Source organism: Xenopus laevis, chromosome 4S (assembly GCF_017654675.1).
Source record: "Xenopus laevis strain J_2021 chromosome 4S, Xenopus_laevis_v10.1, whole genome shotgun sequence".
Classification (NCBI taxonomy): Eukaryota; Metazoa; Chordata; class Amphibia; order Anura; family Pipidae; genus Xenopus; species Xenopus laevis.
This window is the reverse complement of record NC_054378.1, coordinates 56,030,873-56,173,524: the sequence shown is the minus strand read 5'-3', so window position 1 is coordinate 56,173,524 and position 142,652 is coordinate 56,030,873. Positions and strand designations below refer to the sequence as shown.

The 142,652-nt window shown below is 39.2% G+C and overlaps 2 protein-coding genes across 8 annotated transcripts; one reads left to right on the top strand and one right to left on the bottom strand.

Moving 5' to 3' along the window:
* Positions 1-17,722: 17,722 nt before the first annotated feature.
* il34.S (interleukin 34 S homeolog) lies at positions 17,723-46,961 on the top strand. Of its 4 annotated transcripts, XM_018260640.2 has the most exons (7): positions 17,727-18,113; positions 35,663-35,832; positions 37,259-37,359; positions 42,256-42,333; positions 43,552-43,716; positions 44,172-44,326; positions 46,451-46,961. In XM_018260640.2, exons 2-7 carry the CDS (start codon positions 35,805-35,807, stop codon positions 46,467-46,469), a joined length of 546 nt encoding a protein of 181 aa, XP_018116129.1. In that variant the 5' UTR covers positions 17,727-18,113; positions 35,663-35,804; the 3' UTR covers positions 46,470-46,961. The 4 variants fall into 4 exon arrangements, with proteins under 4 accessions (XP_041417198.1, XP_018116128.1, XP_018116127.1 ...); XM_018260639.2 differs by lacking the exon at positions 46,451-46,961 and having other exon boundaries at positions 17,725-18,113; positions 35,666-35,832; positions 44,172-44,766; XM_018260638.2 differs by lacking the exon at positions 46,451-46,961 and having other exon boundaries at positions 17,725-18,113; positions 44,172-44,766.
* A 17,082-nt stretch (positions 46,962-64,043) lies between these two features.
* On the bottom strand, positions 64,044-120,010 carry mtss2.S (MTSS I-BAR domain containing 2 S homeolog). Of its 4 annotated transcripts, none has more exons than XM_018260634.2 (15): positions 119,238-120,010; positions 89,420-89,481; positions 86,602-86,675; positions 86,275-86,359; positions 85,716-85,807; positions 84,535-84,609; positions 81,355-81,363; positions 79,550-79,707; positions 74,556-74,663; positions 73,955-74,052; positions 73,370-73,565; positions 72,296-72,370; positions 69,614-69,775; positions 66,175-66,340; positions 64,044-65,512 (listed from the first exon to the last, which is right to left on the bottom strand). In XM_018260634.2, the coding sequence occupies exons 1-15, from the start codon at positions 119,304-119,306 to the stop codon at positions 64,728-64,730; spliced, it is 2,214 nt and encodes a 737-aa protein (XP_018116123.1). In that variant the 5' UTR covers positions 119,307-120,010; the 3' UTR covers positions 64,044-64,727. The 4 variants fall into 4 exon arrangements, with proteins under 4 accessions (XP_018116123.1, XP_041417197.1, XP_018116124.1 ...); XM_041561263.1 differs by having other exon boundaries at positions 81,355-81,360; XM_018260635.2 differs by lacking the exon at positions 81,355-81,363.
* Positions 120,011-142,652: the final 22,642 nt, after the last annotated feature.

Here is a 142,652-nt window from a genome sequence, read left to right as displayed (position 1 = left end):
AGCGCCTTTTTTCCAGAGAAAACAACCCCAACCTCATCATTGAAGTTTTTATGCAAGACAGAACTTTATTTGCTTTAGTAGCCACAGAATGACACTGCCCAGAATTAGACAACGTGTTATCTACAAAGACCCCTAGATCCTTCTCATTTAAGGAAACTCCCAACACTACTAGGGGCAGATTTACATATGGTCGAATATCGAGGGTTAATTAACCCTCGATATTCGACTGCCGAGTGTAAATCCTTCGACTTCGACATGAAGGATTTACCGCAAATAGTTTGATCAAACGAAAAATCAATCGAACGATTAAATCCTTTGAACCGTTCGATTCGAAGGATCCATCGATCGTACAATTTTTCTTAGACCAAAAAATTGTTACAAAGACTATGGGGACCTTCCCCATAGGCTAACATTGCACCTCGGTAGGTTTTAGGTTGCGAAGTAGGGGGTTGAAGTTTTTTTTTAAAGAGACAGTACTTCGACTATCAAATGGTCGAATGATTTTTAGTTCGAATCATTCGATTCGAAGTAGCCAATTCGATGGTCGAAATAGCCAAAAAAAACATTCAAAGTTTTTTTTTTTTTTATTCTATTCCTTCACTCAAGCAAAGTAAATGTGCCCCCTAGTGTTCTGTTAGACTTCTGCTCACTCCAGCCTTTATCAATTACATTTTTTGCTAAGTAACTATATTAGAAACATTTTTTTATTTTGCACATACTATCTATTTATCCAATTTTTATTTTTACACTAAACTGTTCCTTTAAAGTATACAGGCAGTGCCTTTTTGTGGGAAATCAAGGCAAACTTTGCATCATGCCAAAATGTATTGAACGGGTGACCCATGCACAGATTACACAATTATAGACAATAGGGAGGGCAGTGATATCTGGGAAGTGCAGAATGAAAAGTAATTGCTGTACCCAAGGTAGCAAAAGGTAGCAAAGGAAAAATGTGATCGACAGCTGAGATTTTTAAATGTTTGTACCGGTTATGGATGTTTTTAATGAGAGAGTTTGAGTTTAATTTGGAAAGGACTTTAATTATACAGGTTTTGTGTCTGGGTGTCAAGTCCCCTTTAAATTGGTGCATAAGAACCACACAAAGATATTTATGGATTCACCAGCATAGGCAATGCCCCTATAAGGCTAAGATGGCCTTAAAGTTATACCTCTGAGATGGGACATACCCAAAGGACTCTACATTCTTATTGGCACTGAAAATAAATAACCCACAAAGGTTTCCCTTGAAGGGTGAATTTTTCAACTAGAATTTTATAAGACTCTTTATAGACACCAAATGATCTCCTTATCCTGGGTCCCAAGTAGGGATGCACTGAATCCTGGATTTGGGTGAATTCAAGCCTTTTTCAGCAGGATACATCAGGATCTGAAGTTTAGGTCACATTATTTAATATAATTGCAATTTTTTTTTTCATGAAATTTGCAAATTAGGTTTTTGATTCAGCTGAATCCTTTGTGAAAGATTTTGAATTTGGGTGAATAAAAAAAATGGATTTGGATTGTCCCAAACCAACCAAATCATGAAACCAGGGGCTAACAGTATAGTCCAGTGATCCCCAACCAGTGACTCTTGAGCAACATGTTGCGCACCAGCCCCTTGGATGTTGCTCTCAGTGGCCGCAAACCCTAGGTACTTATGTTGTAATTCTAGACTTGGGGGCAAGTTTTAATTTCATAAAACCTAAATATACTGCCAAGTAGAGCCTCCTGTAAGTTGCCAGGCCGCATAGGTGCTACCAGACAGCCAGTCACAGTACTTTTTATTTTGGTACCCCCGGGACTTAATTCATTCTTATGTTGCTCCATAAAAACTTTACATTTGAATGTGGCTCATTTGTACAATACTGTTTCTACATTTATATTTCATTTACTCTGGACTTTCTGGGTTTTTAAAAGACCTGTGAGTTTATCTGCTAAACGTCCATGCCACAATTGGGCCTTCTCTGTCTATTCTCCATTGTCCTCCACATTACGCATAACTACAAGTATATGTTTCTATACAGTGGGGACACCTAATAACTGCTATTCCTAACATGCACTATAAGATCCCTTACATGATACATGTGACTGAATATACTGTATGCAATACTACCCACAATTGCACTTGATATGCACTATAGAGCATGCAGGTAGGGCCAGAATGTTACTTAGGGGACTGGTATCAGCTCACTTTATGGGTGAGAGATAGCCAAGTTAGCTAGCAAAGACAGCCTGTTGTACCAACAAGGAGTGCGTGTTTGCGGTAGAGCCCTGGGCAGTTGTGCACCAGTTGGAGCTCTCAGGAGTATAGCGGGAAAGAAGTTGTAGTGAGATCACTCTGGAGAAGCTCATGCACTGTATGCTCAACACAAGAGAATAAGGGGAAAATGTATTTTGTGTGAGAGGAGGCTAACAGCACCCTGCCAGTGCATTTCTACATGATAGCGGCCCTGTAGGCTTTTGGAGAGGAATACTGTTTGAGTGAAGATCTGATAGCTAGTGTTGTAACTGATATGCTCTGAGTATAGATTTCAGTGCTCCAGTCTGTAACCTGCTAACCTGTGAGAAGCTGTCTAATGAAGTCTGCCTTGGTTCATCACATTACTTCATGACATGCTTCATTCTTGCAGAAAAGCTTTCCACATACCCTTTCCTGAGATGGGTGCCTGCCAGACACAGGGAGCCCCATTACATGTTCCAGCAGCTTATTAAAGACTTTTAAGTGTTTTCTTCACACAAGAAACAGCAGTGCACATAAAATACATAGAAAGTAAGTGTTATGCTGGCCATACACATTGTGATCCACTTGTTTAGTGATGTCACCAAATAAGCAGATCTGTAGTACATTTGGTATCCTACCCTCTGTTCGAATCATGCAGGAGACCCAGTGGGGACCACATCAATGAGCCGATGCATTCCTCATCTACCAGGATTTTCCAAACCTGCCAAATAGATGTCTAGACCAATTTTGGACAGGCACTGCAGACACAAACCTGTATCAAATTTATGTCTCCAAACTTTTATATAATATGTATTATAATGTCAAACAGGTAATTTAATGTTGTTCATTATTATCACAAATTTCTGCTACAAAGTTATATACAGTTGTGTTCAGAATAATAGCAGTGTGTTTAAAAAAGTAAAGAACTTTTATTTCCATACACACAAATGCATTGGGAACACCGCACCTTCGATTCCAAATTAAAACATGAAAAAGTTATCAAATCTGTGTTATTCCTTTACAGAAAGTGAAGAAAAGGGAATATTAGGCTGTTCAAAAAAAAATAGTTTTTGCTTTCCTTTGAATCATAGAACTAATATTTAGTTCTTTGGCAAATTGTAACCTCTTCAGCACTTATTTTTTTTCAACAATGGGACTTTGCGGGGGGCTTCTTGCCGATCGTTTGGCTTCACATAGATGTCTTTAATTGTAACATTACTCGCAGGTAACTTTAGACCTTCTTTGATCTCCCTGGAGCTGATCATTGCCTGAGTGTCATTTTGGCTATTCTTCTATCCATTCGATTGGTAGTTTTCCATTTTCTTCCATGTCTTTTCCATTTTAAAGCATTTGAGATCATTTTAGCTGAGCAGCATTTAATTTTCTGCACTTCTTTATGTTTTTCGATCTCCAATCAACTTTTTAATCAAAGTACTCTGTTCTTCTGAACAATGTCTGTAACAACCCAATTATAAGCAACTTTCCAATTTGAATTTAAAGGAATACTGTCATGGGAAAAAAAAAATTTTCAAAATGAATCAGTTAATAGTGCTGCTCCAGCAGAATTCTGCACTGAAATCCATTTCTCAAAAGAGCAAACAGATTTTTTTTATATTCAATTTTGAAATCTGACATGGGGCTAGACATATTGTCAATTTCCCAGCTGCCACAAGTCATGTGACTTGTGCCTGCACTTTAGGAGAGAAATGCTTTCTGGCTGGCTGCTGTTTTCTCTTTTGAGAAATGGATTTCAGTGCAGAATTTCATTTTGAATTTTTTTTTTTCCCCATGACAGTATCCCTTTAATAAAAAATTGTTAGTGCTTTAAAAGTTATTTGTAATTGTATTTGCAGTTGAAAGCAGCATTTGCTTAACTCCTGGTTGTTACTTTTTAAACAATGTTGCAAAAGCCAGTCTCCTCCAGCAAGACAGGTCTGTTAATCCGTTGGTTTATATTACAGTGTTTCAAAAGCAAGAGCCACCAGGGCAGACAATAGAAAAGGACATACACTGCTTTCAATTGCAATACATATACAAATAATGTAAAAAAAAACATAGAGAATTTGTAAGTAATGTATATTGCAAAGTTGTTTAGAATGATGTTTTATTAGGCATTAGAATTTTTTTTTCCGGGTTAACATGTCCTTTAAATAAGCACCTTTCCCAGGCTGTGCGGAGAAGCTGGCGGCACTCAGCACTGTAGGATAGGAACCAAACAGAAGGAAGGTGGCTAGATATAGGGAACTGAAGCCTGTCTTTGCTTGTGTGATTGCAGGGCTGTGATTGGCTATCCCCCTTCTACTGTGCTTCTGGCAGGGACCGCTAGAATACGCCCACCGCTCATTTGAAACAGTGACAGGGGCAATAGCAGATTTATTGGGAGCTCCAATAAAGTGATCATCTTCAGCACCATATAGTATTCATTATTGTCTAGATCTAGTATTTTACAAAGAACAGAGCATCTCAGCTTTCTTGCTTCTCTAATTTCACATGCATATATCCAACCAAATGTATTTAGCATTATATTCAAGCAAGACATTAAGTCTGTTTAATCCCAACACATTGCTAATGTTGTACTGTGTGTTTATTCCTTTTGGGATTTACTGTATACTGAGTTAGTATGAATTGGTGTCTGCTGATCACATGTTTAACGAATCATATGGAATATGTCTGTAACCGATACAGATTGTTACTGGTCACGCTTTCTTTGTGTATATGGCATCTAAATATATCGCAGCACTGTGAAAGATCATCAGATGGCATGTACATATTTTAAACAGTGTTACCTAAGAACCATAGACCTTAAGTTACCCAGTGTTTATAGTGTCTCAAATGATCTTTTGCATTTAACACAGATGGCTGTGCGTGTTAGAACAGGCAGGGTCATATTGAGACACCGTTAAATATGTACAGGACTGTTTGCTGCTCTTATTTGGCTGCAGTCTAACTAGTGCCAACAACCATATTTAAAGGGATACTGTCATTGTTTTACTTCACTTCCAGGGTCCCAATCCATTTTAAATTCCATTGCATTGTTACATAAGCATTAAAGGGACTCTATGTACGCCTTTTTATAACATTAACTCGAGGAACATTGGCTATTGTTTTAATTAGCTATGGTTTCTGTTCTTTCTTGCAATGAATAATAAAGAGAATACACTTTAACACTCCTTAGTTCTGGCAAGTCACTGTTTGCAGAAGAGAAGTTAGTGAAACAAATTGCCAGGCAAGTCCTCTGTATAATGAGCTGTTCCTTAAAGGGATACTGTCATGGGAAAACATGTTTTTTTCAAAATGCATCAGTTGATAGTATTGCTCCAGCAGAATTCTGCACTGAAATCCATTTCTCAAAAGAGCAAACAGATTTTTTTTTTTTTATATTCAATTTTGAAATCTGACATGGGGCTAGACATATTGTCCGTTTCCCAGCTACCCCAGGCATGTGACTTGTGCTCTGATAAACTTCAGTCATTCTTTACTAGTGTACTGCAAGTTAGAGTAATATCACGCCCCCCCCCTTCCCCTCCCCAGCAGCCCAACAATAGAACAAGGGGAAAGTAACCAGATAACAGCTCCCTAACACAAGATAACAGCTCCCTGGGAGATCTAAAAACAACACTCAATAGTAAAAGCCAAGTACCACTGAGACTGATTCAGTTACATAAAGTAGGAGAAATAACGGACTGCCAGAAAGTAGTTCCATCCTAAAGTCCAGGCACAAGTCACAGCTGGGAAACTGAAAATATGTCTAGCCACAGGTTCGATTTCAAAATTGAATATAAAAAAAATCCGTTTGCTCTTTTCAGAATTGGATTTCAGTGCAGAAGTCTGCTGGAGTAGCACTATTAACTGATGCGTTTTGAAAAAAACATGTTTTCCCATGACAGTATTCCTTTAACTACACAATCTAACCAAGGCTGTAGCTTAAAGAAGGGAGATATCTGTTTATACAGATATCCCTTACACCATTTGAAACAGAAAAATAAAAAAATATTAGTACAATATAATCTACTGTTGGCCTGCATTGGAAAAATTGGTGTGTTTGCTTCGGAAAGACTACCATAGATTTAGCTTTGTAATATAATTCAGTGTTATAATAATTAAATAATACAATAATAAATATACATTATAATACAGTCATTGTTAATTATTCATGCAGAATGTGTATTCAAAATAGTGTAGAAGCAACTGTTGCATTTCATACATAGGGGCATAGAGAGGAAGTAGACTCTGCAGTTCCAGCAGGGCCCAGGAGTGAAGAGGGACCAGTAAGGCCCAAAAATGTGAGCAATTTCAGTATACCTTAGTATAACACATCAACCTACCAATGTTTTGGGGCCCTAAATGGAATTTATTGTTGGGTCCAGTGACACCTATTTACGCCACTGTTCATCTGTGCGGCTATTTTACTTTGTGACACATGCATGGACTGCTGGGGTAATCAAGATGCATGGAAACTAATTGCAGAGGGACAACGGAACATTTAAGGGAGGTATAACTGAAATTATAACTGGGATGTAGAGGAAAATCTTTTTCTGTGCCCTTGGTTTTCTAGATTTTCTTGTTGAGGGTGAACTGCTAGGATTCTGAAGTGGGGAAAAATCAAGGGACAGATGGAAACAGTCATTGGAACTGTAACTAACATATAACTGGAATGTGGTCAACTAACTTTTCATTTTATCTGCGGTTTCCACGGCGGTCATCCTCATTTGGAGGTTTGTTGTTTGAAATTAGTGAAATGAGCAGCAATTTAAATACACATAGGATCTCATATACAGAATGCTTAATGCCTGGGTTTTTTTTTTTTAGATTAGGGAGTTCTCCATGCCTTAAAGCTACTAACACCAATTACTAGGGTATTTTGCCCCAGTAAGGATTTATGCAAGTTTAATTAACATCAGGGCAAAGTTTCTACAGAAACAAGTGAATCTGTCAAACTAGCCTATGATTAAGTGTCTGGGGAGATACGAAATGCATAAGGATGTGCCATAGAACCAAATAAATAAACTATTTTCGTTTACACGTCTGTGTGGAGTATGGTCTTTGGAGTGCCTGCTCAACTCTCACTATGTCTGTCATGAAATGCTTATGGCTAGAATATTTCATACGGTGGGGGCAACTGTGTCTGCACCAGGGACGTTTCTGCTATGAGGCGGCAGCTCCCCAAAAGCTACCAGGGATGGCAAAAAGCCGCTCCTGGGAACTTTAAGAGCTGAATTTCCATTTTTTAAATCAGTAAATTCGGCTTTTCTAATGCAATGAGTGCAATTTCGTGAGTGCACTAGCGATGCCCCCCCCCCAGACCCCCGTTGGCAATTTTAAGGTAAGCTCGACGGGCAGGGGGCGGCATTTTCAGCGCCGCCTCAGACGGCATCACAAGCTGAAACGCGCCTGGTCTGCACTCTAGTGCACCTTGTGCACCTAATTTTGCCATTGGATTTGTAAAATGGGCATTTTATCTGGAGGGCATGGAGAGCAGCAGATCTTCTTGTCCAGGGGCGTAACTACCGGGGGAGCAGGGGTGCAACTGGGCCAGGGCCCGCACCCCCGCAGGGCCCCCCGGTAGATCGCGTGCGCTGCAGCCGGCTGGAGTCGGCTGCAGCGTCAGAGAAAAATCACGCAGGCGAGGGTGGGGGCGGGCCCGGCTGCACGGCCCGCACCAGGGCCCGCACCGACCAAGTTCCGTTACTGTTCTTGTCCCTCTTCCTGTTTTTCAAATAACCCCCACCAGCCCAGTAAATAGTGACATTCTATGGAATATTACAGCAGCTACTCTTTGCTGGCATTTGCCAGAGCCCACAGGGTACTAGTCTAGGCCTGTTGTGAGTTATTGGTTGAACTGGGCTTGGTGAGACACTTGTAAGGAGGCGAATAAAGGGTTTATATCGTGTAAAGTTGGGCAATATTTCATATTTTCAGGCTGCAGGTGGCACCAATCCTTAAGGTTGGCCTGGAGGAGCCTATATAGGAAAGTGCTGCAGTCAACCAGGAATATCAAGCAGGTAGGGCTGAAGACTGTTTGGCTAGACCAGGTGGGAGGCTGTATGCTTAAAGGAACAGTAACACAAAAAAACTAAGTGTTTTAAATGAATGACAATATAAAGTTGTGTTGCCCTGCACTGATAAAACTGGTGTCTGCTTCAGAAACACAACTATAGTTTATATAAACAAGTTGCTAACAAGTAGATAACAGATAAGTTCTAAAGAATCCCATTGTATACTACAGAGATTGTTATCTGCTGTGTATCCCGTGCCTTTTCTCCTTTGTTCAGCTTTAAATGGCAGCTTGTTTATATAAATTATAGTTGTATTTCTAAACCCATTTTACCAGTTCAGCACAACAGTACATTATATTTTCATTACTTTAAGACAGTGATCCCCAACCAGTAGCTCGTGAGCAACATGTTGCTCTCCAACCCCTTGGATGTTGCTCCCAGTGGCCTCAAAGCAAGAGCTTATTTTTGAATTCCAGGCTTGGAGACTAGTTTTGGTTGTATAAAAACAGATGTACTGCCAAACATTGCCTCAATGTAGGTTGACAATCCACATAGGGTCTACCAAATGGCCAATCACAGCACTTATTTGGCTGCCCAAGAACATTTTCATGCTTGTGTTGCTCCCCAAGTCCTTTTACTTCTGAATGTTGCTCACAGGTTCAAAAGGTTGGGGATCCCTGCTTTAAGACATTTTCATGTTTGTTCCTTTAAGACCAGTAAGTAGATAGGTGTGAGCTCACCTGAGGAGTAAGAGATGAAGAGCTTAGCCAGGATAGACAGTCTGTTGGGGTAGAGCCCTGGGCGAGTGTGCGCCCATTAGGGAATTAGAGCATTAAGATGTGGGTTAGAGGGAACCTAGGGTAACTGTAGTGAGACTGATCAGAGTAAACCTGTGCAGTGTATGTAGGACACACCAGAGGAGCAGAGGAAAGGCTTTATTGGGAGAGGAAGCCCTTTCAATGGCAAATGTCACTATGTGACATTAAAGACCTCAGGCAACATCTTTCCTTTGAGCATTTCGCTCTAGGTATGACTGACATGCTTATAGTTGGAGGCTTTGTTTTCCATTGCAAAGTCACTATGTAGTTTTGTTTTATTTATTTCAAAGTACATTGGGACATTTCTGCTAAAATATTTAGAGATTGTGAGTATAAATGTTCTACTTTATATAAGGAATCAACATTCAGACCACAGCCGTCTGCACAAAATGCCATTTCTGAGCCAAGCAAACAAACCAAATGAGTTGTTGTTTTGCATAAATCAAAAATACAATAATGACATTTACTTTGTAATTTTTTGCATAATCCTTCTTCTGAAATGGCCACATATTCACTGCAACATCATATTTGTAAATAAATTCCGCCCATTATTTTTACTGTTGAATATAATCACTGTAAGACGTATACACTCATATACACTCATACTGTATATGCCCAGATTCACTGCTCAGACTTAAATGCTAAATGCCAGTTGTTCCTAGACAATTCCTCTTTCTTGTAGTTGTCATAAAAATATAAAGCTCCCTTTAAAACAGGCAGATGGTAGATGCAAATCAGGTTTAAAGCCTTAGACTAAATATTAGAATTGAGCAGAACACCCATTTGTTTGTCACTAGTGTTTTTATGTTTCTATCTGCAGGCAGTGCCTTGGCTGTTTGAGAAATATCTGGAATAGGCCCTATCACTATTTTTACTTACAAAGGCCCCTGTAACTCTATATCACCTGGTGTCAGGAACTATGTGTTTGAACCAGGGACCTGTAATAAAATGGCTGCTGCTCCTTTTGCTTGAGCTACACAGAAGCAGTGTGGCATCAATTTGACCCTGACAGAATATAATCTGTGACTCTGCTTCCTTATCAATATTCCCTGATCCACACCCCTTGTCCAGCATAGGGGATTAACTCATTAAAGGGCTATTTAAGACTGCTTCCTCCAACTCTTTGATGCTGAATCATTGGTCAATGTGCCTACTCCAAAGCTTCAAGTTCCAGTGATTTTATTTCTGCTCCTGAAACCTTGTTCCTAAACCTGATCTTGCTCTTGTTCCTGATCCTGTTCCCATAAATCCTGTTCCCATAAATCCTGTTCCTGCCCTGACCTTGTTTCCCATTATCTGACCTCCCAATTTTGACCATGGCCTGTTATATAGACTTGAGCCTTTGCTGCCAGCCCTGACCCATAGCCTGTTTCAAGGACTAGTTTTTCTGTCTGTCCCTGCATTTTCATTTTCTTTAATAAATGCAGGTATAGGATCCCTTATCCAGAAACCCGATATACAGAAAGCTCAGAATTACGGACATAGACTCCATTTTATCCAAATAATCCAAATTTTTAAAAATGATATCCCTTTTCTCTGTTATAATAAAACTGTAGCTTGTACTTGAGCCAAACTAAGATATAATTAACCCTTATTGGAACCAAAACCAGCCAAGTGGGTTTATTCAATGTTTAAATGATTTATAGCAGACTTAAGGTATGAAGATCCAAATACAGAAAGATCCGTTATCCGGAAAACCCCAGGTCCCAAGCATTCTGGATAACAGGTCCCATACCTGTATCACTAGAACTTACAGTTCTTGTAAGTGGTGTGTTACTCTTTTCCCCCGATATGCCCTCCAAAGACAGGGCAATATCGGGTTAATATGATCGTTTGACTCTAGAGCCAAACGATTGGATTAAAACAATAGGACAAGGAACTAGCTGATATGGTCCCTAATCACAGGGGAAAATCAAACTTGGCAATCCATATCTGTCAGATTTTTGGCCAGATATCGGCTGGGGAGGCCATCTGAAGGCCCATACACTGGCAGATTAGCCTCAATATACATCTTGGATTATTATATAGCCTAGCCATCCCTAACTGTAATATTGCCAAATTGTAATCTAATGCTGGTTTAGTGAAATCTGGGATAAATGTGGATCTCTTTTCATTTGTAATAATAGAAACATTGTTATCATGTTGCAGAACTAATTCCACTCTGAAAGTGGAATTTTTTAAGCAAAATCTTTAGCCAGATACTCAGTCCTGACGGTGTGACATATAACCTTCTCTCAGTGGTGTAACTACTTGGGGTGCGGGGGTGTGATTGCACCCAAGTCTACCAGAGCCACGGAAAAGGTTATTTACAAGCGGAAGGGCTGGAGAATTAATCTCATGCTTGTGTGTAGTCCAAGGGGCACAAGTTTGGCAGGAGAGGGGCTGGTATGGGGTACCAGGGCCTGGGCTTCTTTAGTTACGCCACTGCCTACTCATTTCTTAAGCTTGTAGGTATGAGGAGTGGCAAAGGGTTGGGAAGAGGTGACTGGGTAGCCTTTAGCATGTTGGGCCCCTCCAAAGATTTTTCTACAGGAGGCATCACATCATCACATCATTACTCTGCTGCTCATATAGGCATCTTAGCTTCAATCATACACACTCCATCCTTAAAAGACAGTGGGAAGATGTGTACGGTGTAGTGATAGGCAATTAAATTAGTCAGGAATTTTTGCGCCCGTGAATAAATTTGCTAAACTATGGCAAAAAATCTCAGACGAAAAACTTGCCACAAAAAAAAATCTGAGCACTAGGTGTGCTCAGATTTGTGGAATCTAAGCACACCCAGCTGCCCTGTAATATTGCCATAGACAGGGTACTGAGAGGCCTCCTTGCCTTTTCTTAGCAACATAATTTATCTTGATATTCATGGTGGTTTAAGGTTCCAAATAAACCCAACCGTTGGACTGACTTGAAGCCCCTATCCAGGTCCTGGACAATTAGTACTACTAAGATTATTCTAGGTATTAGAAAGCAACCCAAAGCAGAAAGTGATTTAATGAGATCATAATTTTGTTGTAATATGTCTTCGTTCCAGATATGCTAATAGAGAATATTATAACGGGTTATTATTTGCATGTTCCCTTCACAGAATGGTCATTCTCCCCCCCCCCTCCTCCTTCTACACTGATAGGAGGTGGGTAATTGCAAGAATATGCAATATCAATGTTCGGGATGAGATGGATCCTGAGATATAGGAGAAATTTGTCTTTAATCTGAATTAAGCTGTATAAGTTTTACAGTGGATTTAGGGATATGACATGGCATAAATTTGCTTTTGTCTTCAATTTCAGCCCAGAGATTTAGGGAAAAATTTGCATTGGGTTCAATAAGTTTGGTAGAGAAGTGAGGGGTTGTATTACCATTAGGAGTAGGTCATCCTACTTTATACTGTTCTTTGCCTATATGGTACCCTTTTATGTCAGGATGGTTTCTTATAGCTATTGCCAGTGGTTCTATGGCTAAGGCAAAGAAAGCTAGGGATAACGGGCATCCTTGTCTCGTACCCCTATGGATATGAATTGTGTTAGTTAAAGATGCTGGTAATGTTAGTTTAGCTTTGGGATTAGAGTAATAAACACTAGCATATTGGCAGGGTTTCCTATTTTTTTTTTTTTTAGAACTGCCCATAGATATTTCAAACTCATGGAGTTAAATGCTTTTTCTATGTCCAAAGTTAGGACTCCTAATTGGGTTTTAGTTATATTGGACTGATGTATTATATTCATGGCCTTCCTGACATTGTTGCTAGCCTGTTTTATAGGTATGAACCAACCAGGTCTTTATGGATAAGGTCAGGTAATAGCTGTGAGAGGCGTTGAGCTAATATGGTTATCAACATCTTAAAATCAAGATTCAGTAATGAAATTAGGAATTTTTAGGGTTTAAAATTCTAGGGGAACTGTATTCCCTTCTGCCATGGAATCATAGTTTTTTGAGACAGGGGGCTAATACTGTATATCCACAATTTCTTTGTAATAAAGGGCCGTTAAGCCATCTAGGCCTGGGGCTTTGCCTTTTTTTTTAGTTTCTTGATGGTATGTGTGATTTCATCTAAAGAGATATATTTGTTCAGGTTGGATACCTGTGACTTAGCCAGTGTGGCCTTTAGAAGCTTGCTGTGGGTCTCTGGAGGCTGGGTACATAAACAATAATAATAAGCATATAGGGTATCGCTTACAGCTTAGGGATTTGAGGAAATATTTCCTTGTGGTGTTAAAATCCGAGGTATTTGATTTATTTTAGATTTAGCTTGTAATAGGCTAGCTAAATAGATATGTGGTTTATCGCTACATCTATTAAATTTATTGTTAATCCATCTTAATGCTTTGTCAACTTTCTTTAGTTGCAGTTCTTTAAGTTTTTGTTTGAATTGCCATTATTTTTTATGTATCAGTAGAAAATATTTTGGGCTGATAATGATGTTCAAGCTTTTGAAGGGATTTTTCTAATTCAGTTATTTTTAGTAGCCTTTCTTTTTTTTTTTCTCCTAGCAACTATTTGAATAAAATGTCTCTGAATTGGAGCTGTCCAGAAAATACCAGGTATGATGTTGGGGGAGCTATTCTCTGAGAAATCGTTTTGTAGGGCAAACCTAATCTCATCTATTACTTGAGGGTTTTTTTAGTAGATGTTCATTGAGTCTCCAATTAGGAATTTTTGGTAGGAGTGTTGAAATCTGAAATCAGGGCCGGATTTACATAGCGGGAGCCCCTAGGCCCACTGCCGTTCGTCGCCCCCATCCCCTCCCCTTTATTCGTGCAATTTTTCATCATCGGGACCGGAGCAATGGGAATTAAAAAACGATATCTCCTGCGCATTCCCAGTGTTTCTGAACCAGTGGGTGTGGTTGTGCAGCATGCCGTCCCCTAAAATCCTGCTGCCGATGGCCTTTCCACAAATCCGGGCCTGTATGCAATTTTACCAATAAGGCGCTGTGATCTAATCATGCACAAGGAATGATACGTGTTTCTTGTAAAGTTTGAGTAAGGGGTGAATTAATCAAAATATGGTCTATCCTGGAGTACTTTTTATGAGCTGCTGAATAGTAGGTATATCCTCTTGCAGAGCTATTAAATTCTCTCCATGCGTCGGCCTGAGAAGTTCTATTTAAAGTTTCTTGATAATATTTACCTTCTTTGGTCGATCTAGTGCATGTTGTTGCATTGGATCTATCTAAGCTTGGGTTAGGTGTGGAATTGAAATCTCCACCCCAAATATTTAATATAAGAGCTTTTGGTAATTGTGTGGACCATTTTATGGATAATTTGTTTAGGATTGTCATGTGGGGCATATGTTGTAGTAATACATACAGTTCAGTTATGATAGGTAAGGAATTATGTATACTGTGAATGTTTTTCCCACTTGTTGATGGAAGGTAGTGCCTAAGATACTGTTTATGGAAAAAAGTTGGGTAAGATGTTTTAGTAAAATGAGTCTCTGATAAGCAGATAATGTCCGGATGTGGGCGTTCATTTGCACCGTTTACAGCAATTGCGGGAAGTCTGGGGTTGTTGTTTCTTAGTCTGTTGAAGCCTGTGTGGTTGGTGACAATACTTTGGCTTTTCTGTTGGAATAATTTGTAGGTGTTCTGCGGGTTCCCTTTTTCTTTGATGCTGGCGGTGCCATGAGTACTGCTATACTTATTGATCTCCTCAGAGATGTTTATCAGGAGTTAGTTTGCCAGTTATTGCTGTAAAATTCAGCTAAGATACGGAGCTCAGATCAGAAGTGTCAGCTGTCTGTAGTGCCAAGAATGCCACATGTGACCAAATAATCCTGTTACTTTCTTTATCCCTGTCCTCACATGGTGTAATGTGTTCCCTTATTGTGCCTCAGCAAATAAACTACACAATGTGCAGTACAAATTTTGATGTCAGCGAACACAGAATATTTTGAGTAAAAATATAAAAGGGCACATTCACTGGGTCCAGGGTTTGCACATCGTTATGCGTTAAAAGGCACGGCAATGCTCAATTCAGCTTGGAAGGCAAGAAAGACTAGATGCAAGTACTAGTGATGCGCAGGCCAGGCCGATACCCCCGGGACCCGTGGGTTCAGTTCAACAGCGCACGTTTCTTCGCGGGTGACGGTCAAATGGCGGTTTACAAATTCAGGGTTTGTCTTTTATAGATGCTGCACCTGCTTGCCCTGCTCCTTTTGTGACATCATTGGCAGGGCAGGTTGGCGTGCGTCTATAAAAGCAACCCGGAAGCATGGATGCGGGTGGGCGCGAGCTAAGGGAAGGCGGTTTAGGGTCGGGTGCGGGTCTGGAAATCCTGACCCGCACATCACTAGCAAGTACCTTTAATAAAAGTTGTTTTAGAGGCAAGTCACTGTGGGGAAAAGTGCATGTTGCCCACTGCCAGGGCCACTCCTGCCATGAGACAAGGTGAGATTCTTGCCTCAGGTGGCAGCGAGCAACCGGTTGCAAGGGAGGCAGTGGCGGAACTACCGGGGCAGCAGGGGGTGCGAGCGGGCCAGGGCCCGCACCCCCTCAGGGCCCCCCAGTAGCTCATGCGCCACTGACGAATGCGGCCAAATGCGGCCGTACGGAGGGGGCGGGGCCCGGCTGCGCATCACGCACCAGGGCCCGCCCCCATATAGTGACGCTACTGAAGGGAGGGCAGTTTTTAACCTGAAAATTCGGCTCAGCTAGTGCAAAGAGCGCAATTGCGCTCAATGCACTAGCGATGCTGCCCCCTTTTGACCTGCTCTGATGCTGATTTTTAAGCGCGGCTCCAGGCAGCAGCAGTCCCAGAATTGGAACTGCCAACTGCATCTGTGAACCTAAATTAGCCCTAATATGTACAGTCATATTTACAAAAAATATTTTGTTATAAGTTAATAATTTCTCAACATCACAGCACATTATATAACATACTTGTTTCTTGGCAGTCATACAAATGTTTAAAATTGGCAACAGGCTTTCCATTCTATAATTAAACTATACTGATTCATGACATTTGTTGTATTATCCATCTGAAACTATGCCAGTAAATCTCATGCAAAAACTCAAAACCCTTTTATTTAGAATCTGGGAAATAACCCTGACTTCAGAATTCCAAAGGGGGGTTTCCACATATAACGCACTCTTGCTCTCACGCTCTTGAAATTGATTTGCCTTTTTAGTCATTTTTTAAAAAAAAGGTTTAGATGGCTTTATGCCTAAATATGAATTAACTGGTCTTCCTCTTGAACTTTAACATAGAATTCTGATGCTGCAGTTCTGACATGGACCATCAGGCTGCAGTTAGTGTATGTTCTGTGCTTGTGGGCTGTATCTTAGCTCTCCCATGTTGGCATTTAAAACTAAACTTCACTTGATTGTGCGGCTTGTCATGGAAGCATTGGAATTTGTCATTTCATTAAAAAAAATAATAATAATAATGAGAATGAACATGTCTGGTCATAATTAGGAGAGACTAGGTTTGATCCAAGATAGGGTGCAAATTTCCCAATGCCTTAAAACAAGCCATCTTTTAAATGTGAACTGTCCACTTTCCTGCTCATGGCAGACAAGGCAGATTACAGGTATTTAGATGGATTTACAGTACTTAAAGGAGAACTATACCCCTACAATGAATACTTAGGGGCCGATTCACTAAGGGTCGAATATCGAGGGTTAATTAACCCTCGATATTCGACTAGGAACTAAAATCCTTCGACTTCGAATATCGAAGTCGAAGGATTTAGCACAGATAGTACGATCGAAGGATAATTCCTTCGATCGAACGATTAAATCCTTCGAATCGATTCAAAGGATTTAAATCCAACGATCGAAGGAATATCCTTCGATCAAAAAAAGTTAGCCAAGCCTATGGGGACCTTCCCCATAGGCTAACATTGACTTCGGTAGCTTTTAGATGGCGAACTAGGTCGAAGTTTTTTTTAAAGAGACAGTACTTCGACTATCGAATGGTCGAATAGTCGAATGCTTTTTTACTTCGATTCGAAGTCGTAGTCGAAGGTCGAAGTAGCCCAAAAAAAACGTTGAAATTCTATGTTTTTTTACTTCGAATCCTTCACTCGAAGATAGTGAATCGGCCCCTTAAGATACAGATAGTTTACATCATATTAAGTGGCATATTAAATAATCTTACCAAACAGTAAATGTTGCCCTTTTATATCCTTGAGCCCTCATTTTATGATATTCTCTGTACAGCCTGGGAGATCAAAATACAGATGTCTGTGACCTTACAGGTATGGTTTCTTTGCTTTGTTTGTGTGCACTGTGAATTGTAGGATCCCAGGGGGTGGCCCTTATTTCTTAAAATGGCAATTATCTATTCAGGATTACCCAATGGCACATACTGCTAAAAAAGTATATTATTATGAAAATGGTTTATTTACATGAAGCACGGTTTTACTTATGAGTTGTTTTATGTATATATATATATATATATATATATATATATATATATATATATATATATATATATATATATATATATATATATATATGTTGTTCAGGAATATGATTTCCCTTTAATAATCGGATAATCTGCAGATTAGTAATGGGCCATACTAGTGAATAGTAATGGGTCATCAACTGGATGACTGCAGCTAGAGCAAACACAGTATGTACTGTTCTTTAGTGGAAAAGAAAGATGACTAACAGCCACAGTAACTAAGTATAACTGGAAGTTACAGATAGTTGAGCGGGAACCAGATCAGTCTCTAATGGGCTCGGGCAGAGTTTGGAAAGATGACTTTGCAGTTTGAGAATACTCTGGGGCTCCTGGAGCTGAGATGATTTAGCAGCACATTGGAGCAGCTGGGAAAGGCGGGAGAGGGAGGAACAGTCACAGCTTCTCTTCCTTTCCTTTCTCTGCATGTCTGCTGTTTACTGCTCCCTCCCTCTTAGTGACCCCTTATCTAACCCTCTGTACCGAAAGAGAAATCCAGACAGTGGAAGCATCCGACTCAGACAGGACATACCAACACACACTGTTTAACGGGAAGATATAGAAGGCCCTGCAACAATTGGACAACATCAGAAAGGAGAACAGGATCTAGGGAGGAAGCACCAAGTGAGTAACAGTACGAGTGGATCTCATACTGCCCATCACACAGAACAAGGTGAGTGCACTAACATGCACAGCATAAGGCCATGGAAGTGACAGCCTTTTGACTTACCTAAGATACAAAGAACATTCATTTACTTGAAGCAACATGACTTGTAAGTTTAATGCTATACCAGGGTTCATAAGACTAAATCCCAACTTTCCCCTTTACAGGTTTTACTCGGTTGAATGTGGTCATGTTATCTTCACGTGGTCATGCTGTCTTCCATTGCCTTCATTTTAATCAAAGAATTCGGATTTTTAAAATTAATTTTCATTTTCTCTATAATAATAAAAAATCCCTTGTACCAGATTCAAACTAAGATATAATGCAACTTAATTAGAGGCAAAACAATCCTATTGGGTTTATATAATGTTTAAATTAATTAGTAGACTTGGAGATGGAAAGATCACTTATCTTGAAAACCCCAGGTCCCAAACATTCTGGATAACAGGTCTCATACCTTTATTGTATAACTGGTCATTAATGTAAGAGAACATGTATGTCCATAGCAAAACACAGTGCATTGTTGAACAATACACATTTATCACAGCAATCACTACATGGCATGACATATAGATATATAGATGATAAATCGATAATCTTTCTTACCCTCCATTGTAACTTATTACTGTTGTTAGTACTGATGCTGCCTCATGAATTGCGTTATATTTGAAAACTGGTCCTTTTTTCAAAACAGAAAATCAAAGCTTAATGGACCATAAAACAGACAAGACAATTTTTGCGTGTTAATTTACTTTACCACAAAGGCCTGGGCCTACGGCGGCAAAATTTTAGGGGCGGCATGCCGCCCAGCCGCATCCTGATATGTATGGGGAATGCAGCGTTCCCCAGCGATATGACGCGCACTTGCGGGGGGAGGGGGAATGGTGTATGCCGATATCGGACGTTAGGACCCAGAGGCCTCGGGCGCCCGGGAGAGAAATCTGGCACTGCCGAAGTCACCTGAATTTGCCTCACGAGAAAACTTCGGGCGACTTTGGAAAACGAATCGCTCTGAGTGCCATCCCGCCGGCTATTTACATTTTAGCCAGCGGGAAGGCAGTTCAGTGAGATTAGTCGCCCCGAAGAAGAGGAGATTTGTCGCAGGGCAACTAATCTCCCCGAATCTGACCATGTGTCTCTGCCCTAAAGGCAACATAAGATAAAGCTTTCCATAAAGCCATGGTGTACTGAGCCTTATGTTTACAGGGCTAGATCTTAGCTCTAGTATCTGATGACATGCATATCACTTACCACAAATCTATGGTACAGGATTAAAGGTCTGGTATAACTGTCTGAGAATGTAAATAATATTCTATCTTTAAAGATTGGTATTTTACTAATACATTAAACACAAAAATGGCACTGCAGATTTCCATTTACCTTGGGAGTCAATTGGTCATACTGTTCAGCTGAAAAGAAACCCAGAAACTTCTATTACAAACCGAGGGTTTTCTCACACAAGTAACCAGTTTCAACTCCATAAGAAAATGTTATTTTATGGTTTATCATATGAAAATTTATGGGCAATATTAGCATATCTCCCAACTGTTCTGTTTTTCACAGGACAGTCTCCATTTTGACAGTGCAAGCTGCAGTCCCGGATTGTTACTTAAATGTTCGGACTTTCTCTTTGATCTCCTTGAACAGCCAGAAAAAAATACAAAGTTTCTAAAACGTAATTGGCTTTTGGCAGAAGGCCCAGAATACGTGGCAGGTGCACTTCGATACATTTGTAACAATTTAAGATAAGCAATAAGTAACTATTTATGATAAGCAGGTCTCTTGGGGAAACTGTGACTTCCAGCTTAAAGGGCAATTCGCTTTCATTAGCAAAACTGTGATAAAACATAAAACGTGACCCTAAAAACCACAGAAATGTGTTCAGACTTTCATAACCTGCTAAATTTTGTAAAATGGACATGGTAATTAGGGGGTGAGGCCATAAAATGGGCCTGTTCAAAAAAATTGCTGTGCTCTGTGAGGCAAATCTTTTTGTCCCTCTTTCTGTTTCCAAAATGTTGGGGCAGAAAGGAATGAATCAGTGGTTCTCTCCTGCCATAGATACTCTGAAAATACCTGTTGAGGACTCTTGTAGTTGACTATATATATATATATATATATATATACACACATACACACACATGCTGTTGCATAGATTCCAACACCTCTTCTCAACAGCAAATGGCTTAAATGGATAAACCAATCTTCTTTAACAGTTCCAAGTGTCTCTTTGCAGGTAGAGGCTTGGTAAGGATATCTGCATATCACCATGTCCTCAGTTGGGTAATACTGTAAGTCAAGCTGTCTTTGTTTTGTATCTCTCAACTGTACCAGTTCAGTGTTATACTTGATTTTAAAAGTCCACTTACAGTCAGTTGCTTTTCTTCCTGTTAGCAACTCTGTGAGCTTCCAGGTTTGGTTATTATGCAAAGATTGAATCTTTTCTTCAGCAGCCTTTATCCATTTACTGGCTTCCCTTCTGGAAGTTGTGATATGTCTTCTCAACATGTAAGTTCAGATATGTAGGCTGTAATTGCTTTGTATGAAAATCAGATAGCTTGCCTTAGTTCTCTCTTGTTAAAGTCTTGGTTCAGGGTCAGGGCTTGGTCGTTTCTGCTCATCTGTGGTGTTTAATTCAGTGCCAACTTTAACTATTTGTTCAGGAGATGTATATACTTGTTCAGTATGTTCTCCTGTTCTGGTCTTGGTTGAAGTGAAGTCATTACAGAATCTCTTAACGTCTTTGATAAAAGATACACTGTTGCCATGTCAATCTTTGGATCCAGAATTCTGGATTCTTTGGAATTTTCTGCATATCCAACAACGATACTTTCCATTTCTTTTCTGGAATATAATCAAATGCTTTACCAAAATCTCTGAAGTGTTTCACACCTGGTTTTTCACCCTGCCAGAGTTCATATGGTGGTTTCATGCCTGTTTAGTTCTGCTTCACCCCAGTATTTCCCCAGTATTTTTTAGATAGCTTATATGGGACTGACTTCTGATGCTCTATCATAAATTGTTTTAAGAAATTCTCTTAAGTTGTGTCTGGTGATTTCACCTCCATTGTCACTTCTGAACACAAGTGGTTTTCACTGAAATTTGTTACTTTCCTTTGTCACATAATCCTGCAATTTATCAAACACTTCTGATTTTTTTTATTAGTTATGTGACTGTGTATCTTTTTTTTAACTCTTTATTTAAATTTGAGTTTTTATTTTTATATTACAACATCTACTCATTGACATTATGCGTGATATATCAATATATTGTTACATTTTGAAAATGATAAAAGAACATGTGACTTTTCATATAAACAAGCTGTGCATATTGTGATTTGCCTACCTCCAGCAAAGGGGTGACCCATGTGAATCCTCTTCTTTATAAGAAGGTTCCTTATCTGGGAACAGATTACTATGTTGTCAGGGGGTGCAGTATGTCCCAAGGAGACCAGACTTTCTCGAAGTTTGGTAGACGAGAGCTGTGTAAGGCTGCTAGATATTCCATCCGTCGTATGCCCTGGATTGCCAGCTTTAATTCAGTGACTGTAGAAGGTTGCGATTTTTTCCAGTTGCGAGCCCGTTGGAGGCGGTCAATATCAGGCTAGCCAATTTCTGGCCATGCTTTTTGAGCTTTGGAATCGGAGACCCTAGCAAGAAGGTATATGGGTTTAGCTGTAAGTTGAGACCCAATAGGGGTTCTAGTAGAGCTAGCACTGCTTTCCAATAGTCTTCCAGGAGAGGGCATGTCCAGAAAATGTGGTATAGAGTCCCCATTTCCCCACATTGTCTCCAACATTCTGATGATACCGCTGGGTAAATTGAGTGGAGTATACCATAAATATCAGATATAAGTCCTTTCCTCGACTCTCTGGTTGCCATAATCATATCCAATGGTTTAAGCTCTGTGGGTGCCTGGGGTCCTACCATTTCAAGAGCAAAATGCTGGATGTATTGGTAGTACAGTGAATTGCTTAGCTCATATTTGACTTGAAGTTCCTGGAAGATAGAACAATTTTTCTGTTGTTGAGGAGGCCTTGCAAAATTATATAGAGTACCTCCCTTTAGGGTCTACTTGTGTCTTAGTGACCTGTAGTGGGCAACTTTTGTGAATTATAATCGCCACTCCCGCTTTTTTGACGGGAGCATAAGCTAGATATACAGTTGGATAATGTATGGAATGCAATCTAGGGGAATCTGAGAGGCGGGAATGAGTTTCTTGAATTAGTATTATGTCAGCTTTAAAGGAATTGTTCAGTGTAAAAATAAAAACTGGGTAAAAAGATAGGCTGTGCAAAATAAAAAATGTTTCTAATATAGTTAGTTAGCCAAAAATGCAAATTATAAAGGCTGGAGTGATTTGATGTATAACAAGTCAGTCAGGACACTACCTCCTGCTTTTCAGCTCTCTTGGTTTACACTGACTGGTTACCCTGGCTACCAGGCAGTAACCAATCAGAGAATTGAGGGGGGGGGCACATGGGTCATTTCTGTTGCTTTTGAATCTGAGCTGAATGCTGAGGATCAATTACAAACTCACTGAACAGAAATGTACCATGTGGCCCCCCTTCAAGTCGCTGACTAACTCAGAGTTAGAGAGCTGCAAAGCAGGAAGTTGGATTCTGGCTGTTTTATTAGACATCTGTTCACTCCAGCCTTTATAAATTACATTTTTGGCTAACTAACTATATTAGAAACTTTTTTTATTTTGCACAGCCTATCTATTTACCCAGTTTTTATTTTCACACTGAACTATTCCTTTAAGCTTACGTGCCTCCTAAAAAAGCAGATATCTTTTCAGCATACTATTGAGGCCCTTTACATTCAAAGTGACTATCTTAGCCATATCCCTGAGAATCAAAATGCTTATAACACACAATATTCCTCTTAAGTGATTTCCATAGGGCCCCAAGCTCGGATCAAGAACAATACACATAACTTTCATTTTGGTAACTGATGACTCAAACAGTAAATTTAACATAGAAAAAAACAATTTAGGTTGAAGGAAAAGTGGCGCTGTATCAATCAGATTGCTTTGCTCCAAGTGAAGGGGACACTGGCCCTTCAGTGGGGGGGTCATGGGTTTGCAGCCCGGCCTGGGTGAGAACTGCCGCACTCCTCTCCATAAATATACTTATTACTGAGCTGGCAGTATAACTTAAGGTGAACAAAGGCATAGTTATGTCTCTCTGGTGCTCCGTTAGTGCTGTTGTTGTCGATTTCAGGGCCTGTCTTTTGGCTAGGTTGGCGGGTGAGAGATCGCTGAAAATCTTCAGAGTATCAGTTTTAAAAAGAAAGTCTCGCTTATTTCGAGTTGCCAGGATTATCTTTTCTTTAGAGGTATAATAATGTAACCTCAAAATAACATCCCGGGGTTGCTTGGGTTGTTGGGCATTGGAGTTCCATGCAGCCATCTTCCAGGTCTTTGGCAAGCTGACTGGGAGATCGGCATGGCGGCGCATGTGCAGTTGGAGCAATTTACCGAATTGCGACAACTGCGCATGCGCCGAAACTCAGGAAAATTGCCGAAGCACCGGAAGAAGACACGAAGCCCCGGAAGATGGATTTGTGGAACTCCGATGCCTGTATGTGTGCCAAGGGGTGTATATACAGTATGGGGCATTTTCCTCCGGGGGGCAGTTAGGCTGGGGGGAGGAGGGAGGGGGGTCTACGTGGGGTGGGGGTACGGGGTTTTTTTTTTATTAAAGGTTGAATTCTCATTTAATGGGTTAAGGCAGGGGTGTTTCCTGGGGACATTTTTCCCCAGGGACCAAGATTCTAAAACATGTCCGATCTGCTGAAATGGGGACTGGTGGGAAGCCTATGGTGGGAAGCCTATAAGATTAGAGACTTTTTATATATTTGTATTGTTACATTATCATTTTGTCATTGTGTGTTTCTCAAGCTCTACTGGATTTGTTTTGGGCATTTCTCTAAAAAATTTCTGGGTTTATTGCTACCGGGAAATAGAATTTAGTGGTACTCACAGCAAAATATTTTTATACCCCCAAAAAACTTTAGGAAAATTAGCTGTTTCAAATATATATTTTGAAATTACTTTTTAGTCAAGGTCCTACTTGGCCCCCCCTCCTATTGTTATTACCTTGGTTCCTCCACTTCCTCTTTCATGCACCTTCTGTACTGCTCCACTAATCACACAAATATCAGAATTTTGCAGATTTTTGCAGCTGTGTAATGGTAGAGCGCTGCCCCCCCCCCACACACAGAAACTTACCCAGCCCCATAGCACGCCTGATCACATGTGGGAATAGATTGCAGCGGGGGTAGTAGAATGGTTAGAGAGAGGTTAGTAGATAGGCTATAGTACAAGCAGACTTGCAGCGGTCTGTTTCCTCTATAGTTATGCCTCTGGCATTGAGATATAAATTTGAAAAGCCAATCAGTTTAGTCTCATCCATGTGCCAATGAAGTGCACTAAATATGTGCTCAAACATTAAGGATAATAAAAGCAGTGCAATTTTGTTATTGAAATTCCTGGCTCTTATCTTGTTAATGGAGAAGTAAAGGCATCGTACACTTGGGGGTGCCAAATGTTAGATACCCCCAAGTGATTGTATTCACTTACCAGAAACCCCGGGCCGGTGCTCCTATCAGCAGAAAACTACACTGGCCTGGGATTATACCAGTGAGCACCACGGATCGATCTTTCCCGGGAAATTCAAAGAAAGAAGACGAAGAAGAAGTGGAAGTGGATCGCTCAGTGGTGCTCACTGGTATAACCCCGGACCAGTGCAGTTTTCTGCTGATAGGAGCACCGGCCCGGGGTTTCGGGGTAAGTCAATACAATCACACTTTACAATGTGTGGAAATTCATTCCTAATATTGTTCTGATTCTTTCCTATCCTGCACGTGTATGTTTTTCATCTCTAATTGGTGGCATATGAGGACTCAGGTTAGGAAACTCTGACTTGGAACAACACACATATTTCCATTTGGTACAATGCCACAATGATTGGTAGGCATTAAAATGCAGAGCTGAGAGGCTTTTGCAATACATGTTGTTGTTATCCAACATTAGATCACAATTTTTCTTTTTTCTTAATCATGTCTGCATTACCCAAAAGATTATACAGAAAGTCACAACTGGGAAAACTGACTTGGGATCCAGATGGTTATTTCTGCCTGTAAAACTGAAGGCATGCAAACAACAGTGATTAAAACAAGTGATCATTCCTCTGCCTTCACATATGTAGATTTCATTTTCCTTTATGGCTATTTTGTGTATCAAAGCTGTGAGAGGATAGTTGTTCCCATGCCATATCTGTAGAGGGGGCCCTATACTGATTTAATTGGACACAGTCACATTTTGCAAGGAGTTTGTATGCTCTCCCTGTGTCTATTACCTCTGCATATTTCAAAGGCTACAGCTAAATAATTACAGGGATGATTTATTATATGGCTCAGTCACAAATGCTTCTTTATAAACACTGCAAAATGTTTACCATGCAAGTGTGGATGTTTTCAAAAACAAGTTAACTGGGGATTTTCAGGGACAGTTTAAGCTGGGGATGTGTATAATAAACTGTGGGAGTGTATTATGGATTGGTACTGTCCTGAACACTTGGGTGGTTGAAAGTTGAAAGCAATAAATCATGAAAATTGTGTAGGTAGTGCATTCAAGGGTCAGAATTTTTTAAGGGCTTTTTTCTTTACACTAAAGCACATTGCGGGGAGGTAGAGGGGAGGGTGCAATGCCTGCAAGTTTAGGGGGGCTTTTGGTAGGGGGGTTAGTTCTCCTTTAACCTATAGATCTGGACCTAAAAATACATCCTTGCACTATTAAATTAGTGTTCTTTAACATACTGAATATCTTTTCTACTATAGATAACAGGAATGAAAATGAATGACATAGCATGTGCTACAAATACAGTTCTATGTGACCAGAGATGCTAACACGAACTTCTAAATTCCTGCCCATCCTACAGGATAGTAGTGGAATGGCTTGTGCCACATGTTCATGATATTCGCAGTGATTGACTTCTATTAGTATGGAAACAAAAGGAGAAAACATATTATGGCACATTTCAAAAACATCAGAAAAGCATTCTGAGTAATTTTCATTATGTTGTATCACACAGATAATGTCTCTACTTCCTAAATAACCAGCAAGGTCTAATCCACTCTTATTGCATTATTTCCAAGCTCAATAAGGTTCAACTTCCTTTTACACCAACTGCCTAGAGAAGCCAAATTCCTAACAACTAATGCAAGCTATTAAATCCAATATAGTTCTATAATAACCTTGCCAACCCTGCTCTTTTGTAAATTCCCAGCATACTGTACAGTCTAGCACCATGTGCCTTGGCATGTGCCTAATTGGCTGTATAGCATTCCTGGAAACCCAGTTGCACTGTATCATCTCTAATGACCTTGATTTGAAAGTGTCATAAACAATGTAGTTTTCTTTCCAGGACATTATGAAAAAATGGATTGTGTGCTGTATGCCACCATGGAAAATGTTTGTATTTGGTTGTGTATTTATTGAAAGAAAATGATCCCATAACATATCGGTGTAGCAAGTGAGTGAATTGTGCTCTCAGTATTCCGTGTGACCCCCCTTGTGTAGCAATAACTGCAATTAAACTGTTGATCAGTCCTGTGCATTGACTTTTAACCCATTCCTCCATACAGAACAGATTCAGCTCTTGGATGTTGTTGCTTTTGCTCACATGAACCGCTCACTTTAGGTCTTTCTACAATATTTCAGTTGGATTAATCTCAGGACTTGACCATACACTTTATTCTTCTTTAACCATTCTTTTGTAGAACGACTTGTGTGTTTAGGAACATTATCTTTCTGCATGACCCTCTGTCTCTTGAGATTCAGTTCACAGACAGATGTCTTGACATTTTCCTTTAGCATTCTCTGGTATTGTTTAGAATGTCATTGTTCAATTAATGATGGCAAAACCATTCAGGCCTAGATGCAGCAAAACAGGCCCAAACCAGAACACTCCCACCCCCTCGTTTCACAGATGGAATAAAGATCTTAAAGGAAAACTATACCCCCAAAATGAATATTTGATCAACAGATAGTTTAGATCAAATTTTAAGTGGCATATTAAAGAATCAATCAAACTTGAATATATATTTAAGTAAATATTGCCCTTTTACATCTCTTGCCTTGAGCCACCATTTCGTGATGGTCTGTGTGCTGCCTCAGAGATCACCTGACCAGAAATACTACAACTCTAACTGTAACAGAAAGAAGTGTGGAAGCAAAAGACAGAACTCTGCCAGCTAATTGGCTCATGTGACCTAACATATATAGTTTGTTGGGTTTGTTTGTGTGCACCGTGAATCATACGATCCCAGGGGCTGTCCTTACTTTTTAAATTTTCTATTTATGATCACCCATAGGCACATACTACTAAAAAAGAATATTATTATGAAAATGATTTATTAACATGACACAGGGTTTTACACATGAGCTGTTTTATGCAATAACTTTTTATAGAGACCTACATTGTTTGAGGGGTATAGTTTTCCTTTAAGCTAGAATAGAGTGGTTTTATCTGTCCACAAAACATTCTTCCAGTATCCTTCAGATTTGTCCACACACAGCAAACTGTAGAGGGTCAGCAATATTTTTTGGGGGAGAGCAGTGGCTTTCTCCTTGCTACCCAGTCATACACACCATTGCTGTTCAGTGTTCTCCTGATGTTGGACTTATATACATCAACATTTGCCAATGTGAGAAGGTCTTCAGTTGCTTAGAAATTAACCAGGGTTTTATTGTAACTTCTCGGACTAGCAAACACCATGTAGTTGGCATTATCTTTGATTGTCAACCAATTCTGGGTAGGGTAACAGTGGTCTTAAATTCTACATCATTCACCGTGGAGCTTACAATCTAATTTTAACAAGACCCAAATAACCTGCCTGTAATTTATTAGAGGAACTGAGCACAAATTTAGGATCTAAGTGCTGCAATGTAGACAAACTGAGCCTTTATGTGTACTGTCCACTGTTTGAATATGGTGTATTTAGTCAATATCCTCGATCCCAGAAAAGCCAATTTTCAACTAGACACAAGTCACAATAATGCAGAAAATCTTCAGAGGGGCCCAGTGCGTAAAGAAACTCCAACGAGGCCCTCTCTCCACCCAGGTAATCAGGGGTGGTGCCTATTGGCTGGCACAGTGATTATATTTTTATATATCTCTCTTGTAAAATATAAGGATATTATAAGTTACCGAGGAGTTTCATGACCATATAAAAACATAAGGCCGAAGGCTGAGTGTTTTTATACAGGTCATGGAACCTTGAGGTAACTTCTAATTTCCTCATATTTTGCAACTGGGGGTACTTTATTTATTATAATACACAAGTTTCAGTGAGTCATGTGACAGAAATGACATCAGAACTCACCGTTTATAACTGATGACATCAGAACTCACCGTTTATAAGGATATAATTTGCAAGATATTCATGGCTTTTGTCTATTATATAGTGAATAAAGTACCCCCTCTTGTAATGTAAAATATAAGGATATTATAAGTTACCGAGGAGTTTCATGATCATATAAAAACACGAGGCCGAAGGCCGAGTGTTTTTATACAGGTCATGGAACTCCGAGGTAACTTCTAATATCCTCATATTTTACAACTGGGGGTACTTTATTTATTATAATACACAAGTTTCAGTGAGTCATGTGACAGAAATGACATCAGAACTCACCGTTTATAACTGATGACATCAGAACTCACCGTTTATAAGGATATAATTTACAGGATATTTATGGCTTTTGTGTATTATAAATATATATTTACATGTATATTATGATTGTTGTGTTCATTCCCCTGTCTGTAGTATGTATGTACAGCACTGTGGATATTATTTAATTCCAAATAGGACCAGATTTATTGAAAGACCACAAAGGCCTATGCCAGAATATGTTCTTTACTTAGGGTAGGAGCGAGAGGAAATTGGTGGGGTGGAGGGGGTTGCAAGTGTGTTTAGGGTACAGTGTACTCTCTCCAACCTAGGGACACCATATAGTAGTAGTAAATCTAACTCTGACTGTTTTTAAGTGTTTTGTCTCTGTTTTGTCTCAGTGCTTAGCTATCATGTAAAACAGAAATTCCCTAAAACTCCCCGTGTAAATCGTGTTGAATGTGTTTTTCATTTGTATTGATTCTGTCACTGTAGTTATTGTGGGTCACACACAATGCTGCTCTGAACCAGTTTTTTAGTTTACATTTATTATGATATTTTGTGGAAAATGTTTTTGGCGTCAACAGACTGCAAATAAAAACATCTGAGGAGAATATTAAAAACATTTACTTGTTGTGCAGGTCAGTTTTTTGCTGCCTGGTAATGGGAGGGCTTTAATGCCATGGGCTGAGCACCAAGCAGCACTGAAGTAGGAGCCAGGTGTGCTGTTGTGTAAAATTGTCTAAATTTGTATTGTACATAATCATAACTCCCAACATTGAATTTTTTACAAATAAGAAATGTTAGTCCATACCCTTTGTTTCCCTCATACAGGCTACACACAGTCTACTTTCCATTAAGAGAGATTTAAGATTCAAGTTAACTTTATTGTCAATACGTGACAATACGTGGTGCAAAATAAATGAATGCAATATAGACATAATTAAGAAAATTTTAATGATAAAATGCAGACCAATACTTCATGGGAATTTAGTATAAAAATTATAAAGCCTATTTATAAACCCTATTTGACATTATAAATAATTGCTTGCTCAAGGGTCATTATTTACATTGCAAGTAGGCCAAGAGGGGCTTTAGTACCCATTAAGGGGTGTGTGTGTGTGACGGGTGCTAGGGGTGCACTCTTCTTAGAATTTGAAATTCATAAATATCTTTTTTCTTTCAACTCTCTACCATCTGTTAATGGAACATTCCTGCTGTTAGAAAGGGATAGAGGTCACTTTAATAACTTTGGCTCCACCTGAACTCCAACACACATACGTATAGCACTCAGGAAACTTTTAAGCTATACACACATCATTACAATGGATCAAATGTCAAATTATGATTTGATAATTTTATGCTCAATGAAATAATTTCCTCTCACAGATTTGTAATGTAAAACATATTAAAACAAATAAAAACAATTTACGATTTTGCTACCCAGATGCCTAGGTATGACCTATTAGCCTTTGAAAAAACTCAGCACATGCAGACCATAACCCTTAAACAGTGGTGTATAAATGGTTGACCAGAACACCAAATTTTTAAGATACAGTAGAGTTGCTATGTAGGAAGCAGTTATACCACTTGGAGTAGAGACCTAGTAGGAGGCCGAGCTAGGAATCTGACAGTAAGTGTTTTACTGAAGTAGAGGCAGGGTTAACAGAAGATAGGCAAGTGAAGAGAAGCACAATCAGGTAACCAAAGAAAAGGCTGAAGTTAAATACTGGTGCAGGCAGACAAGTAGGTTCACTGATAGGCAAGGCAGGAAAATGTTTAGCTCATGGTCACAGAGTTAACAAGGTACAAGGCAATAGCCCACAATAAACATGCAAAGTCTATTGGCATCAGTTGGGATTTAAATATGAAAATGTCAAAAGTTTGGACCGCATAGTTTCCTGGCTCGTGTGAGATAATGCAGACGTCACGCGATTTCATGATGTAGGTGACAAAATCAGAGGTGCATCCAGTAGCACAAACTTGACTTTTTTTTTAAGCTGTTGTTTGCCTGTCTGAAAGTGTTATATTTTATCATTTAATACTATATAATACATCTTTCTCAGTCCAGACACTTGATGATATTCTCTGTATATCTCTGTTATGTATGTGACTGCAGTAATATGGAGCTTTATATAGTATCTGTAGTTTCATATGATGTATTTATATATATATATATATATATATATATATATATATATATATATATATATATATATATATATATATTTAGATAGATAGATAGATAGATAGATAACAAAAACTGTCATACCAAATTTAAAGGGACTGTTCAAGGTAGAATAAAACTGGGTGAATAGTTAGGGTGTGCAAAATAAAGATGAGACTGATGCCAAGGAGGAAGATTGGTTCTGTTCAGTTCTGTTAGAAATGTAGTCATTCCAGCCTTTATAGACTTCATTTTTGGCTAACTAACTATATTACAAACATGGTTTACTTTGCCCAGTCTTATTTTTAAACTGAAATGTTCCTTTAATTATTGTATGATAAACTGCTGACAGTTGAATCTGGGTCACACAGTCATAGCATACATACATATATACATACATACATACATAGCATACATACATATATACATACATACATACATACATACATACATACATACATACAATACTGGCAACATTTCTCTGATTCAGTTTGTTTTAATTACAGTGCTCATGCAATAGCAGATGTGCATCTCACAATAATCATATTTTTAGACAGATGGTCTAACCACATGCAAAAGTGTTTTTTATCTTTTAGTTAAACCTAAAAACCTCAAGGCAAAGGCATACATAAAAAGACACACAAGGTGACTGAGAAGCCAACTTTTTTTGAGATAATATTAATAATGGACACAGACATTTAATAGAAAATACAGCCTTCCCATAGCAGGTTCAAAATGCGCCTTATTACTGACTTACATGTGTTGCACTGTCTACAATGCTGGTTCTTTAGATGCAGGAAGGCCAATATCTCCCATTATTGACATTATATAAAATGATAAAATGCATGGTTGTCTTCACCAAAGAGAATTTTGAGCAATCAAACAGGAAGAGAAGTTCCATGAAACACATTATCATTCTGATTTAATGCTTGTAGAATTTTGCAGAATAATGGTAACAAGACAAGAATAAGAAACAGACTATTGTGGTAGAAAGAAGTGAACACCTGACTTAGAAATGAGCAGTTCTGGTGTAGACTAATTAGTACTGATTGCTTAATTGTGAGCAGTTAATTAAAGAAATGGTTACAAAACTATGAAATTATAATAAAGGGCGCATGTTGTGCAAAAATATTATCCCCAACCAAAGGTGCGGGCTAATAGAGCCCATACTCCGTTTGGGGGTAACTATTTTTTTTTAAAATTGCTCCTCTCCAGTGCTAGGCCATCCGCATCAGGAGAGAGCTCCCAGCATGAGCGACCATGTTGTAGCACATGCATAATGGCGCGACTTTCTCATTAGGCGCATGCTTGTGACGTCAGAATGGCATCTACGAATGAGCTGTGATTAGCATGGTCACTTGCACTGGGTGCTCCCTCCCTGTGTGAGTGTATATTTTTTCCCAACGGGTGCCCATTAAGAGGAACACAAAGCATATTCCAGAAACCTTGTCTAGATGTTTAGGGCATGCAGTTAAAAGTTGAGCAGACCCTAGGGTAGAGCCCAGGTAAAGGACATCAGCCTAGGAAACCCGTGTGTCGCCAGCTAACAGATGATAGATGTCTCAAACCAAACTGGCACAGCACTGTATGTGAGTGGAATCACCAAGGCAGAAATATGTGTTGTGTTACACAGGCAGATAGATGGTTGGAACATACAGCTTAGCAACTGAAGGAACACATAAATAATCCTTTCAATATCTGCCCTTAGCTAGTGCTGAATGTGGTTCGCTTTATTAGTGTCTGCATATTTATTAGTCGTGTACACACATGCCATTCAGAGTAAGGCCAGTTTCCACAGTAGTATCACTACAGTCTGTGACTTGGAAGCCATAGTTACTCAATAAAAGGCAACCGATGAAGTAGACGTTACAATAATATTTTTGCATTTTTCAGATTTCACATCTGATATTACTTAGTAAGTTATATATGATGTGTTGCATTATATATTGGTTCTTGCTTAAGTTGAAACCAATAAAGATATTTGAAAAATAAGCTCTAAGACCAATGGCACACAAGGCTTGACTAGAGTCGCCACCACTGTGCTCTTCAACATTGGGGTGCTTTAGCGCTTGTCCCCTGGAGAATGACAAAATGGCCCCTAATATCTGTGCATATTTGGCCACAGGTACATAATGGAGTAATTTGAATGTCTCTGCCCATAATTTTCCAAGCGAGGGTGAGAACCTTCAGTGCTATGTGTGTAGTATAAAGCACACTGCTTAAAGGGGACATGTCACCTTAAGAAAATAATTCCAAATCCTATTTTGTCATGTTAGTCAAGCAAAATAATCTTTATTTATACTATATAATTTACTTAAATCTTGTTTCCTTCAGCCTGGGAATTCATAATTATAGCAAGCAGGCAGCTGCCATTTTGTGACCACTGTTATTAATGCAAGCCTTGCATTATCTAAAAATCTTATTTCCATTCTAGAATGGGGGACCTGAAGGCAATCCCCATGCACGGGCTACATAATTAGATGGTAAGGAAGGAGGGGGAATGTAGGGAGTGCAGTGACATCTAGGAAGTGCTGAATGGAAAGTGAAAGTAATTGCCTGCCTAAAGCATAGAGGAGGGGCAGGCAATATAAGATTGACAGCTCAGATTTTTAAATTCGTTTACAACAGCTATGGATGTTTTGATAAAAAAGAATTTGGAAATCATGTTTAATTTGAAAAGGAATTTAATTATACAAGTTTTTATGTCTGGATGGCAGGTCCACTTTAATGAAGTTCACAACATTTTCAGTGTCAACAGAAACTCATCTGAAAGATGTAGTCAGTACAACATGGTTCAGTTTGCCATGCATAGCTAGAGGTGTCACATTTTGCTGGTGGCAATACCGGTATGGATGGTGGGGCTAAAAAAAGGGAAAGAGATAAAATGCAAAAAGGGGAAGAGCCGGGCTGGATTTGGTAAAGATTAGGTTAGTAGTTCTTGAGTGTTAGAAGGAGAGTGGGAAGAGTTAACTTGTGAGGACTTTTCTTTTCATGCAACATGTTGCCCAGAATATGTTGAGAAACAGTAAAACCTCAATAGTGAGATTTGTCATTCACTTTTACAGCCTGCAGTACTTTCTGAAAGCAGTTGGCACGTAGCATTGTTTGTTTGCTTATATTTATTGATGCTGCTTGTTGAATGCTGAAAGATTGAATCTATTACATGCTGTAAGACTCTGTGGGGATTGATTCAGTGATATATCACACTCCTGATCTAAATGACTTTTAAATTGTACTATTTCTTTTAATAAAAAACATTTAATAAGACCTTGTTCAGACATTAATCTTTCTATAACATGCTTTGTCGTCAGTCTGGACCATGTGCGTCTGTATGAGTTCAGATGACTAATGCTCCTGGTACTTTAGCTTAATGTGCCAGTTTAAAACAGGAGGCATCTTACAGGAAATGGACAGGTTTTATTAAAAGCTTTTCATTCGAAACAGAGCCAATGTGATGAACAGTGATTTATATAAATAGTAATAAATCAATAGTTATCTGAAAATGCTATGAATGATCAATAAGTCAGTAGAGAATTAGAGCATTTAAATCCTAGTAAGCGAGCCATTTGATAGTTTTACTGTACAGACAATTAAAAAAAAAACATTAATTAGCAGTGTAGAAGTGCTTAGTGTTTCATGAACAAGGGTGGGATTTTAAAGGGCCAGTAAAGCATATAAGGGCTGTGAATGGCTATTTGGTAGCCCTTTTGTGGGCTGGCAGCCTACAGGAGCCTCTGCTTGGCAATACACCTGGTTTTTATGCAACCAAGAATTGTCTCCAAGCCTGGAATTAAAAAACAAGCACATGCTTTGAGGCCACTGGGAGCAACATCCAAATGGTTGATAAGCAACATGTTGCTCACGAGCCACTGGTTGCGGATCACTGTTCTATGGCATTGACAGTCCATCTAGCTGCCATGCTGTGGTTAAATATAATGTTCCTAAATATAATTTGTATCAATAAGCTTCTGTCATCATCATCGTCATTTTTATTTATATAGGGGCAGCATTTTCAATACAAATTTATTATACAAAAAATAAGTGTCTATTTAGTAGTGAAGGCAGTCATTTATGGTCCAGTCGGGCTGCAGGTCTCACTTTACACGTCACATAACAGATAAGGCATAATGGGGGAATGTAATAAAAGTCGGTAGCAGAAAAAATATTCGCGATGCGAAAAGTTATGGCTCTGTGCAAACAAATTTGCGTTTGTGCGAAGTTAATATAGCTTTTGCGAACCTGGAAACTGTTTAGCGACCACTTCCGGCAGTGTTAGAAGGTTTGCGAATTTTATAGTTAGTGCCAGAATATAATAAAACTTCTTACTGAAAAAGTCGTTATGTTTGCTCCAAAAGATTACGACACTTTCAAGCACTTCTTAAAAGTGGGAAATGTGCAATTAAAATTCGCAGTCCGCAATTAAAATTCGCAATGTAATAACAGTTTAAGGTAGAGTATTACATTGCGAAATGAGACTTTTCATTCTTATTTGTGCTAATTGTTTTGCTCTTTGCGACATTTATTACATTCCCCCAATAGAATACATTGTATTTGTATTTAACGTGTACAAAACCGGGGTCAAATGTTTTCCTGTATTATATTATAACAGCAGAGTGTTTAAAATATCATGCTATCTGTTTTATTCTGTGCTCATTTGATGCTGTTATGCTCATTTTATGGAAATGGAGACAATAACTGTTTTGTTTCTGGTTCAGCAGGGAAAGGATAGAAACAATAAGACGTCTATGACTGGACACGCACAGAAAGCGATTATCTAGGTGATTCATAAGCAACCTTGTGGCTTTCCCCATTTAATATGCAGGACTAACCAACAAAATTGTTGTTGCCAAAGTGACAATGCAGAGAGGAATTTTACTCTTCCTCTGTAAGTATAGCAACATTTCACATTTTATGTTTTGGACAAGGAAATTCTTAATCTCTTGTAGTTTGCTGTAACATTGCAATTAACACTTTAACTGCATTTTTAAAATTTGAACACAAAATACAGATATGGGACCCCTTTTAAGAAACCCGTTATCCAGACAGTTATGACTTAGGGGAATGCCATCTCCCACAGAGTCCATTTTAAGCAATTCATTCTAATTTTAAAATATAATTACATTTTTTCTCTGTAATAATAAAACATTACATTTTATTTGATCCCAACTAAGGTGCATGAATCCATGTTGGTGGCAAAACAATCCTATTTGGTTTATTTATTTAACATATATATTTTTTTATAAAGTTTTTAGCAGACTTAAAGGAGAACTAAACCCCCCCCCTACCAAAAGCTTCCCTCTCCCTCCCCCCTATGTGCTTTAGTGTAAACAAAAAACCCTTTAAAAAATTCTGACCATCAAATGCAGAGAAACGAAGCGAAGCTCCCGGTAAACATCTTTCGGTTTTTCTTTGGGTCTCTTTGCCGCCATGAAGCCGGCAGCGCATGTGCAGTTTGGCTATGTCAGGAATCATCTTAAATGTTGCATGCGCAAATCGGGGATGAGACACAAAGAGGAGAGCTGGAAGATGGTGACCTGGAGCTCTGCTGCACATCTCTGCATTTAAGGGTCAGAATTTTTAAAGGTTTTTTTTTTACACTAAAGCACATAGCAGGGAGGGAGAGGGGCCAATGCCTGGATGTTTAGGGGGCTTTTGATAGGGGGGTTAGTTCTCCTTTAAATGAGAAGGAAAGTGGCACCCCCTGGGATTATAATCACTTACCTGATACCCTGGGCTGGTGCTCCTGTTAATGTAAAACTGCACTGGCCCAGGACCACAGAGGGAACATCTTATTCCGCTTCTTCATTCTTTGATGGCGAGTGTGCTGTAGGGAGAAAAAGTTGGCTTTTTGTTTAAAGTTTGACTTCTCACTTTATTGTGCATGCATGCCTAAAGGAATCCACGGCTCGGGTATCAAGTAAGTCATAAAACTATTCTTAATACAGACCATTTTTCTTTGTATTAAGTCGAGTTTTTCTCGACCTACACATCACTAATAGTTGTGAATCAAAAAATGTTCTAGTGACTCATCTGCCAGTTGAAAAAATAATGAACAATCTATAGTACAATGTATGTAGCACAATGTCTAAGTTATTTTGTGACAAAACCCTTGCCACCTTAAAGCAGGGCTATACAAAGTGCTATCCACAATCAAAGATTCAGTTTATATATATACAGTAGAATATAAATATATTCCTTTATTTATTCCTAACTTTGCAATGTCTTTTCTATTGGTAATTTTAAGTATTTTTCACCAAATATCTCTTGGAATTGTTAATAACTAACCTTCATAAATTCATTGTGTTTTACAGGTACTCTAGTTCTGGGGAGAACAGCGGTTGTATACAATAAGTGCAGAATCACACGTGCATTAAATGACAAACTGCTCTATGATAAGCGATTGACCTACATGGTAATTGTTTTGTACCACTAGAGGGAGCTGCTTGTCTCAATTATGTATCAATAATATGTATTCTCTATGTTAAAGAAGTAGTTCAACTTCATGTTAACTTTGTATGTTTTAGAATGGGCAAATCTTAGCAACTTTCAGTTGATCTTATTTTTTATTTCTTACAGTTTTTTACCTTTCAAAAGGGGGTCACTAACAGCACAAATTCCAGTAAAAAAATCCACCTATTACTTAGTACTCACAGCTCAGCATTGCACATATTGGGCCACATGCAATTTAGTTAAAACACATGGACCAGATTCAATTTAATTCAGAAAAAGTTATCTCATGGTTTATCATGCAAAAACTCTGTTGAAGTCTGTGGGAAGTGAATTAGGTGGAAAAGTTTTTTCTCCTCAAACTGAATCTCATCCATTAATTTTCACGTGATAAACCCATACCTCCCAACTGTCCCGTTTTTCGCTGAAAAGTCCTGATTTTGACAGCTCAGCCCGCAGTTCTGGATTGTTACCAAAATGTTCTGACTTTCTCTATATTGAACAGCCAGAAAAAGATACAAAAGCTTCTAAAACTTAATTGGCTTTTGGCAGAGCCCAGAATATGTGGCAGGTGCACTTAGATACTTTTATAACAATTTAAGAAAAGCAAAGAAAGAATTGTAGCAATTTAAAATAATTAGGTCTGTCACTTGCAGCCTAAAGGGGTTCATCTTTAAATTAACTTTTAGTATGACGTAGAGCGTAATATTCTGAGACAATTTGCTATTGGTTTTCATTTTTTATTATTTGTGGTTTTTGAGTTATTTAGCTTTTTATTCAGCAGCTCTTCAGTTTGCAATTTAAGCAATCTGGTTGCTGGGGCCCAAATTACCATATCAACCATGCATTGATTTGAAAAAGAGACTGGATTATGAATAGGAGAGGGGCTGAATAAAAAAAAACGAGTAATAAAAAGTAGCAATAACAATAAATTTGTTGCCTTACAGAGCATTTGTTTTTTAGATGGGATCAGCGACCCAATTTGAAAGCTGGAAAGAGTCAGAGGAAGAAGGCAAATAGTTCAAAAACTATAAAAAAAAGAAAAAATTAATACCAATTGAAAAGATGCACATCCTTTAAAGGGCAATTCACCTTCATTAGCCAAACTGTAATAACACATGAAAACTACAGAAATGTGTTCATACTTTCATAACCTGCCAAATTTCATAGACTGAACATGGTAATTAGGGGGTGTGGTCACAAAAATGGGTGTCGTCTAAGAAATCACTGTGCTCCATGCGGCAAATCTTTTTGTCCCTCTTTCTATTTCCAAAATGTTGGGAGGTATGGATAAACTAAGAGATAACTTTTGCTCTCTAAATTGAATCTGATTCATAGTAATGCAAATATTGCACAGATTTGTAGTACAGTAATTCTTGTATTGTTCCATATGCACAGAACGCTGTTACATGAATAATGTGGATAGAGATGTAATGCAAATTTTGATAGATATTCACAGGACAACTAATGCTGGATATATACAGCATAGTATTGCATATATTACTGGGCAGGCATAGTGCAGTACCAGCACAATATAATAATATACAGATATGTAACTACATAGTGTGAGTAATAAAAGCCCATTCATCATGGACACAAACAACACAGTAATGTGAATGGGAGGATAGAACTTTATTGTTTTGTGAATGAAAGTAAATTTATAATTGTATTAAGTCTGCTAATGGAATGATTTAAAAGATAAAGACTGCCATAGATGTTGGATGAATGGCTATGACTTTTGTGGCTTTGTATGTGGCTTGATGAAGGAGTGGCACAGCGTGGTATTTCAGAGACTGAGACTGAGACTGGTTTGATGAAGATGTGATTACTCTTAGCTTATTATTTAAATTTGTTTGAAATGTTGGGATTGTAAGCGTGGGCCCAGATATGTATTTTGTCAGCCTCCTTCAGATTGTGTCCTGTTTTCAGCACCATCCGGGCACTTGGTGAGCAGCTGAGTGTTTTTTTTAATGTTAAATATTGCTTTTCATTGCTTATACATGGCTTATAAGGATGTAACTTCTGGGGACATGCTGTATAAAGGGATTGATGCAGTTTGCACTCCTGAACTCTATACTCCATTACAGGTACCACATTTGCCTTGTGGCAGTACCCTTTTAAGGCACCACATTCTGCAATTAAAAGAATGTGCAAAATATAGTTAGAGGGAATGCAATGTGGGGGTGACTGGGGCATGCGCATATAGCTGAGAGTGTGCAGATTGAAGAAATTATGCTCTAAAAATAAAATAGTGGCAAAATGCCATTTTATGTCATGGGTCCACAGTCTTAGGTTGGTATTTGAAGAAAACGTTAGTCAACTGCAGGTATTATTGACAGTGCTGTAAAAACAAAAAAATATATGTCACATACTGCAGTAAAGTTATGTGCTTTAGTGGAAGACTCCAAGCATTCCAAGCAGCAAACTCACTGTCAAGTTATTGTCTCTGAAGTAAAGTAAGTACAAGAGCAATTTATTGGAAAGTTATTTTGTTTATGATCCAGCAGCCACACACAAGTCTGACATCACCATACACAATCCCGAGCATTGGCTGGAGTGAAGCGAATTGTTCTTTGGAATGATGTTTCATCATCTAGCACAGTGCTGTCCAACTTCTGTGTTACAGGGGGCCAAAGTTTTTCTGGACTACATGGTGGAGGGCCGATAGTGGAAGCCAATGTTGGCCACCCCCTTTTAAACCACACCCAATTAAATCACACCCATGTTATCTCAAGAACTTTTAAGTTCCATGCCCACATTAATGGTGGTAAAAAAAACAAATGGTTGGTGCTCACTGCAGGGATTTCACTCATCACTCATATGTGAAAATCGAAATCATACCATTAAATATACCATAAACATACCCTTAAAGCCATATCCCCTGTAGATAACACAGCACCCCAGCACGATTAAACACCTTATAGGGGCCCCTCACAACAATTTCCAAATGCTAACACCCCCCACAACAATATACCCTACCAGCCTCACTTCCCACAGGTTATAGAGCAGGGCAGGCAAAGTATGGCACACACAGGGAGCATAGGGAAGGCAGAGTATGGCATACACAGAGAGCATAGGGCAGAGTATGGCACACAGAGGGAGCATAGGGCAGAGTATGGCACACAGAGGGAGCATAGGGCAGGCAGAGTATGGCATACACAGGGAGCATAGGGCAGGCAGAGTATGGCACACAGAGGGAGCATAGGGCAGGCAGAGTATGACACACACAGGGAGCATAGGGCAGGCAGAGTATGGCACACAGAGGGAGCATAGGGCAGGCAGAGTATGACACACACAGGGAGCATAGGGCAGGCAGAGTATGGCACACAGAGGGTGCATAGGGCAGGCAGAGTATGACACACACAGGGAGCATAGGGCAGGCAGAGTATGGCACACATAGGGAGCATAGGGAAAGCAGAGTATGGCACACATGGGAAGCATAGGGCAGAGAATGGCACACACAGGGAGCATAGGGCAGAGTATGGCACACAGAGGGAGCATAGGGCAGGCAGAGTATGGCACACACAGGGAGCATAGGGCAGAGTATGGCACACAGAGGGAGCATAGGGCAGGCAGAGTATGACACACACAGGGAGCATATGGAAGGCAGAATAGAGCAGGAGGCAGAGAAACCTATCAGGACCACTCTAAGATGGACAGTTCATAATGTGCTTCATACAGTGACACAATGCTGGTGCCCCTCCAGAAGTCTGGGGTGTGAACAGGGGAACATTATGCACAGTTTCAGACTGGGTCTGAGGTGTGAACAGTACAGGTTTTAAGGGGTGTGAACAGTAGAGGGATTAGAGGTATGAATGCAGGGGGATTACAGGTGAGAACAATGCAGAAGTCTACTGTCTGAATGTGAGGTTTAAATAATGCAGGGGCCAGTTAATCTCAGTACTGATAACTTTTAAACTTCACAGCAGACAGACTTTCATGTGTGTGTGGGGGGGCACACAAGGGGTGGGGGCGGTGTGCCCTTGGACGGCCCTGATCTATCAGTCTGACAATCTAAATTTGTCAAGCATGTAGATCTTGAGCGCACGCAGACACGCACCTTGCCTAATCTTCTCCCAGACAGCCAGAAAGCAGGTACTGCCCGTGCATGGGAGGGGGGGGAGCACGGCACCCGGCCAGGTCCAGCAGCAGTTGGGGGGCCCTGTGGAAAGTTTAGTCTACAGGCCTCACATAGTATTAATCCGCCACTGTACATAAGATTAAAACAGCAAACAATTCAAATGATTTGACCTTAAATTAGCCCAACTTAACTTTTAAACAAGCCACCCCTAATATTTTAATTGTGTTCTTTAATAAACAATCCTTAGCCTAGTGTATACAGTATATTATTACCTCTCATAACTGAAATATGATTACACTTTACAAGTACATTAGAGGACATTATAGACAAATGGCAGGGGACCTTTTTACCCATAAAGAGGATCACCGTACCAGAGGCCACCCCTTTAGACTAGAAGAAAAGAACTTTCATTTGAAGCAACGTAGGGGGTTCTTCACAGTCAGGACAGTGAGGTTGTGGAATGCACTGCCGGGTGATGTTGTGATGGCTGATTCAGTTAATGCCTTTAAGAAAGGCTTGGATGATTTTTTGGACAGACATAATATCAAAGGCTATTGTGATACTAAACTCTATAGTAAGTATAGGTATGGGTATATATCATTTATGTGAAAGTATGGAGGGGTGTGTGTATGGATGCTGGGTTTTTATTTGGAGGGGTTGAACTTGATGGACTTTGTCTTTTTTTCAACCCAATTTAACTATGTAACTAACAATGTAACTATAAGATGAGGATATTCAGTTGTCAGCTCAAAATTAAGATGAATGTTTTTTTTGGCACAGGGGGATTACTTTCCAAAGGATTACAAAATTTTTGTAAGGTATGAAGAAGTTCTCCGCTGCCAAAACATCACCAGCCTGGTTTGTATTTTTGTATTTCTCCCTAACATTTGAATTATTTAAAGTTATCAAAAACAGCATAACAGCATCAATGAAATTATAAAAATAAAAGAATTAAACAAGATTAAAAACAAAAACACCTATGTCCACATTCTCACTGATGTGTTAGAATATGGTTAACAAATGTATTTTATTCACTGCAAAGTTCTCTACTTTTTAACATCCTTGGGCTCCAGGTTATCCTTCTATTTAGCCCAAGAAAAACCATATGTTAAGTCTCTTTGCCTACAGACCTCAGCATTAGGTACAAAATGGAAGATATCATATTATTTATAAGAAGTTCAACCAGGGGTGCTGCTGCCATGAGGCAAAGTTGCTATAAGAGGCAGTATTCCGTTTCTTTAGTCGGAATATCGGCTTTTCTAGTGCAGAGAGTGCGATTGCCCAGCAATGCAGCCAGTTACACAGGAGTGGAGCCAATGTTTTCATATTAAAGGACAAGGAAAGGCTAGTTAAGAGTTATACTCTATTGAAAGGCTTACATCTATTGCTAATATCAGTGCTATTCCCAAATCCCACATTGTATAAAAAACGCTGACTTCAGTAAAAAAAATCCCATCATTCACCTCTCCATCAGCAAGACCAAGACTGTGTAGCATGCGCAGTACATAGAAGCCATAGGCAGCGCATGCGCATAATTACAATTCATGAGCGCGATTTGAGAGGGAGTGCTCCAATACACTGATGCAGAAAATCCTCCCTACAGCCTCGGGTTAAATGAGACTTTTGTGCATACGCATATCTCTCATCTCGGCCATATTGATGATGTAACTAAAAATAAAATGGCAATCGCGAAGGAGCATTTATAGCGATAAATAACAGAGGGCAGTACAGGATAAAACGAAATAGAATAGAAGAAATATTTCAGCGATCAGGTAGAGCCTTGGGCCTTCTATTAGATTCTAGGGTCTTTAGGAACAGCCTTTCCTTTAAGGAAGTCATAGTTCTTTGCAATGGGCAGAAGGAGTCAATGGCCAATACATTTTCTTTTTTCTAATAAAGTAGGTTCAACAAGGCCTAAGGTGCCCATGTATTTTAAGATCCTCTCCTTTGGCAAGGTTTCCAAACAAGAGGATCTTTCCCCTGATATCAGGCTAATTACAACATCTAGAATAGGGGCTGTTAGTTTGTCTTTTTTGCAGGTCTGATTTATCGGTTTTACAATTATTTTGACTGCAGAATAACCAAGGAATCACAGTAGAAGAGCTACGTTACCTGTGGGGTATAATAAACGAAGAGATATTGATAAAAATCAAGAAAGTATTGCCAGACAGACACCCCTCCATGGGCTACATCATGGAACTTCAGAAAATCTTTAAAGAACTGCTAAGGGATGATATAGAGGTACCTTCAAGAATTCTTCTTCACCAATAGTCTTTCATTGAACAAAAAAGTTTTTTATGTAATGACATATTGTATTATGTCTACTGTTTTGGTCCTCACTGAACTACTCCTACTACTACTACATCAGTGACTTCTAATCTTCATATTTCATTAGTATAACATTTGATATTGGCCCTTTTTTTCCTGCTACAACAGTCTCTTCCACTCCCTCCCAAAACCATTCTGTCCAGACCTTGCTTTGTGGGAGGGGTATTTTTGTGCTAAATCAGCCTAAACTGTTGTCACAATGTAGGAAGCAGAGAACTGTCAGCTATTTCTAATAATTATTAAGAGATTGAAGTACATTCCTCTATAATAGGAGACAAAATGTGCATAGACAATGATAAAATCAGAACATTGATTTAAATGGGTATCATGTGGTCTTTTATTGCAGTGATTTATTTCTTTATTGATAGATCCAAACAGAAATTATTCAGGACATCATGGAAAGACTGAGCAGAGCGGATGATATAGGACCATGGAAATCAGTTCGTCCCAAAGCACTGCTGGATAACTGCTACAGAGTCCTGCATGCACTGTATGAAGAGGAATGTAATCTTTGTAAACCCAGGTCAGAAGCCGAGGATGACACACTGTGCCCTCCAGAGACAACACCACCAATAACTAATAGCTCCTCACATGATCAGAGATAATACAGTAAAAGTCATTTTTGTGATTTTTTTTTTTATATGTTAGAAAGGAAAGTCATTACAAGGCTTCCTTCATTTCTCAATACATCCTTTTATACAAATAAAGACAATTGCATAGAACTCATTGCATTAGACACTATGGAATAATTATTATGCATGGATAAATGAATATGGAAACCAGGTCTGAATTGAAAGTTTGTGTCAATGTGCCATATTTGCAAAATGTCGATTACATTTCCACGAGCTTTCACTACTTAGCATAATCATTTTTGCATCTTTTGAAATATCATTTGTACACTTCTATGGTCTTCATTCAGTACAGTGAAGGCTGGCTACAAACATGCAGATTCATAAAATGCAACAGATTTAATGGTTGTCTGCATAGATTTTTGCACTTTTTGGCACATTGTTCCCTAGTGTTTGGTGCATTGTTCCCTAGTACATGGTGTATTGTTCCATAATGCATGGTGCTTTCTTCCCTATTACATGGTGCTTTCTTCCCCTGCTGCTTGGTGTGTTGTTGCCTAGCAGGCCCGGACTGACAATCTATAGGTTCTGGCAAATGCCAGAGGGGCTGCTATAAGGTGCCATAGAAAGTCACTATTTAGTGGGCTGATGAGGGCTGAATGGGCCTCTGTGTGCCTGAAATGCCAGGGCCTATTTTCATTCTCAGTCCGGACCTGTTGCCTAGTACTTGGTGCATTGTACCCCTATTGCTTGGTGCATTGTTTCCTAGTGCATTGTGCCTTGTTAGTGCATTGTGCCCATGTTTCCTACTGCTTGATGCATTAGTCCCATCGCATTAGTGACCATCTTGATTACTGTCTAGAAATTGCTTGCCTAAATTTCCTCTCATTTGCTTATGGTCATGTAATATCAAGATTTGTAATTAAGAATTGGAGGCGGTAATCATGTTACTACAACCTACTAATGAGTGGCATGGTCGCAGTAAAAAATGATATGGAATGGACAGTACTGAAAGATAGTAAAATGGTAGGGTCACAGATGGAAAAGAGGGAGCACTTGACAACAGAGGAAGGCAATGGCCTACTTGAAGGAGATGTGGATTGCAAAAAACTAGGGTACAAACCTGTAACCCACCAGAGTTTTAGTTTAACAACAACTGGAGGGCCATGGGTTGGACATCATTTTCATTTCTCCTTTTCCTCTAAATTGGGTTCCACTTTTGCCGAGACAAATTCAGGAGGACACTTAGTCCAGCAGCTCCCACCCTATATCTGTTCAAGTCCTACTACTTGGGACCCTGGCAGTGGAGGGAATTGCTAATGTAGAAAATGTTACTGCACTACTGTGCTAAGCCAGCCAAACTTTATGCTAAAAAATGGAAGTTTGACTCAATGTAAGTGCAAGTAACTTTTTTTGTGGGTGGACATTTGCTGCCCCTTTCGAAGCACTGCTTGGTGCAACAAGCATCTTATAGCTCCTCATGGTCTGCCTTAGAATGAACCACTTATATTCTAACTGCAGTTGCTGGACTTTTGCACGCAAGATCCCTTGCATAATGATTAATGCCTTAAGGTGGCCATAGACGCACAGATAATATTGTACAAAACGAATTTTCGTACAATATTTGGTGCGTGTATGGTGGGAAAAGAGCTGACCAATATCAGCAGAAGACTTGGATATCAGTTGGCTCGTTGATCGGGCTGGATGGAAAATTTTGAACAGGAGCCTTTGAAGGCACCAAACATTGTCCATTGCTGAATCGTCAGATTCCAAGAAAGATCTTTTCCAAGTGATTGTACGTCTATGGCCACCTTTATGTTGTACTACTAAAACGTCCACTATTGCTTCTGCAGTGCTTTTAAGTAATGTCTATTAACATTTTCACAGATACAAGGTGGTTATACCTGTGTAACATGTTTATGTTATTATTTAGTTGTTGCTCCTGCTGTTCACCTGTTGAGGGAACCTTTGTCTGGATGTGCTGATGTTTTGCAGTTATTGCTCCCACCATGGGATACATGCTTTCTTACATGTGTGTGTTTTAATCTTTTTCTTGATTTCTTTTATTTGCATAACAGCCGTCTTATGGCTCTGTGAGCTCAGCGCAGACGCATGACCAAAGCTGCATGACCGGTTATGGGATTTCTCTGTGCACGTATATGTTTGTCAACTGATATCATGGAAGTGAGAGATACAACGCTGCTTCCCCACATCACTATAGACACTTTTTTTTTTAACAATAGTTAATGGCATCAGTGGGAAGAGTTGGTGCGGGGGTACTCAATCCTGTTTTCACTATTATTAATGGCATCACTGCTGAGAGGATGTGTGAGGGTATTGAAAGATTGCTTTCTCTGGACTTTTTGGAAGATTTTTCATTATAATTTAAAGAATGGATTGTATTGGACCTAAACCCCCCCCCCCGGTCACACAAGATGTAAAATATATATTATCTATTGCTAACCCTAACCAAAAAATAGATACTTAAGATGAAGAAATGATAAGGGTCAGATTTATCAAGGGCCGAATTCTGAAGTGAAAAAAATGTCGAAATTTGACCATCGAATAGGGTAGCCCGAAATTCTAAGTCGAAGGATTTTTAAGATCGTACGATCGTACTTCGATCATACTTCAAATCGTACGATCGTACGATTTAATTGTATGATCGTGCGATTTTACAAAAAAAATCCTTCGACTTTCTCAAAACTTAGCCAAATACTGGCTATAGGTTCTAGGAGGTCCCCATATGTTAACATAGCAATTCGGCAGGTTTAAGGTGGCGAAGTGTCGAAGTCAAAGTTTTTTAAAGAGACAGTACTTCGATTTTCGAATGGTCGAATTTGTTTAGTATTTTCAATTCGAATCAAAGTCAAATTTGGCCTTTTCTAAGGTCGAAGTACCCAAAAATTACTTCGAAATTCAAAGTTTTTTTTATTCTAAAATTCACTTCGACCTTTGATAAATCTACCCCCAACTTTCTCCTTGACAATAGGGTTGCAGGGGCCCTCAACAACAGACAAGGCCCCAAGGATTAAGAGATGTATGGTATGTGTATAGAGAGATTGGGATTTGGAAGTGGGTGGTTATTGGGATATGCTAGGGTTGCCACCTGTCTGGATTTGACTCAGACAGCCCAGTTTTCAGAAGGGCTGCCGAGTCGAGACAGTCTGCCTTGTTTTTCTAATAAGAAAAACCGTCCAGGATCTCCCCTGATGACATGACAATCAGCCAATCACTGTTCGACATGTCATAGCCCCACCCATGTGATATAGCCCCACCCACCCCTTTGATGTCATGGCCCGCCCCCTGCCTGGCTCATGTGCCGCACAAAGGTGGCAACCCTAGATATGAGTCTGCTAAGGTTCCCTGGTTTTGTACTCCTTTCCCCTGACATAGGAACCCTTTCCTGCAGACTGGGAATAGGCTGGCCTGTCACTGTACATTTAAAGAAGTTGTTCACCTTTGAGTAAACTTTTGGTAAGATGTAGGGAGTGACCCCCACTTGAAAACTTGAAAGAATCAGAAGAAGAAGGCAAATAATTAAAAACCCATGAAAAATAAATAATGAAGACCAATTGAAAAATTGCTTAGAGTTGGCCATTCCACAACATACTAAAAGTTAACTTAAAGGTGAACCACCCCATTAATAAGGTAGCCAGATACCACATACATATATATCTATAAGCAATGTTTCTGACAGAGAGAGACTTTTTGCAATTATATAGGTTAACTGTGATGTGTGGGAGATTTCATATTTTGCAAAAAATAAATATCTAAAAGGGAGAGTGCAAAAAGAAAAACCTAATACTCAAATAATAATAATAATAATAAAATTGACACATATTACTAGAAAGTATATTTTTAATCAAAAGGCTTCATTTACATATGGACTGTTTTATGCAATTTATTTTTATAGAGACCTGCAATGTTTAGCTGGTATAGTTTCTATTTAATGCATAGGTAAAGGGTAGAGGTTCTAGGAATAAAAAATTGTTGGTTTCCGTGCCATGAATATTTTAGAGTCGCAAGTTGGGGCGCAGTAGCACAGGGTTCCATGCACGGGTGGTCTTGCCATAAGATAAATTGAGAAACTTGTCTAAGGTAGTAATGGCCCACAGGTTACCAGGGGTGGAAAAAAATGCTGAAAGCTGAAGAATTTTGGCCCTTTTAGTGCAGAGGGTACTCTCTGCACTAGGGATGCAGCTTTTCCTTGCCCCTGAAGCAGCACAAAAAGTAAGTGCCGGGGTAAGGTGGGTGGCATCAGGTAGGTATCTTTGGGGCTGCAGTAAGACCAGAATTGCATTGGTCCTAGGTGCCTCTAGTTACACCACTGGCCAGTAACTGTTCTTTGGGAAGTAAAGGACAATGATTTTTTTTGAACCATGTAGTTCCTTTATGAATGAACTGATTCTGATTTGTGCCTCATGAATCTAAGAAAAATGCAATTGTTTTTAGAAATAACTATCTTTATGAATAATATTTTTGTAACAATATGTCCGTTTTATTTTGTTTATGAGTGTCCTATCATTTTATAACTGATTAAAAGTTTTGATATTCTTATCTATCCAGTTCCCTGTCTTTTCTAAATGGAGTAATGTCCGTAAGAACGCAGGTTATGGTCACCTAATTGTACAAGTTACTTAGGGACAAAAAATTCACAACAGTTAGTTTTATGGATTTGTCATAAAAAAGTGTTATAATGATTATTGCAATGCTCAAGGGTCCTATGACAGTTTTATGATGCTAGTGTCATTTTAGCATGATAAATATTGCTCAAAATGTCTTGTTTGCAACTAATTCTTACAAATGTCATAGCCACGACACAAAGATAGCAATGCCTCCTGTGCCAGTGATATTAGGTCCTATATTAAGTCATAAGAAATTATTTATTACCAACATTTTTGTGAATTTTTCTAAAAAGTGTTCTTTGCTCAGGTACTTATTCTCAACTGTACAATATTTTAAAGGTGGTAATACTTATTCTATAAGTGTTTTTCTATATGAACCCAAGACACAATATTATATAGAGGCACCCCAGGAATGCAAGTGCACAATACCAAAAATTTTGCTAACACCTCTTGTGTGTGTGCTACACAAATGATCCCAGTGAAGTTTGCCCTAAGTTTAAACCCTACATACCTGCCCCGTCACACTGATCTTCCTTCTCATTGCTTGATACTGACGTGAAAATTTAACACATTTTTTGCATAAATTGCATTTGTTTGGGAGCCTAATGATGAGGCTCTTGGGCCCAATAACTATTCATTCCTTTGCTGAAAAAGTTTGTGTAGGAAACACTCAGCTAATTCAATAAACAGATCACAATAGTAACAACTAAAGGGAAAGTTCACCTTTTAGTATGTTATAGATGCCTTTATGCTATAGATGGACTTATTTAAAGTAACTAAAACTAAAGGGAAAGTTCACCTTCTAGTATATTATAAATGCCTTTATTTTATAGATGGACTTATTTTAAGTAACTTTTTAACTTGGTCTTTGTTTTATACTTTTTTATGTCAATTTATTCAAATTATTTGCATTCTTATTCTCCATCTTTGTGGCCTAAACAATATAATACACAATAATACACAATATCTCCAATGTTATCATTAATCTAATTTTTTATTGGTTATGTTGCATCGGTCTTCACCTTCAATTTGTGTTCATAACTTGCTGCCTTTTTCCTACAATAATTAAGCCTTATGGCTGCTCAACAAAAATGACTTAAATTCCTGGGAAAATAATTCACAAAAAAAATGAACATCATTTGTAAATTGATTTAGAATACCAGTCTCTAGATGATACACAGTTAATTCTATGATGAACTGCCTCTTGTTTTTCATGCAGCACAACAGTCCATTAAACACTTTGAGCCAAGTTGTTTCATAATTTGTTATTCACTTATAAAATGTGTTATGGAAGAATATGTTTTCATTAAACAGCATTACAGATTAATAAGTGAAATCATCTGGTTGTAAAAACTCAACGAAAGCCAGTTTTTTCTTCTGTATTATTTTGTTACATATCTTGCCCTGTCTTCTTGCCAAACCAGGCCAGAAACCAGAGTTGAAGAACAGCCTGTACTACACCTCCCAGCAGCACTTGAGGGTGTGTACAGGGATGTGAGGACTCTGTGGAGAAGTGGAAGGAGTGCAACTACCATGAGGTCAGGATCCAAATCAGCAACAGGCCAGGTCCAGGCAAACAGTAGAGGTTCTCAAAGTTTGAAATTTAGGCCAATAGTCAAATTCAGGATGGAAATCAAAACAATAAAAAGAGACACAAGTTAGCATCAAAAGAAAGGCTTAGATCCATTGTTATTGAAATATGGTGGGTGAAACCCATTTAAGCTGAGAGGTGCTGTATATCTATGTACATGACATGCATCGACCTGTGCACTAAAACCTCTACATTATAGTTACTACTGTCAGGACTACAGTTTTAAAAGCATTTTTTTGGACTAAGCAAATAAAAAAAAAAATAAAGTTAAAATTAAGACTGGGGTGTCCACATATCCACATGTAGTGACTGCCATTTTGGTGTACAAACAAACAATAAAACATGTAAAATCCTGCTCTGGAATATACACAGTACATATGCTTGATTGAGAATGGATATAGTAAATCAATAGCTTCCCTTCAGAAGATAAGATCTCTGCCTGTTAGTTCATTGCCATATATATCTTGAGCCCAACTCCCCTCTTTCACAACAGACCTTTTATTCCTACCCTTTACCAATCTACCAACAAAACTCCAGTATGAAATAAATGGACAAAGGGACATGATTGTGGGCATGGCACAGGAAAGGGATGGTGATGAAGAAGGAAGCAGAACTGATGGGAGGAGGGACTAGAACATTTTGGGTGCTGAAAAACTCGGCTTATACTCGAGTATATACGGTAATGAACCCTTCAGAAAATCAAATTAGAACAACAACTTCATAACAAGGTCTTACAAGACCAAACTTCCCCTTCCCATACCCTGAAAGCATCTATACGCCAATTACACACAGATTTAGACCTCCTCATGTCCCAAGCAACAGAAAAACAGGTACATTGGACCAGACAAAAGTTCTGTGTCACAGCAATAAGGTTGGAACACTTTTAGCAAGGAAATTAAATCAACCGATTATTCACACCCTGCCACCAACCTTGATTCAGACCAAAGCAGGCACCCTCACAAGCAACCCCCCAAAAACTCTTCAGGAAGCCTCCACATTCTATTATCATTATATGTGATACTGGGAGCCTTTCCCTTATCATTTGCTTATAACATGATTTCTACTCTACAACTTCCTAAACTATCCACAAACAATGCCTGTATGCTGATGACATCCTCATGACATTATCAAAACCATTAACCCCATTACCAAATTGAATCCACCTCTTAGATAACTTTGGAAAAATTTCAGGATTTATGAAATATCACTAAATGAATTGTTCTGTAATATTTCTTTTATTGCAAAATCTACAAATGCATTGATGAGCAAAATGTCCTGCTTTTACTCTTCTTGTTTATTAAAAATGCCAATAAACATAATTGGAAAAAAAAAAAAAAAAGAAATATCAAACTAAATCGGAGGACCTTAACATTACACTCTAACATCCTATGGTAAAACTACTAAAACTGAACTTTGACTATATTATTCACTACTTAGGGGTGGATATTCACTGTGATATTTCCACTCATTACTAACACAATTGCCCTCATCTGTTTAATAAATATAAGGTCTCCTTACTTTTTTTTAGAGATTTTTGTATTAAATGTCCATATTCAAGGAGCCTAATATCATGCCTGTACCGAGTGTTTCTTGATATTCATTCAGGAGCTCCCTTAGCTCAGCCTGGGAGAAAGATCTAAATACTTGGTCCCATATATGGGAGTCTACTATTCTAGAAATGTATAACTATTGGAAACATCAAACAAAGTTCTTGCATGCTGGTACATGGTCCCCTCCCATTCTGGAAAACACCCTTCATTCCAAAGACAAAATAAACTTGGTCATGACCAATGAAAATTTGACAAGCATACTAACAGATAACCGTGCAAAATTTAGGAAAATCTGGGATACATGGCATATTTAATCATTTCCCACTGCTGGCACTCCTTCTATTCTCCCGTCCTAGATTTGCTTTTGGTACAAATAATAAATCTATGTATGAAATTGCCGAAGCCTACACTTTAAGGTCATTAAATAGTTGCATTCCTCAGCAGATGAAAGCCTTTAGAAAACATTTTTTTAATTCATATAAGGGACTTCACAGGAATCGATACAAAGCAATTAAAATCTGATACATTTTTTTGCTGTTTGGTAACATTTGTATTAGCTTTTTTTGTTACTATTTACTATATCTCCCTCTTTCTTTGGCACCAATGTTCGGTTTTGCACTCTTCTTCCTCTTCCCACACATCAGATGAGCATTATATGATTGCTCTTATCTGTTTATTCTAAACGGAAAACACCAATAAAAATTATTGAAAAGAAATGAGGCACAGAACTCAGAATTGAACTGGAGAGAATCCAAAGAAGATAAGCTAAGCTGGAAAAAGGTATGGAAAGTCTCAGTAATTACGTAAGATTAGACAAGTTGGAGTTGTTTATGCTTAAAGGGTGATATGATAAGTATGTATAAATACAGTGTATATATGGGGATCATATAATAATCTCTCCGTTTTATTTACCAGTTTGTCCTTCCAGCTGTGGGCCCCCATTCCGATTAGAAGAAGGGAAGTTGTGGAATTCTCTCCCTGAATCAGGTGTACAGGCTGATACATTAGCTTTAAGAAGGGGTTGGATGGCTTTTTAGCAAGTGAGGGAATACAGGGTTATGGAAGATAGCTCACAGTACAAGTTGATTGAGGGACTGGTATGATTGCCATCTTGGAGTCAGGAATGATTTTTTCCCTCTCTAAGGCAAATTGGAAAGGATTCAGAAGGTTTTTTTTTGCCTTCCTCTGGATCAACTATCAGCAGTGTTGGACTGGCACACTGGGATACCAGGAAAACTCCCGGTGGGCCCAGGTGTCAGTGGACCCTCCTGCTTCTAAACATTTGGCATATTTAATGGTCATTCCCTATTTCTATGAGAATAAAGAGGCTAAATAGATGGAATAATAGGTTATAGGGGTCCGTTTACTAAAGTGCGGTAAATCTGACTTTAAGTTTCCGCATGTTATCGCTGAGAATATTTTTACGCCAGAATATTCGGAGCGACTAAGTTTACTAAACAGCGATACGCTCAGAAGTCATTGCGATCACTTGCGGTAACTACGTTAAGGAACCAGCTTACGTTAGCGGTAATTTTAGCGAGTTGCGAATTTTCTGGCGAAAAATTAAGTTTTTGCGAATATTTATGCTATAAAATAGTCTTGTTTTATGGCGGTTATTATGGCAATTTTTACTGTGACATTTATGGCCAGAAATGCATCTTCAAAACTCATAAACTTTATTGACTGATGATTATACCATCCAAAACATCACCAGAGTAATACCAATCAAACATGTATGGATCATATAAACCCTTCTGCCAATAGAATCATAGGAACAAGAAATGATACCAGTCAATCTCTTTGCTTCATAGATATGCACAGTTTAATGTAACCAATCACAATGAAACCAAAAAAGCGTAGAGGCTGACGAATCCTTGGACTGTGATGCCGCTGCCAATAATACACCTCTGAGCTGAAACTGCTGCTGTTGCAACAGATAGAAGCAGAAGCCAAAACATCCTGTCAGCAATAGCTACAGATCTGTCTCTTGTCAGCAAAGAATGATGGGTAAAAAAAATAGTATTATGGGATATTTCCTGCCCCTTGAGAATTTTCTGGCGAAAAAAATACTTTTACGCCACTACACAGGTGGCGGTAAAAGTTTGCGAATATTCTGGAGTTAATTTTGTCTTTAGCATATTTCGCTGTTTAGTAAACCATGCGTTAATGTGTACGTAGTGTTATTTTCAGCGAATGCAATAACTGGCGAACAATTATTTTTGCGCAAGAAAATCCGCAAATTTATATTTACCGCAGGTTAGTAAACTGGCGATAACATATTTGGCGAAAATTCTGTCTATATATTGTGCGAATATTTTTAACGCACTTTAGTAAACGGACCCCTTAGTATGTAAAGAAAAGAGACTAGGAGAATAGAGGTTGAGTGAGGAGAGGAAGAAAATAATACTTAGAGTCGGCCCCTGGTCTAAAGGTTTTTGGGTGGGCCCCTGGTGTCCCAGTCCGACACTATCAGTTAGGCAGGATATAGAGATAAAAGGTTGAACTGGATGGACATATGTATTTTTTCAACCTATCTCACTTTGTGTATAGAAAGGAATAGAATTTGTTGTGTGCACATGTGCACCTAAAGATAACATTGCCCATGACAACCTTCTGTGGCTCCCCTAGTTAAATGTGCTAAAGTGTAAGAGACTTGTGCCCAAAAATGCTGTTTTCAGGTGAAAAACCGTCTACATGGCAGACTTTGGTTTGCTTGATTTATCTTTTCCACAGACTAAACAACAATGATTTTGTGGCATGATACAAAAACTCATCCTACATGCTGTAATGACATTGTCAATTTGCTTGTACATATAAGTCCTTAAGATTCCTCTTGTGTGCATGGGAATTGGGGTTTATGGCTGGATATAAAATGGGGTTTGATTACCCTAGGCATTAAAAACACAAAATAAAAGAGAAAAGCCAAGGATGATTCTTACAGTAAAAGTTTTAATAATACTGGATCATCACAGTGCGGAGTTACCAAACAGTGCTATACTGAGAAGAAAGGAAAGATGAATATCAAAAGAAGGACTTTAAAAAAAAGGAGTGAGTGAGGAAATTTAAGAGGAGTGCAACTCAAATAATTTAAACACAAAATAGAAAAACAGTTAACAGCAAGAGCAGAAAAATTAAGCACAGCTGAAAGACACATTAAGACAATTTTCAATTGATGGTACTCGATGTTTGTTGTTTCTTTCTTTCTTTTTAATAACATCTGAACAAAATGAAGTTAAGACATGTGTGAAATAGGTCTGAAATAGGTTAAAGTAACAGGGGTGTGACTGACACGTTTACATCTGCAGACACACATCTCCAGTGTAAGAGGTCTTTCTCTGTACAATGACAACAGTGCCCTGTGTTATACATACATTTAATTGGACACAAACACACCCTCTCAACATCAGGGCTGTTAGAAAAGGAGACACATGGAGAAGAATAGTGGGATATAGAAGAGGATACAGTAACAGGGTGATTGAGGAAAGCGTATTGTGCTTCAGTTTTCTGTTTCTTGGTATCCTACTACTTTTGGATTATGAAAGACGAGGATCGAGAACACTCAGCCAACCCAGTCCATTATAAAACTTAGCAATGGGCACCTACAATGCATTTTACGCAGGAACTGACACACCTGGCACATCATACAGAAATACACCTACATTGGGTATAATAAAAGATAACGGTCTCCATAATATCAAGGTAGCAACCTTGGCTTGAGATAGTTTGTCCTGCAAACCAACGCACCAACTAAATTCTTTCTAAAACCCATGTGAAACCTTAATCTAAAGCATGCAGTATAGACCAATCCCAACAAACATGGGCTTCTAGCAATGAACAGAACATTCATTTTTATATCAGGAGAGAAAAAGAATCTTATAGCAGTTTAACTACAGAATTACTTAGTGTTTGTGCTTCACAGCCTTCCCAAAACACTGTTCTCAAGTTTATTAACTTCTCCCTTTTTCCATATTCAAAGTTTGCCAATCCTATATAGCATATATGTCACAGAGGGTGCTTTGTTATACACATTTTGCCAATTCTATAAAGCATAGAAAGTGTCCTAGTGATAGAGGGGGTGCTTTGTTATATACATGTATTTAACTAGTAGTATTATAACACAAGATGGGCCTAATAAGCATGTGTTAAATGTGTCCAGGTTTTAATATGAATTATCCACTTACAGCATGGTAATCAACATCCCTACATACAGCTGGAAAATTTAGATCCACAGTTTTGATTCATTTTAGAAGGCCCTAAGCCAAGACCATTGTACTATGACCCTTTATCTAAAAGAAGCTGATGGGCTCTAACCCTTTAGGTCTCTTTTCCCCACCATTGCCAAGTCAATTTACAACTGGTTACATAACATACATTCCCCTAGAGCAGGGGTCCCCAACCTTTTTTTACCCGGGAGCCACATTCAAATGTAAAAAGAGTTGGGGAGCAGCACAAGCATAAAATAGTCCCTTGGGTTGCCAAATAAGGGCTGTGATTGGCTATTTGGTTGCCCCTATGTGGACTGGCAGTCTACAAGAGGCTCTACTTGGCACTATACTTAGTTTTTATGCAATTAAAACTTGTTCCCAAGCCTGGAATGCAAAAATAAGCATCTGCTCTGAGGACACAGAGAGCAACATCCAAGGGGTTGGAGAGCAACATGTTGCTCGCGAGCTACTGGTTGGGGATCACTGCCCTAGAGTTTTACTCATCCACAAAGATCATCTGTTTACTTTTTTTTGTGTGTATTATTTCCTGCCTATCCATCTATGTGCAGTGGGTAAAACTATCAAAAGATAATCTGTGCATGGATAATAACATGCCCTGATAGGTACATCAATAAACACATGTTAGGGATGTGAGTTACCAGATTTAGAACTCAAAATTGAATTGGTAGGGGGAAATGTAGTATGAGCTAAAAATACAGAAGGTCCACAATCATGCATTCCTACATATGCTATTGGCTGGCACAGATTATATTTAAAAAACAAGCTGCTTAGGCCTTGCATGTCTGGTAATCTCCTGTACATACCTGCTATTGCAGTTACTTTGACAATAAACATCCAGTAATTATAAAAATATTGTCCCAATTTCACTCGGACAGATTCCAAGTAAATATCTTCTACCAAAGGCCTTTCCAAAAACCTACAGAAGATCACTGTTTTCTTGCAATGGGCCCGTCAGATCCATTTCTACAAAAGTCTTACTATGTAACCTTTACTTTGTCCTTTAAACATACTGAAGTCAGTTCTACAAAACAAGCTTTAATAGTGGTACAGGTATGGGACCTGTTATCCAGAATGGTTGGGACCTTTCTAGAGAATCATGTAAACATTAAATAACCTGGTTTTGCTTCCAATAAGGATAAGATAAATCTAAGTTTGGATCAAGTACAATTTACTGTTTTATTATAACGGAGAAAAAAGAAAATCATTTTTAAAAATTTGGATTATTTGATTTTAATAGGAGACAACCTTTCTGTAATTTGGAGCTTTTTTGGATAATGGATTTCCGGATAACAGATCACATACCTGTACCTTCAAAGAAGTATCAGAACTATTCCCTGTGTCCCTTAGGGCTAGTCCACACGGGGAGATAGCGACGCGTTTGCGCGACCGGCGCAGGCGACAGTTTTGTATGGGCGCCTATGTAAAAACGCCTGTGCTAACCACACGAGGCGATGCGCTTTTCAACAGTCGCCTGAAAAAGCCTGGCGAGGCATTTTCAGGCGACTGTTGAAAAGCGCATCGCCTCGTGTGGTTAGCACAGGCGTTTTTACATAGGCGCCCATACAAAACTGTCGCCTGCGCCGGTCGCGGCGACTGTCGCGGCGCTTTGTCGGCGCGACCGCAAACGCGTCGCTATCTCCCCGTGTGGACTAGCCCTTAGATCGTGTCTTCTCTAAAACGCCACCCAACATGATTCTAGCCTCACCGCATTATTCTTTTCAGCACGTAACGTTTTCTCTCTCGACTTTAAACAGTTACATACATGCACACAGCTGACAATGTACCTTAAACTCATATGGGAGAGACACGCTTCCCAATATCATGTAATAAAAAATAAACATTTAATATATTTAGAATTGTGTGGCTAAGTGCTATGCAATCTGTTGCTGGACAAAATCCCGTCTGAAACGATGATGTTCCTGTGTTAGAACCTCTGCAAAGATTCCTATAGAGGCCTAATGAGTATGAGTCTTTCCGGCAGGAGGATCTGCATTAGCTTTGTGCACAATTAGAGGGCACTGAGGGGAGATAATATTAATATTCTTTATGATAATGATCATCATTCCTTGTATGATTGTTGCAACATACTCGATTGTTGTGAATTAACATATCATAACAGGTTGACATTAATTCCAAACAGTAACAATAATTTTACATACTTTACCTCATTTTTGACATAAAAAACATCTATAATCCATTTGAAGTGATTGCAGTTTATCCCACAATGATAAACAAGCACAGAGTGACAGCAATGCATGTTGATAGGACAGCTAATTTCATGTCCAATCACACTGCACTCTAGAGTTAATTATACAGCATAATGCTTAACTGTTGGAATTTAGCAATAGATTACAGGTATAGGATCCCTTATCCGGAAACCCGATATCCACAAAGCTCCGAATTACGGAAGTCTCCCATAGACTCCATTTTATCCAAATTTTTAAAAATGATTTCCTTTTTCTCTGTAATAATAAAACAGTACATTGTACTTGATCCCAACTAAGATATAATTAATCCTTCTTGGAAGCAAAACCAGTCTATTGGGTTTATTTAATGTTTAAATTAATTTCTAGTACACTTAAGGCATGAAGACCCAAATTATGGAAAGATCCATTATCCGGAAAACCCCAGGTCCTAAACAGTCTGGATAACAAGTCCCATACCTGTACAAGTAACTATCCCCAGCAAAGTATGTCTGCCTGCATTTTTTGGGTTACAACTGTAATCTTCCTCTCCTCCTGAGAAATGATATTTTTCACAGTTGGAATTACACAGGCTGCCTGCTCTTACACTCACCTATTAGTTACTTGTGTATTTTAAAGTGAGCTTCCTCACATTAGGAATCTACGCACAATTAGATATGGAAATGTTCTCTTGATATAAACTTCAATAAGGGGTCAAAAAACCAACTCAGTATTATATTATAACTTCTGCATCTCAGGTGCATGATCACAACAAATATAATGTTGCGTAGGACAATAAAAATGAATTCACTACACAGACACAATTTTCACAGTGCCCCCTTTATACACAGGCCAACGAGAACATTACAGTAGAAGAAACCTTCACTCACAATTATGAGGCAATAGGTACCCTTATCTAGTAAACTTTATCAACCAAACATTCCGGTAATTGCTCATTAGTTGCTTTGGTTTACGGGACTGGGATATGTTTTCCCATGCTACAAAGTAACGTGTTGTATAATGATGCTCACACGAATGTAATGTGAACTTGTGCTAATGCCCGTTTTAACTAATTACTCTTCTGTCTCTCAACACAGTTGGACCACTCATGTCCAGCGTTCACCCCCCCCAGCTGTTGCTGAACTACAACAACTGCTGGAGGGCTGAGGTGGGGCATCCCTGTGTTTTTAAATAATCCAAAAACATTATAGCCCAATAAAATGCATCATATGCTGATAAGGAGTATTAACAGCCATACTGCAAGTAAAACTTCAGTATCAGCATCTGGCAATTTCTTTACTATATTACTACTTTAAACACTAGTTAATATCTGGAAATATTTGCCATTGCTGTGAAAACAGTTAACTTTTTTAAAATAAAAGCTCAGTTTTCAGCATACCTTCCCAGCATATTGCATAAGACATCATTTATTTTGTTGTAAGACAAGTATTGGTTTTAACCACCTAACTCTGCTACTGCTAGAATAGCAAAATACAATGTAATTCTTCACCTGGCCAGCAGGCGATGCTTTAAGAACATAGCTACACAGCTCTTAAGGTTTATTGTGACCAATAACATCTGTATGCCACTGCCTTTGGCTCAGCCAGCAAGTAAAGCAAAAATATTCTCTCTGCTTAGAACTCTCCATTTCACGGGTCGTGATTTTGGGCAGGTAAAAATTCATTGAATAAATCCTGCACATAATAACATTACCAACCGTTCGATCAATTTAAAATGTCTCTGTCAGACTGATAACGAATTGTTTTTTTATAGGGTGAAATCTTACTCTTAATTATATATATATTGTGGGTCTATATCATTTGTTTTTACTTTTCCATATGTCATAGAACACTCCTTTTTATTCTGTGAGTGATATCAATTTGATATCTGACTAAATATTCACTTTTCCGTGATATCTGGCCAATTCAGCTGATGGAATTCCTAACAATACTTCTTTACTTTTATATGTGATGTAGAACAAAGTGTTAGTGAAAAGCACTGCCCCAGTGTATCAACTATGAGCTGTTAAAGACACTTCCTTTGCAAACTGCCAACAGCATGTTCTTCAGCCCCCTACTTCAATGTCTGACTTTGAGGGTAACTGATCTTAATCCGACAGTGTAAAAATGTCAGCAAATGAACATACCAGAAAAAAAACCTTTTGAATATCCATGTGAACATACATTTGCCCTGAAATGCATATTAAACGACAAATCAATCGAAATGTACTGGGGGTTCCATTGCGTTAGGTGCCCCCAATAAATATAATCACTAGGGATGCACCGAATCCAGGATTCGCTTTGGGATTCGGCCGAATCCTTCTGCACGGCTGAATCGAATTCGAATCCTAATTTGCATATGCAAATTAGGGGAGGGAAATCGTATGACTTTTTGTCACAAAACAAAGTAAAAAATGTTTTCCCTTCCCTAATTTGCATATGCAAATTAGGATTTGGTTCAGTATACGGCTGAATCTTTCGCCAAGGATTTGCCCAATTCCAAAATAGTGGATTCGGTGCATCCCTAATAATCACGTACCTCAGACCATGGGCCAGTGTTCCTGTTTGCTTTAAAGTGCACCAGCCTGTGTTACTATGCTTGTGAACCGTGCCACCATCTCTTCTGATATCTCAGTATAAAAACAGGTTTCTAAATTTCATGTAAGTAACAGTAATGGCTTCCGTCCCTGATCATGAGCCAAGAAAATACATTTTTAATAGGCTGTTTATAGGAGCAAACTTATAGACTGTCTATTGAGAGTTCCTTCAGCTAAATAAAATCATGTATTTTGTTCATAGTGCTGCCACCTTTTCTAGAAAAACAAAATAAGCACCATCTTATAAATATCTTCTCACCCTATTAATAAGGTTGGCATACATTTGTACTGGTTGTAAGATTTTCCATGCAGTCTCTTATTGCATTAGTGCTGTATAAGATCTCCACTTATCATGTGCAAATAAGGTGACCATTTGCACAGCCAGTGAATTCAACAATGGCGAAAGCACAGGTGACACAGGCAATAGCTGAGTGAAGGGGAGGAGAAATATTCTAGTAGTAGATAGTGATGGGCGTGAATTCACGGCGAATTTGTGCGATTCGCCGCCAGCGAATAAATTCGCGAAAAGCCCACGAAAATTCGCCCGGAAAAATTTGCTAATTTTCCGGCGAAGCGAAACGGCGCAAATTCGCCCATCACTACTAGTAGAAAATATATACATAATAATTAGGGCTTGCTCTCAAGAGCATCAAGCTTCACAATAAAAAAGAGGGGGGCCTCAGTGATGATTAAATGCAGGATTTAACTAGTAATATTACACAATTACTCCTCAATTTATCGGAGTCATTAATTCACCCACTGCCTAAATACTCTGCACAAGTTGCGGCTATAATTTTCTGTAACCCAATAGCAATATAAGGAATCATCAATAATTTCTATTTGGCAGCTACTGCCATTGGGTGTCTCACCACTTATCAGTAGGAAGCAACGTACAGCTATATATTTATATATATTCATGGCAAATTCGACTGTACTTTACTATTATGTTTCTAGGGGCCTAATTAATCACAGTTTGGTGATGTTGTAAGATCAAAGGGCCAGCGTGAATTAGACATAATAACTATGTTGATTACTTTATGAAACACAAAAGTCATGAACAACCTGAGCTCTTCATAACAGGTGCTTAGAGATGTCATTGGTTATAACTGCTACTCTGTCTCATGACTTAAGGAACATGTGCATTATTATAAATACTGTTCCTCCTTCCAAAATATATTGGATGGAGCCTTGGCATTCTATGATTTAGCCGGTGGCACAGTGTCTGTATATGGTCCTGGAACTCCCAAGTGATTTGTGAAATCATTCTGCTTTACAACAACCAGTACTTATTCCAATTAACAACGTAAGTCTAGATACTAATAAGATAACTGACTGGCCATACCATACCCATGTATTTCATTTGCTAATGGTGTTCCAATTTGTGATGCCTCAAAAATCAGACATGAGTAGCTGCAAGCCACATACCCACCACTGCTATATTTTTCAATAGTCAACTTGCACTTATAATAGGGGAAAACTAGCTAACTTAAATTTAATAGTGTAGTTCTTAAAGGGGAACTCCACACAAACATAACTTAATTTCAAGCAACTTTGCAATATACATCATTTAAAAAATATGCAGTCTTTTGATGATTTTTAATGGTTTCTGACAGTTCCCCAAGCCTAGCCTCCTGCTGATCTGTCTGACTACTTTGCTGAGCTGTCTGACTAGTTACTTTGTATCAAAAGCCATCTGTCCTCAGCCTGCATCCTCCAAACCCCACAATTCCCTGCACATGTGATTTCAATAAAAAAAGGAACATCATAGTGCAATGCGTTGTGGGTGATGTAGTTCCTGCATGCTGTCTGTAAGCTGTGGAGAAGTTTTTACAATTAGTAACATCAGTGTTTAGTCCCTCCTTCCCTGCCAGGATTTCAAATGATGCAGAAAGAGAAGAACTGTTAACCAGCTGGATTTCAGCATAGAAAATGGCATTTATTCATACTTTCATACTTTTTGAAGAAACAAGTAACTGTGGTGGGTATATTAGGGGTTTCTGTGTTATGTGAGCCTCTTTATCAAATTTTAGTTTGGAAGCCGGAGTTCCCCATTAATAACAGAGGCGGTCCAAGCAAGATAATGTTAGCGTGGAGGAAAAAGTCAGTATTAAGGAGCAAGTGCTGCTCATAATAGTTATTTTGTTTGAATAATAAATACCGTACTAGGTAAATAGCCAAAAGATATTCCATAATTTACAAGCATTTTGATGAGGAGGGTAGGGGAATAATATTAGTATTGGGCTACCGGTACACCTCTCTCTCATTCTACCTCTCTTTTCAGATGTGCCTGCTTCATGCCTGTCCTTTGGCTTCCCTGCGCCTTACTGGACATGTGATCACCAGGACACCCAGGATGCTCATCACTTCCCTTTTCTGATTCACTTCTGTACCCAAACTGGTGTCAGTATATTACAGCTGCTGAAAAAAACTTAACTTAAAATGATAACTTGGTTTTGCTCTTTAATTTGCTGACAGAATCTGCTCCTTTGCTGCCTGCCCTGACTGTTGGCCTAGGCTTGCTCTCTGCCAAAAAGTACTGCCATTAAAAGCTTATGCCCCTAATAGGTCTGTGGGCCTTCCTCAGGGTAGGACTGGGGGCCCGGGGCCGACTAGGGCTTCTGCCTCAGGGCCCGCCTCCGGACCCTGGCGGCTGCTGTGATCGGTCGCGGCAGGAAGAAAACCAGGGTGTGGATCAGAGCCGACGGGGCCCATTAGAGCCAAGGGCCCACCAGGGTTTTTTCCCCGGTGTTCTGCCGGCCCAGTCCCACCCTGGCCCTCCTGTTTCAGGCTGGATGACAGACATTGAGTAGCCTCATTCTTGGATTCTTAATCTAACTAGTATGTTGCAGTGGGCATTTTACCACCTCTAACCTCTTTAATAACACCATATTCAGTTATTAAAGTTTAATCAACGTTTATGTGCACAAAAAAATGGCAAAGGCCAGTAGATCAAATTACTTGAAAGCACTGCAGCTTCAGCAGATGGTTCAGAACTTAAATAAAAAGACTATTATTGCATAAAAAAATGTAAATGATTAGACTCAAAATGGGTTCATTGAAGATGTATCTGTTCATACTCATTAATCTTACCCATTAATATATGTATTATACCTATGAAAACATTTAACAAAAGGAAAGGGATCTTGCATTACTCTAACAAACTTAGCAAATGTTCAGTGCAACCAAATAATGGAGATCTCAGGAAAAACATGTACTAGAGCCCTGCTGCACTTGTAGTGATTGTGTAGTGTGGGAATTTGCCGACAATAACATACACCTTACTGTCTATTTACTTTAAGATGTCATAGCCTCCCATTTACTACAGTAAGAAGCACACTTGAAATGATCACCTTATACAGACCAACAGACTATAAGGTAAATATGGCAAACTAAGTTGCATTCCTCCAGCATGGAATGGATTAAATGCTCATTGGTTAGTTACCAATCTAAAGACTTCTACTGCTGGTCTAAGCAACCCTTGGTTTATAGGTGTGCAGCCCCCTCCATCACAGCATTAGTCATCATGATCTTTCCCTCCTCCCTAAGAGCACCAATCCTAATAACTACCCCACCAAACCATATCACAAAATGCGGGGAGCTGAACGGTCATTGGTGAGGGTCCGGCGTAACCGTACCCCTCTACGAATGGATGCCAGCATGTCACCTGCTGGAGGTTCTGATGCAGCCCCCCCACTTGCCAGAGCAGGGCTCTGACTCTTATCTAGTGCTGATGGGAATGGAAACTGACCATCACCAAGAGCATGTGCCCCAGCTACTAGCTCACCAATTTTTTCCACCAGGCTGTGTCGATTGGCAGCCAAGAGCCCACCTCCCATTTCCTCCTCTTCCCCTCCCCCTCCTCCATAAACAGACATTTCCCCTGTGCCACCCCAGGCTGTATTGGGTAGACTGAGCCTTTTTGGCGAAGATTTGGCATAGTCAAGAGGGTTACCATCATCCCCACCCAAGTAAAAGACACACTCTTCACTTCCCACACGTGACCGTCCTCCAAGCCCCCCTCCAGGAGAGTCTGGCACTGTGGGGGTTCTCACTGGCACAATTGGAGGGCGGCATGGAATGGGTCCAGCATTAGACAATGTGCGTCTGACAGTAGGTTTTGTCGAAGGAGTACGTCTAATGGTTGCCACGCCAGGAGTAGAAGTTGCTTGTGGCGGTGATGGTGCAGAGCCAGAAGGAGTGGCTGCACTGGGCAGACCTGCTGTTGAGGCTGGGCGCTTGGTCTGAAGCATACGTCGGTAGTTCTGAGCCAGGCTGCTGTTCCGCGGGACAGTGGATGATCTGTCAAAGTCACCAGATCCGTCTGCATCAGCATCCCCATTTACTGAGTAACAGTCATAATCAGATCCTGTACCATAATAAATCAGAAATACAATACCAATAAAAGTATATATAAACATATACTGTATAATATTAACTATAAATAAAGGATCTCAAAAAAAACCCAGTATCATCAGAGGTTCTGGGAATTGTGTAACGACAGATGAGGTACCGCATACTGGACATTAATTTCTCCAGGATTGGTAAATCAATTGTAAAAAGATTTTTGGAAATTAAAACAATGAGGGAGGGTCTGAAATCTTAAAATAATCGTGAGAAACAACCCCTTTTATGGCACAGAAATCAAAATGCTGAATACAGAGTGTGTGATAATGTAATCATCAGTAACATGAGAAACAGATCAAGGATTATAATTTCAGATAACCTACCATTAAAAAGCAATGTAGTGGGAAAGCAATTTAAAGCAAATTATTTAAAAAAGGAATTCTAAATAGGATAAAGCAATTTTAGGGAATTAAAACTAAAATTAAGAATTTCAGGGGCAGAATAGAAAGACCAACTGGTCTTTGATCAAAATGTATTTTTATATACTGTATTTAAAGGAGGATATCATTTTTAATTGTTGTTATTCTATCTCATGTATCTCAAGAAGAACACCCGTTTTGTTTAGAATTTACTTACTGAACTAAAAAAATAAATGTTATTTGGCCTGGTACAGAACAGCGATACCTTGTGATGGGATAGTGTCCTCCGAGCAGGAAGGGGTGGTGGTTTGGGTGCTGTAGCCACTAGAGTATTGCAAGGAATCACGACTACTCTTCTGATGCTCTAGACTCAAACCACGAGTCAAAACCATTGCTAGGTCACTGGCCGCTGGGGACACTTCTTCTCCATGCTGTTAAGGCAAGACCTTCCATTAAAACATGGCGCAACATCAAATTTTAACCTTCCTCCTTGCGATGTTAATTAATTGCATGAATGCATAATAAATACTGTTTTACTGCATATTAGAAACTGTATAATAACTGGCAAAACTATTTCCCAAACTATAAATAATCAAGGTGAAAAGGCTTATCTCTGCTACTAGATTTAGCAGCAAGTGTCCAGGAAATTTTTCTTTATATAGGCACCCAAGGGCTGCCTCCCTAAATCTTCTGCCTTAGGAACAGGACCTTGGGCAGTGTTCTAACTATAGAAAAAAACAGGGCTCTGTTTCCTCTATATGTCTGAGAATGCCCTTCTTCCCAGACGAGCTCCTACCAAGTCTTCCAAAAGCTGGCGGGAGGAGGAGGCATCGGTCGCAAGTGAGTGTATGTGGTCGTCTTTGCAGGATGGCCAAGTAAAAAAACATTTTTGTAGGGGGCCCCACATGCAGTTGTTGCGCCACTGCCCTCTGTATCTATATACAAATACAGCCCTGGGGCTACTATGTCCAGATCCCCCCTGAGTGTCTTCATAAAACATGATTTTACTGATTTACAACACTGGTTTTCAGGCCAGCTTTGAGGTCCAGCATGACAGCGTGGTCCCCCTTTAGCTTATCACAAGCTCACAGACGACAGACCCCCAAAAAACTACTTTGCTGCAGGGCTTGAACATTCGAAAATGTAATCTGCTTCTGCACCATATCTGCCTGTGTATGGTTCATCAGCATATGAGAAAGTGAAGAGCAGCTGTTGGTTAGAAATAGAAAGGCGGCCATGCTGCGTAGGATATCTGTCCATTTGCCCCGGGAACTGTTCAGTCAGATACTGTACCAGGGTGTCTGTGTATGGTGTTTTGATGTAAAATAAAAGCAAGTGATACAGGCTAACAGACCACTTGTTACTCTAGTTTGTACAAACAATATGATAAACTCATCTAAAAAGACATCAAGGCAAATTCTGATTAAATGTCTCCAAAAGGACATTGATATGTGTGCAGTGTCAGGCCAATAGCTGCACAGTAACAGATGGAATGCATTCTTGTCACTGCAGTCTCACACAGACCAGGAGGGGGTTGAATGAAAGGAATAATGGAGGCAGAGGAACCACTTTGCATCAGCCTTGGTGCACCTTGGAATGGGGAATAAGAAATATAGGACAAGTCAAAAGAATGATTAAGTAGCAGAAAACAAATTGGAGGGCAAATCCTTAGGGCAATGTAAAGAAGGTATATTTCCCAGCTGCCCCATGTCATGTGACTTGTGCCTGCGCTTTAGGAGAGAAATGCTTTCTGGCAGGCTGCTGTTTTTCCTTCTCAATGTAACTGAATGTGTCTCAGTGGGACATGGGTTTTTACTACTGAGTGTTGTTCTTAGATCTACCAGGCAGCTGTTATCTTGTGTTAGGGAGCTGTTATCTGGTTACCTTCCCTTTGTTCTTTTGTTTGGCTGCTGGGGGGGAAAGAGAGGGGGTGATATCACTCCAACTTGCAGTACAGCAGTAAAGAGTGATTGAAGTTTATCAGAGCACAAGTCACATGACTTGGGGCAGCTGGAAAATTGACAATATGTCTAGCCCCATGTCAGATTTCAAAATTGAATATAAAAAAATCTGTTTGCTCTTTTGAGAAATTGATTTCAGTGCAGAATTCTGCTGGAGCAGCACTATTAACTGATTCATTTTGAAACATTTTTTTTTTCCCCATGACAGTATCCCTTTAAGCCCTGCCTTGCTTAGCTCTTGTATTACGTATTTTCAGAGGGCTGTAATATTTATAATATTATATTTGAATCCATTTCCTGTCTTTGTGGACAATATGACAACATCAAATAGTCAACTCTACATCATTTGTACTACATATACCCTCTCTGTTTGCCAGCACCATCACATTTTCCTAAAATCACAATCGAATTTTCCCTCTGACACATCATCATGACATTTACATGTGCTCTGTAAAGTTCTTGCAATCAAGAATGCAGGCTTAAACAGGCAAAACTTCTTATGATAAAAAGTCTTGCTTGCATTGAGCACTGTAATGGTTAAGCTGAGCTCAGGAGAGGAAGTTAGGAGAGAGAAGAAAAAAATAGGAGCATATACATGTAGCTAGAGCAGTGTTTCTATGGGAACTGTCAATGCCATCTATATATTGGCTGCTAGACCTGAGGATGTGTTTGGTAGCATGAGTTAAGGAGAACTGAACATGCCCAGTAGCCAACAGCCAAAGTAAATTCCCAAGGGAGGAAGCTAAGTGGGTTACAGGAGGAGAAGGAATCCTAAGTGATTAAGTGGATGCTGCAGCCTTACTAGTAACCACTAACCACAACCAGAGTGGCAGTTGTCAAAAGAGGCTGTTCAAAGTCAATAAAGTGTGAAGAAAACATGCACACATAACTTGTGTGACAATTGTGCAACATCTAAGCATGAGTTAAGCTGCTTTGCTAAGAATATTTTATGTAGTGTTTACATAATAAATATGGTTGCACTAGCGAAGTCATGCTCAACTAATTCTTTTTGAATTATGCTTCTCTAAAGGATTATAAAGTGCTTTATCAGTGTTCCTAAATGATTTATCTACTTCCTCCTCTCAATGTGTTCTAGAAGCTGGGTACACATTACAGTGCATAATTATTAAATGTAGTTTGCTGTACAGGTAACTGGAAACAATGAGTGCACCCAGTGTTGTAACCGTAGGGAAAACATGGATGCAGGTGGAATCTTTTTAATGCCCCCCCCCCATTACCACCTCCAAGCCAACACCCTGTCTCTTTCGTCTCTTTCTTAGATCTCTTTCAGTGTTTTGAAAATGACCTATATTTGTACTTTTTAAATTTGTATCTTTTAATAAATTCAATGACATTTGTGGTTAAAGAGAAGTGAGTTTAGTCCCGCTTTCTAAAACCACTAAAGTAAAACTGATGATAAATAAGCCTCCATGTGTTGCATGATCATATAAACTCAAGCAAAAAAATAATCTGGCATATTTATACATATGGTTTTTATTTTTACACCAGGTTAAAGTCTAAAATTCTCTATTTTGAATCACTGCATTGATGGCAATGCGAAAAATGTAGATGGAAATTTTTTTTAGTTAAATGTGGCAGTACAGACTTGGTTTTTACATAGAGTTTTACACAATGTTATATGTTTACATACAATAGTCAGTTGTTCCCTGAAAAACAACTCACCATAGTGTTTATGTAAATATGATGAACACACTAGAGTGTAATATAATGTATTATGCCCACCTTAGCAGCAATAACAGCAGGAGACATGCGGGGTCGATAAGGATCCTCCATGATCTGGTACCCTGGGCCAAGTTCTGCCTCCCGCAGATGTTCAACTCTGTCCTTCCTGCGCTGAAGGGAAGTAACAGGTGGCGTTTCATAAGGACCAGAGCGGGACCAATCCTGTGACATACAAAGTTTAATCAGATAATGATCAAAAATGACTTTTGAGTGCTTCACATATTATGGGCAGCCACTGATATGAATTCCCATGTTGTCACAAAGCCTTAAAAACAGTAGCCACTCTACAACTCACCAAAGACACCTCCAATTGGGCCAAACTTAACCTGAAACATTTAACATCAAAAATCAAAAAAGACCTAAAAACCTGGAAAGACAAACCCATTTCGTGGTTTGTGAGGATGAGCTTAGTAAAATAATATTACGCTTAGAATCTTATACATCTTCCAAACACTTCCACTGCAGATAGGAGAATTGCAACTGAACCAATTACAAAAAAATATTACAAAAATGTATCTGGCAAGACAAAAAAACAAGAATTAGCTACAAAACTCTAATTAAAACTAAACGTAAGGGAGGCGTCTCCCTACCTGACTGCCACACATATTACTACGCATCAGTTCTACTGAATAATATATTGGTCCCACTACGCAAATATCCATTTGCACTTACCCTGGATAGACCGTTTATATATAGGAGATTGAAACATCCAGACCACCCCCTCCTCTCTAACACCATGATGATGTGGGAATAAACTGTCGTACAAAATATTCAATCACCACATTTCCGTCACCCTTGATACCCTTAATCAACAACCCTGCCTTTCCTCCTGGATTACAATCCAACAGTTTACAGGAATGCCTGTGAGACGGGAATCTTCAACGTTATTATTTTATGGAAAATAAATCACTCATACTCAAAGAACAATTACAAAAATTTAAGCCATTCAAACAGATGGACCATTAAAAATTTGCACAAATCTCCCACTACTTTTATAGCCTAGGAGGACAGGTGGGCTCCGCTAATGAGGCGAGTTGAGAAACAAAAATGCAGCTCCTGGTAACTAAGAGACGAATTTCCATTTTTTCAACCCGGAAATTCGGCTAGTGACGTGGACGCCTGACCCCATCTGGCTCTGAAAATGTGAGTGCTGTGGGGGGGGGGGCAGGATTGCCCCTGTAGGAGGAACACAAACATTAGCACACAAACTCACCACATTTGAAACAACATGTTCATCACAAGGCCCACCAAAGCATGTAATCTCCCTCCTATACCAATTGCTTCAACTACCAACTAGATGGACATCGGTATCATATACCAATAGGTGGTCCAGAGACCTAAACTCTCAGCTAGAGGTGGTACAGATTGAAAATATGCTTTCTCAATTACTTAAAAGTTCGAACTAAACTATAAGATATTAACAAGGTGGTATCACACACCTTCCAAATTACAGCACACATATAAAACTTCAAACGGAAGATGCTGGCGTTGCAACAGAGAAAAAAGAACCATACACCATATGTTTTGGACTTGTGACCTTATAAGACCTTTCTGGGAAGAGGTATGCTCACTCTCTAGCCAAATCCTCGGGGTCAACATACCTGCAGACCCTTCACATGTACTGTTATTCCATAACCGACGTTCAGTAGCAACTTTTAACCCCAGTTACTGAATGCAGCAACTTTTAATACGACTGCATTGGAAAACGACATTAAAGAATGGTTCAATAAAATTTATTTGATTTGAGGAACTGTGTACCTCTAACCCAGATCAGTTTACTAAATTTCAGCTGTCTGTATAAGAGGGTTTCTCTTCAAAGAAACAGACTCCTACAAAGCAAAACCACAGGGAAGTGTAGGTTCACCAGTACCCCGCGACATCTACCTGCCTACTTTCTCTATCTCCCCCTCTCTTCCGCAACTATACGCCTACCCCTTTTCCCTCAATACTTTAGCTTCTTATTTAAACCGCAGTAGCATATTATATATGATTATTACATGATTATATATGAATATTATACATGATACAATTTCCACTGAACAATTTCATGAAAACCATAATTATTTGAGCATACAAAGCTCTGTATAGTCGGATGTTTACAATGAAGCTATCTGAAAAAAACAAACAAAAAAACCCAGTAGCCACTAAGGAGCAGAAAGTGCCATACATTTTTACCCACAAGAATTCAAGTTACAAAAATAGCATTTTACCTCGATTCCATTTACTAAAATTTGAGTTTCACTTTTTTAACGAAAATGCATTTTTTACAGCTATTTCTGAAGTCTTTTTTACATTTCTTTTAGGGATTCTTGCACCATATTTTGAACTGTGCTGACATGGTAGAAACCATAATAATGTATGGCCTAAGTGTAGCAAGTGTTCTGGTAGTCTGCCAAAGTCTTGATTCAAAAATTCCCCAAACTTTTTAGTGAGAGAATTTTTCTTGTTTTCACACAAGAAAACAATTTGGCACAAGTAATAATAAATCTTTTGCTCTTGTGTCAGATAGGTATGAGTTAGGTCAGGGATGATAAAAATACTGTAGCCTACCAGGAAGATCTTAGGAGTTATCTCTTAAAACATATTTGCTATCCAGGGTTTATTGTTATCTATAACATACTGTAGATTAGGCCTACGTTACAGTGGACAGGTTAAAATTGGTACAAGCAGATAAATACTTACAGAGGTGGGTGAGCTACACTCACTAACTGACTGGCAAGTCTCTGAAGCTTCTGAAGATGCAGAACTAGAAGACTTCTGTTTTAAGGAAGAGAACACAGAAAAAAAAGTCTTCCTTTTTGAACCTGGCCACTATAGTAGCACCTTTATATAACATTTTGAAACAAAAGAAGTATTTATAGATCTACATTTTCCATTATGTTCTGTACTGATGTACACTGCTTGGTTTACATGCATTATAATATATAGTTAAAGGAAAACTATACCCCCAAAATGAATACTTAAGCAACAGATAGTTTATATCAAATTGAATGACATATTAACGAATCTTACCCAACTGGAATATATATTTACATAAATATTGCCCTTTTACATCTCTTGCCTTGAACCACCATTTCGTGACTCTATCTGTGCTGCTTCAGAGATCACCTGACCAGAAATACTACAACTCTAACTGTAACAGGAAGAAGTGAGGAAGCAAAAGGCAGAACTCTGTCTGTTAATTGGCTCATGTGACCTTACATGTGGTTTGTATGTGTGCGCAGTGAATCTTACGATCTCAGGGGGTGGCCCTTATTTTTTAAAATGGCAATTTTCTATTTATGATTACCCAATGGCACATACTACTAAAAAAGTATATTATTATGATAATGGTTCATTTACATGAAGCAGGGTTTTACACATGAGCTGTTTTACTCAGTATTTTTTAATAGAGACCTACATTGTTTGGGGGGTATAGTTTTCCTTTAAGATTTTTGCAGTACTTCAACTGGCTCTTCCATGGAACTCAGCATCCTACCCACCAACCCATAATCATTAGTGTCTATACTGGTCAGGCAGAGAACAATATTAATATTAACAACTGTACTTGAAAAAGTGATATTGACCCTCATATGTATACACAGTGATAATACATTGTACATTTTGCCTAATCCATGCTCATTTTGGTTATTTCTATACTCTGCACTGGGGGAATGTTGGAAATCTCTGGAATATATTAACTGCATAAGTGTAATTATGATAAATAATCTCCTGAAAGCATATCAAAATATTCTACAAGAGCTTCTAGTATATTACCTGGCTAGTGATGTCAGATGGCATCGGCGATGGTGGCTTTGAATAATTGGCTTCATGAGAACTGCATCCAGAATCATGTGAGGAGACGCTGACCAATCGCTGAGGGCCCCCAGTGGGCGGGAGGCTGCGATAGCGACATGCGGAACCCGGTGAGTGTGGGTGCGCGGCAGCAGGCCATGAAGGGGTAGTCTTTGTACTGTGATGATTGGATGGGCAAAACGAGGGAGGGGCAGAGTATTTATAAGGTAAGTGTAAGGGATAGCAGATGGATGAATGAGGCAGTGAAGTGGACACAATTTAATAAAATGTAGCTTCAAATTTGGATTAGCCTGAGGTATCAATAACACTGGATGAGTGTATGAGAAAAATTTTTTAAAATATGAGATCACAAAGGAATATTAATGTCAGGATGTTATTGTGTTACAATGCATATATATGTTTAAAGCCTAGTAATAAAGAAAGGGATTTAATATTCATCAAAATAAATTTAACAACGTGTTATATGATTTGCTCAGGCGCTCTTTAGAAGACTCAAAGAAGAACCCCACACTGACCCTGTTCCTTGAGCCGAAGTAGCAGACATACCTGCACATGCTGGATTTGCGGGACCCAGAGCTGCTCGGCGATGAGGGAGGTGTCTGGTAGGACCATGTATAGTCTGAACCTTTTAGGTCTGTAATAACCTGTTAAGATCAATGGTTATGTTATCAATTAATAAAATATTACTATAAAATTTACACATATATAGAGAGAGAGAGAGAGAGAGAGAGGGGGGGGGTGAGAGGGTGTGAGAGAGAGTGAGAGAGAGAGAGTGAGAGAGAGAGGGGGGGGGTGAGAGAGGGTGTGAGAGAGAGTGAGAGAGAGAGAGAGAGAGAGAGAGTGAGAAAGAGAGAGAAAACACAAAATCTAGAACACAAAGAAGCTGCACACAAATTACTTGTTAAATAATATTTTGTTTGTGGTGTATCGTTCAACATTTCACCCCCTTTTTGGAAATCTGCTTTAAACAAAGAAAACAACCAAAACAGCTGATGAAGGTCCGGAGGAAAAATTAAAACATTAAAAAATAATAAGTGTCTGCAGCTTTTCTGTGTTCTAGATACTACTTTGATTAGCTTGTGCCTAGTGCACTCTGTACCTCTGATTATAAATAGGGTATACTGTATATACCCTTTGCACCTCTGACCTGTTCACTGGCTGCAGGCAGCTTGTGAGGTTCATCTGTCAGCACCACTAGGTCATCAATGATCCCTTGTAGGTGAGTGACCTCTGCCAGCATGTGAATTTCTCCATTCTGCAATAAAAAGCATGGAAGAACTGTAGGCTTAGCAAAAATCTTTTGCATCCTTAAATCAAGTGATGTATCAGCTTCATGCCCACAAAAGCTCAAATATTACAAAAACACTTCTGTTAAGTTCTTTTTTAGTTTAATACCCTTATTTTGTGCGAGGACAAACTATCAATGTGGTGACAGATTGAACAGTCAATAAAAATACTTATTGTTTAAAATGTACAGATTAAAGTGAAATTGGTAATTCCCCTTTTATAGTAACTGGACAAGAAAGTATGACATAAAGCAACCTCCTCTGAACCTCATTAGTCTTAGTAACAAGAAACATGAATGGAGGGAGGTTGGTGAGTGCTTCTAAAAAGAGACTTGGAGACATAATATCTGGTAATAATTTGAAAACATTTTTAAATATAGAGGCTGGTAGAATGCCTAGCTCTGATGTATCCTAGCATAAGCTAACATAAAGACAAAGCTGTCTCATTCACATGAATAATGTGCCATGTGGGTTACACTGATGCAGGAGCAAGTCTACTGTGTTCAAATTAAAGAAACACAAGTTAGGTTCTCTTGATGTCTTTCATAAGGAACAAAGGCTTTAATCACAGGAAATGAGCAGTGTATTTAAGCAGGGCAAAGGAACCTGTTTTAATAAAATATTTCATTCTGTGGTACCCACTATATTTGGCAATATGTGTGTCACCCTCAAGATGGCACTGCAGCGCAAGTTGAGCAAATGTGTTATAGTATTTAATACATGGATGTTTTACTTTGCTCTGTAAAAATAAATGCCTAAAGAATACCTAATAATTTAGCAGCACATTTTTATGTTGTTACGCCAGGGCTGAGATAGGTCTAAAAAAATCATATCAGATGTTGCAGCTAAAAAAAAGCTTCGTTATACATTATACTTCATCAAACTATGGACTCATGTACAAGGTACTTTTTTTATTATTACAGAAGGAAATTGTTTTTAACCATATGAATTATTGATTATTGAAATGGCCTTCAGGTAATTCGGAGCTTTCTGGATAACGGGGTTCCAGATAAAAGATCCCATACCTGCATGTAAAAAGCATGCATAAATATAGGCTCAATGTTTTTGTTTGTCCAGAAAGCCACCTTATCCAGCTATAAAATTAGTACAAATGAAAAGGGAATGAAACTCAGCTGGCGAGCAGAGGTTAGTCAAGTTGGAAACTTTAGTCCTCATAGCTGCATAATGTACTGAAGCTCATGGTGGCACTGTTGCCTAAACTTGAATTCTGAATCTTATCACCAACGACTGAAAAGCAAGTGCCATCTCCTATTCCTATAACGCTGCGCTGAAATCTGGGACTTTAAAGTGTTTGGAGCAGGATGCAGGATTACCCAAACTGCAATAACTCAACCAACTGCTTCACACATCCCAATTAAAAGTCACATATATTTTCTCGCCACCACATATGACATATCTTAACAACGTTAAGGTCGATTTTTGTTACTGTAAAAGAGTGTTAATTGTTGCATCTGATATTTCCATTTAAGTTAAAGCAGCTTTATTCCATATAGTGAGGAGTAACAACTTCAAGCAGGGTGAGGAACTACAACAATACACTACTCTTAACCTAGATCCTATATTAAAATCCTTCAGTGCAAAATGAGATACCTGGCAAGCCCTCCCACTCTCACTTCCTGGTAGGGTGAACAGCTTCAAAAGCAATACTGACATGTTCCTATAAAAATCATAGGAACATGTCCGTATCAAAACCCGCTGACACAGCTAACTGATCTTCTGCCTTGCTTCCGTGACGCTAGGCTGGGGGAAGAGCGATTCTTCCATTTAGTCTACGGAAGGATCGCGCTGCCCCAGCCCATTGTCACTGAAACAGCAAAGAGGATCTTTTAGCAGTGTTGGAGGGTCTGGTCAGAGCAGGTTCGCGGGGCTCGGGAGGCTTTCAGGCTTTTCATATCCTGTGTCTTGATAGTTCGAGACACAGGATATGACTTATAATTTATTGCATGACACAGGAGGTCACATACACATGAGTCACTGGTAAAAATAGATATGGAGTTCGATGAGCTCCATAATGGGTCCACGATTAGTTCAATCACCGGGTGTTTTAATTATTGGTGGGAGGTTAACACCTTTTACACGTCAGCTCATGTTGGTGATGTCACTGGAGGTTCGCGCCAACATTGTGTATTCATCTTGGTGGATGTATTCATTTTTTGTGCTTTGAAAAAGGCTGCAGCAGCAGCTGAAATGTCAGTATGTGCCAATAATTTTTTTTTTTTTATTCGATTGTTATAAGTCCTGAGCAGTGCATTTTTTTCTTGTTATACAATTTGGATTTTTCTGAAACGAGCACCCAGGCACCAATGGACCTTGTTTTTCGTGAGTGCCAATATTCCAATGTGTATATATATATATATATATATATATATATAGATCGGTTCATTTAAATTTATCTTATCGCCATTCCACTGTTCTAAGAATCTGCATCCTTATGCCATGCAGAGACATGTAACTGGATCTCCTAACTACTCCACAGTTCCCACAGCAGCAATCCAGACAACAAGTAAAGAAGAATGTTTAATGGTGCTTCATAACACTTAACAAACGATCAAACGTTTTGGGACCGCACGGCCCTTCCTCAGTGAGGAAGGGCCATGCGGAGGAAGGGCCATGCGGTCCTGAAACATTTTATCGTTTGTTAAGTGTTATGAAGCACCATTGAATAAATTTGGGATCACCCCGTTTGCTGCAAGCACAGGTATTGGGCATTCTTCTTTACTTGGATTTACTACTGGCGAGTGGCTAGGCCAGTGCCATATATACCTGTATCCCCTGCATTGACTTTGTATGAATTGAATAGCAATCCAGACAACACCACTTCAACTATAATTAAAATGCCTTTTTATAGCAATGTTTGGGCACAGAAATGTCCTGTACAGCTACAAACTTTGTCACTGAAACCAGCCAGTGGTGTCAATTCTAGCGCACGTTCTGCACAAAGCCCCCACTCCCCCCGGGCCCCAATCTGGAAGCATGCCCAGTCTACTTTTGACACGCAAATGCACAAACTGCTCCACATATTTGCCACAAGGCGCAACTGCGCCTCTGGCAGACCCCCAAGGTTAGTTCCATCACTCAAACCACCAATATAAATCCCGTTGTTTAGTCTACACTAAGGGGCAGATTCACTAACTTCGAGTGAAGGATTCGAATGAAAAAAATTCGAATTTCGAAGTATTTTTTGGGTACTTCGACCATCGAATTGGTTAAATTCGTTCGAATTCGAACGAAATCGAACAAATCGAAGTAAAAATCGTTCGACTATTCGACCATTCGATAGTCGAAGTACTTTCCCTTTAAAAAAAACTTCGGCAGATAAAACCTACCGAAGTCAATGTTAGCCTATGGGGAAGGTCCCCATAGGTTTGCTAACCTTTTTTTGATCGAAGGATTTTCCTTCGATCGTTGGATTAAAATCGTTCGAATCGTTCGATTCGAAGGATTTAATCGTTCGATCGAACGAAAAATCCTTCGATCGATCGATCGCAGGATTAGCGCTAAATCCTTCGACTTCGATATTCGAAGTCGAAGGATTTCAATTCGAGGGTCGAATTTCGAAGTATTTTTAACTTCGAAATTCGACCCTTAATGAATCTGCCCCCATCTATCAAATCAGTTAATTCAGATTTCTCTTATCACAATTTCACTGTACTAAGAATTCTATCCGCATCCTTCTTGGAATGAAGCACACTCCACTGCATCAGCCAAAGCTGACAACACAGACACCCACACTGTTTCATAAAATGTACGGCTCTTTGACTGCTTCTATTGATTGTTTCAAATCCATAATCATCTTTCGTGTCTTCATCTATCAATAACCCTAAATACTGCAAATGCTGAGTCAGGGTTAAGTCAGATTTCTCTACATTTACAGGCTATCCACTGACTTCATAAATGGCAACACCTTTTGGAAAAGGGAAAGCTGTAGTAAAGTAGGTGGGAAGACCTGAGTAATGTGTAGAAGTAGTCATCGATCTGAATGCTTTATTCTGATACCAGAACATGAACATTATATTTAAAAAAGTCCATTTGGAAGTTTCCCTATCGAAAGGCGCATTGTCTTTTAATCGAGCCACTTCCCAATGCATATTGGTTTATCCTGTGCGAGGTGCATAGGGGAAGAAGCACTGACCTAATGGGAGTTCTCTTGTGTCCCTCTTGTGTCCCAGGGTTTTGTAAATGACCTTCTTTGTCTTTACCCCATTACATCTTTATCAAATGTTTGTAACATGGACAGAGAAAAGTATGACTAAAATGTAAACGTACTGGAAAAACAGTTGTCTAAACTCTGTCCTGGGATGGAAACAGAACAGGTGCTGTATATTATATGGGCTTTTTCATTAGTCTAATTAGGATAATTGCAGTCATGCCATAAACTTAAAGGGGGTAGGGCTACAATACTGTTACCCATGAGTTCGGTGTCCGTGACTGATTTATTAAAGTTTCACCCTTGTGAAAGTGTCTGCATTCCTGTTATGTGTTGTTAATGGATTTGTTTTGTGTCACTGGCTTTTTGACCTTTCATTGCAATATAAGAAAGAAATTTGCCGGCTGTTACTACACTATAACTCAGAGCCACAATGCTTAGCCATAAACAGGAGTAGGTTATATAATCTCCATCCCAGTTACAGTACCTCCTGCATTAAAAAAAAACACAGTGCAAATCCCATTTAGCTGATAGAAAAGCTTTTATGTCTCCTAGGCTCATATTGATCACCTAAAAAGTGGCCATTATTGGTATGTAGAATTGAGACTGCTAAATTGGTTAATGTAATGACTATCCAGTATATGTATAGGTACATAATGTTTAATATCTACTGGTGTTTGTTCTTACCACCACAGGCTGAAACAGTGCAATGAATGTACAGAAACGCCCACGCTCCTCAATTAGCGCTCTGCGCACTGCCTGCTTTTCAGTCTCTTCCAGTAGCAAGTACATATCATTGACATCCTGCAGTGCATGGTCTAACTGGGGCTGCAGATCCCCCTTTCCTGGAGGTAGAAAAAAAACATGTTAATATTTCATAGGCCTATGGAAGTACAGAGGTGGCTGTATATACAGTATATAACTATATATTGCTGTTCCAAGCATGCCCAAAGTACTGCTCTCCTGGTTTGATTAACCAACTGAATAATCAACTCCATCTAAATACCTCCCTCTGCTTTTAGGTTGGTTGCCATGTTTCTTCATGGTATAGTGCTACAACAATGTTAGTGGTGTATGGCAAAAAATAAAAATATATATTATATATATTATAGTAGTAGTAGTAGACTAGTACAGGCACAAGTCACATGACTGGGGGCAGCTGGGAAACTGACAAAATGTCTAGCCCCATGTCAGATTTCAAAATTGAATATAAAAAATCTGTTTGCTCTTTTGAAATTGGATTTCAGTGCAGAATTGTGCTGGAGTAGCACTATTAACTGATGCGTTTTGAAAAAAACATGTTTTCCCATGACAGTATCCCTTTAAATAGAATTAGTGATGTAAATGCAGAGGGATAGCAGTAATCCCCCTTTCTATCTACTCTGTAGACTTACTAGCACTTACAGGGATGTTAGTTTCTTTTTCTGTTTAAAGAGACATTATAACCCCCCCCCCCTTTCAACATTGGTACAATGTGGCTTCTGAGTGATTGGTGGTTGGTTTGACTTTGCTCTTTGGGATCAAAGAAGTAGAATGTGTCTTTAGTTCTATTTTCAAAAATTCCTGATTAGAGAAAAAAAATAAAATAACATATTTTCTAATTAAACGAGCAGGTGGAAAAAGTACTGTATGTTCAGCATAATACCTATTCATTAACCAATGTTGTAAAAGGGGTTATACTGTCCCTTTAAGACAGACTACAATGAATCTTAGCTGACTTATATAGACTTTCTAGAACAGTAGGGGGGTTTTGGAGCATCTCGCCACTTACATAACATGGTTGAGGAGGCACCTATATGTAATAAACATACAGGAAACAACTATATATATAAAAAATAGGGATGCACCAGGATTCGGCCGAATTGTTCTGCCGGCTGAACCGAATCAGTAATCGGCCGAATCTTTAGCAAAGGATTCAGGGGTTCGGCCAAATCCAAAATAGTGGATTCGGTGCATCCCTAATAAAAAATAAATTCAGAATGTATTTTTATTAACATATATCTAATAAGACGTAAACATTGGTTGGTTAAAATATTTACATGCAACGGATACTCTTTAAATACATTTCATTGATGTAAAGTATATGCTTTCATGTTTGATGAAGAACAGGGGTCATCCTGAATTGTCACTGCGCCAATGTGCCACTAAAAGGCTGTACTGTTGCAAGTTATGTCAAGTCCAGTCTTTTTTCCATCACAGAAATTATAGTCATATGTGGAAATAAAGCACAACCACATTTCTCAATAACTCTCAGTTAAGCCAGTGAATAGACATCACAAAGCTCAATCTAGCACTTGTGTCAAATGGCAGAAAGGCTGATATACTTTAATGCTTGTTTGTCTTTCCTCATAATAATGTAGTTTGCAGCTTGAACTTGGGCCGCCTCTTTATTTCCTAGGGGAAAGGTTAGTCTCTGTCCATTACTGTCCAATGATATTATCTAAGTCGTTTCCAAAATGTTCTACAGAATTTACAGTAAATCATTTACTTACCAAGAACTTCTACAGGAAAAGGATGAGGAAAAGAGGAGAAAGAAAAGCAGAGATACAAATGAGAGATGGCTCAAGCAAGAAGAAAAATATCAATTTAACCCATTACATACATCGCCAACCCTGACACCTCCCCCCACACCCGATCCAGCACTTAGTTATACATTGGGTCTCAATTTAAAGGTTTCCATGCACTGTACAATTTTGTGGCAGAGGTGTGGTTAATAAAAAAGATGCATGCAGCAAGCGGAAAAGGGTTAAAACTTTTTAAGTCTGTAAAATGGAAGGAGTTAAGGATAGGCTGATTAGATTTCATCTAATTCTTATATAATAAAGTGGACATGTGTGCTCAGTGTATCAACAGAGCACTAAATATCAATAACAGTAACCAGGTTATATCATGGGGCTGTAGGTAATATACTGCATTATGCTCTGGGTCTCAGTCTAAATGTCACCTCCTCGCAAGTGATTTACGGCTTGGATTATCAGCATAACAAAATGGTGACAACGAGGAGATGCACAAACTGTAAATCTTAAATATTCACACAAAGCAAGCTTTATCTAGCTATAATACAATGTCACTTTTATATAAGCCGCTTGGGCTAACCATTCAATAATTTATAGGCATTCACATTTTAATTATGAACAGCAAACAACCATGACAGCGTGGGGATTGTTTACATACAGATAAAGCTGTTCCCTATGAAACTCCAGCCCCATGTACACGTTTCATATTTAATTAACATACAGACAAATGAGCTGTGGTGGGCAATTAGACTCTAGAAAGTTCACTGTCTTTGCAGCCAGGAACAGAGATAAACTCCAATATTAAGGGGCATATTTATCAAGGGTCAAATTTAAAGTTTATGGGAGTTTCTAAAAACTCTCAAACTCTAAATCGAAAAAAAAACGACCAATCGAAATCTTTAAAAAAAAATAAAAAAAATAAAAATACATTTTATATTTGGGTAAATACAATCGACCTGCAAACTCTAATCAAATGCAATACGAAAAAAAGAAAACTTTTTTTTTCAAAAGTCCACCAAAGGTCTCCAAATTGATTGTAGGAGGCCCCCCATAGTCTAAAACACCAATTTGGCACCAATTTAAAAATTCTAATTTTCAGTTTGACCCTTGATAAATCTGCCCCTTTGATTGAGCACCTATAAAGAACCTAAAAAAATTACTGTTTTCTACAAGAGAAGGTTTTCATTTTATAAGCCTGTACAGCCCTGTTTATTTTCCTGTGTAGGAAATTAAACCACTGTATTCTATGCAGCTCATATGCTGTATAAATGTGCCTTTTTGCCCTAATTGATTTAAATGACTACACAGAAGCTTGTGTGTTTTTTTAGGCAAACACACAGATGTTACTAGTCATGGTTAGGCATAAACTAACCCTTTTTCAGATGAAACAATATGAAAGCTATTTTACTCTGGGAAGGTGCTGCAGCTCTTTCTGCCTGTGACTTTGCACCCCTGTTGTAAATGAGCCCTATTGCTCTCTATAGACTGAGAAGCCCTGCCAATACTGGGATCTGCAGCCCATTACATATTCATATCTTGTAGATATGGATGGATAAAAATAACTATAATATTCTTAGCAGAATCTGGCTGTTTATTTAAATGATAGTACTCTTGTAAAAAGATGGAAAATACATATAAATCTATCGATCACTGCACTTTAGGAGCATAGAAACCACCACCTAATCGGAAACCGTTTACAGCAATTATTTGTTTATTTAGGCACCTTCATTCAGTGAATTAGTAAATTCCTAAAACAATGTGGACTCTTAAAATATAGGCATCTTTATGGTGGGATTAAATCATGGGTGAATAATTCAAATTAGTACTGTAATACACAGAGGTGGACTCCTTTGTTGCCATTCCTTTTTATATCAAGTAGATCTGAATATTTGGCATACTGGGTACTATAACTAACATATCTAGTATAGGTAAATCTAAAAACAACTGGACTTGCTGAGTAATCATTGAAGACGTTTCACTACTCATCCGAGCAGCTTCTTCAGTTCAACTGACTGGTGTCTGTACCCCGGCGGTTTCAGAACACTTCACACATCCATTCATGCATCTTTCACAAGTAACACCTGTATCTAGGAGTTGCATGACAAATTGGATAACCCTATCACAGTAACTACACAGAATCAACACCTCTGTGAATTTCTTCAGATGTCACCTCTTTGAAGAGTTACAATGTGCCATTGTGATTGGATTAATGGAAGAGTTTATATGATGAGAATTTCCCACACTAGTCAGTTGAACTGAAGAAGCTGCTTGGATGAGTAGTGAAACGTCTTCATTGATTACTCAGCAAGTCCAGTTGTTTTTATACTAGATATACCATGACCTGGATGAATGAAAATCTTCATAGTCATATAACTAACATACAATATACGCAGTACATTAAAGATCCCTAAAATAATAATTTCATTCATAAAATGAAATGTTCATTTTGGATCTCCACAATTAAAGGTGACATAATGTCATAATCCTCATGGGAGAAAAGGTTGGCAACCCAGGTGATCATGTACTGAATAACTGAGGGCCTGCAATTATTCTGGTCTTATGGTCCCTTGGAACTAGGGTATGTTCAAAGGAAAGGAAACAGATGGCCATATGTTCCCATTTTCCCAAGTTCAAGTTGATGAGCAATTTCATATTTTAAGCAAATCTTTTCATAAAAACGCAGTTAAAAAAAGTTAAATTATAGTTGAAGAAATGATGTCCTGTGTTTTAAAGGGGGGTACCAGAGGAGGATGCCATTATTTGAACGCCTAATCAGTAGACAGAACTAGTGTGCAAGGCAACTGCAGTCCAATTACATGGGACCTATTATCCAGAATGCTCAGGACCAGTGGTTTTCTGGATAACGGATGTCTCTGTAATTTGGATCTTCATAATTTAAGTATAGTAGCCCAAAAGGCTGGTTTTGCTTCCCATAAGGATTCATTATATCTTAGTTTGGATCAAGTACTAGGTACTGTTTTATTAATACAGAGAAAAAATAAGTCCCTTTTTACAATTTGGATTATTTAGTTATACTGGAGTCTATGGGAGATGGCAATTTCGTAATTAGGAGCTTTCTGGATAATGGGTTTCAGATAACAGACCCCATTTGAGGGCTGGTGAGTTTAGGTGAGAGTGAGTGAATATAGGGCACACCTTTGCGCGCTTTCTTCTGCAGCTTCAGAGTGTCAGACGATTTCTTCTTGATTTCATGACGTGCCCGTTTGTATTCTGCAAGGAGAAAGACACACTGTTTGAAGAATGGATTATAATGTGTGACACCTTCCTGCAATGTGCAATTATTTTGTATTATAAGTACTAGAAACAGGACAACCTCACCTTTGCTTGTCTCAGTCCTAAAGTGAACTAATAGTTACTGAAAGTGTGAAAATACGTCCTTGCAGTACAATCAACACTGTCCCACCAGCATTATACTGTGAATGGCTGTCCCCACATATTCAATAACAATGCAATGTTTAATGATCATGATTATAACTATTCAATTCAGTTGTAGCCATTGCTTTGTAATAAGTTATAGACTAAAAGAAGAAAATGGCCATTGAAGAGCTGAAAAACATTTTAGCAGTTGTTAGGTTTGGAAAACAGGAACTTTTTCAAGAGTCAAGTCAAGAGTGAGTTTATTGTAATTTCATCCATATACGTTTGTACAGGACACAGTGAAACGAAACAACGTTCCTCTAGGACCATGGTGCTACACAACACAACATAGATGTACGGACAACAGACAAAAAGTGCAAGTGCAAAAATATGCAACTCCTGCAAGACAGGACAGCACAGTGCAGGGACAGGACAAGACAGTGCACACTCAGCAGATGTAATATGTTAAGTAAATAATGCTAAACGTTAGACATGATGGGTGTATCATTGTGATATGATAGTAGAACATGATAAAGAACATGACAAAGTGCAGATGTACTCATAGGAAATAACTGTATCCAATGGCTATTTATTTATACAATGGCATACAGTGGCTGTGTAACATTGTGGTATATAGTAAGGTCAGATGGAGTGTGAGAAAGATCTGTCCGGTCCCTGAGTATTCAGGAGCCTTATGGCTTGGGGGAAGAAACTGTTACACAGACTGGTAGTGAGGGCCCTAATGCTTCAGTACCTTTTTCCAGATGGCAGGAGTGTGAACAGTGAGTGTGAGGGGTGTGTTGGATCAGCCACAATGCTAAAATCTAAGTAATACTGACACAAGCAGTTGAAAACTTATAAGATGTAGACATTGCTGTTACTCTCTTTGACAACATAGGGGCAGACACACAAGTACAGAAAAGGGGATAACACTGTCCTGCTGAGTCTACTTGTGTTACCTCGGGCATGCTCTTTATCCAGTGTATTAGCTGTCTTTTTCCAATCTTCTATTCGTTCCTGAAGTGGATTTATTAAACTCTCCATGAGAGCACTGCAGAAGAGAGAAACATTATTAGTACCATCATTTGGACACCCCTTTTCAAAATTGTTTTTTACCGAAATGTTCACATTTATGCCCAAAGGATAACAAATGTTGGATAATAGAAAGCAGTAGTTGTCATTTTTCAACAGAGTCGGGGGAAAGCAGTGGTGCAGGATAATATAATCAGGTTACATCAAATTTCAGTAATATACCTTCAAACGCATCTTTATGTGATGACATCTGTTTTAAATACGGTAATTAACCAACGTTCCCATATTATGGTGCACACTGTTGTTTCTGGGGGGGGGTAGGGTTTAGGTAGAGGTAGGTAGTGGGTGTTTGGTGTGCTCAGTATGTTTTGGATGGGAAGAGAGGAAATGTTCATCTATTTAAGGGGACCTTGGACAGCAATTGTAGGATGTTAGTGAGGGTGAGATGCATAGTCAAGTTGCTGCAGAGATTCTGTAGTCCCTTACTTTGTGAAATGCCTTAGCTTGCTCTCTATGCTTCGATGTCTCATACACATCCGGGTCAGTGCTGATCCAATATCACGAGTGGCTCCTGCAAAGCAACATGGGTATTTTCTGCCAAGCAGCATTTAAGAGGCTCTTACGGTTGCATTCATCATATCTAATATTCCTTCGTTTTTACTGTCTATCTAACTGACCTTTATATATTGTTTGTCTATGATTATTTGAGCCCAGAGATATTTTACAATAGATGTTAGAGAGGATACACTGTAGATGCATCTCTAGGCTCCTTATTAAACAGAAGCATGCAGGATTTTGATGCATTAATCTCACCTCGAGTATTGGTCGCCATGTCAGCTACTTTCTGGAAGGCATCAAGAAAGGCAACAGCAGCCAGCACTGTGGTCCTGAGGAAGAAGAAAATGACGTAAGGAACACAATGGTAGAAAAATGAAAGATGGTGAAAGGAAAAATGAATAAGGGAAAGCTTAGGGATGGAAGAGAAGAGGCTGCAGAAAAGGAATACATTGGACAACATTCACTTTCTAGTGGCTAGAAGGAATACAAGCTTATGCAGTTTCTCTATGGTAGACTATGGAAACTGAAGGGGCAATGCGTTCAGATGACCTGAAACTATAGGCTTAAATATGTTCCAGTCATTATATTTATTATATATTCCATACTTTGTACAAATTCATTCCTTTTGTCAGATTTAACAATGATCATGGCTTCCCACATGGGCTGGGTTTATCAAAAGTTTGGACCTTGGGAATATCATCAGATAAACCCAAACCAACTGATGAGCTATCAACCCACACTTGGGGGGTTATGTACTAAAATCTGAATGCAAAAATCGCGAAAAATTCGTGATTTTTTGTAATAAAGTCAGACTTTTAAAAAATCACAAATTTTTTGGAATTTATGAAACCCTGAGGATGGAAAAGTCTGAATCTGAAAATTCGGCATCTCAGCCCTGTCGAGGTTGCATATTAGTCAATGGGAGAAGTCCCAATTATTTTTTGATGTGCGCTGGCATTCGTGCAATACCCTGAAGTTTTCGGGTGAAAATTCCCGAAAAAATCGTGAAATGAGAAATTAATTTTTTGGTCCAATTAACATCAACCCCATCTGTAAATGAGACTTGGCCTGTAGTTGTTGGATAGAAAACAGGTCCTTTGTTCATACTGGAAGCAAATTGACCGCATGCCTCATTTTGTTTGACAGTTATTTTGTATGCAAGGATTTATGTATACTACAATATAACATCCAACATTGAAAAGAAAATATGCATAAATCAGATCCAACATTAAACACATCCCATATAAAGGGAGCCTGGGGATAAAACACTGAGGAAGAGGTAAACAGAGCTTCAAAGGTAAGAATAACGTTTTCCTTTGAGAAATGTTGCAGATGGTTAGTGTTTCAATCTTAGCAATCAGCTACTGAACACAGAGAAGCTTAAGGTGGGAACTGTAAATCAATGAGAAACATAGCACTGGAGTTTGACATCAAGCAAAACCTTGTGCAAAATGTGATTACTATGAATTTTTCAATGGTTTCAATCTGTTAGGCTTATTTTACCAATTAATTCTATATCTGTCAGGTTGGGTACAGCTATCCTGACAGCACAATATAACAATGTCGTTTATATAAGCTGTGGTTGTGCAGAATGTCAGATAAGAAGCATTCGAAATGCTAAAATGCAATGGAAAAATCCTAAAAAAGTCTTAAGCTGGCCATAGATGCAAAAATCCGATCCTACGAATCCTCGATTTGTACAATTTTGGGACTGTGTGTGGAGTGTGTGAGTCCCGACATTTTTAGCACCACAGAGATCGATCTTTGGACAATCAGCCAGGTTAAAAGATATCTGTCGATTTCTCCTCCCTGCCTTCCTTATAGGAGATAGCCAGGAGGAGAAATTGAGCACCGCACAATGGATCGACGTTGTGTCTACTTTTCTGAAGAGGAGCGCAAGCAGAGTTTTGGTAAGTTATTTCTTAATAAAGACTTTGTGATTATTTATGTTGTTTTTTTTTTCAGTTCAGTTGTTTTCACATTATTCACCATGAACAAAGACTTTTTTCAATTGTTTTGCATCTTTTATTTTTTACCGGTTTCCCAAAATTGAAGTTTAAAGTTTAATGTCCCTGTCTCTAATGTCTCAGTCTGGCAGCTCAGTGAACCAGGAGCAGCTGAACTGTTACAATTTGCTACATTTAATTGATACATTTCTCAGCAGTATCTGTGGAATATTAGCAACTATTATATCAATTCTAACAGCTGCCTGTAATGAAACTCAAGGATTCTGCTCAGCAGGGACAAAGATAACAAATGTATCAACTAAATGTATCAATTTAGAACAGTAATTGGCGACCCCCACCCAGACCTGCTTTAGAAGGTTAAAAAAAATGAAACTTTTCACTTCGATATTAGAAAAAACGGTTACCAGTAGACAATAGAAAGTAATTGGAAAAAGTCTTTATTTTTGGTGAACATTCTAAAACAAACTGAACTGAAAAAGTGTTTGATGGTGAACAAACCCTTTAACAAACCCTATGGCCATTCTGTACAGTGGGCTCATACAGACCGTTCCAACTTATAGATCATTATAGGGGGCTCACCCAGCAGTGTAACATTTTTAAAAAGAAATAAGGAAAGGAAAGACATGCAAGTCACTGTATACATCTGGCCATTGTATTTATTTACATGACTGAGTTCCTTTGTATAAACAGGACAACAAAAGTACAAATGTAGTATAAGTTAGCCAGTCAAAATGTTGCATAAATTTAAAAAGAATAAAAGCGATAGAAAGGGGATACCTTAATTGGCTAAGATGATAGCTACATGTCCACCCAAAATTTGTGCAAGGATTATTTGTTTGCAGAAGCAACCCATGCAAGTTGTCTGAATGGAACCATTTCTTTTTTGTTTTTAGATAAAGTCATTTAATTTTTCTCAAATCTGAATACATAAGTTAAGTTTATACGTGTTTATACTTGGTTCAGAATTTGGCTGAACCTTTTAGCAGGATTTGGATTTGCCTGATGTGAAAAAAATTAGGCGCATCCATTTAACATATAAATTACAATATAAATTACAATATATGAGGGAGCATGGGGCTATAGAATAGCATAAAAAACAAACTCACCTGAGCTGGGAGTGTAGTTTTGTGGCTTTTGAACTAAAATCTTCCCAGATGGGATAAGAATTCTTCAAGAGACAGAAATAATGGAATCATTAGGTATAATTTACATATTAAAAGTATTTCAATTGTACATTTGAGAAATAGTCATCAGTTTTACTTTTCTCATATAAATGAATCTCTTTATATAAAATAATTTCACACAAGTTAAAAAAAACATTATCAGATTTACCCTGGGTAAGAAGAACCTTGTACTTTCTTATACCTTGCTGCTTATTATATACTTATTGGCACAGATCTTTCCATATGTATTGCAGGGAAATAGAAGTACTTTGACATCCTGTACATTTGGCTGCTGTACGCAGATGTTTAACTTACAACTCAAAATAACACTGTTTTCATTTCCCATATGTACAATCTTTTTTATACATATCAATTATACATACAAAGTATTGAACTTGAACCAAAACCATTTTACACCAAATTTCATATGCAAAGCAGCTAACACCCAGCCAATGTTTGATTTTCTCTACCAATATCCCCAGAATAATCATATTCAGGGAATATAATTATATATACAAGCTAGAAAGCTATACTTTTCTCTAGACACTCCATCTGTTTGTGTAGGATAGCAGCTGCCATATTAGCTTGTTGGGACATCACTTCCTGCCTGAGTCTCTCCATGTTCACTCATAGCTCTGAGCTCAGATTACAGCAGGGGAAGGAGGAGGGAGAGGGGGAGCAAACTGAGCATGCTCAAGCCCGTGCCCTGGTAGTTTAAGCTGAAAGAAGGAAGTCTGATACAGAATCCCATGTATACACAATAGAAGAAAAAATGTGTTTCTTTACAGGGCCAGAACTAGGGGTAAGCAGAAAATGCACGTGCCGAGGGCGCAATGCTGGGGATGCTAGACATGTACCTCCTCTGTGTGCTTACCCCCCTAGTCTGTGCCCTTGTCCTCTCATCGCCGGCTCATTCATGGTCCTTGTTAAGCTGTGCGCTCCCCTGCTGAATTGTAACTGTGTTCCAGTGCGCATGCAGGGTACGCAATGGCTGTGGTGGCTGGCTGCCGCCTAGGTCTGGCACTATTTCTTTTGCCAGAGGACTCAGAGCAAAATTATTTTGAGGGTTTACTGGTATGTTTATATACAGTAGACCTTTCTGATAAAGCTTACTTAGTTTTAATTTTTCCTTTTCTTTTAATGATTGTAGATATGTTTTTAGGTTTTATACTCTTTCATTATTTACAGTCACTACTTTATTATGACGTTCGGAGCAATGTGCAGGACTCACACATAAGTACCTATTAGTGCCTACTGCTTTCAGCTTTGGCACAACTCCCTGCTACTTACGACTCCTGCGTCAACAGGGTAAGTGGTTAGTTCAGGCTTAGAGGTGTCAGTTGTTTCAGGTGGTGTTGGGAGATGAAAAGAGGCTACATAAGTGATCTAATATATTCACAGGAGGCAAAGACACCCTGCTCAGTAGGTTTGCTTTGAGGAAAGGTTGTGATACAGAAACATTATGTCAGGGGACATTACCAGTGTCATTAAAGGAAGGTATTACGATTGGTATTCGGAACCAAGAACAAACCCCAAGGTCCCGGTCACAGCTCAGCTTCTGCCTTTAACAACCACCTTTCACTTCCGGAGAAGCCCTCCGCTACTCGTGTGCAGCCAGGTCTTAATATGAGAGGATCCAGGAGAAAGTTCTGGGCAAGCAAGGGAACCGCACGTTATACTGAATCGGAGAACAAGGAACTTAGTCGGGGTTACCGGCCGGGTTAATATAACAGATGAGCAGAGCAGTACAATAACAGGAGACAGGAGCGTAATCAAGGTCACAGGCCGGGTCAATACACCAAATGGGCAGCGCAGTACAAAACAGGAGTTCAGAGGTTTAATCGGGGTCACAGGCTAGGTCAAAATACCAGAGACTTAACAGGAGCTGAGAGAATGGTCAAACACAGGCAGAGATCAAACAAGCAGCAGACAAGACTTGGTTAAGAAACAGGCAGGGTCAAACACAAGTAGAAATACAGATAATCGAACCCAGGAACTAATGAATAGACCTTTACGTTGGGCATTGAGATACACACAGCAAGCCCTTTAAATATTTGAATTTCGTGCCAGCTGATGAAGTCACGTTCAGCGCTTTCCGGATATAACCGGAAACAGACGAACGCGCAACCCAGAAGAAAGGCGAATTTGCAGGGACAGCGCAGGAAGATACGGACATGTCGGGCGTCCCTGTCGCATCCACACTAAACCACCAGGTTGAGTTGTCACAGAAGGCCTATTGCAAATGTAAATCTCAGTAAGCCTTCATTTATAATGGCACACAAAGATAATGTTCATCTTAAGCTGGCCATAGATGTACAGATTTTCAACAGATCCAATCCACATCGTGAGACCAAGATCTTCTGAGAACCATCGTACGAACGTTCGAACTGTCCATCAACTAAAACGACCAATTTACCAGGAAAACAAAGGGGAGCTGCCTGCTTGGCCCTGCAAACATCCATAGATTGTACTGGGACCGACAAAGATTTTTTAACCTGGCCGATCAATTTCCTGGCAGATGTCGGACGAAAAATCGTAAGATGTACGATCGTTTGAATCCCACTAACCGCACGATAATTTGACGAATCGGTCGGGCTGCGCTGAAATCGGTCGTTTCGCAAAGAAGAATCGTCGCGTCTATGGGGGCCATTAGACTAGGGTTCAACACTTCTGTCGTGACAGACCTATCTCTTCTGTAAACCATTTCAATTATTTACATATTCTATACATATATACTGTATTAATATATCGCTATACAGTAGGTACAATGTTTTAACACAGTAAACTGGGAAACATGAAATCTGGTTTTACTGTATATTCTAGCAGAATGGATATTTTTGCCACTCAGTCATACTGTGCAGCTTGCAACTAAATGGTTAAACTGCAAATTAATAAAGTCTTTAAAATGTATTTATCTAGCAAAGAGAATTACAAAGATTAAAAGCAACAGAATAACATAGGAATCTGGAGAATTTCTTAGCAGCTTAGAGTAAGCAAATAATCTGGCTGAGCTACCAACACCTTGCTATAGTTCTGCTACATGGTAAATATTAAAATAGAAAAAACTGCCAAGAAATAAGATGCATGTGTTTATATAAAGACAAAGAAAGGGCAGATTAATACAAGGGGCAGGCTTAATGCAATTATAGTAACAAGCTCAATTCATTAGCCTACCATTTCTAGTGTACACATCAGATGGGTCACTCATTTATTTGACATTTACAGTAATGTCTTCAGATTATCAGTATGTTAGGGGTTTTGTTTGCATTTTTTCTTTAAAGAATGAATAATTGCCACACAGCAGAACACTTAACTAAACATTATGGAACTAAAAATATCTTCAACCTAATGAGACGCTTATCTTGCTGATAACACATGGGTTGCCTGGAAGCATCAGTACTGGTACCTTCCTATTCAAGTCGATAGGAGACAGCAGGGGCTGTTTTGGGAAGTTTTTTTTAGTCCAGTCCGCTTTTTTATGGCTAGTTCGAATACATTTGAGGTAGAAAAAGATACCAAGATAAACACCAAGTTAAATTTATACAAATGTGCATGCATTTATGCATCTTGAGTTCAGATTAAGATAAATGAATTTACTCAGTACACAAAAGCAAAGTTGGATGCAAGGCAGGCAGTCCTATTACTTTTTGAAGATGCTGATGGTTAAATGCAGATATAGTACAGGTATGGGATCCGATATGGAGATTCAAATTACCAGAAAACCCCTTATCAGGAAAACCCCATGTCCCAATCATTCTGGATAACAGGCCCCATAATGTATAAAATATGCTTCGTGTGTATTGCTACTTTCTCTAAAAGATTCCTTCTTTATTCATCATCATTTATTCATCCTACCTACTCTAGCTCCAAACCTGGCTGGAACTTTTTAGGGAGAGCAATATAACTAACCTGTTGGACCTTCTGATACCTGAAACTAATTTACTAACATAGTTGTTAACTGCACCATTGCAGTCAGGGCCCTATTTATATATAAATATATATTTTAGCACCTGAGGGCCTCTGCCTAGGGAGCTTTTTGGCAGTGTGCTATAATATATATTGCCTGAGCCATATGGCTTCAAGATTCTGCCAGAGGCGTGGGCCAGGGCTCCTGTGGAGCCATCATTAATCAGGACTAGTAAGGGGTAACTAGATGCTGTAATAGTATCTAGGAAAGAAAGACAGATTATGGATACCTATAATGTGCAGCTTTGGGCTCCACCAATGAATCATAGAAGGGACTATATCCCAAAGGCAATGTTCCTTAGATAGGGAACCAGAAATAGGGCAATAGGGACTGAGATAGACTCCTCCCCCGGGTATCCCATAAGAAATGTCCCCAGAGGGGAGGGAGATAGATCTTAGCAAACGAATGTAGAAAACTATTGTTTTGTCAACTGGTAAACCACCCAGCCCCCCCCCCCAAAAAATGAAAAAATGCTCACCAGCAATGACTATTAGATTATGTATTTTACTGATTCACTGTATATTCATCCAACCAGAGGAATCTACTAGGTTTATCAGTTATATAGTGAATAAAGTACCCCCTCTTGTAAAATATATAGTGAATAAAGTACCCCCTCTTGTAAAATATAAGGATATTATAAGTTACCGAGGAGTTTCATGACCATATAAAAACACGAGGCTGAAGGCCGAGTGTTTTTATACAGGTCATGGAACTCCGAGGTAACTTCTAATATCCTCATATTTTACAACTGGGGGTACTTTATTTATTATAATACACAAATTTCATTGAGTCATGTGACAGAAATGACATCAGAACTCACCGTTTATAACTGATGACATCAGAACTCACCGTTTATAAGGATAGAATTTACAGGATATTCATGGCTTTTGTGTATTATAAGGATATTATAAGTTAATGAGGAGTTCCATGACCATATAAAAACACGAGGCCGAAGGCCGTGTGTTTTTATACAGGTAATGAAACTCCGAGGTAACTTCTAATATCCTCATAGTTTGCAAGAGGGGGTACTTTATTCACTATATAACTGATAAACCTAGTAGATTCCTCTGGTTGGATAATTAAATAATTAAAACAGTGAACATTACCTGAAGCAACACTTTACACACCCTTCCTGCTGTGTCTCTAGCAAGGAAAGTGAGCAAATGTACTATAGATAATTCTGATTACTTCTTTAGCATATTTTGAAGCAAAACCCTTTCATTTAGTATCACAGTCGTAGATAGGCGTTATGAATAATTTCTTAGGGCAGTGGAACACAGTACAATTAGGAGCACTTTGCCTCCCCCTGTGTTTTGATGCTCATTTCACGTGGAACAAAACATTGAAATTGGTCCTCAAATTATTTTGAGTGGATTATTATTTTGAGTGAATTATTTTGAGTGCCTGAAAAAAATTGTTTCAATGTCATACTAAAAATTAGTTTCAAGGTGAACAACCTATTTAGGGCTCTTACACACGGGCGTTTGTTTGTGCACTCCCCAGCGTGGCACTTTCCTCCATTCAGTTGCAGGGGAGCACAGGAGTAGATGCACTGATTGGGGCAGTACTCACACTCACTCATACTCATTTATGCACCTAACGCAGGTAAAATGCAACATGCTGCGTCCTAACCTGCGTTTGGCGATTACATGCGTCTGTGTGAGTACAGCCCCATTGACAATAATTCAGTGCATCTACTCCTGTGCTCCCCTGCGGCTGAACGGAGGAAAGTGCAGCGTAGTGGAGCGCACAAACAAACGCCCCTGTGTAAGAGCCCTAAAAGTCAATCTAACAGCCTGTTTTGTGAACCACAAAACCCTGTCCTTTCTCCAAGCTATAATATTCTTCCGTGTGTGTACAGCTCCCAATACTTAGTGAGAGAAATTCAGAGTTTCCCGGTATTTCTGAGCTTGTGGGAAAATGAAAGCCTATGGACATTCGAGACAGGCAAGCACTTCTCTGCAGTGAGCAGTTGTTATGCGATGGCTTATGGCTTTATCATTTTGATGTATGCAGCTCAGGACTGGAACTACAACAGCAATTCATGAGCAAAATCAAATTAAATAGTTTCTGGAGAGCACAATACCTACACCATTGTAGGAACAACTTTTTATACAACACTACATTCAGGGTAGAACTACTATTGATTTTGATCAGAATATATTTCAATGAGAAAAAAAAGTCTTTCCGACAGCATCCGTTTTTATCTTATCGCAGCATTCACATCTGATAGTCAAGTCGTGTCAGATGGAAAATTTTGCATGTAGTTTTTGCATTCGATTTTTGTATCAGTCCCATTATATTTTAACCCACAAGAGAGCATCCGACTTGTAGGATGCGTTTTGTCGATCCGACATCGTCCTACAAATGCGCTCGTGGAGTTCAGCCCTTAAGGTCAGTCTATTTCTTTCATATAAGAACCCATACTGCGCACCCAAATCGATATTCCATTTATACCAAGTTTTAATAAAGTGCATTCATTTCAAATCGAACCCACAGTAGTACATAGAAATGTAGCGCAACATTGTGCATAACAGATTTCCATGGTTTACGCTGCTTAGTTGCACAGTTCACTCAGCCTCAGAACATGGCTTGCATTCAAAGCCACACTCCCATCTGACAGGCACATGAATAATCATTCTGACTCATAAGGCGCAGCCTCGCTATTTCTGACTCCAAGTATTTGATTAATTGGTGGAACATCTACTGGAACAATATAATCCTGCCACTAGCCTTTAACATATTACTCCCTATTTATATTTTGACTTTCAGTGACGGTATGGGATGTTACATTGAAGATGCCCCTTCTGACCTTCAAGGGATCACAAGAGGACAGCTGCACAAAAACTAGGTCACTGGGAGAGGAAGTATGTTATTATTCCATTTGTGCAAGAGAACTGGCCATTCATAAGTTGCTGGCACTGGATGCATTTGCAGATGAATGGCTGTAGGGATCCTGTACAGAGGAAATTCCTTTGAATCATGTGTGTGATGGGTTAAATCCCTGACTCCCTGTGCAGATTGGGGGGGTGGGCGGGTCTGAGAAGATATTTTATGCAAATAACTAATTAGATACAAATACAGCTGGAGAGAGAAATCCGTTTTACAGAAGCATTGTATAGAAGGAAACTGGGTATACAGATACTTACAGAGGAAATAATTCAAACAATTTTTGCAGGAATAGTCAGCGGGGAAGCCAAAAATACACTCACTACAAAACGTCTTAATATGTAAAATGGTACAGCCATGAGGCTTTTCCTACCACACCTTTCCTTGGCTTAAAGTCATTTAGGTTCTGAAGCATAACCTTAACCTTCCTTACCAATGATGCAGAACCAACGTCATTGGCAGGAAAGGTTAAATAATGCATTTTCTTGGTATATCAGTAAACCCTTATAATTTTCCATTTTTAATTTTTAATAAGGAACAGGATCTAGTATACAGAAACCAGTTATGCAGAATTCTTTTCTACTATGGCAATGTCATACGGCAGTGTCCATTAAAGTGTTAGGGTGGCCTTTTCCAAATATCCAAAAAGCAGGACACAGCTGCTACATATATAAGAAAACCTGAAAGAGTAGTAACAGAACTAATCGCTTGCAGGCCGGGAGCAGGATGTGCAAAGAAGCACGGCTTCCTTACCACCACACTGTGGTGCGATCTCAGACGGACCCTGGTGCAATTGCACCCTCTGCTCCCCCAGTAGTTACGCCCCTATGGAGGAGCCATCGCTAAACTAGCAAAACATCTTGCCCAGTGCTGGTAAATATATTAAACATACCAACATATTAGTACCAGTACTCAGGCTCAGAAAAAGGGTCCCAGGCCCTCCAGGGCTCCTGCTTCAGTAGAATCCCCGCACCCCCAGGCCCCACCCGCCTCAGCGGCAAAGACACCTCAGGCCACCTCTCCGCAGCCACAACACGCCCTCTGGCCCCGCTTGCGTACCTTGAAAATGTATTTATTGAAATTAATTTATTAATTAGGTCCTTTAAGACCAGCAGAGACAATGCTGTATGTACCAGTAGCCTTAAACAGCAGCACCTACAAATTATTATTATTATTAATAATAACATGTACTGTATTTATAGACAACATATTCTGCAGTGTTGTACAATAAAAATAGTTTGTGCCAGTAAAGGAAAACATTGCATTACATTTTAATACATATAAACTACCAGTTTTTAGAGTTACTGGTCCCTTAATTATAGTTTCAGTGCTAGCTTCTGTTTCTTAATCTCTGTACAATAAATCACTTTCCTCCCCTACCCACAACTGCTCTCTTGAGATAAGAAAGAATGCCCATTTTGCTGAAAGGCTAATCCAATGATTATTTGATAATAGAAATATAGACTACAGTGTTTACTCCATGTTTTAAAGTGGACCCATCACCCAAAAAAAAAAAAAATTCAAAATTATCACATCAGTCAAGCAAAATGAACTTTAATTACACTGTATAAATTATTTGAATCTTGTTTCGTTCAGTCTGGGAATTCATAATTATAACAAGCAGGCAGGAGCCATTTTGTGGGCACTGTTATTAAGGCAAGCCTTGCATCATCTCAGAATAATGTTTGAGCACCAGATATATATAAAGGTGGCCATAGACGAAAAGATCCGCTCGTTTGGCGACATCGCCAAACGAGCCGATCTTTCCCCGATATGCCACTAACGGGCATGGCTATATCGGGGGTAATCTGAATTACACATGCATATAGTGTATTTCACCCCACATTTCATGACAGCACAGTATGTGGACCTACGTCAATTTCATAACAAGCACAGTGGGACACAGTATTTCATGATAAGCCAAGTGTGTGGCTCCCTTGAGGCACACAATTGTGGCCCAAGCATTTCATGACAGGTACAGCCTGTGGAATCCAGCTGTCTGTCTGCCCACCAAGCCACTTTCAGAGCTCAGTAACCAATTCCCCCATTGAACGCAGCTCATGTCCAGGTGGCTTTAGCTTGCCAGACATTTTAATGAGAGAGGAACCATGTTACAGTCTCATTTTGCGAGGCTCTTGGCAGGGATTGCTGAGAAATGGGACTTTAACAATCCAGGACTGTGCGGGGACACAAAAGTCAAGACTCTCCTGCAAAAAGAAGAACAATTGAGAGGTATGTATTATTGTATAATAGTGTGCCCTTTTTATGAAATGCCCTGCCTGACTCCAGTGCTAGAGCACTAAGGGCCCCACCATGCCTTTCATCTGTTGGTGCTCCCAGAGACGTAACTAGAGTGGGGCGGGCCCTGGCGCGGGACGTGCAGCTGGGCCCCGCCCCCTCCATATGGCTGGAAACGGCCGCAGAACAGAGTGGCTCGTGAGCTGCCGGGGGACCCTGAGGGGGTGCGGACCCTGGCCCAATCGCACCCCCTGCTCCCCCGGTAGTTACGTCACTGGGTGCTCCCTGAAAAATTAATTGTATCTCTAAAATTCATGTAACCTTTTGGGCAAAGTTCCACTCACTGAGTTGACACCTCAATGTGTCTTTATTGTGTGGAATAAACAGAGACAATTGCAACTGAGCTATTTGCAAACAGTAACAGTAAAGCTCCCCATAGACGCGGCAATTCTTCTTGCCGTACAACCAATTTTAGCGAAGTCCAACCAATCCTTCGAAATTATCTTACAATTTTTCGGCCGACATCTGTCAGGAAATTGATCGGCCAGGTCAAAAAATCTTTGTCGGTCCCAGTGCAATCTATGTATGTTTGCAGGGCCAAGCAGGCAGCTCCCCTTTGTTTTCCTGGCAAATTGGTCTTTTTAGTTGATGGTCAATTCGTACGATTGTTCTGAGAAGATAGTGGTCTCACCATGAGGATCTGATCTTTTAAAAATCTCAACATCAGCTTTACTTTTTTTATCTGGCTGGGGTAGGTTTATGTAGTTTAAATTTGATCTTGATTTATAATTACAAAAGGACGTGGTTTATATTTTTGAACTGGTAAATTTGTTTCAGATTTTTATATACGCTAATGATATTACCTTGTATTATAGCCTCTTGTTAAAAACAAAAAATATGCGTTATTGTTTTCATTTTTGTCTTTTGTTTAATTTTTAGGTCTAAGGAATGTTTGTAGTTTCTATAATACATAAACTAGGCCACAATGACATAGGTTTAAAAAAATGACATAGGACCCAAACTTGAGCAGTATTCTCATTCATGTTGGCAGCTTCCTAGCTAGTAGTTATTATATTTCTTCCAAAAAGCAGACACCATCTTCATATACGGTAGCTTTAAAATTCTGAGCATTGATAAAATGCCTTGTATGTTGCATATTTAACTTCTTTCAATCAACATGGAAAATACAGTACATTAGTATATTAAAGGAACAGTAATGCAAAAAGTGTATCAAAGTAATACAAATATAATATACTGCTGCCCTGCTGTGGCAAAAGTTGTGTGTTTGCTTCAGAAACTCTACTATAGTTTATATAAACAAGCTGCTATGTAGCCATGGGGGCAGCCATTCAAGATGGAAAAAGTGAGAAAAGGCACAGGTTACATTACAGATAAACCCAGTCAGTGGTGCAATGGTGTTTTATCTATTATCTGCTATGTAACCTGTGCCTTTTCTCCTTTTTTCCAGCTTGAATGGCTGCCCCCGTGGTTACACAGCAGCTTGCTTGAGTCGGAGGTACCATAAACTGAGGGGTCCTAATATCCTATGATAGTTCAGTCAAAGCCTTGATTTCAAACCAGCCAATAATCTGTGGGACTATTTACAAATCAAGGTGTACAAGTGTCATCTGACTAATCTGAGGAATCTGGAATATTTCCCTGTAAGAATAGGCTAAATTTGCTCCTAATGTGTACACTGGTACACTTACCCAACTGAAATGAAAAAAAAATTAAGCATATCTGGCCCATTTATATTTCTTGAATCTAGTTTCTCCTAAGCTGTGACTCCCTCTCTTGAGCGGCTGCCTGCCGGATCAGGTTTCTTTAGCAACCGACAAAGGGGCAGATTCACTAAAGGACGAAGTGGCTAACGCTAGAAACAATTCGCCAGTGTTACCATCCGCAGGGACATTGCCTATTCAATAACAGGCGCAGGCGTCAATTCACTGGTGAAAGAGACCGTCGCTAGCGTTTGTTTGCACTCTATCGCCAGGCGACTTTTCACTATGGCGAAAGGTCGTTACTCTGCAAAGTGCGGATTTTACTGAACCTTTTGCCAGATTTGACTTCGCCACCTCAGACCAGGCAAAGTGCTTACAAGCATCTAGATCTTCCTCAATCTTCTGTCACTTACATCATATCCTGTGTGCTGAAAATGCAGTTCAAAAAACGCTGGTGACTTTTCCTTTTTTTTAGCAGGATTGCCTGTAAAAGTCCTAACTTAAACTTTTTTTGGGTAACCGCTTTTCTCCAGACATTTCATAACATATGGAACATTCATTTTACAGTGGGCTCATGAGTAATAAAAAGTGGTAACTTCAAGCATTTGCACCAACATTTATAATAAAGACCTCCATACAACTTTAAATTACCCGCCGTATGCAAATTGACCTAAGCGCAAGATCACTAGTGAATTTTCACTAGGCAGAAACGAACGCTAGCGCATCTTCACTAAGAAATGCTCGCACTGCCAAATTAACACTCTTGAAAGGTCACCAGTGTTCGGCGCCCAGGACTAAACTCTGCATATTAGTGAATTGGTGTAGTCGTAGGAATTTGCACCTGATGGACTGATGCGAGCTCTGCGAAGCTGACGCAGGCGAAAATTCGTTAGTGGCCCTGCTTGCATTTGTCACGTGTGCCAGTGAATTTTTCTACTTCTTTAGCAATCATTCATTTGTATTATTATGCAGATGAAAATCATTCACAGATTGTTTATTCCTAAAAACAGGTTGGCACCTAGTAAATGGATCCGATCATGAGCACTTTCATGTAACTACAGAACTTTCTTGAGCATGCATTCCATATTCCTTAAAGTGTATTTAATCCATTTAAATTCACTCTTAGCCTTTTATTTCACAAAGAAACAAGCTCAGCTCAGTTTCTCAGACAAATATTGGCACAGCGAAATGTCAGCATCAATATTTCAGAAACCCGAACTTACACAACTGTTAAAACACAATTTGTCCAACAAAAAGGGTGACCATTGCTGACATAAGTAAAGTTTCCAAAAGCTCTTATAGAAAACAACGGATGATATACAACATGGATCAACCTGTCCTACACCTTCTGCATTATCCATTGAAGGCCTTGGTCTAGGACCATTTGCCAGCTCTTAATAATAATATTCTCATGTCTTGATATTTTGTTCACTAGGGCATAACCTATGACTGCCCACTGTGCCAAATAAATCTAGAGTGAGAAAAGCAGTGTTCTGGCCTGGAAAGCAAAACTAAAGCTGGTCATACACAGAATATAGCTAACGATTTAACCTCTTCAAACCAAGTTTACAGGTTTAAAAATCCTGCCGGGATTGGGATGGTATCGGCTAGTCGATATAAACCTTTCCCAATGACCTACACAGACTCCCACTATAAAGGTAAAAAGACAGGCCCTCATAACAAGGTGACCGTAGAGGGTAGTGATGCTCTCCAAAACAAGCAGACAAGAAGCAGAATGCCCACCTTTTTTTGGTACATAATGAAAACCGAGGCACAGGATGAAAAAACAACTCATAGTAGTTTGGTTCCCAATTCATCCCTTGAGTGAATTCAGAATCAAACAGGTGTTAATTTATACTACAGCAGGTTTTTAGGAAAGGGGAATAGGGACTTTGGGAAGGAAGCACCCTTTTGCAACCCCCAACACATGGGGTGACAAAGAAGTTAGATGGGTTTGAGTCAGGAGGTGCATCATTTGGCATCATTCATATGGTAAAACTACTTACATTTAAAACTTTAACTATGTCATTGCAATGTCAAGTATATAACAGGTTAATCTTCTCAACTGCAAAACATTATATACACAGTCTGCATCTCATATATTTGATATTTGTGTAGCATTCCCCTTGGCAGGACTGTGAACAGCAGCATCCTGAAATATTACAGGAACTTTTAGCCACACATGGCTATATTATGCATTGTCCGGGAGTCCAAGACATTCTTCTTGACGCTGTTCATTCTGATTGGCTGTTGATTTTACTGCAGTTGTTTACTGGTTCACATCCTCCCAACTAGATCTCTTGGGTACAGCACTATTTTTATGTAGGCCATGTTTTACAGTCTCAGGGCTTGTTCACACGGATGATCGTCATCTGTTTTTGATGTCTTTTGAACACATTAAAAGCAGATGAATAATATAAAGGATCCTATACTGTGGGGAAATGCATACAGCACATGTTTTAGCCTTGAGAGTTTTATTCTGTACCATTTTGATGTTTAAAAAAATTGCCTGTTGGATCTCTGGTGCATTTATTCTGTATTTATAAAAATAAAAAAGCATCACAAATAGAAAGCAGAAAAACAGAATAATTCTATATCTGTCTTCAATGTCTTCAATATCTGTTTTCAATACAGCCTTGTTTTGAGTACAATACACTCTACTGTATAATTCGTAATTCGTACTGTAATTTGTATTAATATTCCTAGTATTTGGTCAGGCTTTTTGTCTAAAAAAATCTGAAAAAGTTGCAGGGAAAAAAAGTGCAACATTTTTGTGATTTATTATGTGACAAAACTGCGACAAATTCAAATCTGAAAATACTAGGGATGCACCGAATCCAGGATTCGGTTCGGGATTCGGCCTTTTTCAGCAGGATTCGGATTTGGCCGAATCCTTGTGCCTGGCCTTGTGCCTCGCCGACCGAATCTGAATCCATTTGGGATTCGGCCGAATACCCGAATCCTTGGTGAAAGATTCGACCGAATACCAAACCGAATCCTAATTTGCATATGTAAATTAGGGGCGGGTAGGGAAATCACGTGACTTTTCAACACAAAAGAAGAATTTTTTACACTTTTTCCTTTCCTGCCCCTAATTTGCATATGCAAATTAGGATTCGGTTTTGGTATTCGGCAGAATCTTTCACCAAGGATTCGGTGCATCCCTAGAATATACTCCAGCTAAAACCTGTCGGGGTCATGTAGAAGTCAGATGTCCCTTTTACAACTAAAAGATGTTTCCTGCCTTCATGATCTTCGATGGTTTTGGGAATTTTCATGTTGGTTTTTGTGCGACAATCCAAAAAAGTGGTGGTTTTTGAGCAACAAATTAGAAAAAGTTGCACAATTTGAATTGTCGTCTGATTTTTTTTGTGACTTTTCCTGCACATGCTGTTTTGGTTTGGATTTTTTTGTAAATAAGGCCATTCATGGTTGGGAGTTTGATCAAAAAATTTTAAAATAAAAATGAGAAAAAAAGGAATTTTAATAAATACCCCCTTAGTATTTGGTTTAAATACTTTCTCTACTCTCTTGTTAAGGAAAGCCCTAATTCTTTTTCCCATTTTCTTGTCCACAGGGACAATTCAGATTATTTACATTACAATAGTATTTTGTAAAGGACCAATATAATATTTGTTTAGCCTGTCCTTGGCTTTCCTAATAAGAATTCTAACAGACAGGCCGAAGGAATATCTCCAGGTGCAGGCACATCAAGTAGCAGAGGAGCGGAATCTCAGCCTACACAGAAACGCAGACCCCCTATGTCTGGCATTGGCCTAACTGTCCAACCAAGACAAACAATCAGAATTTGATAACATCCTATGCAGGTGAGCTTCAATAGGGTTTTACTTATATCTGGCAGATTCTCAGCCAAATATCAGCAGAGCAAGCCTTCAGTTTCTCCTCATACATAAGCCAATAAGCTAATGGCTCAATCTAGAATGGCAGTGTTGTCAGTTATTATTGGTATGTGTATGGGATGGTTAAGAGAAGTTAACTATTGTAACCAGTGCTAACCGCAATTTATTATGGACAATGCATCTGAATGTTATCATCATATAAATGTATTAAATAATACATTTATATGATGATAACATTCACATGCTTGCAATGTATTGTATTCTTGCTTTGATAGTACAGGTAACTGTTGTCTAGAACCCCATTAACCAAAAAGCACTGAATTAGAGAATGTCCATCTCCTATAGACCAAATTTCTAAAAACAATTTACTTTTCTCTGTAATAATAAAACAGTAGCTTCTACTTGATCCCAACTAAAATATAGTTAATCTTTAATGGAAGAAAAATAGCCTATTGAGTTTAATTAATGTTTGCATGATCTTCTAGTAGACTAAAGGTATGGAGCTTGTTTCTCTGAAGATTTGTGTTGTCCACCACAATCTTGGTAAATGGTACATGGGCAGGTTATCTTCTTCTAACTCAAATTCATTATTATTTATTATAATTAACATGTATTTTTAGAGCACCAACATATTTCACAGCGCTGAATCCTATGCTTTTTTCATATGCTTTTTTCGTTTTTATTGGGCTGGGGAAGGCATAGAGTATTTCATTAGGCAAAAATAGTATAGCTGGAGTAGAGCTAAAACAGCTTGCAGCCATCACTGCCTGTTATTAAAAATGAGACACAAGTATAGAGCTGTATTCAGTTGTATACAATGATCAAATGGCCACCTTTCTAAAGCTGACCATAGACCCAAAGATCCGATCGTACGAATCATCGTACGATCGGACTTTCCCATCTCCCGACCTGCCACTAACCATTCCGATCAAATAAAGTACAAAAGAACAGATCAGCCGATGTTCTGCCCCTGACAGCAATCGTATGAAAGTTATGTCTGACAAAAGCTAGTGACAGTCTCCCTCTGAAAATCGTACGATCAGCAATACATGCAGAGATATTATCGGCAGCCGACAGAAATCTTTTAACCTGTCCGATCGACCAAACGACCAATCTCCGCTGGACGAAAAATGGCGGGAATGATGGTCCGAAAATTGTATGAATCCTCGATTCCTACGATCAGATCTTTGCGTCTATGGCCAGCTTAATGCATCATTCCATCTCTCCAACAACAAAAAAATTAGAGATGCACCGAATCCAGGATTTGGTTCGGGATCCGGCCTTTTTCAGCAGGATTCCGATTCAGCCGAATCCTTCTGTCTGGTCGAACAAATCCTAATTTGCATATGCAAATTAGGGGCGGAGAGGGAAATCGCGTGAATTTTTGTCACAAAACAAGGAAGTAAAAAATGTTTTCCCCTTCCCACCCCTTATTTGCATATGCAAATTAGGATTCGGTTCGGTATTCGGCCGAATCCTTTGTGAAGGATTCAGGGGTTCGGCGAATCCAAAATAGTGGATTCGGTGTATCCCTAAAAAAATGGATATCTGGTTCCCCACAGTATATTTAAGAGGTGTGGGTAGTCCTGATAGTTAAACTTAAATTCAAGACTACAAATAACAGAAAAGAACTTGCAAGGACCTGCTATTTAATTCATTAAGAGCACTGTCTTCTCAAAGTGCCAGGAGGCTAGCTAAAGAGTGGGATAAAGAGCCTCAAATCAATTGGAAGGATATTAGTGATGATGCTGTAAATATATCTTGTGATCCAGCGAACAAGCAGTGAGTGCATTTAGAGAGGCAGATATAGATCTGCAGTAGACCCCACCATGCTGAAATAAATGGAGTAGCTGCATTTTAAGATAATGAACTGAAGCTTTAGTGAATTATAAAAGGCTGCTGACTTGCTAATTTATGGAGTATTCTTTATAACGTTTTCCAACATATTTGGATCTTAGTATAACCCCCATAAACTTTTTGAGTTCAGTAATGACTTATTTTTTTACGGGGGTAAATTATTATGAAAATATTAATTATTTATGATTTGTCTCTTAAGTATACTATATTGCCAGGTGGAGGCTTCCAACAGGGAAATTATGTTTATGTTTATTGGTAGGCCAGGCATGTCCAAAGTCAGGCCCGGGGGCCAATTGCGGCCCATTTTCAAATTTACACTGGCCCTCAGCCTCCATCATGAAATTAATAATAATGTGGCCCCCCCAGCACAGTGCAATCAGGAATCCCGTAGCCATAGCAGTAATATTTGGGCACATTAGTGAAATGACCTGCCACTTGGTCTATACTGCTGCCTGTGTGCTGAAGGTGTTAGCAATAGAAACATACTGACATGTAGTGACGCACCGCTCTCACATACTTCTTTAGGGCTGAAGGTGCAATAGACGTGCTGACGTATACGAGAGCGGTGCGTCACTATGTGTCGTTACGTGTCTATTACTAACACCTTCAGCACACAGGCAGCAATATAGACCAAGTGGCAGATCATTTCACTAATCATGTACCCAAATATTACTGCTATGGCTACACAATTTCTTGTTAAAATGAGGCGTGGAGAATAAGTCCAAACTCCACTTCTCCACATCCTAAACGCCATGTACGTATCCATCTCCAGGAATGAATAATCCGGATCACAAGTTAGCTACATCGGAATGGATGTCAGGCTGAATGGTCGGCCCTCACACATTTTCACCTCACTAAATCTGGCCCTCGTTGCAAAAAGTTTGGACACCCCTGGGCTAAGGTGAACATTATAAATATAGTTTGGGAGACAAGTGGTTATTGCTCTTGTAAATTCTTTTACATCACACCTGTGATTTGTGGGCTTTCTATGAATCTGGAATGTTAATATTGCATACAAAAAACTGCTTACTTTGCTTTGAAGTGAGCCAAAACTGTGCCGCATTTCATTGCTGTGCAAGGAAGAGAAAAATAAGTCTAATTTATCTTGTGTCTGAGGATAAGCAGACACATACTAATGCTAAATGTAGGAACAGATCTGAATGATATCAAAGTACATCATATGTATCTTATGTTTTATATAAAGACAAAAGTTTGTCTATTACTGGGACTTGGATGCCAAGGGCCCACCAAAAAACCTTACATCAAAGGCCCACTCTCCACATTATCTGTCCTATTCTCCTAACTCTTTCATTATTATCCTCATCTCCTTTTTATCATACTTCTCTAGAATCTAGAACAGTGAACCCCAACCAGTAGCTTGTGAGCAACATGTTGCTCTCCAACCCCTTGGATGTTGCTTTCAGTGTCCTCAAAGCAGGTGCTTATTTTTGAATTCCAGGCTTGGAGGCAAGTTTTAGTTGCGTAAAAACCAGGTGCACTGCCAAACAGAGCCTCAATGTAGGTTGACAATCCACATAGTTGCTACTAAATGGCCCATCACAGCCTTATTTAGCACCCCAACAACATTTTTCATGCTAGTGTTGCTCCCCCAACTCCCTTTACCACTGAATATTTCTCACGAGTTCTAAAGGTTGGGGATCCCTGGTCTAGGAGATCATCTAGTCTTTTCTCCATTACTCCTATTTGTTCAGATACAGAAATGAATAATGCCCAATGACTGGATGTAATGGTGGATTCTGGAGTATCTCTGATTAGGTAACATAGCATACAATAAGGCTAATGATACACTGGCATTTTGTCTCAATCAGTTGCATAACTATAGCAGAAGCAGAACCCGCTGTTATAGAGGGGCCCAGACTGTGGGGTCTGCTTTCTCTATAGCTCATAAAAAACCCTCCTCAGCCGCTCTCTTACCTGCTGCGAGGAAGGGGGACGCAAGTCAGTGGTTTTTTTCAAAGGAAAAGTTGCTGAGACAGAACTGCAACGAGGACGTCTGAGATCTGTCATGGCAGTGGCACATGCAACCGATTATCACCTCAAGAAGCTAATGTCTGCATTTTGAGGCTATAATCACTTGCATGTGCCAAAACCATGGCAACTGTTACATTTCTTTGAGACAAAAATATCATGTGCCATTGGTATAATAGTCATGCTCTATAGAGCTGTTTTATTTCCATTTTTTAATTAAACACTGAGCATAGATTAAACCGGTTTCTCACTGATCTGCTTTTAATTAATGCTGGCGTCTAACTGATCAGTTTCTCAGTCAAGAAGTGGTGCAAAAGGATTGATCTTGATATCAGTATATACTGCAGAAAGTACTGATATACATTTTTTCATTATGCTTAAATCTATTTGGGATTTTGCATCCACTTATAAAGCAGAGGGCATCATGTAACTTTGCAGAGGGTGTTGGTACATCACTAAGAAATTCTTGGCAACCGAGTAGAATATCCTTGTCTTAAAGGGTGTGGGTGTGTAAACAAGGTAATGTTCTGGCCATTTCTCAATACAACAATACTGGTCATACCACCAAATCAATGCTGTGCTTTGGGAAACTGTAAGCAAGACAACAGAAGAAAGGGGCTAATCCCACACCTAACCACAAATCCATCCGTGGCTTGCATAACAAAAACATATTATCCTATACAGGGCAGAGGATTCAGTATTCTAAGAACATGCTCGGAATTACTCCTTATGTGCCTTTGTAGTAAACATGCCAATAAAAGTAGCACGTGATCTGCCTGAACATATGCAGCACAAGGATCCCCGCTGCCAAATCTGCGAGACATATATTCTCAAATGCTTCCAGAAGCCTTCAGCCAACAAGCAGGTGTTGAATTTGTCAAAACAGTATGCTGCAGACTGATCTCACAGCAATTACTGCTTGAATGTTGTTCAGATTTGCTGTTGTAAATCCATTGTCGGATTCCCATTGTATGTAACAGGCAGTCATTTTTTATTAACCCTTTGTTGGCACATCAGTGTTCCCACCAGGAACTATCTGTTCTTTTCTAATACATGTGTGTGACATGTATGTATCAATTCTTTAGCGCAGTAACCAGTGCATTCTGGGCAAGAAGCTTGTTGAAACACTGAAGCCACACTTCATTAAATCATAAAATTAATCTAGATAAAGGGTTCTCAAACCGACTTTAAAACATAGTAACATAGGTTGGAAAAAGACACACATCCATCAAGTTCAACCGTTTTTTAACTACATGCTAGTTGATCCAGAGGAAGGCAAAAAAACCCCCATCTGAAGCCTTTCCAATTTGCCTCAGAGGGGGGGAAAATTCCTTCCTAAATCCAAAATGGACTAGTGCCGGGATCAACTTGTACTATGAGCTATCTTCTTCTATAAGCTGAATTCCCTCACTTGCTAAAAAGTCAGAGAGGTTATTATATGATCCCCTTATATATTTATATATAGTTATCATATCACCCCTTAAGCGCCTCTTCTCCAGCGTGAAAACCCCCAATTTGGCCAGTCTTTCCTCATAGCTAAGATTTTCCATACCTTTTACCAGCTTAGTTGCCCTTCTCTGTACCCTCTCTAATACAATAATGTCCTGTTTGAGTGATGGAGACCAAAACTGTACGGCATATTCTAGATGTGGCCTTACAAGTGCTCTATACAGTGGAAGAATAACCCCCCTCCTCCCGTGACTCTATGCCCCTTTTAATACAGCTCAAGACCTTATTTTCCCTTGATGCTGCTGACTGGCATCAGCCAAGTTTATCATCTACAAGGAGTGGACTCCAAGGTCCTTTTACATAATGGTTCTGCCTAGTGCAGTCCCATTAAGGGTATAAGTGGCTTGGATATTTTTACATCTCAGGTGCGACTTTACATTTATCAACATTGAATCTCATTTGCCACTTAGCTGCCCAGATTGCCAGATTCTGCATCCTGCATGGAATTAATTGGGCTGGATGTGTCATCTACAAGCACTGATACATTACTTACAATACCCTCCCCTAAGTCATTAATGAACAGCTTAAATAAAAGTGGACTCAATACTGAGCCCTGAGGGACCCCACTAAGAACCTTACTCCAATTAGAGAATGTATTATTAACAACCACCCTCTGTACCCAATCCTGTAGCCAGTTTCCTATACATGTACAAACGACTTTATTAAGCCCAACAGATCTTAGTTTAGAAAGCAGTCATTTGTGGGGCATGGTATCAAACACTTGGCAAAATCCAAATGGATCACATCTACTGCCCCCCCAACTGTCAAGCATCTTACTTATCTCATTATAAAAACCAATCAAATTTGTCTGACATGACCTATCTTTCATAAAGCCATGCTGATTGCTGCTCATAATGCCATTCACTAGAACAAAATTTTGAAAGTTATCTCTTAACATACCTTCAAATAATTTGCCCACCACAGATGTCAAATTTACTGGCCTATAATTGCCAGGCTGAGATCGTAATCCCTTTTTTAAATATTGGAATGACATCAGATTTTCTCGAATTCATAGATACCATACCAGATGAAAGCTTATCTGAACTAAAACTGAACTAAGCTCTCTTAGAACCTGGGGGTGTATGCCATCTGGCCATGGAGCCTTGTCTATATTAATTTTTATTAAAGCTTTATGGATCATATCCGGAGTCAGCCACTGACTAAATTGAGCTGAGCCATCAGTACAGCTATGAAGTGAGCCTGGGAACTCAGACTCCTCTATTGTATACACTGAAGAAAAGAACTGATTTAGCACATTTGCCTTTTCTGTATCTGTTACAACCATACTGGTACCATTATTTAAAGGAGCAACATCTTTTTACTATTAATATACTTAAAAGACTTTTTGGGGTTAGTCTTAGCCTCAGCCGCAATGCATTCTTCATTTCCTTTCTTTGCCTTCTGGATTGCTGTTTTGCAACATTTATTATAGTGTTTGTATTCATTAAATGCAGCTTCTGTCCCAACAGACTTGTAGTTTTTAAATGCCTTTCTCTTCTATCCTATTAACTTCTTTACTTCTATATTAAGCCATATAGGGTGATTCTTAGAGCTTCTACATTTACTCCTTAAAGGAATAAATTGAGAACAGTAATGATTTAATATAATTTTAAATGACAACCATTACTGTTCTGTGTTTGTAGTTGAAAACTTAATGCCCCAATCTATACTCTGAAGGACAACCCTCAAGACACTAAATTAGCTTTTCTGAAATTCATGGTTTTTGTTGCCCCAGTGTATATTTGTTTTTGCACCAGACATTAAATGGTCTTTTTTGGACCAGACATTAAATAGACAGTATGGTCACTATTATCATTGACTTGCATATTTGCTATAGTTCTGGGTCATTAGAGATCACTAGATCCATTGTCATGCAATAAGTTTATAAACTTGTTCCCATTAACTGATCTGCTCCAGTCAATATCTGGGTAATTAAAATCCCACATTATCATTACTTTACCCAAACTAGCAATCTTTTCTATTTGCATCAGGAGCTTAGCCTCCTCCTCACTTACATTAGGGGGTCTATAGCATACTCCTACAATTAATTTGCTGGGCGCTTTACAATTGGTGAAGAACTCCACCCATAAGATTTCTGCCCCCTTATTTTCTAACATCACCTCCTCCTTTATATAAGTTTTTAAATCCTGCCTAACAAACAGACCCTTCCTCCTTTTCTATTGCCTCTGTCCCTCCGAAACAAAGAATAGCCGATGATATTAAGTGCCCAGTTATGTGACTCAATCAGCCATGTTTCGGTCACACCAATTACATCATATTTTCCCTCCAGCACCAGCACCTCCAGCTCTTCCATTTTACCCATGACTGGGTACTTTATTGCTGGATATAGAAAAAGATTTATCGAGGGGATACAAAGTCCCCCATAAAAGCACAAACCAGATATGAGTAGTTCTGCATGTTTCCCCACTCATAAGAGCAGGGTGGGGAACTCAAGCACTAGTGATGTGTGGGCCAACCCGATGCCCACGGGTTGGGCAGGTTCAGGCTGACTTTCCCACAAGGTTTGAAGGCCACGGGCAGGGTCGATGTTGGATAAAGTTTAGCCTGCACCCACACATCACTGTCAAGCACTATACCAACCCTGCCTGCTGCCCATCTGCACTGGTTTAAAAACAAGAAGTTCATGTCTGGAGTGTGTATCCTCAAACCCATAGTTTTCACTGGATAACACTTCCAGTGGAAACTAACCCAGTATACATTTCCAGATATTCTTCTGCAATATAAGAGCACTCCTCTTATAACCATCATATATACAGAAAAGGGAGGGGATTTAACACCTAAGTTCAGTTTCCTAAAGGATTGTGCACTTACTAGAGAAGTCTATTTTCCTTAATCCCTAAATAGCTTTTTGACCCACTTGTTTTGTTTCATATTAATACAGGCAAATGCTTTTCCATCAAAGGTATAAATCACCAGTCAATCAATCACCAGTGACAATATAACTTTAGCAAAGTTGGGCTGTTTTCTTATAAAAATACAATACAGTAACACAAGCATAAGTCAAAGTGGCGGGGGCCAAACAGAGACAGATTTAGATGTAATTCAAATGGCAGGTCAGTATACAGTCACAGTTTTTTTCACTGTTTCTTTATTTGAATTTGTCAAGCTACTTAGTCACTGTTCACTCAAAATAAATCTACTTGGTAGTAATAGAGTTAAAAGTGTATGATACACTAGCTGCTGTTACTATAGGGACTGATCTTGTTCTCCCTACAGGGATTTCCCATAGTTACACAAAGCAATGAAAGTGAACCGAAGGAACCAATCCAGACACTTCAGGCCAATGTTAGAAGCCAGTCATTGTCTATTTGCCAGAAGTCAATGAGACAAAATTATATTGGGGGCTAATGCTACCCATCAAAAATTAAATGTCTCGGCTTATTTATTAATATTGTCTTCAGCACATTTCCTTCAAATTTACCATTTGAAAATATTTATTGTATATAAAGCTAACATCAAGAGAGGCAGTCTTCAACTGCAAATGTCTGTACCTACTCGTATTCATTTATTTTTTACTAAACGCTAAAGGTGTTGAAAAGATTTACATGGTCCCAGGATGTAAGACTGGGGGGACAGAATGGAAAATCTGGTAAAGAATGAGAAGAGTTGACAGCACTATGAATGAGGAAATTCTGAAAAGTGCACTATACTGTGAAGTTCTGTATAAGGCATAGGGATTTTGATCACTAAAGATTCAATGTTCTGTATAATGGCTCTTATACAAAGTCAGAACCTGATGTTCCTGAAGATTGGTCACTTTTCCCCATTAGAAGGGAAGCCAGCAGATGAGTGCTGAGTCTGTCTTTCTTCCCTAAAGGAAATTACATTGTTCCTAGAGCAGAGCACATTTTGTGACAGATTTATTTTAATTTCTTGACAGCATACATGAAATTTCAGACTGCAAGCTGTTTTATAAACACCAAGATGAGCAATTGTTTTCCTGTCTCTTTCTGAGTTGAACCCAATGCAGTCTGTGCTGTTTCAGGTACTGTGCATGTCATTTGCTTATGAATCCATCTACATACATTTTTTTTTTATTATTATTTAGGAACTGTCCCTGGCCTTTAATCATTGATACTAGAGAATAATACTTTTGGATTTGAGTACCAAGATTTATCTGGTTTATCAATGTGCTATGGGCCCCTTGATCACTGATATTTCTGTTTAAAATACACATCAGGTTCCAAAATTCAACCTATCCAAGTCTGAAACAATCACAGACAGATTTTGTTTCACAATGAAAATTACAAGTGCACTGGCCGTCATTGCATACAGCATGGGATAAACAAATCCTGCTTTCATAGTTATGAGTTACTATAATGAAATCAGTGCTTCTTTATTCCTCTATGTTCTCTTGCTCTATAGCTGAAGTTCTCCTTAAGATCTGTTTCTACTTCTGACAAATTCCCATTTGTAATAATATATAAAGAAAGCATAATGGATGCAATTAATATTTTACATTAGGTGTCCAGTATTCCAAGTGCTTGTACTCCATAGACCTTTACGAACAGAATAGAACCCATAAACGTGAATATAAATTATACCTGTCCTAATATCAGAGTGAATAGGCAGTGTTGTATTGTATCGTCGTTTGACACTTTTTATTTAAAGATAATTAAAAGACTACACTGAAGGCTTACCAACTAAGAAAGTCTTTATTTTACTTCAAACTGCAGGGAAAGCGATCAGGATATTCAGATGAGAGTCAATAATAATAGTGACTGTGGAAAGGGATTTATTAAGAGATAAATATTCTTGAGAAGTTAATTTTGGATTGTTCATATACTGGTGCTGAGTACCTTTGAGATGCAGCCAGGGAGTCACTTACAGAAATATACCTTGATGAAAATTGGCTCGCTAAAGGTAACAAAGAATTGGGAAGGAGCCATTGCATGCTTATTATTGATATTTCGGTGCTGTTATAATATTCATAATAAATATTTATTTATAAAAAGACTTATTGGTGCTTGGACACTAACACTGGGTTAATGTCACAACTAGTCGTAGTAGTAAAAATTATAATGTTATAGTACAGGTATGTGATCTATTAAGAGGAATGCTTGGGACCTGGGATTATCTGAAATTTGGATTGCCATATTTTAAAGTGGACCTGTCTCCCGGACACAATCATCTGTATAAAAGTCCTTTTCAAATTAAACATGAAATCCAATTTCTATTTTTTATTAAAGCATTCATAGCTGTTGTAAACTCCTTTAAAAATCTCAGCTGTCAATCAAATATTGTCTGCCGCTTCTCTGTGCCTTAGGCATAGAGGCGGGGCATACAAATAGAAGTAGTCCTGTATATCTAGGTAACTCACCAAATAAAGGAAGAGCCCCAGGTGGGCCACCCTGAGCCTTCAACAAGGGGAGCGGTTCAAACCAGAAAATAGTAGAGCAGGCACTTAAGTAAAGGCAATCTTCCACCAGGCAGTAGATATAGGTAAAATAGTTTATTATGTCACATATTGATACACAGCCTTATGCCTTAGAGGCGGGGCAGACAATTACTTTCACTTTCCATTCAGCACTGTCACTGCTTTCCACACATTCCCCCTTTTTCTTCACCGTCAAATTGTGTAGCCAGGGCATAGGGATGGACATCGGGTCCCCCATTCTGGTGCACAAACAAGATTCTGAGATGATGCAAGGCTTGTCTTAATAACAGTGTCCACAAAATGGCTCCTGTCTGCTTGCTATAATTATGAATTCCCAGACTAAAGGAAACAAGATTAAAATAATTTATATAGTGTAATTAAAGTTAATTTTACTTGACTAATGTGATAAAATAGGATTTTGAATATTTTTTTTGGATGACAGGTCCCCTTTAAGTCTACCCAAATACATTTAAACAGTAAATACATAATACAAGGTACATTTTACTACAGAGAAAAGGGTATATCATTTAAAATTGACTCTCTGGCATACGGCCTTCCCATAATTCAGATCTTTCTGATTTCTGGATAAGTGGTCACATAACTAATTATAATGAATTATCTAGCAGTAGACCATCTGCTGTTTCACTGTTCTACTTCTCAAAACAATTCCCTTTGTTGGTGTACAAGTCTCAGTTGAGGTCTAAGCATTGCCTCATGCAGCCTGTTTGTACCAATTAAATGATACAGCAAAGTGCAGTGCCCGGTCTCTCTAAAATTCGCATAGATGTCCAGCATTGCTCTGCAGGGTATTTTAAGTATAATTCCCAACAGAACTAGAGGAACCTGAATTAAAATGATTATATGTTTTAATTTCTCATGCCACAGGGGGTGGATTTTCATACTATGTTTCAGTGTATGTCTTCAACCTTGCCAACCATTAAAAAATGTCTCTTTATGATACTATAGCCACCCTGATACTCGGCATGCCACATGGCATAATGCTTGAACTGAAGAAGCTGCTCGGATGAGTAGTCAAACGTCTTCAAAGCTTACTCGGCAAGTCCAGTTGTTTTAGAATTATTTACTTTAGATATGCTTTGTCATCTTCTTCCCAAAATTACTTATAAGTCATGAGCAGCAAGTTGGCTCCATCAATAGCACTTGTGCAGAGCTGGGGGTCCTGAGTTTGATTCTGGCTTGGGCACTATCTGCAAGATGTTTTCCCTGTGTCTGTGTGGATTCTTCAGAAAAAACATACAAGCATGTTAATTGGCTCATGATAAATGTGATTCTACCTGTAATTGTAAGCTCCCCTGGCACAGAGACTGATGTGAATGATATATAATATCTGTAAAGCATTGTCTAAATGTGTAGGCTATATATAAATAACAGATAATAATCCAACACTCTGGTTGTGTCTTAGCCAAAATGAACACGAGCCAAAAACTAACATTCTCTAAAAATGCAGCATGAAAGAATGATGTGATCCTTATAAAACATAAAATAGGGATCTCAAGAGAGTTAAAAGTCTTGGGAATGTTCTGCTGAGTGTTAAATCATTTGGATTAATGTGGGTTAATGCAGAAACTGGGTGACAAAGGAATGTATAATGGCTAGCAATGTATATAAAATGGATCTGCAACCTGCTACTAAATATGGACTGTGGCCAATATATAAATGATAGGTTGATGCATGCCAATGGGACTAGAAGTATAGCCATCTAGTACCCATATCTATAGTGGTTACTTTATTTATGTATATATTTTATATAATAATTGCACATTATTCACAGTTGAAGAACAAGGCATCTTTTTCCCATATGTAGAATGGACCAGGGTCACACTGGGGTGTGCAAGGCCCACCAGGGTTGCTAACTCAGGGGCCCCCACTCCCCCTCTATGGCCTCCGACACCCACCCTTTCGTCCGCCACGACGTGGGCAAAAAGTTGCCCTTCAAATGTTGCTGAACTATTATTCCCATCATTCCCCAGAACCCTTTGGCTGTTGCAGGATGCAGATGAACATCTGGAGTGTCTGGAGTGTTTCCCATCACTGCTATATTTCCATTTATTTATTCCCCTTTCTACCTATAATCAGTAACAAGCTCTAGAGCACTATACTGATTATGAGTGACAGTCTTGTTTTTTCTGTTCAGGGACAGTTATCTTATCTAAGGTTACACAGCAATAAGAACCTTATCTTTATTTGTGACAGTTACTGCAGGCTTGCCCATACAGTGCTCAGACTAGGTAATTACCAACAGATAGTTTATCATTTAACAGCAATGGCATTGCAGTTCCAAATGAAGGTCCCTTTACATTTATAGGTGCTAATGCATCTGGAACTGAAACACTGAAATTGGCCATAATTGTCAAGTAAATCTTCCCCACCTGCAACCATGGGTACCACATATGCATTATTCACGCATCATATTAGTAACAAGCAAGGTTTAGCTGATACAAAGGCTACTGGATTCTGCATAGATGTGTAAAATGTGCACGCTGAAAGAGGTGTGTGTTAGTGTGCAGTGGCTATGAATTATACCAAACCAAAACAGCAGATTAATGCATTAATAGCCTGTATCCTCGTTGAAACGCCATTACTGAGATAAGGAATTCTCCATAGCTAACAAATTCTCCAATGCTAATTAAACGGTTAATGGCCATAAATTGGAGAAATGGGTTATAAAAAGATTTTGGATCGCCTTCATATTGTGAACGATTACAATACAATTACAATAATGCCGCATTATGAAATATTTGCTCCAACAAAATCACTTAAAATATATTTTATTAAATATTTAGAAAAACAGGTGCCCAATGCAGGGGTAAGGGTGTGCCACAACAGGTACATGCAGTGTAATGAAGCTGAAACCTCCTGGAACTATATGAAGCATGTGACACTTAAATCTATGGATGTGTGCGTTTATACTGTACTCTACTGCATTTTTATTCCTTCCAGGTAATAGTGAGTCTGTATCCATGCAGAGGCTCTTCCCCCAGCCTGTATTTGCTAATCCAAAAGGAAGGGGGCCGTGGCAATGCAGAGTCCTAGGCCTCTATCTAAGGAAGCAAATATATAAATCAAGCATGGCCATCCTGCAAACCTCCAGCTGCAGCGGTAATGCTGAAAGCTGCAGCACAAAAACAGCTGGAGGACTGCCCTTACATCCCTAATTTACACTTACTCTCATGAATCCTCACTCGGACATATACCCCTTCTGCCCTACCCTAAAAGCATGTTATTGTACAGACAAGATTGCTATTTCTCCTTAAATTCCCCAGTATGTGAGACAGAATCAGTAGGCACCAATTATAATTATAATAAAAACAATGCACAAGTATGAATCAGATGGATGCATCATGTATGCGAGTGACTGGCTCCTTATTGCAGTAGGAGACCTCTATAGTCAGTGATCATAGGAGGCTGCACACGAGAGGCATCGAGTCTCCACAGGAGAACATCCACTGCCTGAGCTGCCTTAGAATGTGTGAAAAGACTGATTGATGCTCCTTGGGGAATAGGAACAATATTTCCATGCTGCTTATACACAGAATTGATGGATGGGGGGTTGAGTTGGGTAGTGGACTTATGCACAGGGTTGTCTTGGTTTGCTTATTAATAATCTGACCCATTTCAATGATCACTAGCAGTGGGGAAACTGGAGTATATCCGAGCGTCAATCTGAAGCGGCTATAGAGCTGTTGCTAAACTGCAACTCCCAGTACTCTATAGCTAACGATACTGAGAACATCTAGCTCAACAGCAGTCAAAGGCTTCTCTGATCCCGAGCGCCTTCTCTTGTAACCGGAGGCTTCTATCCCCAACTTACACAAAGATGTGAAATACCAAGCAACCCAAAGCCCTGGCAGCCCCTCCCCCAATCTTCTAGGGCTTTAAATCACACAGTGACACATCCCCAGCCACAGGGTGACAAAGCCATTCCGGGGATATGGCATGAGTGCAGATCAAACACCAGTCTGCAGAGAAAAGCTGCACTGGGCTCTGCCCACAGAGGGGGCACCAGCAGTGGGAGGACGAGAGTCAGACAGTGAGTGGCTGCTCCTGCAAGGTGACAATGGTACAGACTGCAATACAGACCATTCACACCAAAGACAACGGCAAGCTATTATGTTCTTCATCACCGCCATGCCATGATTCATCCGCTTTAACATGATCCCAATAGAATATACATATACATATATAGATATAAATATATTTGGATCCTCCAGCTTCCCATGATGGATTGATTTGGAGGCGGTGTCACCTAAAGGCCCAGCCCTTTCCCCCCTGATCAATGGGATATTAAGAGAAAAGCTGATGAGTAAGTTACCTTCATATCATTGATGATGGCCTGGAAGAGACCTCCCAGTGCCCCACACTCCTTATCCACTGACTCCATGGTGAGTCCAAAGCTGGGGGGGTAGCACAATCCACAGAACTCGCAGGAACCCCCCTAAGAGAAGGAGTCACACTCCAGCTTCCACCCCACTGGTTTGGATCCAGAAAGGAAATCAGAGCGTGAAAAAAAAGAGAGTGAATTCCAGAGAATCCAGAACTGCTGGGACCTCCTCCCCTGTGAATCAATGTCACCCACCTCCCCCCACCCCCTTCTCCCTCCACTTGTTATTTCCCCCTGTTGAGTCTTTTCTAGTTGATGTCAGTTTCAGCATTCAGATGCCCCACGTCCAGCAGGGAAACGAGGCAGACACAAGCTCCCACAATCATCCCTGCACGGGGGAGGGGGCGAGCTCTGAGCTCCTCCAGGGAAAGGCATTGACCACAGCACTGAAAATGAGGGGGAAGAAGACAGCGAGACAGCAGCGCTAATCCGGGGGAGAAGCAGGCGAAGTACAATTGCGCTTTGCTGGTGGCTGAGAGGCTGCAGTGCAGCAGAGAGGCAACAGACTGGGGAAAGGGGAGGGACACAGATCTGTCACATGGAGGGAACGAGGGAGGGACTGTGTGAGGATGACTGTGGGAAATCAAAGCCGAAGGCACAAACGCTTTGTTTTTATTGTGAATCACAATCGTAACAGACAGCAAGCGATTATGAATACAAATCGCCACAACTTCGTTCGAGTGACACGTTTGTCTGAGACCCCCCCAAGCTGCAGGTTATCTCTGTGTCATTGGTACCTCTCAGGCTCTCACCGTTATCTTTCATTAGACAAGCGAGGCGCTACTGAGAGACGCTGAGCAGCTACCAGCAACCCAGCACTTTTCTCCATTTCTTAGTCTAATGGCTTTACTCACTGTGTTCAAGTGCTGGAACTTATCATTTCACTGACTAGAAATGTCATTAGAAAAGTTCTAATAAAGCAGGTGATTTATCCAAATTACGTCTAAAAGAGTGTATTTAAAAAAAAATTTTTGGAATATGATTTTATATTATGCCCTATTTATATAGCACTGACAATCTTCAGCCAGTGTCGGACTGGGGGGCCTGCAGCCTCAGGGCCCCCCACATCATCCCCTGGGCCCCCCAGTTGCAAACAACTCTGCAGCGCCACCCCTCCTCCCCGCAAGCGAAAATTTTTCTGGAACGGCAGTGCACCCGTCGTCAAGGAAGGGAGGTAAGGAGAGGGAGTGCAGGAGCGGTAATGGGCCAGCGGGACCCACTGGGTTTTTTCCCAGTGTCCCACTGGCCCAGTCCAACCCTGTCTGCAGCACATAACAGGTACCCCCAGGCCCGCTGCTGTTCGTCACCCTCTCCCTTTTATTTGAGCAAACTTTCATCATTGCGACCTGAGCTATGGGGATAGCTATTGTATCTCCTGAAAATCCTGAACCAATGTCGGTGTGGTTGGGCAGCATGCCACCCCCTAAAGTCTTGCTGCCCTAGGCCCGGGCCATGCTGGCCTCTCCACAACTCCGGCCCTGAGCACAGAGATTATACATAATTCACATCAGTACCTGCCCCAGTGGAGTTTACAATCTAAGGTCCCTATCACTTTCACACACACTATTGTCAGTTTAATCAGTTGCCAAATAACCTGCCAGTAAGTTTTTGGGATGTACAAGGAAAACAGATATTGTTTAGATCTATGAAAGTAAACACAAGTGTTTATGGTAGTGCAAGCTATTGTCCACAGATCCCTTTGCTATTAGATTTTTTTTTGTGTTTTAGGTGGAACTGGAGCTTCATGAGCATGGGTAAAGGTGCAATTACCATTAGGGCAGCAAGGCACTGCCAGACAGTTACCCAGTGTTGGGCCTAAGGATGCTGGAGTCCAAGGCAATTTACCACACCTTTTGACCCAAACCCACACCCCAGTTGTCTCCTCAACTCACACACTGAATCCCGTGGATTTACAGACAGACATAAACTAAGACAAAGGTGGCCATAGATGCACAGATAATATCGTACGAAACAAATTTTCGTACAACATTCGGTGCATATGTGGTTTGAAAAGAGCCAACCGATATCAGCATTAAACTTTGATATCGGTCGGCTCGTCAATCGAGCTGGAGGAAAAATTTTGATCGGTGCCTTTGAAGGCACCCAAACATCTGCCATTGTTAGTGCTGAATCGTCAGGCACAGGTAGAATTCTATTGTTCCTATCTGTATATCTGACGATTCAGCTCTACACGTGTGTATTGAAATGAACGATCTTTCTTGGAAAGATCTTTTCCAAGAAAGATCGTAATTGTTATGTCTATGGCCACCGTACGAATAGCAGAAGGGGGGGACAGGGCCGCTCCAGCCATGAGGCAAGGTGAGAATCTTGCCTCAGGCGGCACGGAGCGGCCAGTTACCAGGGGCGGCAAAAAGCCGCCTCTGGTAACTTTAAGAGCCGAATTTCCGTTTTTTAAAACGGAAATTCGGCTCTTCTAGCGCAGCGAGCGCAATAGCGCTCACTGTACTAGCGATGCGGCCCCTCCTCCACCCGCTCCGACGCTGGTAGTTAGAAGAGCGGAGCAGGAGGAGGGGCGGCATTGGGGCTGCTGCCTCAGGCGGCAGCAGCCCCTGAAACGTGCCTGGGGGGGGACATACCCAGCACAATTTATACTAAAAAAAGGATCAACTGTTAGAAAATCTGTCCCCTACAGAGACTAAACTTGTGCCTCTTCTGCCTAGTTATGTAGCTGATTTCACCCAGATATTAGCCAAACAGGCTGGTCTTAGTGACACATACATCAGCCAATAAGTTGCTGACTTGTCTTGAGGGGCCAAGTCAGCAACAGCTTTTATCAACTTATATATGGCCAGCTTTAGTGGCAGAATTATTGCATATCAAACGGGGAATAATTGAACTTGGGGTGTAAATATCATACAGGGAGATAGGATTTGGATAATTTTTTTTCCATTCTGAAACACATCTTCCCAGGCTAGAGAATGGATTGTTATACTAGAAATTTAGTAGTAATGGTAAAAAAAGTGAGAACAATGATAAATTGGCCACATATAATGTTGTTTAGAAAAATGTATGTGACATCAGAGGGTGATCATTAATTTTCATCAGGACAAAAGCAAATTGTAATAACTTATGTATAATACTACTAAGAATACTAATTACACTGTTAGGACATTTGACTCTCTGTCACTGCATGGGATACATTTATTTCTATACTCTGTGCTTTAGTGTACAGAAAGTTGCAGTCAGTGAGTCTCAACTGCAATATTTTACAAAAGTCTGCATTAAGGGAAGCATTTTACTTTGGCAGCAAACAGTGCCGGGCAAGTTCTGTCAGTTGTCCCAGGCAACCAAGCTGGCCGTTAGCAACTTCGGTGCCCACCACAGCTGTGCGCAACAGCGCGCAACCTAGGACTTACGTGCGTAACAGTGCGCAACCGAGGACGCGCGTGCGTAATTGTGCGCAACCGAGGACGCGCGTGCGTAATTGTGCGTAACTGTGCGCAACCGAGGACGCGCGTGCGTAATTGTGCGTAACAGTGCGCAACCGAGGACGCGCGTGCGCAACAGCTGCGCTTGCGTGGTCGTGCGCAAAGCACTTCGACTTCACAGAGCGCACCCACTTTTCAATATGGTAACATTTGCAGGACTAGGGGTAGGCTGCATATAAGGTAAGTGCCCGGCGCCCCCAAACTTTGCGCCCTAGGCACGTGCCTCTTGTGCCTACCCCTAGTTCCGGCCCTGGGAGCAAACATTATATCTCTATTAGTAGCTCATTTTGTAACAGTCTGCAATTGCTCTGGGCTGATCTCTGCAGGCAGAAGTTTAATGTAGGGCACACAATTGGCCTATACAGTTTTTTGCACCTATGCCACCTGGTGCTAACATGATGGGTGCCTTGATTTGTTTTTTTTACAGTTGTTTATATATATTTTTGTTTTGTGCAAACAACACACTCTTGTTATGAGTTACCAACAGCAATTTGCTATGCACTTCTGAAAAATAGCAAGTTTGAGTTGTTTGCAGTATGAAAACACAATGTTACGTTGAGTAAGCACACCATCAAACTCCATTATCTTCAATACTAAAAACCTTCCCTTTAGAAAGGTCCTTATGTGGGACCGAAACGTTGGATTAATAAACTTTTTTATTTTTATCCTTACGTTGTTTTCTCTTCAAATCCTGTGAGTGCCATCACTTTTCCTTTAAATCTTTTTTCCATTTGATGCTGAGATGGTATTGCTGGCCAGTACAGTTTTTACTTTTTTAACCTTTTTGCTTCTGACTGACCACAAGCCTGTGCCATTTCCCTCAGGACTACCATTGGGTTTAGGGTAATGTTAGGCATGGTGCCTTTTCCTTGGGCGCTTTTACACTCAGTTTATACCATGCCATTGACCTCAAGGGCATTGCCCAAGTCACTAAACATACAAGACAGACATCATCCCAAAAATGCATAGTTGAGTATTTATTAGCCTTATATCTCAGTAATATAGACTAGGAGGGGGTGTGGTCCAAAGTAAAAAGGTGAACATGCAATAATTATAAACGTGTTCCACTTCAGACTTTGGTTGGCCATTAAAATGCTGCAGTAATTTGTCCCGTAAAGGAAATAAGAACAATTGATAGGGTCATTGTCAATATTACACTTAGTAGGGGGACTGGGTTGCTATAGTGGGAGGAAATAACCACTGCTTTGGGTTTTGGACTATCCTTAATATTTTATATGAAACCAAGAGGCTTTTCTTTAGCTACACCTGTGGAGACTGAAGTATGTTTCTTTATCCATCTTAATGCCCCATATAATGCCCACTAAAACTGTAGTACTGCTTGATTTACCTCCTATATGTACTTTCCATCTTTTATTAAAGGGGAAATATGGCCACCTCTGTTTTTTTATACATGATTGAAGAACACTATTTCCTGTACAATCCTCACCCATGCTAATAATTCGGTGGATGGGAGTAGGTCATAGAAGGTCAGGGCTCAGTCATTTTTATTGCCTGGGGGCCAGGAATATCTTGTTACACCCCGACATTTTTGCGTTTTATTGTAGAACCCAGACAATAACATTCCTATAAACTGGAATTTGATAGCCCCTGGCTAGGACACTGGTCTAGTGAGATTCTGGTTACTTGTCTAGGTGAAGGTTTGCCGTGTTTGTAAACTAAAACATGCAACTAATCTCTGTTCTGAAGCAGCCGGCCAGCGAAGTATCTGTATTTCATAATTCCATCTAATCTAATTTGACTTTATTATACCAGGATTAATTTCTCCCTTGAGATAATGAATGTGAAAATAATAAAACAGTTTACAAATGTCATTTGCAGCAAAATGTGGACATCCTCAGCAAGTAAAGGCTAAACTTCACGGGAGATTTTGTAGGATGGTGTCAGATTGTCATAGCATATCCTACAAATCGGAATTATTAGATTGGTCAAACTATAATGTAACTTGCGAAATTCTGATATGTAAACTAAATGGAAAATTTTCCATCTGACGGAACAAGAGGATCCGATGCAAACGCTGCATGCTGTGTCTTCATCTGATGAGATAAAATCTGATGGTGTGTGACTTTTTTTCCATTAAAATACACTGAATGTTGTGTATAGATGCATGAACAAACTACACCATGCATTAACTGATTCGACATTATAGCTATAGGGGGTCATATTTTGTAGCATTATATAAATAACGTGCTGTTGCATAGCATGCAGTTGCATGGCAAAAGCACATAAAATCTGACCAAAATAATCTGACCAAAATCTCCTGTGGAGTTTAACACTAAGGAGTTAACATGGCATTTGTTGGTAATAATTCATGTCTCTGATTGGATGCAAAATAAATCTTATCAGCCTGTGCACAATAACCCTGGACTCCTTACCAGATCCATAGGGTACTCACCGGGTATCTCACTGGCATACAGAGGAAGCATGTTGAAGAAGGGTCTGAGGAGATATGGGATGTTCTGTTACATTTGGTAGAATTGTGTAGATGCTCTTTAAGAATGTATACATAGACAACAAGGATTAGAATTTGTGTTAGCATTACTCCATCCCCAAAAGAGGCCAATGCTTGGAGCATCATGGCTGTACCAACTCGTATGAATAAATACAAATTCAGAGAATACCCTCTGTGCAGAATAACACTTACTAACACTGTTTTTATAATCTATATATTATAGACATGTGGCATATAGGTCATATTTCAAAATGGCATTGAATTACAGATGTCAAAGTGAATGTTTAGTCACATCTATAGTTTACTATTTTGCTGCCACATGTAATATTTGTGTCCCATGGGCTTTATTGCAGTTGGTCAATTTATTGGCAAACTGATGAATCAATTTTCACTTTAGCTAGAATACATTGTACACCAGCTTGTAGCTGGTGTAAAGTTTTTTTGCTGAAGATAAAGTCAGTGTTAGGATAAGGCTTCTTACATAGAGGTCTTTTTTATGCATTTGAGACACAGGTTTGAGCGCACCTGAATGCAAAAACTAATTGATTCCATTATGCTCTGCCTGGTTGTACTCATTTTCTATTTCTAGGCCATGTGTTTAATTGCCTTAGGAACAATGTGCATTCAATCTAATTAGACTAATTAACTTAATTTTAGCCTGTCTGAATTAAAACAAAATGAAAGGTATGGGATCCAGAAACCTGTTATCCAGAAAGCAGTTTCCCATAAACTCCTTTTATAATGCAATTTTTTAAAAATGATTTCCCTTTCTCTCTGTAATAATCAAACACTACCTTGTACTTGATCCAAACTAAGTTTGGAAGCAAAACCAGTCTATTGGGTTTATTTAATGTTTATATGATTTTCTAATATAATTAAGTTATGAAGATCCAAATTACGGAAAGATCCATTATTCGGAAAACCCCTAGGTCCCGAGCATTCTGGATATCGGGTCCCATGTAATCATTTTCCTAGACCTGAGGAAGGGATTCACAAACGTGATGTTGGCATGAATTTGGCATTAAACTGATGTAAAATGTTAATTTACACTATAAATCAAGAAAGAATAGTGTCAATGCCACTTTACTTATTTAACACCATCATGTGCCAAAATGTGGGTTTTTTTTGTCAAAAAGTTGGAGTAAAGCAAAGTAAATTTATCTTTCTATATTTGACATTATTAATTCCAGCAAAATGTCAATAATGGTAAAAACTTACTGACTTCAACTTTCTGTAAATGGTACAGGTACTCCAAATTCACTAAAATTGCAATTTGGTTGGAAAATGATACTCCAATGTGTACATAATCATAAGACTTTTGTAAATCTGACAATAATTACAGTTTGCTCAGTGAATCTCCCACCCTGGACTTTTATTTTATATATCAATGACATGGGTATGGGCTTGCCTGAGGGAGGAAGAAACAATGCTTAATATACCTACAATTCCAGGCACTGATGGAGGATTTCTAATGAAGAGGCATGAGATCCGTTATGAAGGAAACAGACGTGACTGGCTTTGCAAAACGGGATGCGTTGCAGACAGAGAGAGAAACAGAGGGACTACAGGTCCCATAATACACTATCAGGGAAGGAAGGAAGGGAGTAGCAGGAGCCGCTCATTATTCATGCTGAGCAGGGATGAACATCCTAGAGCAGTAGCAATGCTGCTTAACCCTTTCACTGCCAGACCCAATCTCCACGTCATAGCATAATCATTATAGATTCCATTAGACAAGTTCATCTGTTGATTATAACTGTAAAATCCCAGAATACCAGCAAATGTGCCAATGCCAAATGATATGCTCTGATTAATATCAATATGCACAAAACTTGTTAGCCAAGAGGGTGAAATCACATGCATTCTTATTATAGAGCATAATGTAGCCCTTTTCAAAATATGTGCATTAAATAAAAATGTGCATTCATATTCATAGCAATGTTAATAATACATTCTGTGTTATTTCTCACCACAGCGGCCTTGTGTTCCTTTAATATACTGCTGTACAGACTCTTGCTCCTTTCTGTTTTTGCTTAGAGGTTATTTACAGCTCTAAGTTTTCCATACATCATCTTAGTTGGCACTTGTGTAGTAGGGACAATTCATATTACTGAAAGAAATCACTTATCTTTACAGATGACTGCATGGATTAAAGTGGCTACATTCATAAGCCATCTTTAGTAGTAATAACAGGCTTGTTAAAGACCTTATAATGCTAAATTATGCGACCTTTGTCTTGCAGTAGAAACAAAACATTTTGTCCAGAAAGTGATGTGTGCAAGAGAAACTGCACTGGATAACAGTATAAATTGTACATTTGTGGTAAATATTAGGTATGCACCGAATCCACTATTTTGGATTCAGCAGTACCCCCAAATACTTCATGAAAGATTTGGCCGAATACTGAACCAAATCCTAATTTGAATATGCAAATTAGGGGTGGGAAGGGGAAAATATTTTTTACTTCCTTGTTTTGTGACAAGAAGTCATGCAATTTTCCTCCCCGCCCTAATTTGCATATGCAAATTCGGATTTGCTTTGGCCGGGCAGATGGATTTGGCCGAATCCAAATCCTGCTGAAAAAGGCCAAATCCTGGATTCGGTGCATCCAAAGTAAATATCTCAACATTCTCTTGTGATACTTTTCAGTATTTAACTCACCTGTATTTTCATGTACTAAATGTTTTATGAGGGTAAGGAAATCTAAATTCAGTAAACTGTAGAGTTTATACAACATAACTATGCTAAATACCCCTCATGGGATGAACACACAACAAAGGTAGTTTGGGTTTTTTCCCTCCCTACCTCCATATTTCCTCCATTAATGTTACTCTAATGGGACAGTGCTGCCAGATGAGAAGGGGAATTTGGGAAAATTTAGACTTTGTAGATATTGAACTCCAAACACATACAGTAGCTCCTTTGATACATACATTATGAACTATATGACTCTGCATTGTGGTAGCCTAATATGGAAGCCGAATGACTTGGTGGGAACAAATCAAGCAGGAACTGAGTTACCATTTATTTCTCCCTAGCCACTTTTATTAGTGTGCAGTGACCTATGACCCCAAATCCCACCTCTTTCTATCTGTGTAAAATGCTTTCTCCTCCATGACCTTCTGGACATTTTGTGTAGGGGATTACCCTGAGCCTTCTGCACAGCTTCATAAAAACTACAAAGAAACATAACAAAGTCATTTCTTTAGATGTTTTATTTTGTTACAATAGCAAATTCAAGTTGCCTTAGACCCCCAAATCAATCAGAGCCCCAAAGTGTCACAGATACTACTGAGTCAGCTTTTCAGTATCTTTGAGTATTAAATAACAGTAGCCAATCAGGATTTAAGTTCCTGTTGCTCATGACTGTCAGGCAGCCCTTGGAAAGTTACAGTAAATAGTACTGAGGAGGGTGGCAAAAAGAGAAAGATATGTATTTAGAAACATGCTGAGGAAAAACAGGAATATTTCCTTCCCCATAACCTTTTACTTTAACTGCATTCTAAATGTTACCTTGTCAGCACCAGAACAAGGCAAAATAGAAAGGTAATGACCCTTGTAGCAGATTTACAGTTAGCAGCCTATTTAGCAATCCAGATACTGGCTGTAAATCTGCCACTGTGCCCAGGTCTGTTAGCATTTGGATGTTATGTATCAGAAGCTGTGTGTGCATGGATAGAGAGTACTGCTAACATTTTAAAGCAGAGATCTTTTTTGCTCCAACATTCGTTGGGGGGCCCCTTTTGCTTATAACAGTCATTGATGTATAAAAATAAGATAGTAACAGTCAGTGGCTTAACTAGATATTACTAAGCCCCACAGCAAATTATTTTTCAGGCCCCCAAAATTTCTAGAGGTTGGCTTGTTTTATCAATATTTAAAGGAGAAGGAAAGCTACAGAGGCATTTTATTGCCAACAGATTGGCTGCAATAGTGCAAGCTAGAATGCTATATTTATTCTGTAGAATGTTTTACCATACCTGAGTAAACAGCTCTAGAAACTCTCTGTTTGTTTAGAATAGGAGCTGCAGTATTAATGTGGTGTGACATCACTTCCTGCCTGAGTCTCTCCCTGCTCTGGGCTCAGATTACAGTAGAGAAGGGAGGGAGCAAACTGAGCATGCTCTTGCCCAGGGCAATGAGGTTTAAGCTGAAGGCAGGAAGTCTGATACAGAAGCCCATGAGTACACAATAGAAGGAAAGAAATGTGCTGTTTCTTTTGACAGGGGACTCAGAGCAGCATTACTTGGGGGGTTTACTTGTATATTTAGATGGACCTTTCTGATAAGTCTTACTTAGTTTTAACCTTTCCTTCTCCTTTAATGAAATTGTATATGCGTTAGGGTATTATGGGGCCCCTATACCTCCTGGGCTCCCTGTTGCCGCGGGGTCTGCTTCCTCTATAGTTACGCCCCTGGTAACAGTCACTATTTCTTGGGACCTGACAGTTTCCAGAGCAGTTTCTGTAATTTGGATCACTAGACCTCAAATCTTTAAAAATGTAATCAACCCAATAGCATTGCTTAGTCTCCAATATGAATTAATGCAGGTTAGATAGGATAAAATACAATGTACTGTTTTATTTTTACAGCGAAAAATGAAACCATTTAATATTATTTGCTTAAAATGGACTGCTTGGGAGATGACCTTTTAAATAAATAAGTGGCTTAGATCTGCGTTAGAGGCATCCATTGCCCCAGACTGTGTAACATGTCACTGCTACAGTTTGTCAACAAAGCATAATAAATAAATAAATTTTAAAATTTAATTTTGCTTTCTAATAACGCCACTGCCCAGCCAGTCAAATCATTTTTAAAACGTGGAAACCCTATTCATAGACCTGATTTAAAACCCATAAAAAAATTAAAGACAGTATACTCCTAAAAACTGCGTTGCTAAAAATTATCACGGGACGTATGTTGAAATTACATTCTGCCTGATTTAATTTTTTTTATTTACATTTTAAAAAATCCATATTTTCCTATTTGTTTCCATTGTAAAACACTGATTGGAAAGTTGGGCTAAGTCACATCCCCTTCCTTTGTAAAGAGAACAATTTGTTCAGGGCTCCCTCTACCTTTAAACAAACAAACCTTTCCCTTATCTAAGCAGCATCCTTTGAACAGTTCATTATCAGGGGCATCTCATTGGACAGGTAATTTGTTTTATTAGCTCTTTTGAAGTTCTTTGAGGCCAGAAGTGACAGGAAGTGCTAAAGTGAATCCGGCTTCATTTAATAAAAGTAAAAGGCAAAAATGATGTTCAGCACAAGCTCAATTCATTCAGCTCTTGCTGAAAAGGGGGTGTAAACTGTCCCTTTAATGAGCTAACTTATTGAGATAAAAAGTTAGCGGATACAACTTCACTGCTGTTTTAAGGTTACTTGTTTTTTCCCAATTGTAAGTAGATCTATTTTAACAGTATAATTTCTAGTACTTGGTAGACAATATAAATACAGTGAAATTTATGAGATGATGAACTAAACTACCCTCACTCTTCTTTAGTGAGCCAGTGCACAGTCCCTCCTCGCCATGAAAACAGAATATATTAAACTATATAATGAAACAGTTCCTCTCTGTTACTAAATTTGTACAGGATTTGTGTTAATCCTGTAGAGTTATGTAGGTCATATTTTGTGCAGAAAAATATATCAGAAATAACAGAATTTAATTGGCTTCCATTCCTCTGGAACATCTGTAGCTCTTTACACAGACATGATTCCAGGGTCAGTAAAGCAAAAAAACTTCCCATCAAGCTTAGGGTCATGTTGATGGTTATTGGCACATGGGGTGTGTGCATGCATGCTTTACCTGCGTGCCAACTACATTAGAATAAGGATGTTCTAGTTCCATTTGAGCAACATTAAATACAAACTCAACAGATTGAACATGCAATGCAGGCAAAATGCACTGTGTGTACAAATGCTGGGATGTAGCATCTTTGCAATATTTTGGTTGCCATGGCTAGAGTAAGAGCTCCACTTCTAGCTGTAGCAGAAAAACTTTTAAATATTTTACTTTTTTAAATATTAACCAGTGTTGGCATTTTACCTATATTGTGGTAATTCGCACCGCTGTTGGCAATTTAGCCATCATCCTTAATGTTTTCTCTTTCCACAACTGATCATTTGTTGCTTGCTTTTTGGAGTGTACCACTTTATAATCATGGAGAGGTAATGTTCACATAAATATCATTCTCTCTAATGACATCTCTGTTATAGGAACAATATACACCTTGTGTTGAAAATGCAAAAAGTCTATAGTTATGTTTACATTTTTTTTATTTTATTATTAAAATGGAACAAATTTTAATTGACACTTGATACCACCTTCATGATTTTTCATTAGATCTTCCCATTTGTTATTTTAGTTTGAAGTAACAAACCACAAAAATGAAAGTGGTTTATGTGCTTTTAAATATAATGTATTATTTACATAGCAGATAACAGGCAAGTTTGTAGAATACAGTTTGTTTACAGTAAAATGTGAAAATAGAAGTATGCATTTTGCATGCCAATATCCAGTCCATGTTTCTGCACACAGGCCAATGGTTTGCCTGCCAGTGGAGTTACCAGAAGGAACACATGGGAAGTGGAGAAGAGCCGATCAGTATCACTTTATGCCCATAGGCTGATGCCACACAGGGTTTCTTCTGGTCTTGTACAAAAATGCAGGTCAAGAATCAGCCTCTTCTCTGGCATCAGCCCTCTTCCTCACTTGCACATGAGTGCAGGTACTGTACGTGCAGCAGATTTCTGAGCCAAAATGCATGCTCGCATTTTTGTGCCGAAATCTGCTGTGTGTGTCGGTGCCTGGGCTGACATAGTGATTCTAATTGCAGGCAAGGAATAAAACTGATAAAAAAGAACTTTTATTTACTTTTCCCTTACTACCACCCCACCCTTCCCATGGCAGGGATAGTGAAGTCTGAGCAAAGGAGCCCCTCATTTTCCTACTTATTACCTGTGCCTCAAGTTTATACTTTGTATAAGGAACAATTAATTATACAGGCATTTAACTGTGAGAACACATTTACAATACAAGCCATGTTTATTTAGCTCTAGCGGGACCATATAAGTATGAATGACTCCGTTATATTCACCTAAAGAAGAAAGTGTATGATTTATACAGTTCAATGCAAGAAGGCCAGACATTAGTCAGTAATATCCAGAATGATCCATGTCCAGTCTAAAGCAAGGAGTCAGTGCTGCCCACCCTAAGAAGCCTGTCCATGAGGTGCTTATCTGCCCAGAGGCCTCCCTGTGATGGGTTAAATAGTAGTAGCTGCATAAATACTAATCCTAATCCAGGACTGGAGCCTTCTGGCACAGCTGCTTTGTTCTGGGGAAGTGCTGCCCAAAACAGATTGCACCATGAATAACTTTGTATACAATAAATAATTTTCCACTTTCTTTCCCCTTCATATGACTACGTGGCTTAAACTGTAGGCAGATCATTTCCTGTTTGTTTGTTTATTTATTTATTTATACATGACTGGTTGCAGTTATTTTGCTTTCCTTCATTCAGGTACAGACAGCTGTAGAATAGCATCATATATTTTTGAACTCTTGAGGTGCTACTCTAAATGATGGAATGTGTCAGTCTATACATGTTTTTTTGCAGGTCCCTTTGATAATTATATATTCAGTATACAAAAAAATGTGGTGGCCAGGAAGCTGAAGAATTCTCTCATATGTTACTTTTATGATAACAATTCCTACTAATTAGGATGATTCCTTTTGATTAGTATCTTGCAAGAGACCCCCAGAGAGTATGAAAAACACTTTAAACGATATTTCCCTGGCAAATAAATGGTTACTGTGTTCATTACTGTGGCCCAAGCAGTTGTTTTCTCCCCAATGTTAGAAAGCCCTGGCAGGCGGCTGGTTTCCATGGGTACAGAGAGAATTACAACAACGGATAGAGATTATGTCAGCATTTTGTTTAGGACCATAAGGAGTAGCACTAAAGCCTGGGCACTCAGCACTACACACATTTATCCTAAACATGGTAACACAATGCCATCTTCAAATATAAGTGCCACACAGGTTCTTGTTCTCTCCTTATACAGAAAAAATAAAATTTTGAATATGTCCAACCTGTGGCCTTCTAGTAGTTATTGAACAATATATACAAATGTTAGTATTAAGGGACCTAAACTAGAACTTGCAGGCTCAATTCCAAGACTGGAAGCAGAACAGAGAAAATACTTAACCACCCTGATCAAATTTGGCTTTGCTAAGGAAACATTTACAAAGTAAAGGCTCCCCTAAATCAAAGCCTGCTTGTATAAAGGCATGTAATAAGATGCACCTGTATATTAACAATATATCCCCGTAAATCACCAAGGCCTACAGAGAAATCGTTAGGAACAAACAATGTTCTTCCCGGCACCATGAATTCACAGACAGGCGCTAATGAAAAGCCAGTCAGATTAAGCCCAGATCTGAGGGAAGCCCAGCGCTGGAGGCTGTGCCTGATCCTGCTATGAGAATGTAGAACAAATCAGCGCCTTTCTTTTCTGTGGGAACGACAATCAATTTCTCACCTCAAAGGAAGGCTGGGGATGTTTCTGAATCCTGAATTTTCTTGATAATGTGTTCCTCAGCAAAGCTGTTGGATGTTGGCCAGCCTTAGCATGCCTCCTGCTGCTCCACTGTATTTTACTGCCTGTGTCGCATCGGAAATGTGGAAAAAGCTGCATTTGTTCAAAGTCTAGCAAGTCTAAATGACTGGTTTTGTCGCTGCACTAGCAATCTTACAAAGGAGACACATGTTGGACAAAACTGGGATTTCCCCTATAACGGAGAAATATTTCCTACAAACATAATACACCCAGGCAAATTTACAGTGAAGTAGAATTCTAACAGTATAAGGTCACAAATGGTCATTCAGAAAACAGTGTTAATGGATTTAGTTATCACTGCCAATACAAAAAGCATTGCAAATATACAAATGCAGCTAGTAATTCACAGAGCTTGAACATTCACATTTTCAGCCTGCTGGTCCATGTCAATGGCGTGCCTTATTCCCTATGATCCTTGTAATGAAGAGAAACAAGGATATGACACTTGACCCAGTTGCATGTGTGAACAGACCAAAAGACATGATTAAAAACTATTTCTTGGGATAATAATAGAAGAATTGTCAAATTAACTCCCAGGGAGGAACATTACATGTATTGTATATGGAAAGTGCAGATTGGCTAATGGGGTGTTAACGTGTGAGCAAAGTGGAGGAAGTTCGAATGGCCTGCAGCTGCAGCCCTTACTGTGCCCATGTGGAAGCTGGAAGGAAAAGTATCAGCTCACATGCATAACAAAGGAAGAGAAAAAAGCAAAATAAGGGAAATGACTAATACAAGGGCTTTGGGTTGAACCAAAATCTGCCAAACACTTCCATACTACCCACATAATTAATGCACTAGTTATCAGGTTTCAGTATGCATTTGCTTATACAGGTATGGGACCTGTTATTCAGAATGCTCGGGACCTGGGGCTTTCCAGATAACGAATCATTTCATAATTTACTGTATATCTTTATACCTTCAGACTACTAGAAAATCATGTGAACATTAAATAAACCCAATAGGCTGGTTCTGCTTCCAGTAAGGATTTATTAGATCTTAGTTTGGCTCAAGTACAAGGTACTGTTTTATTACTACAATAATTTTTAAAAATTTGTTGTTTTTTTTTGGATAAAATGGTATGATAAAATGAGTCTATGGGAGACTGCCTTTCCATAAGTCAGAGCTTTCTGGATAAGTGATCCCATACATATATATATATATATATATATATATATATATATATATATAATTATTATTAACATGTATTTATATAGCGCCAACATATTGCGTAGCACTGTATATATATATATATATATATATATATATATATATATATATATATATATATAATACAAAAAAGCCATGAATATCTTATAAACGGTGAGCTCTGATGTCATCAGTTATAAACGGTGAGTTCTGATATCATTTCTGCCTTCGGCCTCGTGTTTTTATATGGTCATGAAACTCCACGGTAATGGAGGTAATGGATAATATCCTTATATTTTACAAGAAGGGGTACTTTATTCAATATATATATATATATATATATATATATATATATATATATATATATATATATATATATATATATATATATATATATATATCTCATTAAGATGGACCTCTTGTGTTTGCCAAAGTGTTTGCCTTATGTCACACCATCTCATTGAAAGGTCTGAACTACCCCTTTAGTTCTACTCCTTTATAACTTTAAATCATCTTACCCATTTGGGGTGGAATGGGGGATGCCCATCTTTTATTATGTTTCTGGACATGTCCTTATCTCTTGTACCAACACCATGACCATGTCTGTGCCCATTTCATGTCTTGCTTTTTATCCTCATGGGGGTTTAAAGATTTATTGTGTCCAAAAATGTGCAAGGATGAACAGAATAAAGTCTGTGGGACTACCGTAGGTTTGCTTCACCTTATGTTTGTGAAGATTCTCATTCATCAAGGTCATGGCATTTCTGTAGAAATAAGTCAAAACAACTGGACTTACTGTGTTTTTCTTGAAGACCATTCACCAGTCACCCGACTGGCTTTCTCAATTCAAACACAGCAAGTCCAGTTGATTTGACTTATTTCTACAGATATGCTTCATCTTATCTTTGTAATAAAAGAATTTGCCAGTAATAATGTGTTTTTAAAGGTATATGGGATTCAGTTGAATACAAAAATTATGGACCTAATTGTATTTATACTATAAATAGTATAGTGTTTTGCAATCCTTCAGCTAATGTAAGGCACCTGCAGCTCCAACCGAAAAGAACTATAGGCTATACATGTTCAGCACTGTAGCTTCTGGTACTGTATATAGCGTTCCCTGGTATCTGCACTAGAACAAGGTTTTACATGCCTTGCTTCATTCAAACGTTATTGTATTTCTTCATTGAAAATTTGAATTTCTGTTGCTGCCAGGCAAAAAAATGTCACTTGGCAGAAATGAATGAGAAGGGATTCTGCAGTTTGCTGAAAATGGCAAGCTCAGCTGCATTTCAACTGCAGTGACTTCTGAATGAACCATCTCTCAGTACTAGCAGCCACCTACTTCTTTTTGCACAAGAGCTAATAAAATACATGTAAGAAGCAATCTCATCAAAATAAAGAGGAAACATTTTCGGCTAAAGGAAAATATCATGCCTATACTATGAACACGTAGCATCTGGTTATCAGTCAGGTACCATGGGTGACTAACATCAGGGTCATGCTTTTATCTCAGTGCAGCAAATCAGAACTCATACCTTCTATGTTAGGAAAAAAAAGACAGTGACAGATAACATCTGTTTTTCACTGAGCATGTGGGGTTGATTTCACCCTGGAAATGTTTTTTCAAGCCAAAATCTGCATGGTGACAGGCAAATGCCATTGCTGTCACTGTCTGCAGACATGGGGAAGGTTAAGTCTATATTGGCATTATCTGAGTCAGAAAAGAAATTCATTGAAATAAAACATTGCAATAAATCATCGGTGCCTGGGGTTTGATAATGTAGTAGTACAGAAGACTAGGATGCCAGTAGCAGACATGTTGCAAAAGTTGTATACACAAGGGCCTGATAGACAGCTTTACTCAGCTTAGTTCAATAATAAGCTGTTATTTCTGATTTCTTAGACTTCTTTGCTGTGATACAGACTCAACTTGCCAATTATACACCTGGGAGTTTGACATTTGTAGTGGAGAAGATAACGGCATGTTTGTGAAAAGGTAACATTCAATATTGAGGATTACGGAAGATTGAGAGTGAGAAAGTGGTAATCAAAATCATTTTGAATTTTACTTAAAATTTACTTGCTTTTATGATGTACAGGTATTGGACCCGTTATCCGGAAACCTGTTATCTAGAAAGCTCTGAATTCCGGAAAGGCCAGCTCCCATAGACTCCATTTCATCCAAAGAATCCACATTTTTAAAAATGATTTTCTTTTCTCTGTAATAATAAAAGAGTAGCTTGTACTTGATCCAAACTAAGATATAATTAATCCTTATTGGCAGAACCAGCATATTGGGGTTATTTAATGTTTACATGATTCCCTAATTGAATTAAGGTATGAAGATCCAAATTATGGAAAGATCTGTTATCCAGAAAGCCCCAGGCCCTGAGCATTCTGGATAACAAGTCCCATGCCTGTAGTAATTAGGAATCTAAACAGCATAATTGTTGGTAACAGAAGAAAGAATTCTGGAGCTGGCGGGTTATGGATACCTAAAATCATGGACCAATGTTTAGATTATAAAATGAATAGATAAATGTAAAACCTTTAGGGCTAGTCCACACGGGGAGATAGCGACGCGTTTGCGGTCGCGGCGACAAAGCGCCGCGACAGTCGCCGCGACCGGCGCAGGCGACAGTTTTGTATGGGCGCCTATGTAAAAACGCCTGTGCTAACCACACGAGGCGATGCGCTTTTCAACAGTCGCCTGAAAAAGCCTGGCGAGGCTTTTTCAGGCGACTGTTGAAAAGCGCATCGCCTCGTGTGGTTAGCACAGGCGTTTTTACATAGGCGCCCATACAAAACTGTCGCCTGCGCCGGTCTCGGCGACTGTCGCAGCGCTTTGTCGCCGCGACCGCAAACGCGGCGCTATCTCCCCGTGTGGAATAGCCCTTAGTTAGCCAACAATAAAAGTATTTTGGATAAGTCTGGTTGGATAAGAGGGTTGTCTATAATTGGTGCAGCTGGCAGATGTGATGAAAACAGCCTGGCCAGGTATTTGTACTTGTACTGAAGTGATAGGGAGTGGACCAAAAAGTGATAATGTCTTGACTGTTATTATTGGTGGTTATGATAACCTAGTGCAGGGTGTTGCAAAACTGTAAGAATGCACACAGAGATTCCTCCTATTTATCAAAACATTTTTCAGAAAATTTCTTGTGTGGGAAAAAAAAAAGATAAAATCGTAATCATCATTTTTGGGTTTGTCGCCCACAAACCACAAAATCTTTGGATTGTGGGATGAAACCCAGCTCAGATCAGGATATCAACAGGACATCTGCCATTGACTTCTACAACATGAACTTGGCAGTACTTTTTTATTCAGACTTTAACAACATCGGGGTTTATTCAATCACGAAAAATGTAAGATTTTTTTTCCCCTTCGACCAGAAAATCGGACTTTGATAAAATAACCTCCTAGATTTTCTAGGCAATATTACCCAGATGTTGCATTATTGTTACATTCCCCATTAGATCAAACAACAAGTATGGGACTAAAGATGTATTGAAGGCCGGCTTGTGTACCCAGGCAGCAATACTATAATTATGGCCATGACCCCAGTTACAAGTTTTAAATCTCACACCACTATTCACCCAAATCTCTTTAGCCCTGCATTTGGGTTTGTGGATTCATCCCCTGTGCACTACAAAATGCATCGTGCATGCATGCATGTGATGGGAAATCTTGTACTTTGTGTAGCTCAGGTCCCATAGCCCTTATGCAGTCACAGCTCCTGAACCCCATGTAGTTATGGCCAGGCTTAAATACTTTTATCAGTTAAAAACTTAAAACATTAAAGACAGCTGCAGAAATGGAATAACCCCATTAAGAATTTATACCACTTCTGATAGCAGATGCAAAATAGTAAACTGAGCAAAGCAGTCTTTACCCCAGGCCAGCACTAATCTTCTGAAAAAGGCACCGGCCAATAGTACAAAAGGCACCAGCCAATAGTAAAATCCAGGTCCCACTGCAACACATTTAGTTACATTGAGTAGGAGAAACAACAGACTGCCAGAAAGCAGTGTTCCATCCTAAAGTGCTGGCTCTTTCTGAAAGCACATGACCAGGCAAAATTACATGAAATGGCTGCCCACACACCAATATTACAACTAAATAAAAAATACACTTGCTGGTTCAGGAAATGTTATATTGTAGAGTGAATTATTTGCAGTGTAAACAGTGTCATTTAGAAATAAAAACATCATAAAAATCATGATAGAATCCCTTTAAGCACCCCCATCCAAGTGCTTATGCTACAAATGTGTTGACATCAATAAGTGAGCATATGAAGGGCTGTATTTATAGAAATATATAAATATATATATTTTATATATAGGCATCCAAGGGCCTGTGCCTAGGCCGAGGGTTGGGGGGTGGGAGTGGCCCTCAGGTGGCAATATAATAAATTAACTTTTTTATAAAAAAATAAAATTTCCCCAGGAGCTGCTGGAAACTTCCTGTGTAGATCTACTGGCAAAGCTCGGGGGGAATTAGAGGTACTGGGCCCGTTGATAGTATCATGTGCTGGTGGATGCATCCTCACGTGCAGACAGCAACCTGAAATATGGTGCCACCATAGGTATCAGTATATCAGTTCTAAAGATTAATATTTTTGTGCTCCCAATCTATTTACAGACAAACCCCAGATCTACTCACAACACATACAATTCTTCAGGCAAAAGTATCATGACAATCACCACACACAAACCTTTTAGAAAGGTACATATGTCTCAGTGTTACTTTGGGTATAATAAAGTTCCAAACTGCTGAATCTAGTAGCATGTGGCCAATATTCTAAATAAGAAAAGCTTAGGACATTTAGCCTGGGGGAGGAGGGAGGGAGGTCTACCTGGGGTGGGGGGGTAGGGTATTTTTTCCCCCACAGGTTGATTTCTCTTTTAAGTAGGCCTATAACAGCCTGCCAGAAAGTAGTTCCATCCTAAAGTGCAGGCACAAGTCACATGACTGGGGGCAGCTGGGAAACTGACAATATGTCTGCTGGAGTAGCACTATTAACTGATGCATTTTGAAAAAAACATGTTTTCCCATGACAGTATTCCTTTTACTTTAAAAATCCTAAATGCAAAAATCCAATAAAGCCTCTGGTTCCTGCAATCTCAAACCTCTGGTTCCTGCAATCAAGCTTTAGGGCAATGATGGCGTGTTGTCCCTGCTACAAATGCCAGAAAATAAGTTGCCATAGGGGATACGGAGAATTGCCTCTGCTAAAACACTCAAATCACTCAAAATGCCTTTATACACAGAGATGATTCTCAGTATCCCCTATGGCAACTTATTTTCTCGCGTTTTGTAACTGCAATGAAACACAGCGCTTGACATAAGGAATAATTATGTGCTCAGTAGTACAGTTCAGAATAAATAGATGCTAGCAGGGCATTGCTAATGTTTTCTCTGCTGAAAGCGAAAATGACAGTTCTAGCTTACATAGGTACTGGTTTGCACGTGAACCAGCAGAATACATTCATGAAGTGTTTATTATTTCTGACGGGGGGGGGGCTAAGTTGGTTGATATTACATAATATATTATATATTACATAATAGCCTCTGATATCAGTTTCAGTTCAGCCTGTGGAGTCTGATTGGGTCTTAGGGCACTTGAAATGGCAGTGTATATTTATAAAACAAGGATTTATGGTTATAAGTGACAAGCGATCAGCTTTAGATAAGAAACAAAAAAAGCATACCACAGAGGAATGTAATATGTCAAACGGATTTGGCAGCTTTTAGTCCAGTTGAGAGTGGCACAGAAATTAAACACAACTAGAGGGGTAAGGTTGCCCTGTAGATCACTGCAGTAAACCAAGGTGGTATCTGTGGCAGTAAAGGCTGCTTTGTGGGTCTCTGGCAGAGAAGAGGTTACATAAACACACACAATAACAGGCACCCAGAACTCTCCTGGGTAAATGCTCTGCACAAAGCATTCCTGAGAGGTCTGAGCGGAAGCTTTGGGAGCTGGGGTCCAGTGTCCGTGAGAACACATCCCAGAGCCGTGGGAACCAGAGGCCCCACTCCCCATCCTCTGAATCAACTCACCCTCCCTCCAACATGTGAAATCCATCACAGGCCAACTTCAGCCATATCATGATCTGTTCAATAGCAGAACAGCTTTCTAGATGTGTTTAACCTTTCATAATCCTCGGATTTCTTAACCCGACACAATGTTAAAATCCTGTATTATCAAGGTGCCAACATAATGCCAGCACTTTTTGAGACTGCCATTGTTTATATTACAGGGACAATGCTGGTGGCCCTCCATTATTATCATCACTTTTATTACCTGTACAGTCCAGAGCAGGGCTGCCTTCCTTCAATGAGTGTTGTGTACAATGTTTTGATATAATCTGTCCCATGAACTATGTCAGCTAACTTAACTGCTACATGGAAAGAGTTGCACAGCACAGATCTACAGCAAGGATGTCCCATGCCAAATTTTGATTTTATTGGCTACAAATGTAGTATCCCAGGCTAACCCAGGGTGCCCTGTAGTTGATAGACACAACTTATGATTGATAACTTTGGAATCTAAGCACTGTATTACAATGACAATGCAGCTTTTTCCTCACACTGACCAGATCAGAAATGGCACACCTATACATTATAAGGATGTTACCAAGAGCACCTCAGACATGACTCCCACCCAGCAATCATCCAGTTCTATCTATAGAAAGGATATTTAGTTTGCAGCACTGTAACTGTGACAAAATATAATCATAAAAGCTCAAAGAAGAGACGGCACTTCTGAAAATTGGGTTTTATTCGTGTTCCTGCAAAAAACCTTACGCGTTTCGGGAGTTATCCCTTAGTCATAGGTCCAAAATATAATCATACACAGACCCAAGAACTTCCAAAACTGGATCCTGTCCTAAATTTTGTATCACAACTATATTTCCCAGCAGGCTACTCTCCAACTCTCAGCATCCCTGATTTGTAGTTGTTAGCAGGCCATAATGGCAGAAATATGAATATTTGGGGTTTTGGATTAACACTGTTATCTGCTCCCAGATCATTTATACAGTACATATAAAGCATTCATTACAGTGAGATAGGAAACCACCTGACAGCAAATTCAGGGGTGTGAAATAAAGTGATACTCAATATATTGACCCTGCCCATCTCAGTTTAGAGGCACTGGTTCTATTTGGTCAGATGATAAGCAAGTGGAGCAAGATGGATGTACTGCTGCATTGCAGATGTATTACAAAATGTACTTATTTGCTATTTGAATGTAAACCAAAACTAATGACCTTGCCTTCTCCCAATCCAACCTGGTGAGCCATTTGTTACCAGCACTCTCCCCATATCTGATGTCACTAGCTGGAGCAGGGCAGGGCTGGCATGCTGGGCTGAAGAACCTGATGGTGTTTCCAAACTGACCAAAATTCACAGACATACTAAGACACCAGGCAGTATGGTCAAAATCAACCAAATACTCTTACAAGAGTATGTATGGGCAGCTTGACTCTGCATCCTGACCTGGAACACCAACAAATGCATTAATGCACCCATGATAAGGAGAAAACCATTTAATCTTCAATACTTTATAAAATTTAATTTCCTTATTTTGGACGCAACAAATGAAAGTTTCTCACTGTACTGTGTAAACGAATGTGGCCAAGCCCAGT

Coding starts and splice junctions, on each gene's coding strand:
- mtss2.S (XM_018260634.2), bottom strand. CDS start 119,306: ATGGAGTCAGTGGATAAGGAGTGTGGGGCACTGGGAGGTCTCTTCCAG. Junction 66,341..69,613: donor CTGCTGTTATTGCTGCTAAG/GTGGGCATAATA, acceptor TTGCCTTAACAG/CATGGAGAAGAAGTGTCCCC. Junction 65,513..66,174: donor GGACACTATCCCATCACAAG/GTATCGCTGTTC, acceptor ATTATGGTACAG/GATCTGATTATGACTGTTAC.
- il34.S (XM_018260639.2), top strand. CDS start 35,805: ATGCAGAGAGGAATTTTACTCTTCCTCT. Junction 37,360..42,255: donor ATAAGCGATTGACCTACATG/GTAATTGTTTTG, acceptor TTTTTGGCACAG/GGGGATTACTTTCCAAAGGA. Junction 42,334..43,551: donor GCCAAAACATCACCAGCCTG/GTTTGTATTTTT, acceptor TTTTGACTGCAG/AATAACCAAGGAATCACAGT.